Genomic DNA, 141519 nt, shown 5'->3' with positions numbered 1-141519 from the left:
CCGGTGCCTGTGCCTGTATCTCTCGCCTTAAAGCCACGGCTATGATTTGTCCTGTTCTTACTATTCATTTGCAAATATCATGATGGTTCACGAGAAGGACATTTCCTATTCATTTTCTATAGCCTAGCGGGGTGAGTTTATCACCCCTCCTCTTATCTCTTATCTCTGCCCTCAGCCTTCTGCAGCGCTCTGAATACCTGCTGCCAGTTGTTTGTCCAAAACACGCAACTTATGCTGTACAAACTCTTTGGAAAATCTTTATGGAAATTGAATTCATATTTGTGGAGCTGTAAAGAAAAAACAAAGCTGTAATATATTGGAGGTCATGTCAGCATCCAATGAGAAGCCTGTCCTCTAGTCATGCCCTTTAACAACATGCAGACACAACACACACACTGGGGTGTTCAAGTCACTGCAGTGCTTCATGTCCAAGAGTCGATGAGATGTCATCAACCAACATCTTCCCTCCTCTTAAGGCCGGATTGCCTTGCAGTTAAAAGCTTTCCCAGAGACCCACACACTTCAGGATCAGCTAGTTTGGGGTCTTTTTGGGGTCTTTTAAGAGGCGCTTGCATTTTAACCTAATCCTGAAGCATCATAGATTAGCCTTGTAACAAAATCTAGTTTCAATACAAACAAGTTTGTGTATATATTTGTTATATTTTATTAATATTGGCACGAGTAAGTGAAGTTGGGCCCACGGGTCATTTTTGTTTATCCATCCCTGAGAACCGCAGAACTTAAAAAGCATCAGTCATGTATGGAAAGTTCAAGTTAGCTGTCACTCATAAAGACAGAGTTGAAGTAACTTTTTAGTTTAATAATAAAAGTAAACTTTTTTTACTTGTTATAACATCCCAGCTAAAAAACAATGTCAATTTTATTCATACGTTATCGCAGCCTCCAAATCTGGACACAAGTTGGCAGTTAACATACACAGAGAAAAATGATTCACAAACCCATTTCAATGCAGGAATGCATGATTCAAATATGAAGCAGTAACAACGTTTGCTTCTTCACACGATCTTCGTCACGATTACATCGGGCTGAACTTGATGGAGCACTGAGGACATTTTCTCAATTGGGGTTTCAGCACAACAAAGAATATTCTGGCTCCCAATATTTGATTTACGAGCGAGTGACACTCCATGACTGGAATAACCCGGTGTAACAGTATCCATTATAGATATTGTTGTGTGTGTGTGTGTGTGTGTGTGTGTTCCATCAATGACTAATGTATAACACAAAGTGTATGTTTCTAATTTTACACATCCATCAGACCAAACTGATTTTTGCTCCTAAAATAACTCAAATCAACAGATTTGAAATATGGAGCCATTACCACTGATGAATGTGGCATGTCATAATTCTTTTTTTTTTACATCAAAGAAAATCTTTAAACACCGTATTTATGCTCTATTTTATAATAATTGTGCTGTAAAACAGCTTCAGCCTGCTAGCGATTAGGTTTTGAAACTCTTAATTATCCAGCAGCAGCATGTAGTTAAGACGACAAAGTTTGTTTATTCACATTTACAGATTATTCACATTTACAGATTCACAAGCGTTCATTTACAGTTACTAATGAGCAGGACTATGAGGGAAACACAACTGGACAGAAAGTGTCACTCAAACAAAATCCCAAACACAATGTTGGCTCCGGTGATTCAGACTGGTGAAGTTCCACTTGTTATCCCCAAATTTGGCCACAAGAAAGCTACAATAAACTAACTAACCCAACATTACTCAAATAGCCTTTTTGGTGGAGGAGATAAACTCTTTTTAGTTTGCGCATGTTAATTTGAACAGAGGCCTAAAAAATAAGTTGTTTTTCAAAAGGTTAAATGATGTTATTTTGGTCTTATTCAGTTCAAAGTGGTCTATAGGATGCACTTGAGTAACAGCAGATTAGCTCAAATATCCCCAGACCGTGACGCAGGATGTAACCGTTGCGATTATCATCAAGCAGATATATTAGATGTTTTGGGCGTGTCCTAAACTTGGTCATTTCTGGTGGTATGCCTTTTATATTCTAACTATAGTTTTGGGGATCGAGGTAAAACCTTGCCCCCTACTAGCAATCTTTGGAATCCCATAAACCCTTCCGATATAGTACTAAAGACATGGATATTATTGCCTTTACCACTCTTCTGGCATGTCGTAGAATACTTCTTGCTTGGAAATCTCCAAGTTCACCATTTCAGTCTGCCTGGATTAAGGATGTGATGTTTTTCTTGAGTCTTGAAAAAATTAAATATGCATTTAGTTAGAAGCTGAAATGACAACTTTACCAAGAAATGGCAACCTTTCATTTTATATCTTTTTAATCTGCCAGTGTTGCCTACTGAATGAGACACATATTCTAATTTGTATCTGGCCCTCTATCCTAACTGTAACTAAACCTAAATACTTAACTTTAGTTTTACAATAGTGTACTACGCAAACTGTGAAAGAATATGAAGGCCATGGGTGGGGTGGGTCTGTGGGTGGGTGGGTGGGTGGGTGGGTCCGTGGGTCTGTGGGTGGGTGTTTCATTGCTCATTATTATAACAATTTGTTATTCTGTTTTGCCTTTGTTATTTTTATTTATTTATTTTTCCTCTTTACAATTGTAATCTGAAACATACAAACAAAAAATGTAAATACGTGTTACTTGATCACTGTAAATCACATTGTGCATTATCAATAAAGTTTTTTTTAATTTTTAAATCAGCGTAGTCTGAAGTACACCCATCGGTGTAATCTCGTCAGGAATACACAGATGCCTTTCAATGGGGCTCATCACTGTGTAATGCATTGTGTCATCCTTTTGACTGAAGGGCTGTACCTGGATGTTTGGTTAAACGATGAGATGAGGCCCTCTGCTGAGCGGACAGGGTACTGCAGTCAGGCGTGTACTGCTTTCCTTTGCTCCTCTACACTTGGAACACAACACACCAGGCTTTTGTATCTGAGTGGGTCACTGTGGAGGTTCAGAGCATCATCCAGGCTACAATAAGGGAAACAAGGTCAGAGAAAGATGAGATATGAAATACTCTTAGTGGCAAGACGAAATTTGATGTGATAGTCCAGCGACTGACATTCCAAGTGTTCGCTTTCCCCTCTACACTTTTAATATCATCCAAGGCTCTTTCTTATCCTTCAACTCTTGTTATGTTCTTCTTCAATGGATTTACTATTTCTAGTCGATTGAAGTGAACAGAATCTAGTTTTATATTTAACAAAGATTCCTACCTGGAACAATATATTCCTTCCTTCTGATGAAGTTGCAAATGTGTATTTTACGTGTTGAGCTTAACTGGTTGATTGATCTGCTGCTGGAACTCTTTCTATAATTAAATATAAAAGTCAATGTTATTTGTGTCAAAGGAAGTTTTCTTTTGTATTTGAGTTGTTCCTCTTCGCATGAGAGGATCTTTGTGTCTCCTCCTCATCAGTTGGACTCTGCTCTACAATACAGATCAACTTTAATCAACTTCAATGAGTAAGGCTTTAAGACAAGTAGGAAAAGATAACAGTCCCATAGAAACTACTGAGGGTGTTGTAAAAATAAGACATTTGATCTCTGGTCAATTGGCAGACGCAGGATTGCAGCAAAGGAATACAATTTTAAAATGGGCACACCTTTGGACCTTGTATCGATACCTGGTCTTACTTTAGCACCTTACAACCTTTTAATATACTTATTTATGATAATTTACATGTCTTTATCTATAGATAAGATATAGCCTAAATGTATAACAGAAATATGGCTCCTGGTCATGACGTGTTCAACTTAAAGATACGATTATTCAATTAATGTGGAGACTGTTAACATATAATGCAATGTATGTGCCTCAAAGAGATTGATTTTAGTGACTCTCTGCTCCCTTTTTATCTTTGATAAACAAGTTATCTATTGACAGTAGGATACAGTGCTCCCAGGTTCATGTCAAAATGTCATGTCAAAAAATAAGCATAGCACATCAGGACCTGTGTCAAAAGATGTTAACCCAAGACTTGACAGACTCGGGGGGGCTAACCTATGGGTCATGCAGCTGTGGGGACATGTGAGGAAAACATTAGTGTTTTCAGACTTTCACAAGATGTATTCACCCCATGTTGCCACACCTGTTTTTATTGCCTGACAAACAGCTATATTTCTTCTTTTGTATATGTTTTATTGTTGCCTGGGTGAGCTTCACAACAGCACGGTAAATGCAACACACGGACACAAATAAACATGTTTTTGTTCTTTTTTCTATCTGCTAGAAGCGCTTTTACACAAAAGGTCCACTAGATGGCCCTGGAGTCCATATTTCCCGCTGCTGCCGAGTCACTCCACAGGTTCAGACCTGCTGGTGACTTTGGAAAAATGTGATTATATACCAAACACTGGCATATTACTCATATACACACACATATGGGGTACATCCAGACATAAAAGAAACACGCAGAACGCTGATTCACACGGAAAAACACGCAGGATAACACGCAAAGTACTTTGGACTCGTGCAGTGGGACATTGAACGTCTCAGGCGAATCGGACTAGACGAAGATACTCACGGCATTTACAACCGGGAGTGAGACGCCGTTAAAATGAGCAGTGCAGATATATAAAGAGGGGATATACAAGAGAGGAGAAGAAAGAGACAATGTTAAGATTATCCTGTATTCAAATTAGACTGAATCACAGTTGAGTTGCATGGCCGTTCACTTGTGTCAAGTAGTGAGTCAATTTCTGAAGTGAGTATCCTCAAAAAATATACACACTATACCAAGACATTTCTTGAAACAAGTGCATTAGATATTTTTAATCATCCGGCTAACTGAATCTCATTTCGCTGCTCCAATTCCAGGTTCCTGGCATTGTTCTTGCTGCTTCACGGCCGCACAGCCACGGTTCACAGGGACCATTGAACGCAACAGGGCCATCTTATCGTAATTAGTAACACCTGTGCTCCAACACGTGTGCCTCGAACGAGGCCATCGGAAATGTGTCGTGTCAAAGAAGGATACATTGAAATTGTCGAAACATCAGAAGCAGTAATAAAGATGCGAAATTAAAAAAGAGTTGGTCACTGCTCTAGTTTTGACTCAACTGGAGGGTTGGTTTTGTTTCAGTTTAGTTGTGTAAACCCAGTGATGGTCATTGCTAATGACGGCAGGAACCGTCATTAGCAAGAGGCTTTTTAAAGCCTTTTTTTAAATTTCAGCATAGATATGCAGACAGAACTCTGATTACCCGGCACTTGCTGATTCACGTCGGGGCTCACAGCCAAACTAAACCTGCATTTATGAATTACTCTGATTTCTGTAATTTTTGGAGCAGGATTGCCACTTCCCTTTTGTCCCCACAACCCATCCTGCTTCCCCTCCTCATGATCTTAGAAATCTTCAAAATGACTCATTGACCACTTCCTTGAAGAGAATGCCCGTCTCCCACAAAATAAGTGCGTGTGCGAAGACTGAGGTTATGACTTACCACTTTATTTCCGTGCAGACACATGAGAATGTATCCCTTTGTTACACAACATTTGATAAAGTTTATCCACATTCAAATCCCTTTTTAGTATAAAAATGTGATGTGAGAGCGCAAGGATTATTAATCCCTAGAGGTTTGTTTTTTTAGACTGAACATGGTTGACTTTGAAGTTGATTTCCCCATTCACCAGACAAAACAGTGTGTGTGTGTGTGGGGGGGGGGGGTCTCTGCATGTTGATGTGGACATCATCTGCAACAATCTTTACTGTGACATTTCACATTACAATTGTTTAAATATTTCATTATTCTCGCTTCTTCTTTTGAGGCAAATAAAAGAGAAGACATACAGACTAACTTCCTCAATATGAGTGGAATTATATATCAGGCAATTATGAAATGCTTTTTTCTTAATTGTTAGTCTACATTTCTTGATAATATATTGACTAGTTGTCTTTCATTATTCCTTGTGTATGTTCACATATTCAAATGGTGTTTATTACACAACCTTCCATCCTCTTTTTGTCCAAAAGATCTTTTCACAACTAAATATTCAAGCAAACAACTGGTGAAGGTGGAGTTTTTGGCCAATGGATGGAGTAGGATTGCTACTTCCCTTTTGTCCCCACAACCCATCCTGCTTCCCCTCCTCTCTGACGTGGATGCAGCGAGAGCGGCATGAGGGGGGAAACGAAAGAGAGGCTCATCTGTTTCTTGTTGGGTCAGCTGTCCTGCTTCGCTCTCCCCTCTCTCTCTCTTTCCTCCTGTCTCACCTGCACACCTCCGCTCTCTCCCCTCCTCATTTTGCCACACTTTTTTCTTCCCTGTCTTGCTTCTTTTTTTACCTCTATTTGTTTTAATCTTTTTTCACGATCTCCCTTCGCTACCCTGAGGGTCTCCTCCTCTCTTGATCTGCTGTTGTTTCTCGTTTTTCATAATCTTATCTTCTTTTCATCTTCCTGCTTTTTGCTTTTTTGCATCGCGGTCACTGACAGGAAGGAAGCTCACACACCTTTGCTTTGTGCTCTCATTGCCACCGCTGCCTTTCACCTCATATTCAAATGGTTCCAATCATATCCACTGTATGAGATCACAATACATTTACATTGCAGGAGCTGGTGGAACATATTATTTTGAAAAAAGTAAAGGCAACAATAAAACTGAAATCTTCTCCTTGCATGTTGATTACTACTGGATATCTGAAGACAACGGGGAACTGGGAAGAAGACTTTGGATGATCGAACTGCACACATTATTGTAATGTGATCTCATCCAGCGTGCATCTATAACTTGCATGGGGCAAGAACATGTTTTGCTTAATCAGCAGAATCAGACAGAGGCACCGACCAGAGAAAACAACCACGGCAGCAGAAAGAGAGAGAAAAATATAGGACAGCTGACAACTTTTCCAGATGGTGGTTCGAGAGAGGCAGAAAAGGAGAGAGAGAGAGAGAGAGAGAGAGATAATGCACACACAACAACACACTCTCCAATCACAGACCCTCGAAGTGGACAGGCAGATTACCGATTAATCATGCGAGAGACAGATGCAAAGTACGGGAGAGCAAAAGTGACGGATGACCTGAGAGAGCCTCCACCCTTCCTCAGTTTCTTCCTGCACAATTTGGTTCACCGGCTACATTTGGTGTGCCGTTGTCGTCAGTCAGCCGGTCTCTCCGCCTCTCTCACTAACAGTTGTGTTGGTTTGGTGTTCGGTTAGTTTCAATTTAGTGTTTTGTTGCATCGTGCAACATTTCCACATTCCCTCCTCTCATTGTTGATTCAAGGACACCGATGTAGCAAACATTCATCGCATCATTGTTTCCCCTTGGTCTAATGCAGCTTATCTTGTTTTTTAGCCGTAAACAACACACAGAGAAGCAGCAGATAGCTATCTCTGCTCGGTCGAATGGCAAGATATACGTATAAGTCATCTGAATACTCATGTTCACCTATTTTTTTGTTTTCTGTAAACAAAAAAAGGCCCATACTGACCTGTAATCAAAATGCATGTCAGTAATTCAGCAATGTGACAGAAAGGTGGACTGAAAACCATGATATACTCTGAAATTCCCAAATTAATCTGTAATATGGAAAACATTTTTATTTTTTGGGGTGATATTTCAGGGATTCCACATGAAGTGGGAGACCTGAATAATCAGACTGAGAACGGAAAAGCAGTCAGACAGATAGAGAGAGAATGGACGGGGGTCAGCGTGGCCGCCAGCTGTTTGAGATGAATAGACCACTATATAGAACAGATGGCGAGTCAGCACACTGATACACACACACACACACACACACACCACACAAGTTATAAAAAGACCGGAGATAACACTCATATGACCAAGAAAGCGAAAACAATCTAATGTTGTTGTTTTTTAGATGTATCCACGCACACGCCACTGGACCCTGAACATTTGACCTCTAAAATAACAACGCCCTCGTCGGCAAAGACACGATGGCAAGAATATTGAAGAAAAGAAACACGTTTACCTCTAAACACACAACTGATTAAATCAGACAATCTGAAACTCCAATTCACACGTACACACAACGATGTGAGTGGAAGCAAACGTACTCAACCTTACATGCACTCTGATGCCAACACCAACGGATGCCCTATATACACACACACACACACACAGTGATCGGTGAGTTGTAGGTTCCTGAGGGTCGACCACTGATAGCGCCATATGAGTGCAATATGCAACACAACGACTTTCACCTTCTCCAGACTCTGCATCATATATACAACTTGTACGCTTCCTGTGAGTCTTCTTTATGTGTCTGGTAACGTTTTCTCTGGAGCTAAACGCGGGGTACACACGGTCATATTCTCCATTCATACGATACACACATGATATTTGCATCTTGATTGATTACGCAACCTAAGATGTTTCTTTTGAAAGCTCCGTAAATCCAGGGAAGGGTTTAGCTGAGTATGTTATGATGTCTTGTTGGCACGAGCAGCTTCACATGCAACTGGCCAGAACAAGCAGTCCTTGACTGGTATTTTAGTTATTGAACCCGTTCATCCATCATGAAGATGTTCACCTTTTCCCATCTGGCATCAGGACAGACTAAACCAATCCATCTAAGATTACATTATTAAGGATTCAGCGACTGACTCTTCAGCCCATCTTTCAAAACAATAAATAAAATAATAATATTTGGGAAATATAAAGTAGAAGGGAGCCGTGGTAGAAATGTGACCCAACAAACATATTTAATCCCTCGAAGTATATTGGAATGAATACTCACATTATTTCACCTTGATATATAGAAAGATAGATTTAATGGTATTCAAAATTATATATGAAAGGATATATATGCATTATTTTTTATGGGCCGTAATATTTTTTATTGTCCATTTTATTACGTGTAAAACCATCTTTTCTTCTTCAAAATCCCAATATCTTTGGTCCGTAACACATTGACTTGCAGTGACCCGGTAATCCCACGAGGGATTAGCAACCTTTTACACAGCAGATTATCTTCACATGTCAAATCAGGAAAAGCACAGGTAATTATTGATATTAACAAGGGCCGCACTCCATTTAGTCTTCGCAGTTTCAGGGCTCTGCTAATGGTTAATTTACTGGTCAGGTTCAGTTGGGGCACAAAAGGAAAGGAGCCTTTGTTAATGACATGAATACCTGCATGGCCTTTTTACGGACAAGTCAGAAACGTCTGCTTTTTAAATGGCCCATTCATGTTTAAATATGTTAAATATTTGTTAAATATTTGTACCTGAAAAACTAATGGGCCAATTTGTAGGTTTTGGTCAAATCTGTAGATGAGGTTAGATTGCAACAAGTCTTATTTTAAAGGGATGATTCACAAAATAGAACACACTTATTGTGAATACATTTAATTTCTGCCAATCGTCTTAAATACCACGTACTATTCCTTTACTGGATCATCCTCCGAGTACATACTTTTTTCTTTAAATAAAATTAAAAAAAATCTATAAAGGCACAAGTGATAATTAAATGAAAGTGTCTTTAAGAAAACGATCCATCTCATTCCTAAATGTCGAAGGACTGCGCTCACTCGGGTAATTTAGTATGAACCCACACCAAATGGCTGTCAGGAAACTTTGCACGTTGACACATATCGTTGAAAGAAAGAGGATGTTGGCTGATTTCAACACGACCTGAGTCAATACCTTGGAGACTCTGTACACCAGCACAGAATGCAAACACACACACACACACTCACACGCACACACTCACACACACTGACACACACACTCATGAGTCACCTGCTGCCCCAGAGGGACTCTATGTTTGAGGAAGAGAGTGTTCATATATTGCTCTGTGTCAACATTAATCTCAAGCAAATCTCTTTAAAGTGTTCACAGGTCACACTGAATGGCTGCTCAGCGCTGACGATGTCATCGGTGTACATGGAGTGCTTTGGGAAGCTAGTGGGTCGCAAGAAACGGCACAGCAGTCACTGTACATCTCCTCATTGGCTCTGTGTGGGGAAGACAATCAACTAAATGTACCCAGTGAAATGTCTCCAGCACTATATGTAACATCAGAACGGCTTCAGGAACAGAACTGATGTGTTTACTTCATTTGATCAAACGTCAGGTTCAGGGTGACGATAACAAAATAAGATATGCTGAACGAGTTTGTTTTACATTTTCTGAGGCCTGTGAATCGTGATCTGCTGTCGGTATTATCTGCAAAGTCACCAGTGAAACGAAGAATGCATGAAAGAGGGAAAGTCCTGGTCAGCAGAGGTCAGCCATTAGACTGAGCCGAGGCACAGTGTTTTTAACATTGTTCAGAGGAGGCCAACAACATATAGCTCTTTTTGTTTTTTTTATCCACCAATTATGTTCAAGATAGACAATGAATTCTCCTTGTCAGTTACAGTAGGCCATAGCCCCTGTAATACAGATATATGTCTGGCTATGTATTCTATGTAATATATGAGATATGTCTGTAAAAATAATCATGTTCATTATAATGTGATATTACGGGAGATTCATAAATAAAATACTTTTACTGTTAAACTATCTATCTGCAGCCCATCGTTGAAGATCCATAAACATGCTGTTCAGATTATTATTATTATTATTAATGTATATATATATATATAGCATCCCCCTCGGGAATAAACACACGATCATCCGCTTCTTCGCTGCTCTATTTTTTGCCTAGTAACCGTTTCCAGTAGATCTGGAGACTTCATTGTTCTTCCCGTCGGCCTCAGCCAGTCAGTGACATCATTCCCCTTTCACCCAGTTCTCGGCTGCAGCGCGAGGTAACAGGCGGTCAAACCCACGATGCATTCTCAGTCGCTTCCAAAAGCTCGTAAATTCAAGGTGTCAGCGAGATTCTTTGAAAGGGAATAGGATTGCTTGTGGTCAGAATAATAATGCAACCCGCGGACACATTACAGGACTTAATAGTTGATGGCAATGTATTACACACACACAAAGTGACACAATGGGGGGAACTAACTGACTGATGAATCAGTGAATACGCCGATTTTCATGCGCAACTGCGAACACTAATCACAAATAGCCAGGTAATGTCTTGAGAAAGCCCGTATTTCTTATATTTTAATTCGTTTATGTGAATATGCAGAAAAGGTAAGTTTATGCTAATTATACAAAAATGAATATACCCTGAAACAATTTGATGACGTGTGCCTTTGACCTTCGACGACAAAGAAGGAGATGCAACAAGCAAGTCATTGAATTGAATTAAACTCTATGTTTTTTTAAATAATCGACTGCATATAGGTGAAACCCGGTCAAACCATGGCTCATTCATTTTCAGTTGTGCTGATCAACCGTCGTTCATTTGCATTTACGATATTTCCTCCAGCACTTGAAGGCCACATAAGTGTCAACGTTGCAAGCAGGAGAAATCCAAAAAAATGTTTATGTAACAACAGTTATTCCTGCAGCGGAGCTCTCTTTCTCTGCGCCTCGTGTATCAGTATGTGGCATATTTTCGAGAAAATGTCTCCCACCGTGTGTTCACTTCATTCGATGCTTTTGGTACAACATTTAATAACATATAATAACAACAATTACAAAATGGGTTCTTCGGCTAAGCTCATGTTGCATTGTAAAATATGAATGTTTAGGATGTGGATGTGACACATTTGTCCAGTGCCGAGACAAATATAGGGCAGTCCCTGCACCATCCCCCTCCTTTACGGCTTTCCATCCTCGTGCTGGGGTTACTATCGGACAAACCTGCTCTGCTCCTTCATTTTATGTGCTGGGGTTACTATCGGACAAACCTTCCATCCTCCTCCTCCTCTTCATCCTCTCATCATTCTGGTCTGCGTCTGTATCATCCAGGCATGCCTGTTTATTTTGGTTGTGTTCAGGTGCATATTGATGGGTGCTCTATTGGTGCTCTATTGATGCAGCACACAGTATTTCGACAACGGAACCGTTTGTATTAATACCGTCAAAGAACACCGGCAGATATTCACAGATGCAGGTATATCTCGGGTTACTGTCGTTCAACGTGAAAACGAGGAAGCTCGTCCACGTTTTACGTGCGCGCCTCCTTTTTGATGAAATGGGGGAATACGTCATTTCGCAGTAAATGCTTCACCCATGAGTAAAGGATGGAGTTATGGTTATAAAAAAACGTGAACTGAATAAGATAGGGTGCATTTCAGTGCAAAACAGCTGGGTTTACTCTGAGGCCAAATATTAAAAACCCCAAAATATAAATGATGTTCTCCAGAACCTAAGATCCAATAAACATATAGTCCAGTATCTTAAAAAGTGATGACAGCTTCTTCATCTCATCCTCTCTACTCAAACCCTGACATGTGAGTCCCACTGTGTCCCATTTTCTCCCAATGCTACACAGACAAGTGTCTCAGTTTAAAAAAGCATGAGTCAGTGATTCATGTTCTCACAGAACATGAATATTATGTTTTATTGGGTCTAATATGACGTTTGTCCAAAGGCACTGTCGTTCTGCATTATGTTTCTATAAACAGAAGGCAGCAGACTCCAACGCTGTAATAAAGTCTGCTTTGTGTCTTTGGACCAAGCTGCATGTTTTTCTGCCGTATCATTTTTACATAAAGTTTCCTCATAATCACACTTTTGTATTCTGGCTGCTGTTTAATCTCACATCTGACGGTCAACTAACTCATGTTCTTATCCATGTGTTATTGGGAACGTCTTGCGTGTCCCAATAGTCAATGTTGGGCTCACAGGAGCACAATATTTAAGCTCTCAAAATTGACATCAACACATGACAACATTGATTATATGGTTGTTTTTTGTGACAAAATTTAAACACAACACAACAGTGATTTTTTTTAAATCTCAAGATCGTGACACTGTTTAATGGTTGATAATGTCTTGAGGATGAGCACACATTCATTTAGGGATCTGTGTATCTCAGTAGTTTATTTTTAACCTCTCCATGCAATTACAATTGAGTAATTGAGTCCTTCTAAGTCTCATGAACTTATTCTTAGACTGATAACATGAATGGACCGTTTTGTTGGTCAAGGGCAATAGTGGCTCATATTTTCACGTCCTGCCACAATCATATTTTTCTACATTTTTCTTTCTGGTGTCTCTATGTGTGTACGAATGCTTTTTGGGTCTCGCTATGAGACATTCAGCAGCGGCCCACATGGTTGAACTTATTCTAACTTTGCGTGCTGGAACAAAAGTCAAGATTTCTATACATTAAAAAAAAATGTTGCTCACGCTTTAAACCAAAAGCAACTTACAATAATTAACTAATTATCATATCTTTGCAGCCACCACTCCAAGACCTCCAGAGAGGATTTCAACATCCTAAGTGGTTTCCAGTTCAGTGATCCCATCGGAGTGTGCAAGCTGCCTCCCGCTGAGCCAGCCATAACAACACATTGTTGCCAGTGGGAATAACTGCACTGACAGTTTTATAAACATAATCACAAGGAATAGTAAAGAGAACAACTGAATTCTGAGAAAATAGAGACATTTTCTGTCTATTTAAGCACAACTGGCATTATAGCCACACCTGTTTCTCTCTCCCTCTGATATAATTTGATAAAACTAGACTATTGTTGCCTTCGTTTCTACTAGTCTGGGTAGAGGGAAATACCTTTTATTTGTGCAAGATATTTAGAATCCGTCAATGTCATTCTTGCAATTTACTGTCCTCAAATGTCCTGGACCAGACACTGATTGCTCACAGTGACCTTTGACCCTGAAAGGACCGGAAGAATCAGTGAATCATTTCACTCCATCTGAAATTCATTCATTTATTCATGTTAATACAAAATGATGAAAGAAACACATTAAATGGCACGTCTCATGATGGTTTAATTACTTTTTACACTCATTTGAAACACATCATTGAAAAGAACATTTAATCAATCTCTTTATAAATGAACCTATTAACAAGCTGATTAAATTGAACCACTTAGGAGGTGCATGACCATTCAAAGAAACCCTCAAGCTTCATTAAAAAAAGAAGGCTAATATAAAAACACAAGTTAGAATCACTACCTCAACTCATACTGAATCACATTGTGAGTCTTAGGTATTTATATTAGAACTCTTTGGGAGATTTCTTGGAAGAGCTAGACGTCCTCCTATCGAACTTCTCGGAACACGGCCCCCCGCTCATCCTTCTGGGTGACTTCAACATCCAGACAGAGAAGTCATGTGATCTATTACTCTTACTGTCTTCCTTTGACCTCTCACTCAGTCCCTCCCCTCCTACTCACAAAGCCGGCAACCGCCTTGACTACATTTTCACTAGAAGCTGCTCTACCTCTAACCTCACTGTAACTCCTCTCCATGTCTCTGATCACTTCTTCATCTCTTACTCTCTCTCACTCTCTGGTACTGACGACCCACACATATCTACAGATTCTGCACCTGTACGCCGCAACATTCGCACCCTCTGTCCCTCCTCCCTGGCCTCCTCTGTCCTATCTGCTCTCCCCTCAACTGGCTCCTTCTCACTCATGCAGCCTAACTCTGCCACAGACACTCTCCTCTCTTCCCCGTCTTCATCTCTTGATTCTCTTTGTCCTTTTTAGACACGACCGGTTCGGAAATCCTCTCCGGCTCCGTGGTTGTCGGACTCGGTGCGCGCCGAGAGAGCCACCCTGCGAGCGACGGAAAGGAAATGGCGCAAATCGAATCAAGCGGAAGACCTGCTGTTCTATCAATCTCTCCTCTCCTCTTTCTCTACCTCTATCTCTGCAGCCAAAAGCTCGTTCTATCTGACCAAAATTCAGGCTTCCTTCTCTAACCCCAAAAAAACTCTTCTCTATCTTTTCCAACCTCCTTGATCCCCCCTGTCCCCCTCCTCCTTCCACACTTTTGCCGAGCCACTTTGTCGACTACTTTACAAACAAGATAGACGACATACGCTCCTCCTTTACTAATCCATCTTCTATCACCTCACCAACACTAACTTCTTCATCCCCCTCTCTTTCCTCTTTCACCCCCTTGTCTCCCAATCAAGTTCTTAGCTTGGTGACCTCCGCTCGACCGACCACCTGCGCCCTTGACCCCGTCCCGTCTCCCATTCTCCAGGCTATTGCTCCTGACCTTCTGACCTTTCTCACCCATCTTATTAACAGCTCCCTCTCAACTGGCTGTTTCCCTAACTCTCTGAAGGAGGCGAGTCAACCCTCTCCTGAAGAAACCCACGCTCGACCCGTCTGAAGTCAGCAACTACAGACCGGTCTCTCTTCTTCCTTTTCTCTCCAAAACTCTGGAGCGAGCTATCTTTAACCAAGTGTCCTCCTATCTCCACAGTAACAACCTTCTTGACCCTCACCAGTCTGGATTCAAGGCCGGACACTCGACAGAGACTGCCCTCCTTGCTGTCTCTGAGCAGCTTCACACTGCTAGAGCAGCCTCTCTCTCCTCTGTCCTTATCCTTCTCGACCTTTCTGCAGCATTTGACACCGTGAACCACCAGATCCTTATCTCTTCTCTTCAGGACCTGGGGATCTCAGGCACTGCACTCGCTCTTTTCTCTTCCTACCTTAACGACCGCACTTACCGGGTAACTTGGAGAGGATCTGTGTCTGATCCTTGTCCTCTCACTACTGGGGTTCCTCAAGGCTCCGTCCTGGGTCCCCTCCTCTTCTCTCTGTACACAAATTCTCTCGGGTCTGTCATTCGTTCGCATGGCTTCTCCTACCATAGCTATGCTGATGACACCCAACTGATCTTCTCGTTTCCACCGTCCGAAACACAGGTGGCGGCACGAATCTCTGCCTGTCTGACCGACATCTCTCAGTGGATGTCTGCTCACCACCTGAAAATCAACCCTGACAAGACCGAGCTACTATTCCTTCCAGGGAAAGGCTCCCCACCCATGACCTGACTACCACCTTCAACAGCTCTGTGTTGGCCCCTACCCTGACTGCCAGGAACCTCGGGTGACACTAGACAGTCAACTCTCCTGACGGCCAACATCACTGCGACGACGCGTACCTGTAGGTACATGCTGCACAACATCAGGAGAATACGGCCTCTTCTTACTCAGAAGGCGGCGCAGGTTCTGATCCAGGCTCTGGTCATTTCACGCCTTGACTACTGCAACTCCCTCCTGGCTGGTCTACCTGCTAAGGCCATCCGACCTCTGCAGCTCATCCAGAATGCAGCAGCTCGACTGGTCTTCAGCCTCCCGAAATTCACCCACACCACTCCGCTCCTCCGCTCTCTCCACTGGTTACCGGTGGCTGCTCGCATCCGCTTCAAAACACTGGTTCTGGCGTACTGTGCTCTAAACGGATCGGGCCCCGTCTACATCCGGGATATGGTCACACCGTACACCCGGCACGTTCGCTCCGCTCGGCAACAGCCAATCGACTTGTGACTCCTGCACCTCGAGCTAATCACTCTACATCCAGACTGTTTGCTGTCCTGGCTCCTCAGTGGTGGAACGAGCTCCCCACTGACATCAGGACAGCAGAAAGTCTCTACATCTTCCGCCGGAGACTGAAAACACACCTTTTCCGACTATATCTGGATTAAAACACAGATTTGCACTTCAGTGGCACTTAAATAGCTCTTACTTATGGTACTACTTTTGTAGTTCGACTATGTTGAGGAAATGTTACTTCCTGTATTCTTGTTGTTCTTAGTTTGTACTCTAGGTTGAAATGCACTTATTGTAAGTCGCTTGGAATAAAAGCGTCTGCTAAATGACATGTAATGTAATGTAATGTAACTCATTTATAAGTCACCCTCTGTATAAGTAGCCACGTTATATGTAAGGAATCTATTCAAGCTAATTGTTTTCAGTGGGTAATGAGTACAAGTCAATGCTTTAGAAATGGCAAATGTCTTCAAACTCCCGCCATTACCCTGAATTCTTCAGATAAAAAAGTTATATAGCGTCCTGGTGACGGATTATCATCCGTCTCCATCCTTGCAGACAGTTCTCGAGCTTCTTTGATGGATTAGATTAGTAATCACTCTGATTTAGGATCCTGTTTGAATGAGACCCCTGACTGGGAGACCTCGCTTCACCCTTCCACAAGTGGAGGATAAATGGTCTCTAAATGACCCACGCCTACCCTGTTCTTATCTTGTTTGAGCTGCCGGAGCCAGGCGGAGCTCACTGTACCACACCACAGTCGTACCGAGGTCATCCGGTTCACTTATTTCCTCCAACTAAACCAGCTGAATCTTGTAAGATTAAAGGGGTATTGACATATTATGCAGTGTATTCAATCAACACTTAAAATGGCATGTGCTCTATGGTACTTAACATCAACAAATAATAAACTTGTTGGGTAATTTTAGGAAAGTCCTAAAAAATATAAACATAATCCTGATGAAACACAAAGCAGGAGAATTTCAACAGGTCATTTGATGACACACATTTATTTGAGCATACTACAACAGTATAGTCAAACTGGTGGGATGTTTAAATTAACATTATATTCAAGCACATTCTGTATTTACAACATATTCCTTGTTGTTATTTATGGATTAGAGTGGGAAAGGAACAATAACTAATTGCACCCTCAAGCAGAGGGAAGTAAGTAAAAGACCGTGGAGGCCAGATAATCACTGCCAGATGGTTGCCGTGCTCTTTATACATTAGCTAGCCTCGACTGTACATCAAACTCCTATTAACATAAGCTAACCAGCAAACAAATAGGATTAGTGTTAAAGGACAATGCTGTTTTATTCGGAGGATTTGTCAACAGGGGAGTCCAAACGTGTATGATGGTGGTGCCGTGGGGTCAGTTATTGATTTTGAATGGCGTTTACAATGCAGGGCCCGAGTGAACGGTGAGGTGAGATGACCGGTACAGCCAACTGTTCTGTTTACTCCTGAGTTGTTTTACCCCAAAGCATGCGAGATAATGATCAACCGGCATTGTTAACGTGTAACACGCGATAGGATAGTTGTGCAGTTGTTCCTTCCCCTCTCTCTCTCTTTCTCTCTTATTTAATGTGTTTAATCTGGGCTGGTTGGAAGGCCGCCATGCAGTCTCGCAAACATAAACCGGCCAGACACCGGTGTCCGATGACACGTGAGGTGCTTACAGTTGGCTCTTGGACAGAATGCCGTTGGATCGTGGAGCGGTCCAGTTACCAAGTGGCCGTGTACGACACATTCTGCCATTGTTTGGCCACATTCACTGAGCAGGCAGCGAGACAGTGGAGAACAAAGGGCATTTTAAGACGATTTGGGGAAATACATATCCCCTTCAGGCCTCCTGCGCGGCAATGATGGGGATATTAATTCCTCCTGGAAATGTTGCTGTGAATATTCCTGTTTCACACAAACACAGACAATCAAACACACGAGGCTACACGTTGTGTGCATTTGTATTTGCTTGGACATCCATGCATGTCTTGCATAATTTAAAATAGTAATGAGAATATACACTACCGTTCAAAAGTTTGGGGTCATCCAGACAATTTTGTGTCTTCCATGAAAACTCACTTTTATTTATCAAATGAATTGAAAATTGAATAGAAAATATAGTCAAGGTTATAAATAATGATTAATATTTGAAGTATTAATTTTGTTCTTCAAACTTCAAGCTCAAAGGAAGGCCAGTTGTATAGCTTATATCACCAGCATAACTGTTTTCAGCTGTGCTAACATAATTGCACAAGGGTTTTCTAATCAGACATTAGTCTTCTAAGGCGATTAGCAAACACAATGTACCATTAGAACACTGGAGTCATAGTTGATGGAAATGGGCCTCTATACACCTCTGGAGATATTTCATTAGAAACCAGACATTTCCACCTAGAATAGTCATTTACCACATTAACAATGTATAGTGTGTATTCTTGATTAATGTTATCTTTATTGAAAAAACAGTGCTTTTCTTTGAAAAATATAGACATTTCTAAGTGACCCCAAACTTTTGAACAGTAGTGTACATTCATAGAAAATAGAAAAAGGCCAAAATAAGAACTACATTTATTTGACTTTTTTTTAAAGTTGTATTATTCGTGTTAGAATAATTTTTATTTAGTCTATGTGAGCGAGGGGAAATTATTCGTTGAATCAATCAACAGCATGGGGACATTGAACATGCGTGTTACAGCGACAGGACTGACATAAGACAACCACAAGGTGCAACATGAAGCAATGAGAGTTACAGTTAATACATCTGTTAATAATTCTCGCAGTTTTAACCACATGTTTTTACTCTCACATCTCTTTTTTACCTGCGGTGACAGTTTTAGGGTACACTTGTATGAATCATTGACAAGAAGATTTAGACCAATCTCTTGGGGATTCCTGGGACAATATCGTTTGGGGTCTGTTTACTTATTTTGAAAAATATGAAAACTAAAATAAAACATAAAAATCTAGCTTTTCTAAAAAATCTCTGACGGCATTTTTTGTAAACGGTCACAAATATTCATCTTAGTAAGAAACTTGTGTGATGTGGAGTTGCAAATGTGATCTCCTTGTGCAGGGAGCAGAAACAGCATCTTAGAATCATAAACTGTGTTATGATGCAACAACTGTAGAAAAATAAACAGTCCATTATGCGGAATCAATGTTTGATGGATGAAAGCAGCGAGAGCAAATGAAGCAATGGCAAGTTAACGTCCACATCCATTTCCTAATCCGCTTATAGCCTGTTCAGGGTTATGCGGGGCCGGAGCGTATCCCAGCAGACACTGGGTGAGAGGCAGGCTGCACTGAGGTTACCAGTCTGTCACAGGCCCATCGCACACAAGCAGAACCATATTCACACTGACCTCGGGGGGGAATACTTTTTTTGGAAGAAGAGAGAGACGGATGTCAGTGAGGGAAACATTTTATTCCAGGAAGGTTTGCTTTGGAGACTTGAGATTCAAGACCAAAAGAGTGTAACAGTTTGGAGACTGAAACCCCCGACACCTTTCAGCACATTAACCCACAGATTCCTTATTTTAGTAGTTATTATTGAAACAGAAACAATGTTCTGCAGGTCACATATAGGTTTATTTCACATGTTGCGCTAAGTTACACCAGTTAAATCAGCAAAGGATTTTGAGACTTGCTTTGAGATGCAAAGCTCCTCATACAACCTTACATACCCAAACAAACATCTAAACATACTCTATTTACGTATATGTGTTAAACTTGATACACTGCTCTCTTATACATGCTTACATAATTCTAAGAGCGACTTTACATTAATAATAATAATAATTAAAACTTTTATAGCACTTTTCTAAATATACAAAGACGCTTTACATGGGGACAAGAGACAGTGTCAAACAGAACAAAACAAAAATGGAAAGCAAACTAAACAAACAAACAGGACATACTGGTAACAGACAAGAACAAAAGTAGCGTATATGTAAATTGTGGAAAAGGTAAAGAATCTGAACAAAAAACTGGCCTTTATATTCATTATATTATTATATTCTTACTTATTACTTCTGATGTCTTTTTGAGCAATAGCCATATTGTTGGTATATTATTACACCATGTATATTATTATACATTAAATTATAAAATATATTTACTATTTTCTGTTATGATTTGGTGAATATTGAGATGGATCGATCTCTGCCAAACCAAAGTACCAAACTATTTTTCTCCAAAAATAACACGGGTCCAGCCTTTAAGTGATGTTAAGTAGTAGTTAATTAATATCCCCATTCACAGTAATTGAATTGGTGAGGCGTCGAGGTGTGGCTGGCCCTTTAAGAAATGTTTTGACTGGGCACGTGCTTGCCTTATATGGGGAGCAGCATCAAACGGTGACCGTGAGTTACCTCTGCTGCTGCGTCGAGCGGTTCTATAAAGCCCTGGCGGAGGGGGGGAAAACAGTTTTGTCAGACTTGGAGCAGCGGAGGACCATAACACTGGAGGAGTGGGTTTCAGACAATTCCTCCCGTAGAAGTTGTTCTTAACGGTGAATTTCACTTCATGAAAAGAGAAAGGAGTGGATATTGACGCCGCTCAGGACCGAGGTTGGTGAGTTTGGAGTTTTTTTAGTTTTTTCTTGGCAAAGAGGAGAAAGAGGATGGGGGGTATGAGTTTCTTTGTTGGCTCAACAATAAATGCCATCGTGTTACAGTTAATATATAGTCTGTTTTCATGTCACAATGTCTTCATATATTGTCAGCGCAATGCTCTGTGAATGGCTGTGTGTGACTAAACGTGAAAGAGCGACACGCGAGTGGCTTCAAGTGCGTTAATTGATTGTTTTTATTCGTGGAATTCTTTGTTTTTGTATTTCTTAATTTTAACGTCGTAATGCTCAACGACAACTGCGATGTGCTCAATGGACGTGACATGGTCGAGGCGATGCCGTGGGGTGAGCAGGATGACACGGGTCTTCTCTGCTGGTTTTTGTTCTTTTATCATCAGTCGAAGATTCATGGATAAGGACCTGTGGCAAGCTGGCGACAGTCAGACAAGGTGCTTCCGGTCAGGTTCTAGACAATAAAAGCCCATTCTCTTGATTTGGTACAATATATTTAGAATAAAGAAGATAATTAATAGATGAAACACGGCTTTAATTCTCTTTTAATGCTCTTCAGTTAAAAGCATGATTTGTTGAGGGTACAGAAAGACATTTTTAGCGGCTCTTATCGGCGGGTTTGATCGAGTCACATTGGTTGCAGTTTATTACTGAAAGCACATTCCCCTTGCACGACGTCTCAATGTGGCTGACTTGATGTTTTGGGTCAGTTTAGCGAAGCTGAATGACCGACAGTAACCTCGTCTCAATAGAACAATAAAACACAAGTATCCTAACAAGTATAGACTATAAATCAGTCAGTCAGACACTAGATGTTAATTTCCTGTCATCATGTTGACATTGGGTGGCGGTAATGATGCCCCTTATTAACAATTAACAACAGCCTTTTCTTCGTATATGTTTCAATTTTTTATGTATGTAGAGTTGTTTTAATGCTTTTATTCATATGCATGCGTCTGCAATGTTGACGCAACGTCGACGTACATTTGCTTTGTTTTCATTCAGCAGAAAGACGAATTCTTTCTGGAGACGTTTTTTCTTTTTTTTCCTCATGGAATAAAAAAAACATTAACTGTCCTTCACTTAATTAGTTTGTTTTCAAATCGTTTTTCAATGATCTGTCAAGTATCGTGAAGACTGAGGAGATGAGACACAATTCCTGTATGAGTGCGATATGACACTTGAGCGAGAAGTGATGTTAAACAAGTATACATTTGGAGATGTGCACGTGCGCCACTAGGGGCGCCCTGGCTCTGCACCATTTGGGCCACTCGACACTCAGCTGAGTGTTATCTCTGCATGCGACGTGTTTTCGACACAGTTTTTGTCAAAAATCCGACGATCCGCGGAGGGTAGAGTCATCCAAAAACCTCCCGCTTCTCAGATAGTGTGATACAGAAAAACATCAGCAGAATCAGGCTGATCCGAGTGCGATGAAAAAAATGGTGTATCTTATTGGGTAAAGCACATGTAAACACGATGTTGTGTTCAGGGATCAGTCCCCAAAATGAAGATCCTAGAATGTGGGGACACAATTTCTTTCAGGAGTGAACAATTGAAAAGTTTAAAAAAAAGGGATTTTAATATGGATGAAAGGCGAGAAGAAGAAGAAGAAAAAAAGCATTCACTGCGCATCAAATGTGACGATGGTGCTAATTGAAAACGCTGTTTTCCACACACACACACAAGTACATATACACACACACACACACACAACAATTTGGCATCGTTGTGTTTTTTCTCCATCATTAACTGTATAGGATTTGTGCAGTAGTTTATTTGAATAATCCACATGTAACTCTAACGGTAAAGAAAATGCTCATTTGTGATTTAAACAAGCTTTGTGCTGATGGTGTTTTTGTCTTTAAGATCAAAGCAGTAAAGTCATATTTTATAGTCAGTTTTTGTAATGTGCCCTTAGTAAATCCCCTGCTTGAGTCTCGTACCAGTTTGTATTAAAGTATACCCTCCAGCGGGTATTTGACGTTGTTTGACAATGAGACTGTTGAACGTGTGTAGGGCTGCAACTAACGATTATTTTGATAATCGATTAATCGGTTGATTATTTTATCGATTAATCGGATAAATAAATAAAAAACTGTAATTTTCAACCCTTTACTCAAAACAGGGTTTGTACGGTCATGGAAAACCTTGAAAAGTCATGGAGTTTTTAAATGGCTATTTCTATGCCTAGAAAAGTAATTAATTCGGAATTATTGGAAAATGTGTTATATTCAAATATTAATTTAAACGGAATATATACGGTATGCTTTGGAATTCTCATTGTTAGTTTAAATACAACATCTTCTCACTTGTTCATGTATACACCGAGTTTTCACAAAATGTTTAATCATGGAAATTTGGTTTAAATTCCTGGAAAGGTCCTGGAGATCCACTGGTCAGCAGTTTGAACCCTGTTCACTGGTCAGCATGTGGATGAACCCTGTTCATGTGGATGAACCCTGTTCATTGGTCATGTGTACGAACCCTGTCATAAACAGACTGACAGCGGTTTACTCTCCTGAGTTGCCTATTTATGGGTTAAACGCCTCATACGGTGAGGGGGCGTGGCTTATCTCCGTTGCCTTTCTCCATGGAAAAATATTGTCAAGCCATCCGCCACGGAAAAATAACCACTTTTCTACGTTATACTGCTTGTGGAAATGCCACACGTGGTAACATCTAGCGCCCTGGTATCTGGGTTCATAACATCACCCGTAGGCGCACTCAGCTCCGTGAATGTCACTCCGACGACGTAAATGACTTCCGCTTCCAGCATCATGAGGGCAGCAGCAGCCAATTAGATTCACTAACGGAGGAGCAGCTCAGCGCTGATTGGCTCTCACAACGCAACATTATGGTCTCTCGCCCTCCGCTCCGCTCTTGTTTCTCCAGCGCCGCTCTGCGCTCAAATCAACTTTTTTTATACTCCGCGATTTATTGAGGGCCGTAATAATCGCGCGACACAACGAATCGATAATGAAATTCGTTGCCAACTATTTTAATAATCGATTTTTATCGATTTTATCGATTCGTTGTTGCAGCCCTAAACGTGTGCCATGACTGCTTCCCTTAAATCAAGTGACTCATTGAGAAAACAGTTGTCCTCGTACGGCAGATGTTGACATGGGTCCCCATGCTGTTTGTTCATTCCAAAGGTCTTGTTGTCTGTTCTTACAACATGTACTGAACACGGCCAATTGCATGTAACGTGGACTTGTGCAATACCGGAGATACCGGAGGGTGAAAAACTAAAATGTTGTTGACATTTGTGTCGTATTTAGTTTTGATACCTGCCGCATTGTCTTTGTGTTACTTAAAGCTCAAAGGCATTCATTCTGACACTGATACAGTGATCAATTATCTTCACGCTGCGAGAGAAGTGTGCCGTGGAGGTGGCTGGATGTGACCGCGGGGCCATTTTGATTGAGTCAGAGAAGATGAGGTGTAAAACCATAGAGGTCTGGATGCATGATTTGATTAGGGGCAGGACTTTAACCCACAACCAATCATCAGTGCAGGGCATCCTGTTTGAACATCCGTGTGTCCTTGACATTGTTGTGCTGTCACTCCACTCTGTCAACCAATCAGCTTTATTCTGTATAAAGGGCATTCAAATAAGTATGCAGTGTGGTCCTGATCCTTTTGTTCTCAAGACTTCCAACTGCTCCTCCAAACTAACCGTAACACTTCTACTGGATGGATTTAGACTGTACCCATTGTATTAGCTCTTTGTGAATATTCAACACATTGTGGGAGCTGCAATACATTTCCCCAGCTGATGGTTAAATGTTCAGCATGACGCAATTTCTCTTCTTTAGATGACATGATCATTTGAGACCGAAGCTATATTTTCCTCACGCGCTGTAAAGCTTGCTGACCTTAATTAAGGAGTTCCAGGTCTCGGTCTCGAGTGGCTGACCTGATTTCAGCTCTTGATGGCCATGTGTCTGTTTCAGCTTGATACCTCCGTTTGTGGTGGGTAGTAGTTCTTCCTTCAGCAAAAAAACATAAAAAATTGCAAAAAAAATACATCATGTGTGTTGGTCTTCTTTCTGGAGTCAAAATCCCACTGAGCACAAATCTAAGGACTTCTGAATCTCCCCATAGAATAAACAAATGCGTATGAATCGGTGTATGGGAGGAATCGTGTGATATCTACTGAATCTGACAACTGCCAGTGTCTAGCAACCCCAAAAAGTAGTGTAAATGTGTATCTACTTATTACATTACTTTGAGTAATCGGTGTTTAATCAGCGTGCTGTTTGAACAATGGGGGCAGGGACGTTTTGTCGTGGAATTTACATCAAATGGAGGCGTAAACAAGGTGAAGATTGGGGAGAGAAAAGGATTACTTAGAACTTTCAATCCATGAAAACGGCTCGCCACCCACTCATCCTCCTCCTTTTAAGCGTCGCTTGAGCTTTGGACTGATGACTCCACATCGAGGGGGACCTGGATCGGCAGCGGCGAGCCGCCTTCCTCAGTCATCAGGCGCTTCATTTGCTGAGTGTTGCTGGATTTCTGAGTGCTCTGCTCTTCAGAACGGATTTGTTCAATAGGTGAATCCATTATCGTGGCTGTTTTTGCCGTCGGCGGTGATTCTTTGCTTCTGATGGCAATTGACATTCTTCCAGTCAGAAAAGGTTTTTAGAGAATAAGAAGAAAAAGAAGAAGAAGAAGCCGCTAGGTTGTGTTCCTGTTTTCTCTTTTTTCACGAAAAGTTCTCCCGGTGTCTCATTGTGTGGCCCAATCGAGCGGACGCTACAGACATATTTGCTGCAGTTGCAGGCGTGTGGTCATGTTTTTTTTAATGTAATGACTTTATGTTCTGTTTTCTTATCAACTTTGTGCTTCAACGGAGAAGGAATGTGCTTCTTCTCCTTTTTTTGGCACACCATGTCATTTTTCCAAAGCAACAAAGCTGGACTATATATATATATATATATTTATACTATTATATGGTGTTAGTTCACTGACTGTTTAATCTGTGTCCTTGTTTTTGACTGATTGCCTGTCGTCCATGTTTACGTTTGTCTCTTTGTCTTTCTGGGTTCCCAGGGGCGAGCTGGAGCGTGCTCAGTGAGGTTGGGAAGACGTCAACATGTCCGTCTCCACTCAACTGGGTTTACTGCTTTGGAAGAACTTCACTTATCGACGGAGACAGACCGTAAGTAGGAGCTTCATGTTCCCGACTCGGAAAATCAATAGACTGGACGAGGGCACAGTACAAGTACACAGTCATTTAGTTGGTCAATCGTCTTATATATTGGTTTATATACTGACATACATGTTCCATTCCTTATATTTTTCTCTCTAAAGAACAGTTTTTAATTAATCCATGCTGTGTTTTTTTGTTTATTTGATTCTATATAAGATCCATGAAGAAAAAATTTGTTTTTCATGTTTAAATGTCCTAGCATCACAGGCATTATTCTGCATTCTCCCAGGAAGAAGCATTAGTCCGTAAAATAAGTCTAAAAAAACCCCATGGTCGGGTATCTGATATTTTGTCTAATTTCCCCTGAATGCTTTGTCCGTCACATTTTCCAATGGATCGACTTTAAAACAGTCGATTCCTCTACTAGATGTCTGAATCTTTCCTCATAAATATGCATGGGCACAACAATAGAAGTAATTCTCCTCCGAGTCACTTGACCGAAACACATCACAGTTTACAGACGACAGTGAGGTAGTCAAAGACGTGAGGATGACACATGTCCGATGCATTGTCCAGTCAATGGTCTTGTGCTGCTTGATGCCCACACACTCAAATCGATGTAAATCTGAGTTCAGTTCCCGGTTGTTGCGTAGATGTTCTTTATGTGTGAGGAGGCTCATCTGCACACAATGGAGCCCGTGGAAAATCAAGCAGAAGCTCCTCCTCAGAGTGACGGTTCTGGCTGCTTGACATGAAGCCAATCGTTTCCAACAAAGGGGAACGGTGTGTTTTCTAACACCTTGGCTTGATTCCTTATTCCTTATCCCGGCACTGAATGCCTGCCATGCTGGTTCAGCTGAGGCCATATGGAACAGATGGACACCGTCCTCTAAACCCTGCACACCGCTCGCTCCCCTTATTAACCCATATATTTGAACCAGACTCATGGTGGGATTACTCTTTATAAAGGACAACAGCTAAGAGCCCCCTCCACACTCACACCTTTGTTTTTAGAGTTTACCTTAGATGAACTGAAAATTCACAAAAACTGCAAAGCACAAATAAAAAGTTGTCACAATCTTGGGGTCATTAACTCATTTGATTCAGAGGTTGTTGTTTCCAAGACAGTGAAGCCTTCTTATATTTACTTGATTAACTTTTGTCGTCATCCTTTTTGCCTTCCTCCCTTAGATTCAACTGCTGATTGAGATCGTCTGGCCTCTGTTCATCTTCTTCATCCTGATTTCAGTCCGGATGCATTATCCCCCCTACGAGCAACATGAATGTAAGTCCATCGGAAGGAGAGCAAGGGAGTTACTCACTTAATTTGTTTCTATTAATTCTCATCCAACACAATAATTCAGCTTCATTGGGAGTATTTGTATTTGTTTTAACTGCTACTGCTGATAATTAGTCTGTTATTCAACTGTTCTGACAACTTCAATTTTTAGCCATTATTTATTTGTTGTCTCTTTGTAAGATCAACATGTTCGTCTTCCAAAGTGTCCATGTTATTGTCACACAAGGATTTGTCAACATGTGTTTGCACTGTGTGAATAAGTAATAGACCTTTATCTGCTGAAATTGACGGTTTCAAAACTTTGACCACGTTTCAACTCAATAATATTATCACTGGTCAAAAGCACAGGAAAAAAAATAAAAAATCGAGTCCGCATTTTTCTTTGTCTTAATCTTCTACAAAGAGATATTTATTTAAATGACACCGCTAGGTATACAGGGTTTTTCCTGCATAGAGAACATTTGGGCGCGCGCCTAAGCCGTTTTCCCGAGCGCCTATGACAAATCCCGAGCGCCTAAGGCAAAAAAAAGTATGCGATGAAGAAAAAAAAAAAAAAGTGTTCATCAGGTGCATGTCAGAGAATATGTTCTCAATAGTATGTTTCAAGTCGGCGACAGTCGAACCCTCGTTCTGTTTTGATCAATAGTAATCGAGTTCAGTGTTTCCCCTAGGTTTACAGCTTCAGGGGGGCGGGACTAGTGCCGCTAGCCATGTTGCTAAACTTAATTTAACACTGAGGTGTGCTCACCTGCATCAGAGCTCTTGCGCGCGAGCCGAGAGGAGTTGTTGTTGACGGGGGGGGGGGGGGGTAGACAAAAATTACAGGGTGACGGGTGGTCAGATTTCACCCTGTTATAATGGTAGGGGAGAAACACTGGAGTTGATAAGCGTGTCTTCTTGTCTGATCAATATGGAACTGTGAGGTGCGCGACTTGACAGAGCGCCCAGCTGGTGATCACTCACTCAACAGCCCGACGTGCATGATGTATATGGAGGACTCAAAATGGCTTAAGTATAAATAAATAAATAAATGAATAAATATAGGAATAAATAAATAAATGCTTAAATAAATGCATAAATAAATATAGGAATTAATAAATATAAGTTATAAATCAACAGGACATCATTCAATAAATATATCTCTACATTTCTGTATTTCTTCATTTATTTATTTCTCTATTTATGTGTCCACGCGTATTTCTTCATTTATTCAAGTGTGACATTTACGTGTCCGTATATTCAAATGAGCTGGGGCGGTCCGAACCTCTGTCTCAAGCATGATTGGTCACAGGAGTGTGATGCACCTGATGTGTTGTGCTCTACTACTTCTGCCTGGCACATGAAGCTGAAGTTGGCTCGCTCAGCTAACCGTTAGCAGAAGTTAGCCTAGACAGCTTTTTGACTTCAGCCGTTTATCATTTCCAAGTACACTGAGTACAGACTCGTGTTTTCTTGCAGTCTGGTCTTGGGAGTCCGGACTCTCGAGGACGCAGGACGGTCTTTCTGGTCTTGTGACGTCACCACATCAACTGTTCTTGCTCATGAATTTCCTCCAATTATTCACTGTAAAATACTTTACAGTGGAGTAGAATGTGTTGCGGTGTTCACTGTTGTTTGGCGTAGGCTACGAATAAACGGTAATAACTATACAACGTCTCGTAGCTTTCCTGACCCAGGGTCGCTACAATATGAAGCTATGAATCTTAACCCTCAGTCAAATTGACGTAACGTTATCTTTTAATAAATAATAAACTTTTTGTGCTCTTTAGATCCTCCAAAACCTAATTATATCTCATGTTTAGCCGCTACGGAGACGTCAGAGCCAGCGGAGCATTTAAAAAGTCCTGCCGAGATCAGGCTGCTCTCGGCGGCCACACAGCGCTGAGCGCCCGCCCGAGCTCAGAGGTCCCGCGAGCAGAACCTCAAATCTCCGTCGCATATCCTTATTAGGCTGAATCTCGATAAACCGACCACAGATTTGATGCTTAAACTACTAACTTCTCGGCTGAAAACATCCTTAAATTACATTCCGTGACTCAACAACAGTAGTATTTAGAATGTACAGACAAGAATGCATAATAAACGCTGTTCGTCTACAGATCAAAGTGCTAGGGATCGATTGCTTCTGTCTTGCTCTCCGACTTGACCAATCCTGTTCAACAATGAGGTTCGGACCGCCCAGCTCATTTGAATATACGGACACATAAATGTCACACATAAATAAATGAAGAAATACGTGTGGACACATAAATAGAGATATAAATAAATGAAGAAATGGAGAAATACATTTATTTAATGATGTCCTGTTGAGTTATAACTTATATTTATTAATTTCTGTATTTATACATTTATTCTTGTATTTATTTATTTATACATTTATTTAAGCATTTATTTATTTATTCCTGTATTCATTTATTTATTTATACATTTATTTAAGCATTTATTTATTTATTCTTGTATTTATTCATGCATTTATTTATACTTAAGTATAAGATAGATGTATAGATGTTGCGCGCTATGCGCGGCAAACATTTTTTTGGGAGCACCGAAGACCCATTTTGACACAGGAAAAACCCTGGTATAGTTCATTTATTTAAATGACTTTGACAGTCTTTTATAAGCGTTGGTGCAGGTTCATGCCACACACCTGGCTAAGAACAAATCCAGGAAAGTTTTGTAATAATTATGAGTGCATGTGAATCGTTGTCCCCCGAACCAGTTCCCCTATTTATAACAAAATCCTTGATATCAAATGTACTACAAGTCAGTTGGAACCCAGCTAGCCCAGTAAACCCCAACTCCTGACCCCCGTCTCGTCACCTTCCCTTATCTCTTCAGTGTAGTAGCTAAACTATAGCAGAAGCCGTAAAGGTAGCTGATAAGAGTTCGAATAATTGTAAAGATACTGTGAGTGCAGTAAAGGCCGTGGTAGCGACGGCCTACATGCAATAGTCATAATCAGTAATAATCTGTATCCTCCAGTGAAGCCGGATGGTGTCTGGAAGATGTGTCTGTTTTATTCATATTTAGGTGAAAATTGAAAACTAATCATGAAACTGGTTTGCGCTCCCTTTTTTTTTCAGGCCATTTCCCGAACAAGGCCATGCCCTCGGCTGGTACCCTGCCCTGGGTGCAAGGCATCATCTGCAACGCCAACAACCCCTGCTTCCGCAATCCCACACCTGGCGAGAGTCCCGGGGTGGTGGGGAATTTCAATGATTCTATGTGAGTGACATTACCCGCTTGCTGATTCATAGTTATGTATTTCTTTCGAAGTACTAATTCAAATATTGCAACACAATATTTCTGAATCGGGCACAAAATGTATTATTTTCCAAAACAACTCAGAAAAGATCCTCTCTAGAGGCTTTGACTTCTCAAGAGATGTGAAACAGTGCGTCTGATGTTTGTCTCTCTCACGAATAATCTCCAGAATCTCCCGTCTGTTCAACGATGCCAAGAAGATCCTGCTGTACACTCAGAATGATAAGAGCTACGAGGGCTACAAGGGGCTGCTGAGGGCCCTCAGGAAGCTGCAGAAGAACACTGCTAGTAAGGACGCATCTTTACCTTCGCATTGAAAATGCCGGAAGGTTATGTTTTGATCGCCGTGTATTTATTTATTTATTTATTTATTTATTTGTATGCGTGTTATTCGCAAATCTCAAAAAGTATTGAACCGAATCGCATGAAATTTGGTGGGATGATTGTTTATTATCCGGGGACCAGTTGATTAGATTTTGGGATCGATCGGGTCAAAGGTCATGAACAGGTCAAAATCTTTCGCAGAACTCAAAAGTATTGAACCGAATCGCATGAAATTTGGTGGGATGATTGTTTATTATCCGGGGACCAGTTGATTAGATTTTGGGATCGATCGGGTCAAAGGTCAAAGGTCATGAACAGGTCAAAATCTTTCGCAGAACTCAAAAAGTATTGAACCGAATCGCATGAAATTTGGTGGGATGATTGTTTATTATCCGGGGACCAGTTGATTAGATTTTGGGATCGATCGGGTCAAAGGTCAAAGGTCATGAACAGGTCAAAATCTTTCGCAGAACTCAAAAGTATTGAACCGAATCGCATGAAATTTGGTGGGATGATTGTTTATTATCCGGGGACCAGTTGATTAGATTTTGGGATCGATCGGGTCAAAGGTCAAAGGTCATGAACAGGTCAAAATATTTCGCAGAACTCAAAAAGTATTGAACCGAATCGCATGAAATTTGGTGGGATGATTGGTTATTATCCGGGGACCATTTGATTAGATTTTGGGATCGATCGGGTCAAAGGTCAAGGTCAAAGGTCATGAACAGGTCAAAATGTTCTTGAAGCGCATGAAATTTGGTGGGATGATTGGTTATTATCCGGGGACCATTTGATTAGATTTTGGGATCAATCGGGTCAAGGTCATGGAAAGGTCAAACTCTTTTTTTACCATAGCACGATAAATTTTTGTCCAATTGGCATGCAACTAATGCCAAAATGTTCATAATTCAATGCCCAATCTTGTGATATACGAAGGTATGCGCTCTACCGAGTGCCCATTCTAGTTGGACATGTTTTTGTTATGCTGTCATTTTATTTCATGCTATATATATATATATAGTTTTTGAATGACCAACTGGTGATCTTCAGTCACCCATCCAGTCAGTGACTCGCCTCCAATTTATTCGCACACTGCTGCTGATGCCTCTGAGCTTCAGCTCGGGGAAATACTCAGATTCATGTAAACATATTGTTGTTTTTTTCTTAAAAAACGCAAGAAGTAGCTTTTGTCAAGATGTTTAATCCTGAATAATTGTCTTTAAATCCTTTTATGGAAGACATGATGATTGTAGTTTGTTCAGCTACCTGACATGAAGGCCCTCTACCTTTTCTACACATGTCTTACTTCTTGAAATAGTCCAAGACGAGTTGTTCATCTCCTTCCAACGTTGTAACCTTTTAGTGTTTAGATTGAAAAGAGAGAGAGAGAGAGTGAGGCCTGCCGCTCAATTAGTACAAAGTGATGAAGCTTGAATCACTGCACATTGATACATTGACAAAAGAAGGGATTAGCGACATGTTAAAACGAGATAAAGCGACTAGTCAAGGTCATTTCCACAGCTGATGTCAGCGCCAAGTGTTCAGAGTGCAACGTGTTCCTTCTCCCTTATCGCCGCCTGCCAGCCGGGGTGGGCCCCTCTCCCAGAGGCCAGTGGGTGTTGCACTCCTCCGCGATGCCGTGCCAGTGTTGGTGTCGGGAAGACAGGAAAAGCAGAACATTGTGCAGCACCCAGACAGTCATTATACAATCCGAGCACAGATCTGGGAGGAACCTGGTGGAGTTGCTCTGCCGAGAATGTTGCTGCTTCCTGTCGACGAGCAGCGGTCCCAGACGCTCCTCCGCTGTCGGTTTTAACGACACATTTAATGATAACCGTATGTTTTAGTGCCACGGTTTAGAGAAGAAGATTTTGAAATAGGAAAAAAAAGGATATATATATAACTATGACCGTGGCATTTTCGGAGCAGAGGAAGGTCGTCTTTTAAAAAATGAATAACCTGAACGTAAGAAAGGGGCCTGCGTTAAAACGTCACTTGAATGGAAGTCACTCAAACACGTTAACCTTTCTGCAAAAGAGGTTTTATTGTTTCTATACAGTCAGAACCCATTACTGACATGGGAGGCATGCTGGGAGCAATCTCTGTTTTTTAACTGACAATGTGTACAAAGACCACCACGACAAAAATAAAATGGAAAATACCAAACTGATCATATAAAAACAAATTGTGTAAAATGGAAGCTAATAACACGACAAAGGACCGAGTGCAGGAATAGTCAACAGCTGTGACCTGCAGTGGAATGAGTGAGTCTAACTCACTTTAGTTTGTTCCGTTATTGTTGCTTTGGGGTATTAGCCTGACCCTCGTGTACCTTATCCAGTGTTCCATCAGAAATGATGCAACAAAGCAGAACAATCAAGGATCTTGTTGTTTGGGTTCCAGTCTGCTTCACTTTCCCTGAGCTATACAACGTTATGCAACGGCCCTTCCAAGCAGAGCGTGGCCTGGGAAAAGGAGAGAGATTACACATCGGAGCAAAAGAAAACGAAAAATGTTCTTAATTGTGAAAGGTTCTTCTCACGTTTCTGGTGGTCTCATGGGACGTACTCCTAGATAACATCAGAGCCCAGTAATAGATCCTCGTGTTATCTACTCGGACTCTTGTATCATAAAGTATCCCCATACTTTACTGTTAAAGCCACGTGAGGGAATGCAGCGATGTAGCGCAGGGACAGTCGTGTACGGGACAAGGCTGCAGAGGGACACTAATAGGAATAACGGCGTGGATCATAGAGCCGAGAGCTGACGCCACTTGCGTGTCGGTTAATGATTTAGCAACTGGCGGGGTCAGAGAAAGAGATTTACACCGACGGGGAAGGGGCTCGGTGACGGGCGAGAGAGAGAGGGATGAGCTTATCCCCCAGAGGACAACGAGATAAATCCCACTCCGTGTACTTCTCTCCGACGAGGTCCGATGCGTTCCTGCTCGACGTGGCAGACGTGAACATTTAGAGAACGGGGTCGTGCGGCTTTTTTGACACGAGAACGCGCTCTGAATACCAAACGGATAAACGAGCTCGAGAGATCGGTTGAGTCCGATTGTCAACGCGGAGATTTTCATCGATTTTTTCTTTTCTTCTTCTTATCTTACCCCACCCTCCACCCCCGGCCTTTTCCAAAGGGAAGCTGAAACTAAATTTGCATATTAGAGGAAGCATCTTACCTTTCTTAAGCTTTCCCCAGCTTCATATTTGATCTGGCCTCCATTTGACTCCAAAGGCTCATTGTGTCTTATCTTTTAGAATGGAGACTGTGCTACCATTTTCTTTTTCTTGACTGTGTGAATACATTCCCTTTGATCCATTCCTCATCACCTTAACCGTTAACATCAGCCCATAATGTAGCGCTCAACAATTAGTTTGACCTCATTCCTCTAACCTGACTAGAAACACGCTGATCGCCCACACATAGTCAGACATGCAGGTACAAGCCAACCAGGCATCGCTCCTCTAACGCTCTACTTCAAAGCACTCCTTTAAAGTCCACCCATTTTGTGGGATGAGTTCACTGCTGTAGGAATTCCATCCGTCTCCTTCTTTCATCATCCGAACAAGTCCTTGGGATTCAGGAATGCGACTTTGTGCTTGTTAGCCAAGCAGAGGTGGATTTGGGATAATAAACGGTTCCACCGAGAGCACAGGGCTGTTTCTGGAAGGGGAAGTCACCGGTTGTGTTTAAAAAAAAAAATATGAAACTGGCATTGTGTGGAGCAAGCACAGACAAGCGTCAATGTGGGGCTCGCCCTTGTGTACAGAACTCTGACGTAGAAACAACAAACACAGACAGGGTTTGGTGCTCCTTCTGTGGTCCTCCTTCAGAAAAGCTCTTGTTTCTCGATAACTCTAGGGTATTTAAACCACTTGGGGCCGTGCAAATAAAGACAAACGCACACAGATGAGACAAACGAGGAAATGGAACACAAACACGCACCTCTGCTGACTGCACTCGGTACTTTCCACCCGGTTTGTTCCGTCCTCGAGGGCCTTTTGGATGCAATGCACCATGGGAGCTGTGGCTTCCTACTGGGACACTGATTAGACCCTATTAGTGTTCCCTGGTTGTTCACCCCTCAGAGCTTAGGTCGCACACATGCATGCACAGGTGCACGGTTACACACACACACACGCACACACACACATGGAGAGCAGGGATGGCAAGGATGTGTGTGTATCACACACGCTCACATAGCACACACTCTGGAGGCTGCTCCCTTCTCTTACATATGTGCCCCCCTGAACACACAGAGACACACTGTTCTCTTTCACTTCCTCCCAGGGGAAGGTCAGTTCTGGAGAAGCAGAGTGTTTCCTGTTTGTGTGTGCGTGTGCGAGTGGGTCATATGATGGCTTGCAAAGAAATAAAGCAGAAAAAGAGTGACTGGAGATGAGGGGAAGGGAAACCGAGAGGGGGAGGGAGGGTGACGGACGACATTTGGAAATAAGCCACCGATGTTCGACTCAGCATTTCGTATGTGCGAGGAGAGCAGCGCAGTAATCGTTCATTCTTTGTAATAAGTTTGCCTCATGATAACCAAGTGCAGTGAAATAATGCCTAAATCACTTTAGGGGGAGAAATAATCACCTTTCAAGTTTGATTCATCGTGCCACGCTCACATAAAAGTGTGCAGTTACACAACCGATACGGACCGAGCCAACACGTAGAGCCCCAGCTATTCCCGTTGCCTCGACACGATTCCTCTTAAGTAGTCTCACCCAGTTTAGGGCATGTTCGGACACCCCTATTGAAATGGGTAAGAAGTGGCTCTGGGTAGAGATAAGTCGGTGAAAGGTGAACATGCACAAAGGAAGAGAGTTAGAGAGAGAGAGAGACGGGAAGACTCGGAGACGGCATCTGGACCAAAGTTGAACGCCCTCTGGTAACCCCGGAGTAGAGAGTGTGTAGGAGTGTGAGAGCGAGTCCAAGGCCACACGACTGAATCAGGCCGGTTACAGAAACGGCTTGACTTTCCTGGAATGCAGTAAAAGTACAAAGGAAGTCTGAGCTGAGAGGCCAGCTTGGTTCTGTGCTGCATGTACAATGTACTTCACATTGTGGTTGTCAGTGAACATTATATTATATTATTGCACTGTTTCTGGAATATGTGTGAATGTTAAGAGGTATACAGGGCCAGGGACACTTTGTGAATGTGATGGGTTTTCTGGATGGATTTGAATATTGAGAAACGCGGGGCTCTCGAGTGTCACGTATTGAGAGTGACAGTCACTCATTTCGGTTTTTAGTCACGCACTCCCGCCACACATCGTATTTCTCCCGCTGAAAAAAAACTCGAGGCTATTTAATGTTTTAATGTGCCGCAGCGCTACGCAATAGCCAATCAGAAAAAAAACCCGTATCTGTTGTATCTGGGTAAGATTTAATCCAGCAACCAATGAAAATAAAGCATCCTGGAATTGCGCGCGACTGATATCCGAAAGTTTTATTCTGTGGGGGGGGGGGAATAGTTGTGTCACTCTTGCCTGTCTTCAAAACTTGAGAGCCCTGGAAATGTTATTGAATGTCCCAACTCAATAGTTATTATTGTACATCGAGCTGGGAGCATAGCCGCGAGTCCTGGTTTTATGTCAACCATCCCAATAAAAATATTTTTATCTAGAGAGTTTTGTGTCTCATAGTTGACTCACTGCTTCTATCTGTATGTTTTTTTTCTTCTTCTAGGTTTCAAGCTGAAGGACTTTTTGCAAGACGATGAGACTCTTTCCCACTTCCTGCACCACAACGCCTCTCTCCCCCGTCACGCGCTGAAACAGATCGTGGAGGCTGATGTCAATCTGGAGAAGGTAGAGCATCACTGCTTCAAATGTTTGAACCCCTTTAATCATGAACCCTGCTCTCCCGTGCTACATTCACCCTTCAGTCGATGGTGATATTGGTTTGAGATGTGCTAACACCCAAAAGATCGTGGGTTGTTGTAAGTTCAGTGATTAAACCACATGGGAGGATGTTGAATGCCTAAAGTAGAAAACAACCCTGTTAAGTTGTGGTCAGCCTTTTTGTTTAGTCCTTTTCACATGAGAGACTCCTCCTCCCACCGTGCACATGCAGACATCCTCTGACCTTGGCTTGACAGCATCTATTGGGCCACAGGACTGTGGTACAGCTAAGCCCTTAATACCCAGCAGTCACTGTGGGGGAGGGGGAGTTGGGTGAAGAGGCCGTCGGGTACCAAATGCCTTCCTCTTCCTCCTATTTTTGCCTCCCCCTCCAAAAGAAAAAACACATTCTTTTTCGAATATCTTTTTTCTATTTTCCTTTAATGTCTGTTAGATGAATAATTATTCTCGGCTCTTCCAATTGTTTTTCTTCTTCTGGTTTCCATATTTATCTCTGAGTAACTGTCATATTTCATTCCTATTTTGGGGATTCTGTGCATATATGTTTTTCAAGCTGACATGATCTATTTCATAGCGACCCCATGCACATGTGAACAATGCACACACACACACACACACACACTCCTATTCAAATGAAATTCCAATATCCTGCGCATACACTGACAGTCAGCTCCCGACTGTAGGACCTCCTCAACAACGGCTCCCAACCCGCTGCATCACACCGTCCTTGCTCTGCAATTGGAGGGCTGGTGTCACATGACTGTTCTTCTCCCCGTTTACCTTCCCCCTCGTTTGTCCTCACATGCTGAGGCTCAAAAACAATCTTGCATTACACCATCAGATTCTCCTCTTCCCATCCCTTTCTGACAGACCTCTATTGATCAATCTATCTATCCATCACTTTATGACGGTCATTCGGATCATTGTTTAAGGAAGGGGAGTGAAAGAGAATGAAAGCTTATTATTGCTGTGCCCTGTTGTTGTTTATGCGGAATTGAGATGCATGAGAGCAAACACAGGAATACGAATAAACATCATAATAATCTATTTGTGTGTGTGTATGCACGTGCAGTATGTAGCATGATAAACAGGATGGAATAACACCGACTGGTCAAGGATAGCTAGATGATAACACGGACTGTCCAGTCCTTGAATGCTCTGTAATCCCAGGAAAAGGACGCCTTGTTACTCCGCCTGCATGTGCACAGCTGTGTTTCCTCTACTGAATAATGTGTTCAGTAATTGTGCGTTTTATTTGGATGACATTTATAGTCCCAAAAGAATCCCTGACATTCAGAACATTTCTTTCCCTCGTGGTTGCTCAGTGATATCTTCCAGTGACATCATTGTTTTGTACACATTGTCAGGTTTTAGGAACATGACCTTTTCGCAGTGATACAAAACGATCTTTAAAGAGTGGAGACGAACCACCATGATTACTCTGTGTTTAGACACTCTGTGTTACTCATCAAATATTAATGCAATACCATACTTAGCATTAGGAATACATACCCCTCTAGAGCTATGCATATATTTTATATATATATATTAATCTCCACCTCTGTTCTTTCAAAGTATCTACTGCACATGTGATTTCATGAACTCCGCTCTTCTTCTTTCTTCTCCGTCCAGGTGCTGACTAAAGGTTTCGGCTTCCATCTCCGGGACCTCTGTAACGGCACGCCCCTCGAGGAGTTCGTCCACATCGCCGACCGCAACGTGTCCCGCCTGACTCAAGAAATCATTTGCAATTCCTCCAGGGATTGGCTAGACAAGGCCCAGAGCCACTTCCTCTCCAACTTGGACTTTTTCAAACCCATTCGGGTGAGTTGTTTTCATATTTATCAGCAGAAACGTTTTTGTTTCTTCCATTGAACAAGTTGGGTGTTTCCTAAATTTGTACTGGTACATCCTGAACAAGTGCGCAGTCTCCCACGGTTGGTCTGGACTCATTGTTATCGCCTTTTGAGGCCATTTTATTGTGAGAGCCCCTGACTGTAACACTAATGTCATGCGACAAGGCGATTCACTGTTTGCATAGGGCAAAAGCTAGACCCCGTATTCACCCATTGTATGTAAATTGCTGATCCCTCATCTTTTCTGCTCACTATGAATTTTTTGCTTTATGGATTTTCTTTACTCCTTTTCCCTCCGCCTCCTCCCTGTCCAGCATCACTTCTCCTCTGCCTGTATCTTACAGAGCAGTCTGCCCTCTTCCCATAAAACCCGTGACCTAAATGTGAGTCACGATGGTGAAGTGGCAGGAGGCGGGCTGCCTCTAAGAGGCCTGCTGCTCTTTAGAGGGAGGATAACAATAGACAGAGAATGAGTGACGTTCTCAAGTCAGAAATTCTCAACAACCGGGAGCCTTGCTGTGTTTGCTGTGCTGTTGAAGAGATTAGAAAAGCCAACGCATTTGATATGAAGGATGAAATCATTTCCTGGCTCACTGCAGACCTGATGCACCCCCAAAACACACACTTCCTCTTCATTACAGGAACTCAGTCTCCAAATGTTGATGCAAGAATGAAAAATTCTTGCATCAACATTTGGAGACTGAGTAATGGAACAAACAAAATGTGAAAGCTCTCGTGCGTGTGTGCGTGTGTGCGTGTGTGCGTGTGTGTGTGTGTGTGTGTGCACTAAGTGAGGAAAAAAGAGAACGTATGGAAAAGCTACTTTTCCTAGATGGCTGTTCCGTCTTCAGCGACACCCGGGCTCTATCGGGTGTCAGCCGTTCCAGCAGCTGACAGCTTGGAGTAATAGACGAGAACACACACACACACACACGCGCGTTGACAGATGGGTACAGAGGAGGTGGCCTGTTGTTCTTTCTCCCAATGCCTCTCCGTTCACCTTTGACCCCATTGTTGTTGTTCTTCTTTCGCTCCCATTTCTCCTTCATCTTTGATTGTAAAGTGTTTAAATGAATACAACATAGAAGATGGTACAGCTGTTTAGAGAGTAATGGATGATAACTAGGAAATCCGAACATAAAGATCATTTTAAATAAACATACATTTTGTTCCATTTTTTGTTTCATCGTATGTATTTTTTCCGGATGTATGAATTGTGCAAAGGAACCAACAATACAGTGTGAATCTCAGCTGCTCATTAAAGATGCCCCTTTCTGTCCAACAGAAGGATGTCAAGTCGGACCCCAAAGTTGTTCAGGAAGTCTCAGCTGCAACCGACAATCTTCTGGAGAGCCTGGGAGCATTGGCCGTGGAGGTAGATACAACACACACACACAAAACACAACTTACACACTTTATAACATTCACCAACAGGATGACTGGGATATTTACTTCCAAAGTTCAGCCTTCAGTAGAAATATTTAAAATCAATCCTTACCTAGAATGAGCTCTCGGTGAAGTAATGTATTTACACACAGGTCACATGTTGTATTGCAGCTTGGGGTAGGGCCATATTCCCAATCTAAACACATATGTCTGCACACGCTTATTCCTGATTGTGGAAAGTCCTACAAAGAAAGAAATGCTGCGTGGGTTTAACAGGAGCAAAGAGCAAAGCAGGTAATCTTCACGGCAATTTCAAATAAAAGGAAACGGGGCGAATCCATCATGTGTCGACATGAGTCTTACATTTCAACATTCATGTCAATAGAGGCTTTGTTCTACCACCGGGGGCTAAGCTTTTCTGTGGATCACATTCCCCCTTTTTATGCCTGCGAGACAGCAGGCATTGTGTTTACAGTTTGTTCGTTCTCCCCATTTTCTTAAACATGATACATCAGGATACGCCTCCAGGGAATGTCTTAAAAAATTGGCCCGCACGTCCTCGAGAATGAACCGCTGAGTTTGTTGCGGTCAAAGGTCACTGTGATCGCACAAACCCAGTTTTTTTTGTTGTCACTTATATTTTTTTATTCGTTTAAACATATTAACAAAAAACACATAAAAAAATGTCAGACATAAAAAATATATATATATACATATACATACACATGCACATACAAAACAGGACACAATGATATATATATACATACATACATAAAAACACATACATACCCCGAAAAACAAAACAAAAACAACCAAATTAAAACAGAAAAATAAAAGCAACCCTGGCACCTTAATTATCTTTTACTTGTAAATTTGTATACACCACCCTGCATCTATATTTGCATTTCCCTGAAGACACAAATCCGGCCCCTGAGTATTTGACCCCTCCTCTAATTTGTAATAAAAGCCATCAGACTTTTCCATGCTTGGTCAGTTTGGCTTGAACTGTTCTTACAAAACCCAGTTCTGACAGATTCACATGCATATCTGAGAGGATAAAATGATTAATTGTGTGCATTCTGATCAGACATGGCAGTGTGCAACTTGAGCGCGAGGCGGTGATTCGAGTTTGAGGCCAGAGTTCACCTCCGATTACTTTTCTGCATGAAGACGTAAATCATAAATCTTGTTGCAGCCTAAATAAGAACGAGCCGTGTGAAATCGCCGCGTCGAGAGCCTTGCTCAGCGTACAACCAGGTGCACTATCTTCGTTGTCTCGCATACACACACACACAGTGAAGGATCACATGCTCACACACACTCTCGCATGCCAGAGCTAAGCCAAGGTAGAAAGAGAGGGGAGGGGGGAGGGGGGGGGGCTGCTGCAAACGCACGCACAGAAGAACAACAACACCCTTTATCACAGAATCCTGCTCTGCTGAGTTGGCAAAACATACACCCAGCTGTGTGTGTGTGTGTGTGTGTGTACGCGTGTGTCGCTTCCTGTCTCATTAGCTCTAAGAACATCAGTGAGCTCGTCTTTTCTCCAGTCCTCATCTACGAATTTTGCAGCCTCCACCGTCTTTTTTTTATCCTCCGACCATCATATAAAGTTCATTTTTGAGTTGACAATGCATTGTCGGGTAATATTAACAAATATGAACTCATGAAGAATATAAAAGTGGAAGAATGGAGAAATGCACTTTAACCTCTACCTCCGACCAGTTATCATCTGCAGCCTGTGTTTCAGTCCAGGGCTATGGCCTGTGGGCAAAAAGAACTACAGTGACATATTTTCTCAATGTCTTTTGTATATATTCCAAATACTTTTGTGTAGCTCAGAATAAACCAGCATGATTCTACATTACAAGCATCAAGAACACTTTGGTCCCAGTCAGTCTGAAACCAGTTTAATTGCACTTTTTTCCCCGTCTCATCAATTTAGCTCAACAGCCATCTACGCTCCTAAATCTATTCTTACTAAATCCTAATGAATTGCGTTAGTCTCTTTAAGTAGATTATTCTGTTTAGCTCAGAAGGCTGAAAGTGCAGAGGTTGGTCCACCTCATTCCAAAACGATTATAGTATCTTAAACTGAACTGATGCTAAAATATAAAAGTTAATTTCTTTCTTCACCATACAAGCCCAACAAATGCATGCTAACAGATTTCATCAGCATGCTCCTTGGAAACATTACTGACATTTATCTTCTTTGTATTGTTTTCCCTAAGTAGCTTAAGAGGTTGCTGCGTGGAGCGGTGGAGTGTGTGTGAATAAACTCTGGTAACCTTTCTGTCCCGTAACGAGATCACTCTTATCACGAAGAAATAAACCACTTCCTCTCTCTACGGTAGTTTGATAAACAAATCTCTAAAGTCAGCTTTTCATATGGTCAGAATACAAATATATGTAAAGCTTTGCACAGACATCCGTTTGTTTTTTCCTGCTTTACATTCATCAGTGTGTTGCTGTTTTCCTGTTTTGGTGTGCCACTATTGTTCGATAGAGCAGAAGTGACCAACTAATCCTAGAATATCCTGAGAATGTTCAGGTCACAACCGAGTTAAGATGTGTCACTTCACGTTATTCTTTTATATAATTGGCCTCCTGCGTGGCTCTGGTCTGAATCACAGTGTGCTGGAATGGAAACTAGAACTTTAGTAACCTCACAGAGACGCGACCAGGTTACTCTCGGACAATCTTCATCCGTCTGTCTATTTCTCACCCAGTCACCCAAGTTAACATGGGACTCATCCTCAGGGAAATGACACACATATTCAGTCCCATTAAAATGTGTGTTCAGCACAGGAAAAATTAATATGCAGTCGCACAGAACCAACACGCATCTTTAGCAGGCACGGTCGGCTGCACGTCGTAACTTCAACACGTCGTTGGTGTTTTTTACAGCAACAGTAGCCTCTGGCTATGAAAAGGTGAAGACGTGTACTTACAACATTTGTCACGAGGGCATGTGCACACCCAACAACCGTGTGATGCATTTACAAACAGACAGCCTCACAAGAAAAAACATACACAGACATGTCTCCAGTCCAACACAGTCTCTCTGTCTCTCTCTCTGTGTGTGTGTGTGTGTGTGTGTGTGTGTGTGTGTGTGTGTGTGTGTGTGTGTGTGTGTGTGTGTGTGTGTGTGTGTGTGTGTGTGTGTGTGTGTGTGTGTGTGTGTGTGTGTGTGTGTGTGTGTGTGTGTGTGTGTGTGTATGTGTGTGTGTGTGTGTGTGTGTGTGTGTGTGTGTGTGTGTGTGTGTGTGTGTGTGTGTGTGTGTGTGTGTGTGTGTGTGTGTGTGTGTGTGTGATCCGTTCTCTCTGTCTCACTTTCGCTTCGTCGGAAAGCAGTGTTGAGTTTCGTGTTGACGGGCAGAATAAGAATTACATGCTGCAAACTGGTCGGCTCATTTTAAAAAGCCAGTCGTCACTGAGTTATTTGTCTTGAAATGTGTCCGCATATTAATGTGTTTGTGCGCGCATGTGTGTTTGTAGTGTGAGTGTGTACACGCTCTACTTATGGTGCCTGCGGAGGTTTTTGAGGCAAACGACCGATAGTAACCTCTCTTTGTTCTTGCACCTTCGGCACTCATTTCCTCCTCCTGCTCTGATGGTCTCCCTTTCTTTCTCAGCTTCTCTCTCATCTCCTTCCATATTCACCTCAAAGGTGTGATATTCTCTCCGTCCTTCACACACAGAGCTTGAGCTGATCGTGAGCCCGAGTGACCTCCTGCGGTTCGTGCCTAGCCAACAACAGTCCCCCTCTTCTTTTGCCCTTTCTTTGTTTTACTTGCACGCAAAGAAACTCAAAACCCCTCCTTCCAGTCCTTCCTAAATCACGAGTGGATGACATAATTACATATGCATCTCCTAGTGTTGTTTCACCGATAGAGAACTTGTGTCAACTTGTCTCTTGACCTGTAGTAACCTCTGTGTGAACCGAAAGAAATGTTGACTGTCTATCCAGGACAGGTTCTCCTGAGACGAGAGGAACACATTTTGTGGTTGTTGTCAACATAACCACATAAGTTGATGTTCAAGTTTGACATAAGAAAATAAAACAACTATAGTGGTAGTATACGAGGACAGTTCTAGCTGTACAAGTATTTAGGATCGTGATAACAAGGCCAGAGCACTGCGCTGCCCCCGACCCTTCAGCATTGAGGATTTTGTGATATAGAAACAGCTGCAGAGTGGAAAAACCTCATGACACGAGTGAATAGAGCACCATACTTATACGCTTTAAGACATTTCATGACCGTCCATAATCAGACCCTTTTTTTAATGTAAGAACGGATATAATAAGGTCTCCTCTAGAGAGAAATGCACATGCACAGACACGGGGAGAAAAATAGGACTGGGGACAGTTACATATATCTTCATCAGGCAGAAGGCTAAGTGTCTCCACTTGACCACTATGAATATCACACATACACACACACACATATATATATATACACACACACACACAGGGTTCGTATAAACTGCCTCTGTTGGGCCATATTGTGAACACATGTACACTGTGAGTTACATGAGATGCCCAGAAGGAAGAAGCATGTGCGCAGCAGGTTTGATCCCAGATGTGGCGACACACGGAGCACATATGACGGGCAGTATGTTCAGCGGCCTCGTGAACGGTACAGAGACCGTGATCTGGGGCTGGAGGCTGATTTCATGAAGGACAAAATTCACAGACCTGAGCTCCTTTATTCTAAGTTCTCCTTTATTAATAACTACCGGTACAAATTGTCATAATCCATGTACGTTATTGTACATAAAAGCACAACAGTAAAAAAACACACGACAGCCACATATCCCAGGAAGAGAGTATTAATGAATTGGATATTATATTGTTTGATGTTTAAAGATGAATATGTTTCATCTAAAATGAGCTTCATGGCTCTGAAAAATGTGTGTATTTGTATCAAAGTGGGGACCTAAGAGGATACATTTACTGACTAACGTACTCATGTTCCTGCTTGTGTCTCTCCCTCCAGCTTAACAGTATGAACAGTTGGAAGGACATGCGTAAGGAGATCCTGTATCTCACTGTAAATGCCACAGGCTCTCCGAACCAGATGTACCAGGCTGTGTCGCGCATCGTCTGCGGACACCCCGAGGGAGGGGGCCTCAAAATCAAGTCTCTCAACTGGTATGAGGACAACAACTACAAGGCCCTGTTTGGAAACCATGGCAACAGCAGCGACGCTGATCTCCTCTCGGCTTACGACAACTCTTCCAGTAAGGGTCCAAAATACCAGAAGCAACCAGAAACACATGTCCTACTTTCATCACAATTTTAATTTACCATAGAAGACGGGACGATGTTCAAAACTCAAACTGTGTACGTGTGTTTATTTTCCAGCTCCCTATTGTAACAAAATGATGCGGAACCTGGAGTCCAGCCCCATCTCCAGGATGATCTGGAGAGCTCTGAAGCCTCTGCTCATGGGGAAGATCCTGTACACGCCAGATACCCCCGCCACACAGAGAATCATCCATGAGGTACAACAAGGCCCCTCCCACCTCTGTGAACCCCCATCAGTCATGAATGAAGCCCCCATTGAATAAGGCTGAGCTTGTTTGTGTTCGTTGCAGGTGAATAAGACCTTCCAGGAGTTCGGCGTGCTGAGGGACCTTGGAGGGATGTGGGAGGAGATGAGGCCCAAATTCTGGAACTTCATGGAAACGGGCGAGGAAATGGACATGGTTAGGGTGAGTGGGAGCTGCCATCACACACACACAGACACACACACACACACACTCACACACAGACACACACATACATCAGAGCCGTATTCTCGGCCCTCTTCCTGTTTACATGAGGGGGTTAAGATAGTCGTCTGTGCATCTCTGTAATTTTAATATAATTCTTTACTTAAAACAAAACTTCGAAGCATTTTCATCGTGATATAAAAATGTGATTCCGGCAGCAGTTTGAAAAACGTAAAGCAAACCCGGTTCGTGCTCATTTCAACAATTTGCCCGTACTCTGATCACATCACGCAGGGACGAGCACATCTTGTGTTTCTTGTACACAAAACTACTTGATCTAGAAATAGATCTACGAGTATTAAATGACAGTCTCTCTGGCAGAATGATCCATTTAAATATTCTGTTTCAGATGGCATATAGTTCATAACACGGCTCCTCCTGGCTTGGCATTTGTTTGTTTTTGCAACTACTCTGTGTCCTGTGTAAATGAACACTTCCACCTCGTGGTGAAAGATGATACTGTAAAATACCTTCACATGTATAAGATCTTTTGCTGAGACCGTTAACTGTTGATAAAGAGCCCCGGACCTCTAAATAAGAATAAGATGCACTTAGAAAACATGAAAAGACCATTAGTTTGAATTTGTTTTAAACATTTACTTAAAGCTGAGTTCTATTTTGCTCTGCTGTAAGAATAACAAGGCTAAAACTTTAATAGTATTCCAGTTTTTTACACTTATTTGATTAGATGGAAAATGAAATAGTTTTTTCTGTCAGGTAAACGGGAACATGGTTGTTGATAATATACATAATAAAAGGAGCCTGGAGGACAGAGAACATAACATTTAACGATTTTAAAATAGGCCTCAAGCCACACAAGCGGATACGCAAACACTCAGCAATAACAAAGAGCCAAACGAGCCTAAAGGCACGTGACTCACACAACTTTTACAGCTCCAGACTGACAGGAAGATTTGAGCCACGTATAAATGTGTATCTGCATCCTCTATATTATTATAGGTGTTCTTTATCGTATAAAGTAATTGCACATTAACTGTCTATAATAAACGATATAAACCTTTCTCTTTGCAGACGCTGCTCCAGAATAACGGCAGTGCCGCGTTCTTTAACGCTCAGCTCAGTGGGACGGAGTGGCGTGTGTCGGACGTGTCGGCCTTCCTGATGAAGGTCTCGGAGGACCAGAGACCTGCAGGATCCGCTTATACCTGGAGAGACGTCTTCAATGAAGCCGACCACTCCATCCAGACCATCTCGCGCTTCATGGAGGTGAGTGTGTTAGCGCAGGACACCAACGCACACCACGGGAATGCCCTGCCAAAGCAGTGTGTGTGTGGAAAGATGGCAAGTCCGTTTTTCCAGGAAACTCATTCGGTGCATAAAATACCAAACCAAGCTTTACGTTATGATGTTTATGACAAATTAATTCTGCAAATGCAGACGAAGAAAATGATATCATTGCATAGCTATCCTTGTTGTCCATATGTGTGTAAAGCAGCTGTTACCCAATATCTTCAATTTAGGTGGAATCCTCGTGGGGAAATAGGTTAAATGCTATATGCTCAAATAGGTCATCCCATGACAAAATCTTCCATTATTCCATTGTTTTTTAACTGCATTTAGAAACCAGCGCAACTAATAAAAGCCTTGAAATTAAATGTTCTTTCCCCTTCCTTCACCAAATGAGATCATTGTCATAGTGAGCTTTTGACTGCTCCCTGTCTCTGCGTTTTGAGTCAGTGTGCCAGAGCCACGCCTTAAGCAATCAACAGGCGATCAACAGGCGATCAACAAGCGATCAACAAGCGATCAACAAGCAGCCCTAACTCCTGCCAAATGTTAATCAATGTCTGTTCCAGAGGGAATCGTTGGCATGCCTGTCCATGTACAGGAATTTCTTCATTGAGAGTTATAGAATAGACTTCTGAAGGTTCAGTGGTAATTGTGGACTAATAGCCTTGTGGCACTCCTCTAATATTTAATGATGTGACCTCTAATGATCAGAATTGCTCAATGAGTATTGATGTTTTACCATCCATAAACCGTAGACACAGACGATTAATGATAAACTGATCTTCTAACCATAACGGAAGATATTGAGAAAAATACGAATCAATTAAGAAGAGAGAATTTTAAACCACAACTTGAGGTCAATTAGATGTCGTACTAATTATTTAACTATATTCAGTTGAACAACACTGCGAATAACCCGCTGACCGACTCTCTCGCTTTATGGAGACACATAATGTGTGTAAACTGACTTTCCTCACTAAATCTCAAGGCCTTACAAATCTGTCACACCTGCAGGATAGGGGGGAAGTGCTCATGCTGTATTTTTGTTATCATGCTTTCTGAACTCATTGGCTTCTCACACAATTCGAGTCGGAGCGGTATAAATCAGCTTATGTCAGCTATGCGAGGGGCTAATCGGTACGAAGTCTCGACAAATAAGCTAAACGACTGTGTTGTGGTCACTCTGTGAGTTTGTGCAATAAGGTATTGAGTTCACTTTTATTATCAGATACTGAGCAAAATATTTGAGGACAGCATTTAATTACGTGAGCAGGACTCTCATGAGTTTTTTTCCCCCCGATCTATTACAATTCGGACACCCAAAGAGATTCTCTTATTCAGAGCAATGTAAACAAAACACAATTGGGACATTCAGCTGTTGGAGAGATAAAGCTTGAGGCTCATTTACTTCTTTGTCTTAGAAAAGAAGTCATAACATGTGTGTTTTCTTTTTTCATCTTTCTTTAACTGTGTGACAAAGACCTTGGTGCACCATTTCGACCCCTCAGCACCTCATACAGATGCTACTTCATGCCTGGTCATACTTTCAGAGTAAAACGCACCCTAACTCCTCTCTCTTCTTGCTCAGTGTGTCAACCTAGACAAGCTGGAGCCTGTCGCCAATGAGGAGAGACTGGTCAACAAGTCCATGGGTCTTCTGAACAACCAGAAGTTCTGGGCTGGAATCGTGTTTCCTGACATCTCCCATAGCGACAGCGCCGACTTGCCTCCTAACGTCAAATACAAGATCCGCATGGACATTGATAACGTGGAGAGGACAAACAAGATTAAAGACGGGTAAGAAGCAGCGCCCCAACTATTATTGAATGACAGACCCTTTTGCAGATTTTTTTTCATTTTTTTATAATCTTGCTCATTTTTCATTTTGCTTCGCAGCTATTGGGACCCCGGTCCCAGGGCAGACCCCTTCGAGGACCTTCGATATGTCTGGGGTGGATTTTCTTACCTGCAGGACGTGATCGAGCATGGAATCATCAGAGCCATCACTGGCACCAAGGAGAAGACGGGCGTCTACATTCAGCAGATGCCCTACCCCTGCTACGTTGATGACATGTAAGCGGCCAACGTGCAACGCCAGAGTATAATCGCAACTTTCACTGTCAAGTCGGTTTAAAACAAGCATCACCAATGTTCACCTTTTTTTTTTTTTTTTTAATGTTCCTCAGTTTCCTGCGGGTGATGAGTCGGTCCATGCCTCTCTTCATGACCCTGGCGTGGATGTACTCGGTAGCCATCATCATCAAGGGCGTGGTGTACGAGAAGGAGGCCCGGCTCAAAGAGACCATGAGGATCATGGGGCTGAACAACGGCATCCTGTGGCTCAGCTGGTTCATCAGCAGCTTGATCCCGCTGCTGATCAGCGCCAGCTTGCTGGCGCTGTTATTGAAGGTTGGTGTTTGCCACGGACACGCCCATGGTGTGATCACACACTTTGTCATTATGCAGGGATGTCAGCATATTGTGGAAAACAAGCGATATCATACCGCTGTGACTGTGAAACAATTTAATTAACCCCGCCCCCTCCCCCTCCTGCCGCCCTTTCCAGATGGGAAACCTGCTGCCTTACAGTCACCCAGGCGTTGTGTTCCTATTCCTGGGATCCTTCGGCGTTGTAACCATCATGCAGTGCTTCCTCATCAGCACTCTGTTCTCTCGTGCCAACCTGGCAGCTGCCTGCGGGGGCATCATATACTTCACGCTCTACCTGCCCTACGTGCTGTGTGTCGCCTGGCAAGACTACATTGGCTTCGGAGCCAAAGTCATAGTGGTGTGTGGGAGAAGTTGAACTACGCACATTCAAATACAAATCCCACGTGTTGAGCGTTGTGTATCCAGTTATTATTCTGTGTCCGCTAAACTCCGGCTTCTTCGTCCTTCTCACAGAGTCTGCTGTCTCCTGTGGCGTTTGGTTTTGGCTGTGAGTACTTTGCCCTGTTCGAGGAGCAAGGGGTGGGCATCCAGTGGTCCAACCTGCTGGCCAGCCCCCTGGAGGGGGACAACTACAACCTGACCACCTCCATCTCCCTCATGCTGTTTGACGCGGTGCTCTACGGAATAATGACCTGGTACATCGAATCTGTGTTCCCTGGTGAGTCGTGGATGTGGTACTTTTTTCTGTAACATGCCCAATGGATGATATGCAGTTAAATAGTTATTTATTTTTGATGCACAGTACTGACAACCGTCCCTCTCTTCCAGGTCAGTATGGGATCCCCAGGCCTTGGTACTTCCCTTTCACGAAGACGTACTGGTGTGGAGAGGAAGAGAACACCAGCATGTCCACCCCTCTGTCGAAGAAGGGCAACGCTGAAGGTACAATCACAATCATCATCTTTACTATTTATTGCTCTTTCTGTTTTGGGAGAAATGTTCAGGTATAAAACCATCCGAGATATAAAATGCAGATGGATGATCCTCTTTGTGTGTCCTATCAAATCTCAGCTTATGTCCTAAATTAAATGCCTTCCTTGTCTTTTTCATCCACAGCTGTGTGTATCGAGGAGGAGCCGAGTGACATCGAGCCAGGTGTTTACATCGAGAATCTGGTGAAGGTCTACAGCCATGGAAAAAAGCTGGCGGTGGACGGACTGTCCCTGAAGTTCTATAAAGGACAGATAACCTCCTTCCTCGGCCACAATGGAGCTGGCAAGACCACCACCATGTAAGATTATACACGCATGGTCTGCAGTTCATCAGGGAACAAGTTGGAGGACCTCAAAGATGTAGTTGAGACAGCCATTGATGGTGATTGTTGTGTGCCTCCCTGCTATCTGATAGGTCAATCCTGACGGGCTTGTTCCCACCCACATCTGGCACAGCCTATATCCACGGCAAGGACATCCGCAGTGAACTCAGCACCATCCGGCAGAATCTGGGCGTCTGCCCCCAACACAACGTACTGTTCAGCATGTACGTATGCGGCAGCTACGGAGACGGGTTTCTTTGCACGCTTGTAGCATTCGTGTGCACTTGGTAACGGTTTGATTTGGTTGGTTTGCCGTAATCCAGGCTGACGGTGGAGGAACACATCTGGTTCTACGCCCGTCTGAAGGGGCTGCCGTACGAGAAAGTGAAGGCCGAGATGGAACAAATTGTGAACGACGTCGGACTGTCTGACAAACGGCATTCCCGCACCAACACGCTCTCCGGTCAGTTTGACCGGTTTGAATTATTTGACCTTTTTTAGTTGTTTCACTTCCATCTCGACGGTGTTTTTGAAGACGGCCTCGTCTCCCTGTTGTCTTTGTAGGAGGGATGCAGAGGAAACTGTCAGTGGCTCTGGCGTTTGTCGGGGGCTCAAAAGTTGTGATCCTGGATGAACCTACGGCCGGAGTCGATCCCTACGCACGCAGGGGCATCTGGGACCTGCTGCTTAAATACAGACAAGGTAAACACCACTAACAGCTGTTCAGTCGTTAACAGTCACGCATCCTGTAGTTTGTAAACTGACTGTGTCCCTCTGTTCCTCGCCAGGCCGCACCATCATCCTGTCCACTCACCACATGGACGAGGCCGACATCCTGGGCGACCGCATCGCCATCATCTCCCACGGCAAGCTGTGCTGCGTGGGCTCCTCGCTGTTCCTAAAGACCCAACTGGGCACGGGCTACTACCTGACCCTAGTCAAGAGAGACTACGACTTAACACTTCAATCCTGCAGGAATTCCGCCAGCACCGTGTCCTACAGCAAGAAGCCCGAGAAGGTACGAAAGCTGTTGAGGACAACGCAGGTGTTTAAACGATACAAGACAAGTTATTCTCCTTTTTATGGTGTTTTTAACTTAAAAAAGTTGACCGTTGACCCTCTTTGTGTGTGCGACTCAGGAGGACGCTGTATCAGAGAGCAGCTCAGATGCAGGTCTGGGCAGCGAACCAGAGAGTGAAACCACCACTATTGGTGAGAACTGAAAATGTAAAATGAAGATGTTGATATAAGATGTATATATATGTATATATTATATTCCTCTCTCTCTTTTTTTTTCACTACAGATGTGTCCCTTATCTCCAACCTGATATTCAAGCATGTCCACGAGGCTCGCCTGGTGGAGGACCTTGGCCATGAGATCACTTATGTCTTGCCCTATCAGTCAGCTAAAGACGGAGCCTTTGTCGAGCTCTTCCACGAGCTGGATGACAGACTCACCGACCTGGGAATATCCAGCTATGGAATATCTGATACCACCCTGGAGGAGGTAAGGAGCAGCTGGTCTAAGTGGGCCGTTCATAGTAAACCCTGTCGAAAGTCGAATGAAACTGACAGAAATCGTATTCTTCTGCCAAATTGTGAAAATGTGTTTTCTCCAACTCTGCAGATTTTCCTGAAAGTGGCTGAGGACAGCGGAGTGGACGCTGTTGAGCTCTCAGGTGAGACTTATGATGCCCTTTAAAGATTCACAGCAGCTTCACATCTATACTATATAAACACAAATACACCCTTGTTCTAAACGTATATTAGCATCAGTGCTTGCTTTTAAGTGACTGAATTACTGTGGGGTTTACCTTTTATATAAAATAGAAGACGTGAACCTCAAAAGTAACATGTTGACCCTCGTGTGGCTGCAGATGGAGTCGTGCCGACCAGGACCCGTCGCCATCATGCATTTGGAGACCACCAGAGCTGCCTGAAGCCCTTCACCGAGGACGACTTTGAATTCAACGAGTCAGAAGGTGACCCAGAAAGAACTGCACTGCCCAGCATGCAGTGCAATGATAACGACATTATTGTTGCTCTTATTGCTTTTACCCTTATCATTACTTTTACCCTTAGTTTTACACTGAAGGTGTATTTCAACAAATATATGTAGAGAAAATTATGTAAAATACATCACATCCCATATTTTAATGGGGAACAAGTGCAGTTTCTCTTTGAAGAAAACTAGACTCATGTTGTGAAACATAGAAATCAGTTGAAATGTCACTATTATTAGCAGACGAGATGAGTTTCTCATGTGTATTGTGTCATCTGCATCCAGAATCCCGAGAGACCGACCTGCTCAGTGGAACCGATGGCAAAGGCTCGTTCAAGGTCAAAGGCTGGAGTCTGAAGAGGCAGCAGTTTGTTGCACTACTCTGGAAAAGATTCCTCTACGCCCGGCGCTCCAGGAAAGGCTTCTTTGCTCAGGTATGCTGATGCTATCAAATATTGTCAATGAACAGTCTTCCATAACAATCTCACTTCCTCTGAGAGTGAAGCAGTACGTCTGAGGTGTGTCAGTGAAATTGAAACTGAATCGTCATGATGTGATTTTTTTTTTCTTCTTCAGATTGTTCTCCCGGCGGTGTTTGTGTGTATTGCCCTGGTGTTCAGCCTGATTGTCCCTCCGTTTGGAAAGTACCCAAGTCTGACTCTGGATCACAGCATGTACGGGGAGCAGTTCACCTTCATCAGGTGAGATTGCATTGTCTTCCTTTTCACCCGTGTTTCTCCAGTTCTTGTACTAAATAGGATGTTTCTGCTCATTTGCTACATTTATCCATCAAAGCACTTTAAAATCTTCTAGTTCTTTTCTCCGAAAAGCACATTTCCACATCTACAAAGTGCACAACTCATTAAATATGTAAAGGATTACCTTAATGCACGAAGGGTTGCGCATGTGACCTAACTGAGGGGTTCAAACTCAACTCTGCATTTGAAAAATTCAGAATAAAAGTACACGTGGTGTTAGAAATTGATCCTAAAACTATTCCAAATGTCAATCTAATATTAGTAGACATCCAGATGACTGCACCTGTCTTCAGTCCTAACACAATGACAGGAGCTAGACCACTGATTGTTAAATATCATTTGTTTGTGATGATTTGTTTGTGTATTTCCAAGAAAGTGAATTACTGTGATATTAAAGGCAATGGGTTCTGTGTGTGTTTGTAGTAATGACTTACCCGAGGACCCTCACATCAACAAACTACTGGAAGCTCTCACAGAAAAAGCAGGATTTGGAACGCGCTGCATGGAAGGACAACCCATACCGTGAGTTTTAAGAAAAGAAAAAACATCCATTAAGGAAAATAAAAAATACACTTGGATATACAGTTAATCTGGGTCCATTTTTATAGAAATAAATAAATATGACAGTGCATTGGAGATTTGACTCCTATCTCCGTGCTCCAGGGAGACTTCCTGTGCAGCAGTAGAGGATGAGTGGTCGCTCCCGGAAGTCTCTCAGAGTGTGAGGGACGTGTTCGACAAAGGCAACTGGTCCATGGAGGATCCCTCTCCCATGTGTGAGTGCAGCTGTGGAGGACGCAAGAGGATGCTTCCCGAGTGTCCTGCTAGCGCCGGGGGACTCCCACCACCTCAGGTTGGCGACGCCACACAATTAATAAAAGTCCAAACTGAAGTGTTAATCAATCGACAATTACAACGGGCAAAGACCAAATACCCACATATATAACAAATGTTCATTTTTTTTTTTTTGTGTGTGTGTGTGTGTGTGTGTGCAGATTAAAATCAGCGAAAAAGACACACTTCAGAATTTGACTGGCCGAAACGTCTCCGACTATCTGGTTAAAACCTACGCTCAGATCATCGGCAAGAGGTAACACTCAACGGACATTGGATTGGCACTCTTGAATTTATTCTAATTCTCGATTTTAATTTACCTTAAAAATATCTTCTCTTCCAGCCTGAAGAACAAGATTTTGGTCAACGAGTTCAGGTACGTTATCAGCCACAATCCATCTAACTGCTCGATGGTGGTGAACTGAGTGCCGCTCTGCTGTGTACTTCGCCGAGGTTAAAATGATTGCGCTCTCCACAGATACGGTGGATTCTCACTGGGCGCCAGGAGATCTCCGTTAATGGCCCACACAGAGGACATCGACGAGGCCATCGCTCAACTCACGAAGCGTTTCCACCTGGAGAGAGTAAGACATTATATCACTGTTTTACACACTACACTAAAATTTTATTTTATATTTTGCTTTGTATGCTTCTATATCTTTCATCCCTGTTTTTATATTTTATTTTTTATTCATGTGTGTTTGGTTTATTGGTGCTGCTACTGCTACGACAAATTTCCCCTTGGGGATTAATAAAGTATATATATATCTATCTATCTAACGCACCAGCAAACACGTGACTACTACTACTCCTAACTACTACTATTACTACTACTACCTACTACTACTATTGCAGTGGGGCCTTACTGGTGCCTTACTGGTGCCTTACCATGTGCTAAAGAAGACTTTCTCCCTCTTTCACCCTCCAGGGAACGGCCGCGGATCGGTTCTTTAACAGTCTCTCCAGTTTTATACAAGGGTTGGACACCAAGAACAATGTCAAGGTTAGCGCGCACACACACACACACACACTACACAAGCACTACACACACTGGTTATGCAACAACACGTGGCTCTTTAGGTTACCTTCAAGTTTCTCTCACCAAATTATGATACAATCTGTTTCATTCACTCTATTCATATTGTGTGCTCAATAATGGAGTTCTGCTTTGAGGCTGGTTAATAAGATGCACAGCTTCCCTCATAACTTTTTGGATGTTCCTATTCATGAATTACACATTCTGTGTATTTCTCTTCATTTGTATCGACTCATCTTCGTTGAGAACAATTTTAATGGAAGGAAAATGTTCACATTTGAAGCAGATTGTTAATGATTTATGCATAGCAGCTAACTGAATGAGCTTCAATTCCACCACACAAATAGAAAATGCATTGTGAAAAAGCTAAGTGCTTTTGTAAGTTCAGAAAATTACTAAAAATAGGCCCTGAGGAAAGAGACAGTAAGTAGAGGGGAACACTTACTATTTTGGGAACAGTGTTATATGAGGCCCAAAGACATATTATCCTTTTTAGTCTCGTGCAGACTTGTGACACACAGCTGATCACAGAACTGGACTTCCAGGCTGCGTTTGCATCTTTAGGTAAGAGAAACTTACGTGCCTTTCCGTTTCCAGATCTGGTTCAACAACAAAGGCTGGCACAGCATCGGCTCGTTCCTCAACGTGATGAACAACGGCATCCTGCGGGCGAGTCTGAAGGCCGACCAAGACCCCACGAAGTTCGGCATCACTGCCGCCAATCACCCGCTCAACCTCACCAAGGAGCAGCTGTCACAGGTCGCATTGTGAGTGTTGAGGGACTTTCTTACACTTCTAATGTGATCACACGTCTTTGGCCTTTTTGCCAAGAGACATCGCCTGTCCTTCTCACGTCTTCCTTCCCCTCCGTTCTCAGGATGACGACGTCGGTCGATGTGCTGGTTTCCATCTGCGTGATCTTCGCCATGTCCTTCGTACCTGCCAGTTTTGTGGTCTTCCTCATCCAGGAGAGAGTGAACAAAGCCAAACACCTGCAGTTCATCAGCGGCGTGCAGCCTTTACTCTATTGGCTGGCCAACTTTGTCTGGGACATGGTAAGACTCTTCAGTGGAGCCCCGTTGATGAAAGTCTAACGATAACACTATTGTCTTGATAGAAAGGAAGCGCAACACTATTGTTCACCCGCTTTCTCGCCCCCTCTTGCAGTGTAACTACATCGTCCCGGCCACACTGGTCATCATCATCTTCATGTGTTTCCAACAAGATGCCTACGTGTCCTCCACCAATCTGCCCGTGCTGGCGCTGCTGCTGCTGTTCTACGGGTAAATTAGACACACGCCTAGTTTTTTTCCAGCTCTTCCTTTTCTCGAATCCTCTCACCTCTGCTAATCTAAAATGATCTTTTTCTTTCTCTCTCCAGATGGTCCATCACCCCTCTGATGTACCCAGCCTCGTTCTGCTTCAAGATCCCCAGCACGGCCTACGTGGTTCTCACCAGCGTTAACATACTGATCGGGATCAACGGCAGCGTCGCCACATTTGTACTGGAGCTGTTTGGAGGCAATGTAAATGATGTCTCCAAGTCATTTTGATTCAGTGAAGAGTAGCAATAGTTTGATTATTTTTAATTTTTTGTGGATTCAAGAGTATGTAGAGAGAGAATGAGATGCTTTTGAATGCAAACTTAGAAATGATTATTGAATGCTTTACCCCTTCACGGCCGAATATTAACTGTCAATATTCACTTTGTTCCTTTTTTTTTAAGGAAATTGGTGGCATCAACGACATCCTGAAGAACGTGTTCCTCATCTTCCCTCACTTCTGTCTGGGCAGAGGGCTGATTGACATGGTGAAGAATCAGGCAATGGCAGATGCTCTGGAGAGATTTGGTAATTACAGCAGACCTCTTGTACCAACTACAACCAACAAATGCATCCCTGTTTTGTTTTGACGTAATCTAAATGTTCTCTGGCTGTGGTTGTGTCTCCGTAGGTGAAAACCGGTTCCGCTCCCCTCTGGCCTGGGACATGGTGGGAAAGAACCTGTTTGCTATGGCCATAGAGGGCGTGATCTTCTTCACCATCACCATCCTCATTCAATACCACTTCTTCTTCAAGGCCAGGTGGGGGAAACCTTCCATACACATGACTTAAACGAGACAAAGAAGAATCATATTTATGACACCAGTGTCCATAACTTAAACATTACAACTCGAAACGAGTAGATCTGGCTTTTGAATCCCGTCTGGAGAGAAGTCTGTCCTTTTATGTGACCTCTCCTCCCTTTGCTGCCTTGCAGGTCATCCACTAGTCACCTGAAGCCCATTGGAGAAGAAGACGAGGACGTGGCCAGAGAGCGACAGAGGATCCTCAGTGGAGGAGGACACTCGGACATCCTGGAGCTCAAACAGCTCACCAAGATTTACAAAAGGAAACAGAAGCCGGCAGTGGACCGACTGTGTGTCGGCATCCCCCGTGGAGAGGTACGATGCAGCGGACGTGATTACAAACCGGGAAAACACAAGCTTTTTTTTAAAAAAGTTTCAGTATTGTTTAAAAATGGGTTTTGTAAGAGGTTGATACAGCAAATACAATGAATGTAGTGAAGAAAGTCTGAATTCCTGTGAAAATAAACATACGGTGTCCCTCTTCTGCTGCAGTGCTTCGGTCTGCTGGGGGTGAATGGGGCAGGGAAAACCAGCACCTTTAAAATGCTGACAGGAGACTCGATGGTCACCGGTGGAGAGGCTTACCTGGCTGGCAAGAGGTAAGACACACACCTCCTCCAAATATACAATACAGCCAATCATCTGTATTAGGATCAATATATTATTCTAGTTCATAAAACGGGGGCATCTGGCAGGAAGTAGAAGGCACAATGATATATTCTTCGGATCAATTATGTAATTAAAAGGACTTAGCCTAATATTGCAAAAATGAAGAAAATTCTTCAACAAAGCTGATTGGAAATTGAGTCAGCTTTCAATCTATTTGGAGAAAACATCAACTAAAAGGCTACATTTAGTTAAAAAGATCTCTATATTTGTGCTTTCCATGGAACTTAATGACACTCTTGTGTTTATCTCACTTCAGTGTCAAGACAGAGATCCATGAGGTGCATCAGAACATGGGCTACTGTCCTCAGTTTGATGCCATCAACGATCTGCTGACCGGCAGAGAGCACCTCGAGTTCTACGCCATCCTGAGAGGAGTGCCTGAGAAGGAAGTCTGCGAGGTCAGTAACAAACACATGCACACACATGCATCGGCCTACTCTATTTACAATAACATTTGGTCTTTTATCTACAATATAATTACTCTACTTTTGGAGTCTTGTTTGTCTATTTTTGTACTGAGGCATTAAGTTATGGAAGATGACTCTCGATACAAATAAACAAACAGACTATTGTATACATCAGTCCATATGCACGTGAAAAAGAAAATGGCTGACACTCATGAAACCTTTATTCTGTCCACTAGGTGGCAGAGTGGGGCATCCGGAAGATGGGTTTGCTCAAGTATGTGGACAAGTCAGCCGGCAGCTACAGCGGAGGAAACATGAGGAAACTGTCCACTGCCATCGCTCTCATAGGAGGACCACCTGTCGTGTTTCTGGTCAGTAGAACATGTTCACACCTACACAACATTCCTATGATGAGTTATTGTGTGTCAAGTGTCGCAGCAGTGTGACCCAGTGTGATGGAACGTCGTAGCGGCAGCTTGAGTGTCCGATGCTTCCTGTTTACAGGATGAACCGACGACAGGCATGGATCCTAAAGCCCGCCGTGCTCTGTGGAACGCAATCCTGAGCATCATCAAAGAGGGACGATCTGTAGTCCTGACCTCTCACAGGTAAGACGGGGCCATCTTCTCAAATCATGGATCTCTATATTTGTGTGGTTGATTGACGTGGTTCCCGCTACATGACTGACCTCATGTGTGTGTTTTTTTTTTTCCTCAGCATGGAGGAGTGTGAGGCACTTTGCACCAGAATGGCCATCATGGTCAACGGCAGGTTCCGCTGTCTGGGCAGTGTGCAGCATCTCAAAAACAGGTGGGGACACTCGCCCCAAGATGGCATTTCACAAAAGCTCACACGTGTGAGAAATGACATTTTTGTCACGTCTGAAGTTCCGGTGAATGAAAATGTGCTTCGCTGCATTCCCCGTCAGGTTCGGCGACGGCTACACCATCATCCTGCGGGTGACCGGCCCAGACCCGGACCTTCGGCCGGTGAGGGAGTTCATCGAGCGGGAGCTGCCTGGCAGCACGCTGAAGGAGAAGCACCGCAACATGCTGCAATACCAACTGCCCACCTCCCTCACCTCCCTCGCCCGCATCTTCTCCCTGCTCTCTGAGAACAAGGAGGCCCTCAGCATAGAGGACTACTCCGTCTCGCAGACTACTTTAGACCAAGTGAGTGCGCCCACGGCTCCGGCTATAACAGGACTGCTGTGACTTCAGTATAGGCGGAGTCTAATTTCCATTTTCCCTTCTTCCTCCGCAGGTGTTTGTAAATTTCGCCAAGGACCAAAGTGATGAGGACCATTTGAAAGAGGCCCATCTGAACAAACGGGACGCTGTGGTAGTGGACATTCCCAAGCGAAACACTTTCATCACGGACAACAAGACCAAGGAGAGCTGCGTCTGACTCCACGAAACAGCATCGCGGGAGACATCGCTGCCCTTCACCCCCTCCCCACAACCCAGAAACCATGGACCACTAACCTGCGGGGGAGGATGGGGGGGTGGGGGGGGCGGTGACGAACTATGTTCATTTTTTTTTCTTTTTCTATTTTTTAGTCTTTTTTAATTGTTATCATTTCTCAGTGGACCTGCACTTCAGCGCACAGCACAGCCTCTTGAGAAGGCAGAGACTGCAGGTATTGTGACACTGACGCAATGGAAACTCAATGCAAATCAATGCAAGAAATGTACAAGAATATATTTAAGATGAGAAGATATTCCTGAGGGCTGGAGACTGGTGCTTTTCCTTCACGAGACGGGCGGAAAGAAAGAAAAGACAGGATTATAATACTGCGCTCGACGGGAAAGTTGTGTAGCTCTGCTACGCATTCAGCGGACATGGCATTGGGGATGATGGAAGGAAATATCTCTATTCCCCCCCCCCCCCTGTACCTTAAAGTAGTGGGACTGTGTATGCGGGGCGGCTCTGTATCGTGAAATCGCCAGAGCGTAAAGCGAAACAAAAAAATCCAGATCATTCACTGCCAACTGCTGAAGACGGACCGACTACTTTTTTTTATTCAAGGTCAGCCCTGGCGCTCTCTTCGTTACCAAGCGCAGTTGTTTTTGTATCATGCAAATGATGGTGAAAAAAAAAAAATAGTTACAATCCAATTGATTTCAGTCACAATCATTCAACGTATTAATTTGTACTAATTCTTTTTTTTCTTTTAAGATAATTTTATTTGAATGGACAAACTTAACCTGTATGGAGTTTTGTTGTTCTTCGTGCCTGTACTGTACCGCGGTGGAGAGAAAGCTGAGCACTCCAAAACAACAACAATGTATGTAGGCTGCCCAGGAATGTTTAAGAAAGAAACCATCAAAGCACAAAAAAGGGGCTTTTTGTGAAGATGGTGAATGAAACGTCACTATTTTTTTATTGTGTCCTTCATTGTCAAAAACCAACAACAACAACAACAAAATCTTGCAGTTGCTTGATGTCTGTACAAGATGTGCGATCCTGGATTCACTCCTTCAACGAATCGGAGTGCACGAAGGACGACCGTCTCAAACTGGCAGTTGGGACTTGAAGAGAAAGCTGAAGGTCGCTCAGAGAATTCGGACAGGTCTTTAAAAGTTCATTGGAAATATTTAATTGCATGCTTCTCACTGGCCCACACACACCCGTACTATCAGCCGCTGTGTGTGTGCGCGCCAGAGCATGTCGTAAGATCAGCTTGTGAAAGGACTCGAGCTGTGCGTCACTGTTGTGGGATTACTGGCACATAATGTTAACGTGGAGTCCGAATCCAAAATTCTGTTGTAAAAAAGAATCGATCTGTGTCAACATGTGATTTTCCGGCGGCGAGACGAGTTCCGATGGAAATGGCCCCGCAGGTAAAACTGTCGCTGTCGTGCCCGCAGGCGGCGTCCCAGCTGCTCTGCTTGTACGAGATCTAGACGGGCGCATTCAAAACCTGAGCCGGCGCCGATGTGGATATTATGTACAGAAGCGACTTTTGTGACTTCAGGTCAAAAACACACACGCAAAAACAAACACAAAAATGTTAAGAGTGAAGTGAACAAAACCGTACCTGTGCCAAATGGAGCTGACTATATATCTTCGACCAACCAGCATATTATGGAGGAGGCAACTGTTTTGTAAAGTTGTGCTTTCATGTCAGGCCTTCGTCCGTCGTCAGCAGCTCGAAACAAAGAGCGCACATTATGTCAAACGTGTGCTCTCTCTCTCTCTCTCTCATATTCAGTCTCAGTCAGTGTTTTTATCTTTTAGTCATGTTGCCAAATTCCAATCTTTCCGTCTGTCCACATCGATAAGCTGCCACGCTGAAGTTACACTCAGTTACTCAAGTATTTCAGGCTAAATTATGTTTCCGGAGCAAGTGGACAAGCCAGACTCCACATAAACAGGGACCACGTTCATTCGAGTTGTTCTTGTGATGTTTTTTTAGTCCAGGAAACGGCGTCCTGGGTTCAAACCAGTGACCGACTGTCATTACGGGTTCTCCGTGTCATATCTAATCTGGGAACGCACCAAAAAACCCTCTGCTGAATGTGAGCACTTTATAGACTTCATAGCCTGTCGTGTCAAAGACGTAATCGTACTAAATTAAGCTTCACCACTGCATTAAAACATCTGTTTGAAACTTGAAATGGAGATCGAAGGCGTCCACGTGATTGAGACGAACGCGTGTGAGATGGAGAGAACTACAGTGGTGATGTTACTCTTCTCGTGCTCTATATTGTTATTGTTTGTTTACATTTTTAAGTATTAAACAGCTGTTTGAGTCTGTTCCACATTGTGTATAGTTACTCTTTACATGAATAAATACAAAAAAAATCATACATTTTGAAGAAAAAAAACATCTGAGTTGATTATTTTGCATTTTGTTTGTCTAGTTGTGTGTGTGTGTTCGGTACAACAAAGCTTGTTGTCAACGGGAAGCTTGTATAATGAATGGACAAAAGGTGTGTGTGTGTGTGCTGATGACCATCAATTTCTAGAGGGTGCTTGTGTGTCCATCCAGCTGCTGTGTTCACACACACAATTATGTTGCCAGTAAAAAGCGACAAGCTCTGAGGTTATTCATTCATCCAGCGACATCATGATATCGAGAGTTGTTTTTCTGGGACTCCTTCTCGTCTGCGTGGCTGCAGGTAAGAAGGAAAACACACACACTTTATCGAGGTAATTCTGCCTTCCAGTTTGAGGGTTGGTAATGTAGTTTATGTCTAAATGACTACTCCGATGGATTCCATTTTAGATAAATAAACACCTAATAAAAATATTCACCCTCCATATGTTACATTGCCTTCCGTGTCAAGTGTATTTGCGCCTGATCATATAATACATTTAATACAAATATTGGGGATAACGCATGTAAAAGTATATATATATATATTTATAGTATTGGTATCAATAATAGATGACTCAATTATACGTAACGGACTATATCAATGTAGTTGACGTATGGATGTAGCTTTATATGCAAATTACATATTTTATTTAGTACCATGTGGGTTGCTTATCAGAATCAGAAATTCAGAAACAGGTTTATTGCCAAATAATGTTTTCACAAACAAACGAGGAACTTTTTTTGGCGGAAGGTGCAAGATTTGCTTTACGACATGTGTGCTTTCTTTACAGACCCCGAGGAGAACTCTGGACTCCAGAGGAAGGTGTGTGTGTAAAAATAAAGAAAATGTACAAACTATTTAACTGAATATTTATAATTATCGCCCCGCGACTCTAAAGAAGAATAAGCGGTTTAGATGGATAAAGGATGGATTTCTATAAATATGTATTATGGCGAGTGAGAAGGAAGGTAAGTCACACCAGATCCTGTTTGTGCGTTTGTCCCCTCCCGGTAGCCGTCCTGTCCGGAAACGGCGGAGATCCTGGCGTGCCCTCTGAACCTCGCTCCCGTGTGCGGCAGCGATGGAAACACGTACGCCAACGAGTGCGCGCTGTGCGTGCAGAGACTGTGAGTGCGCGCGCAGCTGCTCCCCTCTCCCGGCATTCACACGGCCCGCGACGTGCGAGTCGACCGGGTGGAGGACAGAGGGCGGGAGGCAGGAGTCGCCCCCTGGTGGTGGAATATGAGACTAAAGCCCTACATTCACAATGCTGAACCCTGATTGGCTGACAGCCGCAGCTGATTCAAATTGCTAATGACAACCCCCCCCCCCCCCCCCCACGCACACAAAATGCTAAGAGATGCCGTTCTGCATTTAGTGCTTTCCTTGAGTGACACATATACAGCAAAACAATTATGCTTTAAAAATCATTTTTGAATACATGGCATGAAGAGAGAAAGTTGAATACTTCTACTTTTGCCGCTGTCATCTCAAAACCTCTCCAGTCACACACATGTTGTCTTTTGGGGGGAAGTGACTCTTTTTAGGAAGTGCTCTCTGTCTCTGTGTCTCTGTCTTTCAAACCTATAACACACAGTTCCCTGTATTTAATTGTTACACTATCTACACAGTTAGGCACCTAGTTTCCACGCTGTCAGGCACAATGAGTTTATATGAATTATGATTTCCTAGATACATAAACTAAATCTCAGGTTAGCAAAACGGAACAAATCACATTGTGTATTGTCATGTTCCTCTCTGCAGAACAACCAGGGTGGACATTTTGATTGCCAGAGAGGAGGGCTGCTGACCTGTGAAGCCAGGGGATGATGTCATCGCCAAAGTGACCAATCAGGATCTGATTATCTACCCAACATGGATCTGTGAAATGTAATTTCCTCAATCTGTGTATCATTGCAATGAGTAATAAATATCTATCAGCATTTACTTCTGTTTTGAAATCAATAAAACCCATACCCTGTACAAGAGAACAAAGAAGACAAATAAGCTATTTATCTATTTTCTTTTTTACAATGGAGGTGATACAAGAATAGAGATGGATTCAGGGAATATATTCTGAAAACATTCCTTTGTAACGTGAAGCCAGGAGGTGAATGCTCGGCTGGTTATCTCTTCGCGAGAGTGGGATGTTTGCACTCCTCATACTGAGTAACACAGTGGTCTGTGTGTATGTGTGTGGGTGTGTGTGCGTGCATGCGTGTGTGTGACAGAGACAAACAGTGAGAGTCAGCGACTATCGGTGAAAGTAGCACAGAGCAAAACACTGGGAGAGAGGAGATTTTAAAAAACATAGTGTCGTATACTGGGGTCAAAGGTCAAACATTTGAGTCACATGGTTTTCACCAGGAAACACTGAAGTGGTATCAATCCCGAGGCTTCCTTTGTCTTGGCCGTGGAGCAGGAACAAGATGTTAAAAAGCCAGGTGGAACATGTGTAAGTACAGACTTCCAATACTCTGATCTTGACTTTGTTGTAGCAGCTGCGAGGCATTTTTTTTTTACGCAGGCTTCAGGATTATTTAAACTAATAGTTTTTAATCAAGACCGAGCAACATTAAACCTGAACGTGAGCATTTTGGTGCATCATTAACTCAAATAAGGAGATTTTAAAGATGTGAAAAACTTTTTGGATTGATTTGCTTTTTCGTTTTAGTTTCTGTTTGTTCCCCTCGGTTCCATCCTGCTTTACGTGTCCGGAACATTTTAAAATCAAATAACTATGTCACAACCTGTTCCTCCAGGGTTGCGAAGGTTCAGGACTGTCAAAGTGGAATCTCTTTGGAGTTCTTCCTTCATTTTTCACTCGCACCAGCAGTAAGTTGTCCATATATGTAACCTGGAAGATGAATATTCCACAATCTCTAAAATAAATGAACGTGTTATGATCAATGAATATCAGCCCTGTTTTCAGATGTGTTTTTTAAAGACAGTTTCAATGGTTTCAGGAAGGGGTTGTTTCCCAACCAGAAACAATTGCTGGAACATTATAAATTTAGACATTTTGGAGACAGGATCTTCACAGAACAGCAAAGTAAACACAAGTGCTGTAGCACACGGCAACGCCATATCCATCTTTTTTTTAAATTGGTCTTTTTAGAGCGTGTCGAGGAATACAGAATACAAATAAGTAAATGCACTATACACCCAAGAAGTGAAACACAACACAGCCTGTGCATACTAAATCTACAATCAATGAGCAGATCGATACAGCAGCTTCATTCAAACTACTTTTCTAAGATGCTGAGGCCGGTGATCATATAAGATATTTCCACTTTCACACAGTTGCAGCAATACAGACAACTATTTTATTTTATTTTATTAAGTTTTGTTTATGCATCGACTTCTTATGTTCCAGCTGTTGATTGTGGGGGTGCTCTCGTTCCTCCAGAAGAGAGCCCAGAGACTGGCTATCGACCACAGATTGCCAGCCTTCCTGGGGGGACGGTTCGGTATCGTGGTGTAAGTCAACCGCAGCATCAACCGCTATAAACGCCAAGAGATAAAATAACTAACAGCAATATCGGTTTCAATGTCTTTTTTAAGTGTCTGAAGATATGTAACAGGCCGCTTTGAGAAGTTCATTGGGCTTTGTTTGTGTTCTTGATATCACGGTGTCCCAGGCCTTTGGATAGTATTGGCAGCCTCAGTAATCGTTGGTCCTACGGGTTTGCATTTGGCGCCGTGTCCTCCAGCGTCCTGATGCTCTTCTCCGATAGCTACATCCCCTTCACCGTGCTGCCCTGGGCCAGAGGTACTGGACGTGTTCACCTTGGGGACACGAGGAACGAGCAGGTGGACTGACGTGCTTCCTTGTTCTTGTCCTCAGCTATCGTGTATCTGGTTGGAGCGCTAGAGGTGGGTCTGGTCTATTTCCCCTTCTTTGCCTGTCTGTCCACACCGTTCAGAGCGACCGGGGCAGTGCTGGGAATACTCTACTCTCTGTCCTGGTAAATGTCTTTTAAACATTGTCAAAGCTTGCAGAAACAAATGTATGATGGTCACTTCAGACAAACTCAAAAAAATTCAAACATGTATAATAGAGGTTTCGGCTGTTTGAACAGGTTGATGTGTGGATGCTCACATTTTAAAAGCATGAGAAAATACATCACGTCTCCATGCTTGTTTTTTTAGGATCATCGTTACAGTCTGGGATACGTTCACCTGTCCTCATGGTAAGGTAGGTGAGTATTTAAACTATCGTGAAAGCTGGTGTAAATGTCCCTGATGCTGTGTGGTTTCCACCAAGGAAGCAGCCTCGTCCTACACCTTAATGAATAAGGCCCTACAAAACATCCAGTCACGAAGAGTTGCCCCTCGGCAAACATTTTTTTCATGAATGCATTACTTTGTTTGTGTGCTTTTAAAGATTCTTGGTAAATACCAGAAGTTGATTATCCAGTGGCCCTGCATCCTCTCCCTCATCTTCCTCTTGGGACGATTTGTCTATATCCTGGTGAAAGCTGCTCGGATACATCTGCAAGAGGAAGAGGAGGTCAGCATGAAATGAACTAATTGAAATGATTCTTGCTGTATATTTTCCCTATGGGTGTAATCCAGAAATATATGTCTATATAGATCTATGTATAGATATCAATATATATGTATTTATCTAGATATATCTATATAGCTATATATATATTTATATCTATATTTATATATATATATATTTATATCTACATATATATATATATATATATATATATAGATAGATAGATAGAATCTGAAGATGAATTCTCTAAACAATAAACTGTGTGTGACTGTTAACGTGCTAAATCTGCTGCCAGGATCCTGAAGAGCTGATAGAGCAACATCAGGTGCAACACGTCAAGAGACTGCTGAGAAAACCGCCTGCAAACAGGTAGAACCAACATGCGCATGTGCACCAATGCTGCTTTCAAGTGTCCCTTGTACATGTGGGAATGTTCACTTTGTTTGCTTGTAAAAGAGATCCACTACGTCTGGAAATCACTTGAGTGTTCGCAGTTTTCAAGAGCATAGCATAACATAGTTATCTTATATTTAATTTGAGTCACCCACTATGTGGCATTTGTTGCTCTAAAATATGAAATATACAGTACATGCAAAGTTGGACATTGGAATTCATATTTGCAAAACTATTGTCTGTTTAAACCAGTATGTGTCAAATGCTTTGTGTTAATTGCAGTTCATTTGTACGGACTTCAAGTCCAGTCTGGTGCGTTCAGGTGCTGCTGGTAGACTTCAGCTTCAGCTCCTCGACTGCACTGATATTTTGAATGATTAATGTCCTGCAACACAATAACGATCCCAGCTGTCACAAAATGAATAGTTATAAGTACCAGAATTCAGCATTTGAAAGCATCAACATATGTGACACATACACACACACACACACACACACACAGACAGTGGTGTTGACCCTCCTTTTTATGCTGCAGTGTACCACGCAGCTGGCTCCAGAGGAACGTGTATGAATGGGACCCTTACTTCAAGTTTCCCAACAGGATCATCGGCACCGTCATCATCTCGCTAATCGGCCTTTACACGGTAAAGCGAGACAGAAATCAAATGTGCATACACTTTGCTTTGGAAACATGACACACAAAACACCCTCATGTTGCATCTGCTAGAATGCGTTGATTTGACTTGTTGTCATTTCTCTAGATGACCCTGGCAGACTACAGCCTCAGTAATGTGGCTTTTGACGAAGGAGAGAAGTGGAAGGATACATTGGCGAAGCTGGTTAGCTCCTGTAACCAGACTAAAGGTCTGGAGGCCGTGATACCACAGCTGGAAGAATTCATCAACGTGGCTAGAAGTGAGTTGGACGGCTCTGCCCTCGTAGTTTGAGTGATTAATGTTTCGTTCATGGGTAGCCTATGACCATGAACAAATAAAACGATGATTTATGATGATTTATACCAAAATGTCCCCTGCTTCCTTGACTATGGAGATTTCTGAGAATAAATAGGCCAGAAATGGACTCCACACTGATACACAGAGCACTGGTAAAAGTCAAGGTGTTGTTATTTGTGTTCTTCCAGAGTCCTGGCTAGCTACCACCATATTTGCTAGTCTCAACTCTGTAGCCTACTGCTTCCATGTCTTGGCATGTTACAGGTAAGAGACCTGACATATACCCCCAAAACAAACACAATTGATGTAACGATGGGAAGTTAGATGACATTTGCCCAACCTGTTATTAAGAAAACAACAACATAGATGAGTGACACGGTGTACTGTCGCCATAGAAAACACTTGAAGAGGCTGTGGAAAGGGCAGAAGGGTTTTCTTCCTGAGAAGTTTCACAACCCTCGCTCTGCTGTCAGCGTAGTAAGTAACACACACGCACACGCACATGCACACACGCAGCAGATGGCAGACGACTGTAGGGCAATTCGTATTTCAGCTTGGCACTAAATGCTTGAAACCAGCATTCATGTTGTGCATGGAGCACAGTGGGTGATCTGCGTATTTTTTAAAATATTTTAACATGTCATATTTTAACATGTCTTTTGGGGTTTCAAATATGCAGAGCACATGTGAATGTTTGCATCTCATTTTATGTTAGCCTCTTAATTTAATGCTTTAAAAACAAGTTTTCTCTTTCAATTTCCGCAGGCTTCCATTGCAAGATACTCTGGTTGGCAAATAGCGTTTACATTGTGGGGTAAGCTGTTCCTCTCCTGAAATACATGCACTGAGAGACACGTTTCAGAATCCTGGGGGAAGAGAATGAGAGTAACGGGGAGATTCAGGAAGTAACTTATTGTAACTTTTCAGTGAGCCAGCTGTTCTGTGTTTTCTCTTCAGGCTACCTGATTGTCCACTTTGTCCACTTCCTGTTTGCTCTGGTGTTGGTCTATGTGCTGGTTCTGCCAATAAAGCATGGAAATGCAATGAGCATGTTCTCCAAACTGGGGATAATAGTGTAAGGCTTCTTTCCCTGTGGCTGTGCATGTACATGATGGCATATGAATGGACGGTTTCGGTTCATGGATTTTGTTCTTCTTCCTGTGTCTCCTCAGTCTGACCATTAGTCTGGTCATCGGCCTGGTGATTCTCCAGATCTCACTGGTTCAGATCTTCTTCCTTCAGGACAAACTGTCCCCTACTGATAAACACAAACCTCTGGCTCTCAACAACAGGTGGGCATATTGTAATTCATTGGCATGCTGTTACTAGCAAATACAGAATATGGTGTCTTACAAAATGTCACTAGAAGAGACACGTACCAACTTGGAAAATACTCAAAATGACCTCAAACAACATAGAAATCCCAAATAACCACCACAATGGGGCAACAGCAAACAGTGGCTAAACAACTATCAAGTCTGTGCGTCTTGGTCCTAGAAGCAGAGGCGGTGGGACCGTGTTCATTGTCCCATGATTTTTGAAGTGTGGGAAATCCCCTGAATACAAGAATTAGATTAATTTATTCAAAGTGATGTGAAAGCACAGTTTCTCTTCCTCCACTTCAGGAAGGCGTTCCACTGCTTCAACTACTTCTTCTTTTTCTACAACGTGGTGATGGGGATCAGCAACTGCATATTGAGGTTGCTGTGCAGCATTGTGGTGGGAACGTGGCTGGTGTCCCGCATAGACCGGAGCATTATGCAGAGAGGATATGAAACCATGGATGCCGGTAAGATGAACTTTAACCAATTTAGTGTATTTATATAAACAAAATATGATATATTTTATTATTATTAATATTTGATGGTGGTGAGGCTCATTAGAGTCATATTTAAGAGGACGACTTTCCTTCATCCTAAGGTCACTTTATTCCAGGAGGTGTCAGCATTTCACAAAGTGTCAGGATTTGTTGGTGTTCCCGCTCAGTTGTGCATTCTGTTGTTAAAAATACTGTAAAGTCATTGCTGTTTTGAGTATGTGTGTGTTCCTCTCACAGTATCTATTGCATGTCTCAGGCTACAGTACTTGGATTGGGATGATCTTTGCTGATCACTATCATAGCAATCCAGTCATGGTGTGTTTCTGCCAGCTGCTGGTCTCCAACTCGCTGGAGAAACACACTCCATCTGCATACTCCACCTTCAGCAACGTGGCCTCTGGTCAGTAGTGTGTGTGTGTCTGTGTGTGTGTGTGTGTGTGTGTGTTTGTAAGTCATACATGAACACCTATCCACTAAATAACTATTGCTACCACATGTCCGCTGACTGAGATTCACTAGTATCTTCTTTTAAATTAGCTCTCAAAATGCACTCTATTTCTTTAATATATTTTTAAATCCTGCACAGTTTTATATGTTGTATTGAAGTGAAATGTATATTATTATTATAATTATTATTATAATTTGTATTATCATTATTATTATTATTAGTCCATTCTTTTCAGTTATTATAATTATTTATTTGGGGTTGATTGACTTTTTGCTTTTGGGCAGAATCCCCTGTGAACAGCCCGGCTAAGAGGCGGTGGATGTTGTTTTATACCTTACTGAGGAACCCTCACCTGATCCTGCTCAGGAAGCACCACCTCTCTGCATCTTCGTCATTACATGCATCATCATCTGCCATGCCAGACACAGTGGTGCAGGCTCGAATCATGGCATTCAAAACACAGGGCCGCCGAGCAGAGTCACAGTCACCACCAGAGATCACAGTCACACCAGAGATCATCGTGACACCAGAGATCATCGTGACACCAGCACAAGACTGTTGAAGAAATATTTCAATGGATTGTAATAATATTAAGTTTTAAAAAATATATATATATATATACACTACCGTTCAAAAGTTTGGGGTCATCCAGACAATTTTGTGTCTTCCATGATAACTCACTTTTATTTTTAAAATGAATTGAAAATTGAATAGAAAATATAGTCAAGACATTGACAAGGTTAGAAATAATGATTAATATTTGAAGTATTAATTTTGTTCTTCAAACTTCAAGCTCAAAGGAAGGCCAGTTGCATAGCTTATATCACCAGCATAACTGTTTTCAGCTGTGCTAACATAATTGCACAAGGGTTTTCTAATCAGACATTAGTCTTCTAAGGCGATTAGCAAACACAATGTACCATTAGAACACTGGAGTGATAGTTGATGGAAATGGGCCTCTATACACCTATGGAGATATTTCATTAGAAACCAGATGTTTCCACCTAGAATAGTCATTTACCACATTTACAATGTATAGTGTGTATTTTTGATTAATGTTATCTTTATTGATAAAACAGTGCTTTTCTTTGAAAAATAAAGACATTTCTAAGTGACTCCAAACTTTTGAACGGTAGTGTGTATATATATATATATATTGGTATATTGGTTGGAATGCAAGATTGTTTCTGTGTGTTCTTGTGCCTTTAGTGGTCCTCCGTGTAAAGGAGTATTGTGGTTTAACTTTAAGAAACATTGACCTTTCAACTCAGATTAGCACTTCAGTGACACTTGACTGGCACTTACTTATAGTATTCTTGTTATTCTGAGTTTGTACTCATGGTTGAATGCACTTATTGTAAATTGCTTTGGATAAAAGTGTCAGCTGAATGACATGTAATAATATTCTACAAGTGGCTGTGATGCACTAAAGCTGGGCATTTTTCTGTCTAACAATTTTGATTTCATTAAAAGCATGTGAGCTGCACCTCATTCGAGGTGTGTGTTGTGAAATGTAACTGGTTCCCAACGGGTGCCTCCTGTGTGAACTGTCATTGGGGATTCGGTGGGACTTCCTGGTGGTCGTGCAACTTGGAGAGCTCTTCTGAAAACAAGTTTGTTTAGTTAAACTTCTGCTTTGTATTTGTAAGTTTTAAACACGTTATTGCTGCACAAACAAATGCTTTCAGTTGGAAAAAAAAACAAATTGTAAAAGCTGAATTTCCGGGCTCGACTCAAACAATAAATGTGATTTGAATTTATCATGCTGCGCCTAACTTAAAAAAAATTCTTACGCGCAGCAACTTTTCCAACGACTGTTTTCTGCTGAATTTACTCGTTGCTCACCTAAAAACTGCACATTAGATCCATATAAGGAAAAGGAAAGCCTCAATTTCGGCCAAAAGGGGCAAACTAACCGCCGATGACCGTTTGAACTGTTGGGCGTAAACGTGCCCAGTCGGGACACTGCGCACTTTGAATGCGGTGAACTGAAGACGGCGCTGCAGTTTGGTGTTAACAGGTGGACATTACAGGTACGTTAAGGTGTGCACGTGGAAACATAATGGGTCTCTTGTTAAAGTTGAGTTGGCGTAATTGCACATTGCAGGCACTTTGGGCTGTTTTGTCAAAGGCCGCTAAAAAAAAATACAACCGAAAACCTAATTTCATGCTAGCTGCAAACGAACGGCTAACGTTAGCCGTTAGCCCACGGCCACGTTGTCCGTCCGACAGCCAATTTAACGGCACATGTCTGTAGTTTCTTTTGAGTTTAGAGTCCGATTATAAATCTCCCAACGTTTCACGCGTCGCAGACAAATACGACAATTCGAGGAAAACGTGAATTTATCAATGTGCCGCTTGAGAGTCTGAAATCCCGGCAGAAAGAGTCAATATGACTAACCTGGCTGGCCAGATCGTGTTTTGTTTTGCCAGTTTGAAGAGCAGCTGCGTTTTTGACAGACGAAACTGTTGTGGAATTTCTGCTTTTTCTAATACAGTAAATAAGCATGTTTATCGTGTCTAGTAAATGTGAATCAACATAACATCTACCAAGCAGGGATGGATCCGTGGTTGAATATATTTGTATACATATCTTCTTTTTAACTCGTCTAACCCTACTGATTGGTCTGTCAGTTTCTATTTCCCTGTGAATTTAACCAGGATGTCGGACAGTGAATTCATCAAGAAGATGCTGCGGTCTGTACTTCAGTCCAGCAAGGCCGGTGTGTCCATGAGTGACCTCCAGTCCGATTACCGGTCACTGTGCGGAGAGCGCATCCCGCTGCAGGCACTGGGTTTCTCGAAACTGGAGGACTATCTCAAGAGCATCCCCTCTGTGGTACGCCTGCAGCAGCTCCACATGGGTGATGTGAGGGACCGATCTTTTTTCATTTACCCATCCATAAGGCCAACGAAGAAACTTCATAAGAAGTTGTTTGACTTTCATCACATTTGTGAACGTCATCATTTTTTTTTTAACCGTACAATTTCTCTGGCTCTGTAGATAAAATGCTTTGCCGGAGTGTGTAAGGAGACGGCTAACATTGCTGAGCTGGTGGCCAACCAGAAGAGCTCCAAGAAGTCTGGTCGCTCTCAAGTCGTCAACTGCAAAATGAGATTCAAACCTTCCAACCCATACATGCTCAATGGTAGGGAAATGCGATTTGCTTGTTTTTTTTTTACCACAGAGCTTGATCTCTGAAGAGATTTATATATTTTGTGCTCATTAACCTCTAACCTTTCTGGCCTACCTATTTTCTACCTTTCCGTGCATTTAGTGAGGCCAAGGTCCTCTCTCCGCCAACCTTCAGCAACTGGTGACTTTAACTGGAAAGCAAACCATTTTAAGTCTAATGACGGCTCAAGAGGCTTCAGCGCCTCCGGAGACTACAGGTAAATAAAAAAAGAATTATCAAGAAATAATGAGCAGTACTTTCAACCTTGATGGACACATTGTCTATAGAAATAATAGCCAATCCACCACAGTGCAGCTGTATTATTCACATATCAGTTAGCTGGAAACCCAAGTGGTGTTTGCCTTTCTTTCATTGCAATTCTGTCACTTAATAAACCAGAGTTTTTGATTGTGTTCTCCCCCAACAACAGGCAGTCGGACCAGAAGTTTAGCGTTGTCACTCCTGTCCAGCACAGACAACCAGCTCCTGAACCAGCTCCTCAATCAGCTCCTCAACCAGCTGTACAACAGTATTTCATGCCTGACAGGTGAACATAGAACTGCAGCAGGATATTTGTATTGAATTGCAGCTTGTTGCTGTGAAAAGCACAATATGCTCAAGAGACTGCTTTGTTGCCTACAGGATAAAGAAGAACTCTGCAAACTGTCCGAGGCCCAGAGGTATGTGGGACCTTCTTGGTGTGTATCCGTTTCAATGTCACATCATTTAATTGCTGCAATTTAAATATAATCATCTTTATTACATACTTTATAGAAGCTAATTTGGGGTACACTATGTCCATGTTGGTCACCCTTTTGAGATTTGCTGCATTTGGTGAACTTTTTAAAGATATGCACCCCAAGCCAACTATGTTAATACTCAGGCAACAAAGTCTGGAGCCATTTGTTTTGCTGAGGTAGATATTTCTCCTCTACATCTTTACATAGCTATAGTTGTTTGCTGCTTTATTAATGTCCCACATGTGTCTCTCTTTGACAATATAGCCAGCATGTTAGTGCAGTAGGAGTTTTGACAACTGATGGATCAGTCAAAATGAACAAATTAGCAGAATTTAAGTGTGCTTTTATACCGTTAATAGTAACCCCATTAATAGTCCAGAGTCGTCCACTTGTCATATACAACTATCAGTTATTGCATCAGCATTGGGCAACACTTCCAAAACCAAGTCAAGATTATTGTCAGGAGACTTTCCATCAATCAGCTCCGCCTTGCTTCCTGATAACAGCACTTTCCCCTCTTCCTTTGTAGAAACTGTCACAGAGAAGCCTCCTGAACAAGTCGCCGGACTCGACCAATTCCAAGTACAAAAACGTTAAATTTTTGCCCGAATTTACCAAACCGCTCACATTTGAGTTGCAGTGTATTTTGTTTTGTCCCAATTGCATCCATATTACAATGCATGTGCAAATGTTTGAGGCTAAATCAAAGGGTTTTTAATCCTTGCTCTTTTCTATTTACTGAATTCATACATTCGACTGCTTCCTGCATATTTAATTTGCATAATGTTTATGTATGCAGCATTCGAGCCACACCCTGATCAGTGATGTCACAGCAGTCGTTTTTCCATCAGCTCTTAATGAGCACAGATCAAATTAATCTGTGCTTTATTGGGTTTATTTTATTTGAAAACTCAATCACAAAAGCACAGGGATATACCCAAACTGATCAATTGTGTGTCATCTCTCCAAGCAGTCTTGTCTGTATGACGTGGAGCTGGTGCAGAGCAGAATAAATCTGGTCCTGAAGAAACACTGCAGTGGATTCTGGATGTCGAAACTACCCGGTGTCTACAGTGAAATGTTCAATGAGACGCTCCACCCTCAGGTGCTCATTGATCTGAAAAAGTGGACACACATCATTCTGGTGAGTTGGATAATTATACCCCCAAACAATTTGATATTATGAAGCTGTGGGAGTTTTACTTGAAACTATACAAAATTACACATCAGGGATTTGGGGAGGCATTATTCAAATACTCAAGTCGATAAAGGTATGTTTTACCAAATAAAGTTGGAGGTTCAATCAGAAGTGTTTACAAATATATATTTTTTATGCATCTACGCAACCGTAATAATATATGATAGTTCAAATCTCTTTCCTTCCTGTTTCATCTCTTGCTCGTCTGTCTTTTACAGGTGGAGAAACCTCCTTCCACCAACCGAGCTGACCGCCTAATCTACCCTCCTCTGCCTCCTAAACAGAGTATTGTTCCTCGAAGAAGCACCACCAACATGCCTCCAACATCACCCACTGATTCAACCACCACACCCATTTCTTCACACCCCTCAACTCATGTCCAACCTTCCTCCCCCTCCCTTCCTTTTTCGTTCCCCAAACCTAGAGTTCCCCACCAAGCCCCCTTTGCTAAACCAACCTTCCTTTTTCCTCCGCAACCTGATGCTGCCTCTTCCAGCAAACCGATAAATTCAGTTACACTCCGCAGCCCTGCCCGCAACCCAGCTCTTGCTCCACAGCTGCCCTCCTGTGTTAATCTGGCCCTCAATTCCAGTGGTCAATTTAAACTAAATCCAAACATGCCGACCACTGCCCCGAATCACAATCAAAACTCTTTAGCTCACTTGACTTGCCCTGCATCAACCAGCGCTCCTTCATTGGCTTCCCCCCTACAACCTGCCTCTGGAATCTTACCATTTCTTACGGTCACCTTCTCCCCTACATTTGATTCTATCCCTTGTCCTCCCTCAACATCCTCCGCTGTTGTGTCAGCTGAGGTGCGTCAGAGAATAAAGGAGCTTCTGACCACGTGCAGTCAGGGTCTCTGGGCCCATGCTTTGCCGAAACTCTTTATGGATACATACAAGACGCCATTCCCCAATCATATTCTGGACAACTTGTCCCTTTTTCCGGATATATTCTCTGTGGAGTACCCCATTCCACATGATAAGAAGAAGGTAAGTGAATGAGTGAGTTTAACACAATGTACAAGTTAAGTGAGTCTTTCAGAGTAGAATGAAGTTGCCAGATACGTCCGGTGCTGAGAAACGACGGCAAAAACGTCAGTTCTTTAAATGGCCACTTGATACAGGCTCCAAAAGCAAGTCAATCCTCATAAACCCCCCCCCCCCATGTTGAAACGTTAAACTTTTGCCCAAAGTTTTCCCCATCTCTTAACCCATTTTTAGAGTTTGAGTAAGTGACCGTGTTTACATCCATTCGAATAACTGGCTTAGTCGGACTGAAATCGAATTATCCGTTTCATGTAAACACCTTTGTTTACTATGTGCGGTCCGACTACGATCCGATTAACACCCCTGGATAACTCGATCCCATCCGGTTGATAATTCGACTATCGCGGCATGTAACGGTGAATTGGATTAGGAACTGGACTTTGCGTCTTTGCGCATGCTCGAGATCCCGCCGCCCTCCTCCCCCCTCCCTCCCATGTCGTGACCCGGAAGTCGAAAGAGACGATAATGTCACTATTAACATCATGCAAGAATAGTAGAGGGATGTAGCTTCGCCTTGCTCTCTGTTCGCCATCTTTCTCGAAATGTTGATGTTGTTGTTGGTGGTGGTGAAGAGGTCAAGCGGAAATGGCTGTATCACCACGAGTTGTAATGAAAACAGCGCCACCTATCGTATCGGATATGACATGCTTTCAAAGGCCAATGATTCGAATTCCTCACTGCCATGTATATTGGGATGATAGCAGATCCCCCAAAAGATAGCATAGTCCGACTAAAGCAAGATTCAAATTATACCATCATGTAAACGCACTGAATGATTGGCTGTGATGTCGCTGCCAAGATGGCGACGGCCGTAGCCACCGACTTTGAGCTTCACAGCGGCTCTTTTAGAAAGCTAGAGTCGTAGTTTATTTCCACATTCTATACAGTCCATGGTTAAAGCTTAGTCAATTGCCAGTGACAAGTGAATTGTGATAATTAAGAATACGTTACTGCCTGATTTGCTCTGTGGATTAAATGGGAATTCCTTCAACAATAATAATGGATTATTTTCTGCTGTGTCGGCTTAAAATCTTTAGGGAGTTTTGGGACATCCTTCCTGTTAACCTGTTTTTGTTGTTGCTGTATTTGCTGTGGTCAGGCCATCCTGTTTAACTTCATAAGCGCTGACATGAAAGCCAAACAAAGTCATGTCGGCCAGCCGTGCAGAAGCCCTCGCCTTCCCTCTGGTCTGGAGGTCCTGGGTCCCGTGGTGCCTCCCTGTCTGGTTCTTCCCTCTGAACAGTATCCCTCTGTTCTGGTTGCGAATGCCAAGAGAAGCAATGCAGTTATTTTAAGGTGAGACTCATGACTAGTTTAATGAATTGTTCCTGGGGGAAAGAACGGCATTTAGAAAAAAAAGAAATCACACACAACATAACCAACGACTCATGGTTGCTCTGTTCATGCAATACCCAGGTTTTTGTTTTTGAAGACTACCATGCACAGATCATCTCTCTGTTCAGGTATGTCGGTGAGAAATACTCGAACGCCCAGGAAGCCATGGAGAGGGCCATGCACACTTTCTACAGCCAAAGCGCCACCCACCGTCCTCTTTCTAAGCCTGTGGTTGGTCAGCTGGTAACAGTCAGAGGGCAAGATGGAGAGGAGCTATCAAGAGCTCAAGTACTAGGTGTTATGGCCCATAACACGGTCAAGGTAACTAATGTACTCAGTTGGCGGTCAGGTTATTTTGTACTTGTCATGGGGTTAAATGCTTATTCAGCAGTTTAGTGATGTTCTCTCTTCAGAAATGTTGACTTTGTGCCTTCACACAGCTTGTGGCAATTTTCAGTTTGTCGGCAGAAGACAGTCGGTAGCTACGGGTTTGGTGAGTGTTTCTGAAGTAAAGGAGCTTTTGTCTGTTTGCCAGGTATACTATGTGGACGATGGTTTCTCTGTGGAAACCAGTGGGAATAATCTTCTGGAGCTGCACCAGGACTTCCTCTCTCTGCCTTTCCAGGCTATTAGTGTTGGACTTGCAGGTACATTGAGTATATATACATGATTTTAAGACTTTCTTTTGTGTAAGTGATGGAGATCAAGGCATACACGATGGACAAAACGTTAATATTGTACAATGGCCCTCCTTCCTCTGCTTCCCGTCCTACTTTATTTTTTTTCTCCCAGGTCTAGAGGCGTTCAGCTCTGATCCGCTGGTGCTGTCTGCTCTGGAAAAGTTGGCAGTCGGAAAGATCCTGCTGATGGAGACAATAGCGTCGTGTCAGCAGAATGAGACGCCTGTTGCAGTTCTGTACGACACTTCGCAGGATTGTGACATCAACATCAACTCCACTTGCCTGAAGGCTCTCCAGGACGTGACCATGAGCAACCCTCTGACTGTAAGAATGGTGGTGCTAACTGCAATTATAATGTGATGCATGCAACCCATGAGAGCCCTCTGCAACAAAAGCAGATTGTGTCTTAATTTTGTGCATGAGTAATACAATTATATGGCAGCAAGGGGCAGTTTCTTATATTTTTGATTTCCCTTATCTTTGCCTCAGCTCGACCAGTGGGTGTTGCTGTTGACACGTTGAACCCTGCTAGAAGAATTTATAGGGCTCTCAGTTGACTCATTCTGTTTAAATTGAAACCAGCAGCTGGATAGTCATGATAGGAAGGTCCTCGCTGTTATCAATCCTTCCTGCATTTATCTAAAAATATTTTTGCCATTGCCTGTAGATCAATGCTACCCATCTGGATGTGTGTGTCACAAATGTGTGTGCCGATGGTCTCATCTACTGCCAGCTGCCCTGCAGAGGAACGGCAAGACTCGCCAAGCTACTGGAGGAAACGGAAGGTTTCTTCATCTCCCAGGTTAACAAGACTTCCAGTTGCCCTTGCACTTCATCTTGTTGTCAAGCACTTCATGTGGCGCTTTGATTGCGTATAGAATATCGGCAAAGCAATGTTCAGGTGTCTGTTCAGTGGGCTGCTTGAGGCAGAGAAATGCTGCTTCATGTCAAGGTTGACTTGGCACAGTTTGAATTACCACAGCAAGTTCACTGAACGGCAGGTTTCTAAGTGCTTTATAAAAGCAGGACAGGTTCTACAACTAGTTTTTTAGTAAAGAGCCTTTCTAGTGCTGACGGAGGCGAGGAAACAAGGTTCTACAGTCATTAAGATGTGATCTGATAAGGGGGAGGGATGACTTTATCCAAATATTTGTAACAAGAGTAAATCCACACTGAATCACAAACACAGTAGGGGAGAGCGGGGTAATGTGATACACTTTTTATATTTGCTCCCCTCTAGGCGAGCTTAAATGATATATTAGTAAAACGTACACATTTCCCATTAATTCAGGATGTTACCTCGCAATGTACGTTATCAGAATGTCTTTTGGACAAAGGGCAGTGAAAATATGATTGTTTCAAAAAAAGTGGTCTTGTGTCTCACTTTACCCCAGCTTAGGGGTAAAGTGAGACAGACCTGAGAAATCAAGGGGGTAAAGTGATCCACTTACTTTTTCCATTTTAAAACTACCATAACAACACATGTTGTAATAGTTACAATCCTGACGGCTAGATTGACAACTACACATTCCAAAACTAATATCGGACTAGTAATAGAATCATGGAGATTAAGATCAATTCAGCACATTAATTTAAACACTTGAAAGTAACTCAGAACAAAATCCTATACAACAAAATATAATGCAAAATGTTTTAATTAACAATCAAATGACAGAGATCTTTCATTAGAAACCAGACGTTTCCACCTAGAATAGTCATTTACCACATTAACAATGTATAGAGGGTATTTATGATTAATGTTATCTTTATTGAAAAAACAGTGCTTTACTTTGAAGAATAAAGACATTTCTAAGTGACCCCAAACTTTTGAACGGTAGTGCATGTCCTTGCATGACCTCAGCGGCTGCACTCTCCATCTCTGCAAGGGGTGTTTGGCCCTATGTTGTCTTCCTGGTGTAGTTTCTTGGCATGATGGCTTTTCTACAATGTTTATGATATTACAAACACAACATAATTAATGTAATATTACACTCAAATATGTTTAAGACTAAACTTAACTTGGGGTAAACTGTCTCACTTTACCCCATAACATTTGTCTCACTTTACCCCACAGCCACTATTTTAGAAAAAACAACATATCTTAGCCATTCAGGCTAATCTTCAGCTAGCATCAATCACATGGTTGTATATGTTAGAGGTTCATCGACATGTATGATATATGGTTTTCTACCTAAATCAATTTGTTTTGACACAAAAGTTGATTTAGTTCACAGCAGGAAAATTTACTTTTACATGCAAAAAACAAATTTTTGTGAAAAAAACATACTTAACACAGCACCAGCACCACTTCTTTTTCATGGCAAGGGGGGAATGGGAGGGGCTTGAAAACATAATTCTCACATTACCACAAATGGGTTCCTTTGCCTAGATACAGGGGGTGTCTCACATTACCCCGCTCTCCCCTACTGTTGAGACGCATCTCTGAAACCGTTTGAGCGTGTTACAATTGTTGCCTTTTTGATGGCTGAAGATCAGCCACATGAAGTTAGACATGCTTCATAACAAGCAACGCCTTTTTCGCCTTTTCATCCTTCATTGACTGGTGATATTAATCAGCTTGAAACCACCTACTGGTTAGGTTCCCAATTTAATTTAGGTTTACCTCAAAACGCACAACCACAAAAGTCGTCTCAGGAAAGGTAACATTTTTTCTTTTGTAATTATACATACCAGATGACTTCTGAGTTCCTGGTGTCCAGACCCTTCATTGGCAAGTTCTGTCTAGCCCGCTACAAAGGAATGTGGTCCAGAGTCGAGGTAAGAACAGAATGCTTCCAATTAATATTCTTAAACTTTATTTCGGACTTTGAAAGTATTGAAATTGCATTATTGACATGAGAGTTTGATGTCCTGTTGTTTTAGTTTCACACTCAAGTTGTTGCTTTGGTTTTTCAGATCGCCAACATCTACGGAAACCGAGTGATTGAGATCCTCTACATTGACCTGGGCGTCCCAGCAACAGTAGAGGTCACTGATCTGCGAGAGATCCCCCCTATTTTCCTCAAAGTCTTCACCATCATCCCACCACTGGTCAGCGTTCTCTCTTCTCTGCTGATTCATTTTAAGTCTGTCACTTGAGCTGTTAAAGGACGGGAAATTATTTGTGGACAAAGAAGTCAGGAAATTGTGTTTGCAACGTTTATTTAACCCCCGACCGTTTAAAAAACAAAGCAAAAACTAAATTGTCAACATTATACCGATGGGCTGTATAAAACTGAGACTGCTGTCATGGGTTTTCATATCAACAAACAATGTTTCCAAAGATTCTAATATAGTAGTTTGTTAAAGTTGTTTGGGTTTTTGTGTGTATCTCTTCAGGCAATTAAATGTCGCCTGGCTGACGTCAGAGTACCGGAGGGAGACTGGAGCCCAGAGGCTGTCCTGTGGCTGAAGAAGGCTGTCATGGGCTCTGAAGACTGTACAATGAAGGTAACATAAAGTTGAACACGTATCCCAGTTGAACAGTCGCCAGTCTCGATTGCGTTGAGCATCTTTGGGATGTGGTGGAACGGGAGCGCCGCAGCATGCATGTGCAGCTGACTAATCTGCAACAACTGGGTGAAGCTTTCGTGCCAATATGGACACGAATTCTACAGGATCCATGCCACAAAGAATTCAAGCTGTTGAAAAAGGAGTAAGTAATAAAGTAGCCCAGTTTATTTTATGTTTATAATAAAGTCTTGACTGCTTTAAGCACAACAACAATGTGCAGTGAAGCAGGAGTGGTGTTGATATTTCAAATGTAAACACTGCAAATCAAACTTACAAGTAAGGTCTTGTTGGAGAACATTGCAAAACAATAACAGTCCCTTAAAGGTCTCTAACTTTGTATTGGTGTTTTTTCTTCTTCTTTTCCCCCCTACCCTTTGTTCCCTAATTTTAGATCATGAAATTGGACCAGCACAAAGGGGGCCGGCTGGTCTACATGTACCTCTTCATCGGTGCTCGCAGTCCGGAGATGGACAAGAGCATCAACCATCAGCTGGCCCAGTCAGAGTTGTGGCAGAAATTAGTTTCTCACAACAGCAGAGGGGATATAGGTAATACTGCACAACATAAAACACAAGTCCTTTCTGGGTCAGTCATGGTATGTACATATATGCATGTATACGTCGGGTCAAACTTTGTAACTTTTTCAAAGAGTTTTTGTTTGCGCTCAACTGTTCAATGTAAAGTCACGGTATTAGCACATTGAGAGTTTGTTTGTTTTGGGGGATTTTGTATTAAACTACAGTGGCTGAGGTTAAAGTGCTGACTAAGCTTTTATGTACCTGTGTTTTCCAAATGACAAGGTCTCAGTGCTCTCGTAGAGAAGTTGACTCTGAGCAGCCCGGTCCTGAATACCATCCCCACATCCTCACCCCAACCTCTTCAAGGTGCAGAAGTCTCATCTACTCCAGATGTGACGACCAAGCCACTTGCGCTGCCTCCCCCACTGGAGTTGCCCCAGGTGTGTGGAGACGGACAAACTCTTTGTTGGGGCTCACTTGTCACGGGAGCAAAGTATATGTGATGTAGCTTTTCTTCAGGCTACTGACTCGTTCGTTCATTTGTAGATTTCTTTGATAAATGTCTTTATGGCCTGTGGATCAAATCCATCACTCTACTGTCCCCCGACTCTAAACTGCCAATTCATTTTTCGTTCCTATATGCTGTTGGGTGTTAAGTTTCTGTTATTTAATGTTGGAGATGTATAAAGACCTATTTACAGACCTATTATCGTCAAATACACGTTAGTTCCGATAAAGAGTTGGACCACAAATATAGCAATATACTATTAGTCGCTTTTTCAAGTATTTTGACTGTAGAATAACATCAGAAAAAGAAATTACCGTTTGTTTAAAAATATATATACACTACCGTTCAAAAGTTTGGGGTCATCCAGACAATTTCGTGTCTACCATGAAAACTCACTTTTATTTATCAAATGAATTGAAAATTGAATAGAAAATAGTCAAGACATTGACAAGGTTATAAATAATGATTAATATTTGAAGTATTAATTTTGTTCTTCAAACTTCAAGCTCAAAGGAAGGCCAGTTGTATAGCTTATATCACCAGCATAACTGTTTTCAGCTGTGCTAACATAATTGCACAAGGGTTTTCTAATCAGATATTAGTCTTCTAAGGCGATTAGCAAACACAATGTACCATTAGAACACTGGAGTGATAGTTGATGGAAATGGGCCTCTATACACCTATGGAGATATTTCATTAGAAACCAGACGTTTCCACCTAGAATAGTCATTTACCACATTAACAATGTATAGTGTGTATTTTTGGTTAATGTTATCATTATTGAAAAAACTGCTTTTCTTTGAATAATAAAGACATTTCTAAGTGACTCTAAACTTTTGAACGGTAGTGTATATATATAATAACACACTTCCTTCTCCTCCTCTATTTTAGCCTGGCCAGAATATGGACGTGTTTGTGCCAGTGGCGTGCCACCCTGGTTACTTTGTGGTGCAGCCATGGCAGGACCTGCATAAACTGGTGGTGTTGATGGGGGAGATGATGCTCTATTATAACCAGACCAACTCTGCACCAAACATCCAGAAAGGACAGGTCTACGCCGCCAAAATAGACAAGAAGTAAGTGCTTAATGTGTTTTCAGCTGATTCAAACGTGATATATCATGAACAATGCGTCTTCAAATGATCTGTGTTCATATTTTCATTAGATTTGTTTAATTGATTTGGACGTCACAATCGTATTAGAATTGCAACTCAAACGTCTGCACAAGGACCGGATGCTCTGTGTCTGTTTGTAGCAAAACTTTAATTAACGCCCTGTCCACAGAAGGCTCTAAGGAATCGGATCACTTCGGGTTATGTTGTTCATTCGATAGCAGTCTTGGGTTATATGGGGATGAATACAAATTGACAAACCAATTTGTAAACAAATGCATTCTCTAGATTACTGCCCTTGTGCTACTTGTGTGTGTCTCAGATTATGTGAGATCAGCAGTCTGTGTCGTGCCATAGTGAGGAAGTGAAGAAGAACATGTCAAAACAAGGTTGCTCTGGTCTGATTGATAACTGCTTTATGTTTGTACCCAGTTGGCACCGAGTGCAGGTGAAGGGGATTCTGGCCAACGGGTTGGCTTCTGTGTTTGAGTTGGACTACGGCAAACATGAGCTGGTCCGAAACACATTCTTCAGGCCATTGATAGAGGAATTCAGACAGCTGCCCTTCCAGGCCATCACTACACAACTTGCAGGTGAGTTGGTTCATAATTCTCTCAGTAGCGTTGCTGATAGATATGCATTAAAGCTGTGTTATTTAATATGTAACGGTTAGTGGAATGTAACTTTGATTTCGGAATTGCTTAATAGCTTTTTAGAACCTGAGATAAAAATGTTGGTTCAACCACACTCAAAACGTATTGCATAAATTTCATTTTATTTAATTCTTAATAGTAAATAAGATGTCCTCGTTTGATGCAAACAATCACTGGATCCATCTTCCCATACTCACACCAAGCTAGTTGTAATGGTGCATTGCTATGAAGGACAGTAAAAGGGTTTTATAGGGACTGAAACTAGAGATGTACCGATCAGGTATTTGGTGCCGATCACTGAAATCAGTATCTGCCGATCACTGAAATCAGTATCTGCCGATCCGATAATACCGATCACGGTGTCGATTGAAGCATTGTATTTATTGTGTAGCATTATTGCCTAGGACTATGAGGAAATACATATATAAAGCAACTCAAACATTAAAGAAATTACCGATTTCTTTAAACATTTAGGACTTTTACTTTGAAAAATGTCGGCGCCGATCAGATCGGTGCATCCCTAACTGCAACTAATTTAAATGTTTGAGAATGTCAACATAAAAATCAAACCTTATTATTAGTGAACTTGTTTGGAGGAAAGATAATGCACAAAAAACAACGAAATTCCATACGCTTTGGTGAAATTTAACGGCCAATTAATTGAGTTGTATCAATGCACTGCATTCAGCAGCGTACTCTTTCATCACATGTACAAATAAATCATCATCGTCCCTTTACATGTGAATTCTGTAACATTACAACCCACTGCATGCACTCGGGTAAATTTTGATTATATGGAGTAAATATATTCTTTATTTTTTATACTTCAGTTTACCAGCAGATAGGCTGAGGTACGTGACACTGTTTGTAACTTATCAGCGTCTGATAGTTTTCTGCTCGCTGTTACCTTGTGGGATGTAGCTTAATTGAGCATGCTGAGTTGTTTTGATTCATCTTCGTCAGTCTGCCCCAGGGCAGCTGTGGCTACTGATGTAGCTTACCACCACCGGGATGACTGTGTGTGTGTATGACTACTGGACTCTGTAAGCGACTTCGGGTATTTAGAGAAGCGCTATATAAAATTGAAGGTTATTATTATTATTATCTTTTTCAATTCGTTTTTAATGGTAAAACATTTCTGTCCAATTATTCACTTAAAGTTAGCACACAGCTCACATTGTTAGCTTTAATGTTCAATGCTAGCTCACAAAACCACAGAATCATCTGTATATGACGTCTAGATACAGCTTGATGCAAATATAATGTCCATCGTCTGCCCATTAAAAGCTTGTATTCCCATGGAAATGTTCCGCCTTGAATTTGTCTGGAATTGTACAAGCCCAAACTCAGATATTCTCTTATCAGCCAGTCAGCTCTGGTTAATTGATTTCCAGCTTGATAACCCAAGGCGGAGCAGCTTGGGATGTTATTTGGATTACTAGCACCCTGTCTGTTCTTTAGGTATGACCCAGGCCCAGTGGTCAGAGGAGGCCTCCATGTTATTCAGGAACCACGTGGAGAATCGAGCGCTGGTGGCCCAGGTGGACAGCGTGTCCGAGGTTGCCGCTCAGCTGTGGCGATGCCGGTTCTCTGTTTACCTGGTGGACACTACGTACGAGGAAAAGGACCTTTGGATTCACAGCATGATGGCAGACATCAGCAGTGAGCTGTCTTCGGCAGTCTAGGATGTCTTCTCGTGCAAGTCGGTAAATGAATCGGCAACATCGTTTTCATTTTGTAAAAATGGTGAACGTTGGACGCCAAACGTCACTTTCTCTGCCCTTGGATTATTCTCTCTCCCAAGGAAGGCCATAAAGACGCCCTTTTTTTCCATTTCATTTTCTGGGGGTCATAGAAATAAAAGTTTTTTTGTCAAGTTAATTTGCTTTCTTTATTAATGAGGAATAAAGAATACCCTACGCTTCAAATGTTGCTCTTTCCAGTCTTCGTTGTTAAACGAACGGAATTCTTTATTCATCAAAACGTTTAAGTTAAGCCACCTGTGTGTTTCATGCTTTGTTGTTATTTTTTACTACTCTCTTCTCCCATCTAATGTGCTTTTCGTTTGCTGTGCATTATGCATGCTATGGTGTGGCTCATAATGCACTTCATTTTATGTATGTATGTTTTTACATGAATACAATTTGTATTACTTACTGCATTGCGGTAGTATGTGAAAACATTGTTTAAACTTCACTGAACATCTTTTTTGATAACTCAATGTTTTTTGGCTAAATGAATATGTTGTAATATTTGGAGTGTTTCAACATGAAAAGCTGTTCACAAGGTTTTGTTCAATTAAAGTTATTAAACCATGAAGTCAAAAGAAGGGTGTCCTTTGACTGGAGGCGTTGAACAGAAACAGACTCATAAACAGGTTCATGGAACAGACTCATAAACAGGCTCCTGGAACAGACTCATAAACAGGTTCATGGAACAGGCTCAAAGCTCAGCAGAGCACACAAGTAACAAAGGAAGTTGGTTCATGAATGACTAACCATATTATATATAATGATAATGTAAAGTTGTTATTACTATTATTAGGACCCGATCACTGAATTATTCAGAGGACCTTTTTTTCTTAAAATGTTTGTTATTTAGATTTGCAGTCAGAACAAACAAAAAACCGTAGTTGTAAAAGCTTTGAGGTGTCATCAAACAACGTGGATGTGGTGTATGGAGACAACAACAAAAAGCCACCTGCACCCCCCCCCCCCTCGTCACCTTTTTCACCCCTCATGAGTTTGCAGGTATGTTTTAAGTAAAGTTGAAGTCTGTCTGGAGAAAGCAAATATTTTTGGGAAGGAAATATGAAATGTATTTAAATTGCCGTAGCTTTCTGTAGAGTAGGACATTTTGAATCTGAGTGGCCTACCAGTAAAACATGTTTTAAATGTCAGAAGATACAACCAACACTAGTGTGCTTGAAATCATGTTTGATCATTTTAAGTTTGCTACTTTATGAACGTCCTCCTTAAGCACATTTTAACCTAATTTTAAGAGATATTTCCCCCCTGGCAGGTTAACAAACGCGACCTAAAGCACTGACAATGTTGGGCCTATTGAAACTGTCATGTCTATTATTCTTCAATTCAACTGCCTTTTTGGGGCATTATCATATCCCGAAACTTGTTAAAGTTCACATGTATTTCAGGACTGGTAGAAAAATGTGATATTGTATGCGTCTCTCATTTGGGTATAAAGAACTGGCTCTATACGCCCCTTAGAGTTGTTTTGTTTCAATCAGCGTACTTGTGCGTACTTTCCTCTACTTGTGTCCTCGTGACTCGTGAAACGCCATCAGTCTCAGCCCAAGTACATGTTCCAATTCAAAGTCCGCTTCTCGCAAAGCACGGTCAAAATGCCCGGATGTGACTTGATCCTCCCACTTTCCGGAGGATGCATCAGAGGAGACTTGTGCGTACTTTGGCCAGCAGATATCCCAGAATGCATTTCACCAGCAACCGGAAACAATAGCGGAGGAGAAAATAAACAACTGACAGATTACTTTTTATAAATACTACAGTTGTTGAGTCACGGAATGTCATTTTAGGATGTTTTGTTTATTTGACTGTAAAAAATAATTTACAGTGAATAATTAGAGTAAACTCAGGAGCAAGAACAGCTGATGTGGTGACGTCATCAAGTCAGCTGCTGTTCCAATCGCAGAAAGACCGTCGTCCCGTCCTCCGGAGTTTGGACTCCCTAGTCCAGACTCCAAAAGAACACAAGTCTGTCCTCGTGTACTTTGAATTGAGAAACGCCGTCTGTCTTTAGGAGACATGGACCAATTAACTTCTTAGAGCCGTGGCTTCAAAACTATTTGGCCTAATGACTCCAAATGTGCAGCAGGTGTGCGCATTACACGCCCATGTTGTGCAGTTCTCCAAGAAAGAGGAAGTTGTTCTAACTCCAAAGTTGTTGGTTCAGGCCGTACACAACTCCATGTTTACATAGTTATAGCGCCACCTACTGGCAACAGGAAGTCAGTTATGTGACAAACAGGATTTACATGTCTACATATGTAAAGCATGTTGTCATGCGCCAATCAGTGGATACCGGAAGTGGTGGGCTGTTAGATTAGCATCATTTCCAGAGACGCTAGCTACATGGAGGAGAAAAACGTCCAACTCTTCAAGCTTGTCCAACAGCCCGACTGAAACTCACACATGTACACATTATAGTTCATTTAAGTTTAACAACGGAAGTCTGTCATTTGCCATTTAATATTGTGTATATAACACTTGTTCTCTGGGTTCAGATACTTCCTGGAGTCTCGACTATCTACCTGTAGGCTTCGTGCTAAACTAAGCTAAGCTAACTGGCTGCAATGTAATATCTAATTGACCAATAGGAGGGAGTATCGATCTGGTTTAATGCGTAGACATCGCTTTCTAAGGACTTTAAACACGTAATGGAGTTTAAAAAAAACATTATTTAAGAAAATAAACTGCATTTGTTTGCACGAAAAAGTGCTCACAAAATCAAAATGAGCGCGTCACGGTCAGAAGGCATGTGCACATCTAACTTTATAATTACATTCATTGAATGATGGTGAATCAATGAGTCTCACAATGGGCTCAGTTGCACTTGATGACATCACTGGAGTGACAGGGCAGCCGTGTTGGGGGTTAGGAGGAGGAGGAGGAGGAGGAGGAGGATCTCTTTCCACAAGTTTACTTTGCCCTTTGCGGGAGATGAGCTTCAGCCTCCGCAAACCCGCCGAGACACGACCAGGAACGGGGGGAGGACACTTTGAGAGCTGCGCTGCGAAATCTGCCGAATTCAGGATTATCTGCGGGTCATGGACGGGGTCGTCTAGTTGGGAGTTGTTCCTCGGATCCCCGCGTTGTGCGCCGGCAGCAGAGCGGACCTCGCGCTGCGACTCCAGGCGGCTCTGAAGGAAACCATATCTGGTCAAAGTATTCGTTGCTGTCACCCGGCGGGACTGTCCGGCTATTAATAGCGCCGGAGGAGGTACGGAAATAAATGCAAAACTTCTACTGTAAAACAGTCAACTTGCTGCACAGCACACGCCAAGATTCAAATTATGTGCAGGACTACGGGTTTAAAGTAGTGGGATTAAAATAAGTTTCCATGAGGTTATTGGGAATTAAGGGGGCTACACCAGTGCTTCTGAGGAATAGAGTTCTTATTTCACTGAGGGGGGTTTTCCTAACTGTTGTCTTACTGGCTGGTTGTGGGCATCCCTCTGAAGGTAACTGCACTATGCAAGTCCTCACAGCTCAGTCCTGCACATCTGGATATTACTTTATTATAAACGGTAGGGAACCTGCAAGAAAATAATGCACTTTCCTATTTTGACAAATTTGATGCCTGTCATCCAATTGCCAAATGAGTCGTACATATTCAACATCTGCTTCATGTGGATCACCTTGGGTCGTTTTGTTTTTTAAAAACTTTTTTTAGCCTAAAAATTTAAATTAGATTTATCACTTTAAAAAAAGAAAGGCTTCAGCTAAATGTTGTCAACTTTGTGATCTATGATGGGATGATAAATAGTATCCATGTCCAATTTTCAAAACGTTAATTTAAGTAATAATACATTTATTTAGTAGAAAACGTAAAACTGTCCTTGCATAGTGATATGCCCCAGTCGTCTGCTGTGACCTACATGCACACGTCACTGCAGAGCCTCACACTTTGTGACTTCAGGTGTTTCTTCTCTCGGTTGTGTTGAGCAGACTGCGGCCTTCACTTTGGGGGACGTGAGCCTCAACTGCACCTCTGCTCGCCTCTCCACTCATAATGTGTTCTTCTCTTGGATTAGTAGTGTATCAAGTTAGCAGAGTTTGAGGCGACAATGGCTAGTGAAGTGACACACGTGACCTTTTGACCTTTTTGCAGAATGCACAAATCGCCAGACCTCGAGTCCGAGGCAGCAGGTGAGCAGCTCGGCCCCCGTGACACACGACTCCACGCTGGTCCCCAAAGTGGACACTGGCGATGGCTTTTTCCATTTCCTCCGCACTAAAAGTCGGTAGATTGAGAGAGTGTCTAAAAAAAGATAAAGAAGACCGGTCAAAGTTTTTACTCTTTACTCAACTTCACATGTTGAACAAATGGTCACTTGTGTTGAACAATAAAACTTCTGTTGTGTATTAACCTAGTTTGGTAAGCGTCTATATGCATTGTATCAGTGCTCACCACTGTATGTAAGTGGACACCCTTGTTACAGACACACACACGCACACACGCAGACTGTCCGGTAGCTTATCTCAGCGACAGGCAGAGAGGGAAACTAACCAGTTGTTTCTCAGCTATTTTGTGCCGGACCATTCCAGAGACCTGCAATCTTGCAAAATTGTTTAAACACAGACAATAAATGTTACAATAGAACTCCTGTACCACGGAGGATAAATGGCACAAAGGATGATGGAGTGTGTGAATAAACGCCTCTTTAATAGGAATATTGTGGTCACGTTTTGTCACCTATAGTCCACCTGCAGTTTGAATCTGGTTTTGGAGTTCAATTCGTCAACTGCACCCTCTTATGCCGTTTAACCTCGAGGGATCTGTCGGTGTGTAGTGTTGTGCTTTCATTTGTATCTGACCCTATAGAATACTATGTGTGGAGGCTGGGGCCCCCTAGTTGAATCCGGAGAGGACAGGGATTTATTTTGAACTTCCCAATATGAAGAACTTTGAAGTGAAATATTCACACGACACTTACTGTACATGTGATGCTTTTCCTCGTCTTTTCGTGACAGTGTTAGCTGTTCGACGACATTGAGCAGAAAGTCGCCTGCCGGAGCTGCTGTGCTCTCAACTTTGTGTTTTACGGGCTGATTTATTGTCTGGAGCCGTTGTTGGCCTCTCTGAGAGCAAGTGTGAGTTTCTACAGAGATGTATGTGTATTTCACAGCAGAACAACTCTGAGCCGCTGTTTATGTTCATAAATCAGCCAAAGATTTACAAAGAAATAGCGGTTAAAGCAGGCTGATTTACACCTGGTGTGAAAACTGCTATTTCAGGTGTGAACTCGTACGTTATTTCTGACCGTGATAGAGGATGTGCTCATGCCTGTCAAGTGTCATTGAACATAATTTCACAGTTTTTCCACACGTTCGTTGTGATAAACGATCCTGCTATTCCCCAGGCTTTAGGACGGGACAGGCCTTGTTCAGAGGGTCATGTGTTTATGACTTTACACGGTACATTCTGGCTCAGGTCCTTTTTATTGTCTCTCCTCTCGACCCGGTGACTGTCCTCCAATGGAGCAGAAGCTGGTAGAAACCCAGTAAATACAGGCACGGGTCTGTTTGTTATCATCGGGGAAGGCCGGTCTCCTCCAGCAGACCTGCAGCGTTACTGGGAGTTCAGCCCAGTTCTTCATCTTCGGTTTTGGAACTGTGTCTTATCGTGGAGCAGAACAACCCCCCCCCAAAAAAGCAGTGATATTTCTTTTTAAGATTAAAAAGACATCTTTCTGTTTACATTTACGCTATTTGAACACAATATTTTCTGGCCTTTTGTTGTTTTTTTTAAGTTGCATGTCAACTTTTTTTTACCTAATTTGAGAACATTCTCATCCTTTAATGCTGGCTGACTCCTCATTAGTGTTGTCATGTGCAGATCCATCAGCAGCTGCAGCAGCAGCAAACCCTAACCCACAGTTTGAAGGACCCTTGGCTTAGAGACATGCACGTATGCCAAGCGCCTGGTGCCGTGACCCTCAAATGTTCTGCTGCAATTCATCCATCACCAGAAGGGAGTGAGGGAGGGAGTGAGAGAGAGAAGAGACCGAGAGATAGATATCTGAGGTTAACTTTGAAATTTTTCTGCTGAGCGCTTTTAGAAAAACAAATGGCACTTGTGGCAGCGAGTCATGGCAGTGGGAGCAGCAACACGGCATCAAATTGGGAATAAACAGAGCTTAGACTGTCAACATCATGAGTGAGCAGGTGGAAACCTCCAGAGCGAACGAAAGGCTTGTTTGCGGTTCGAATCACATAGAAAGCTGCTGCAGCAGGTCACACATCAGACCTCTGTGGAGTTGAACTCGGCTGAATGAAGGTTGTTCTTCTATGATCCTCCATCCGTCGGTTGTTGATAACGGATCATTAGTCAGACAGTGGCATCTTATCTTTGGGGACTCAGTGACCTCAACATTCTTGTCAAACGCATTTTCCTGTCACCTTCGACATTAGCCATGTAGTTTGGCCATCTCCCAACCAATAACTCGGTCTGGGTTATCCCTTTTTGAAATGAGGCATGGATATTCCTATTTTTTTAAAATCCTGCTCACCATGGATACATGGCCACAAGTCAATGTCATGCGTTTCCATAGATGACACCATTTAGTGAATTATGGACCCATCCCCAATTGTTACATCTCTGGCAAAGAAGAAATATAGATAGATAGATAGATATATATACTTTATTAATCCCCAAGGGGAAATTTGTCGTCACAGTAGCAGCACCAATAAACTAAACACACGAGAATAAAATATAAAATATAAAAAACAGGGATGAAAGATATAGATGTATACAAGTAAAATATAAAATACAAAATGAAGTATATATAGCTTAATTTATGTCACGCTTATATATGATTTCAACTAACAGACAGTTAGCTTAGCATAGCGCAACGACTGGGAATTGGAGGAAACGGCTCTAAAGCAGATTAAATAACATGTTATACATCATATTGTGTTCGGTGTTTTATCACTTTTCTCTCAATTCCGTTGATCAGAATCGCACAAGCTGCCTTACCAGGAAACATGGAGGTAGAAATGAATCTTGTCTTAGCTCTCCAAACGCTTCTACGCAACAACTTAAATAGTAATGTGGAATGTGAAATTAAAAAACCATTAACCTTGAGTGCATCCGCAGTGAAAACGCATTCAGATGGCCTGTAAAGGTTCAACGAGGAGCTAAAAAATAAATGAAAGAGGGTCTCTCTCTCTCTCAGCTTCCTGCAGCCTCAGTTACTTCAGGAAGAGATGAAGACCAGAAAAGCAAAAGCAAGCGGTGGAATACGATGCTTAATATCTTTCTCCATAGAGGACTTGGAGTATCTATTACTTTCTAATTTTGAGAGCTATTAATCCGTCCTCACTCTGATCCTGCCTCCTCCAGGTCTCTCTCTCTCTCGCTCTCTCTCTGCCTCCCAGAAGCGCTGCAGGCACTTGGCTGACTTCTTTTTGCTTTTACTTCACCCTTGACCTGGGGGCCATTGAGGTGAGCGCATTTTTTGTTGTTGTAAACATGTAGCAGCACTTCACAAAATCTCCAAAACATCGAGGATTTTTTCTTTTTTTACTTAATTAACATTATTGGTGCTTTCTCAGCTGTTTTACTCCACAGATAAAGATGTATTTGTTTTTCTCAACCTTGTAAGCTCTTCCTAATCTCTTACATTTAGTTTTCCTCGTTTGAATATCTCCCACAGCCCTTTGTTTATTCGTACTGTGTATATTTACCCTGGAATCTAAACCAATCATAATACACCACGAGAGATGACAACAACCGAAGTAACAGTTTGGTTTAACTGCTATTTATATAAGCTATTTGGAAGCACAACGGATGACATTTTAAGATGTGACACTGTAAGATACTGTGAACGCACACTCTCATCGGCCAGTATTCAGCTGAAAGTTGCCCAAAATATGTTGTTTCTATCAAAATGTCACAAGCCAAAATTAATTTCAGTCAATAATGCAGATATTTAATGTAATGTGATCCTCCATAAAAATCAAACCAACATAATATGTGTCCAATCAAAATGGATGCGTGTCATGCTGAAGAGACACTTTCCACCTTGCAGGTGTGCTGTCCATCATGTCGGTGTTGAAGAAGGAGATGGAGAAGTACAGGGACATAGACGAGGACGAGCTGCTGAAGAAACTGTCAGAGGAGGAGCTGCAGCGATTAGAGGATGAACTAGAGGAGCTGGATCCTGATGTGAGTTTATAATACAAAGGCCGTAAGGAGGTGTTACTGTCACTCTGTTGTTGTCAGTGGAGAGTTATGGGCTGCTACAGAATAGTCCAGAGGCCCCTGGTGTAATACACTGCTTGATACGACATCTCCCTGTGGTTTCACCGGCGTCGCTGTGAGCTGATTTCAGTTTTTCAGCCAGTCAAACTGTGAAGTGCAGAACATTTGAATGTGACTTGAGCGCACAGTGCTCACGAGTCCATGGCTGTAATGTAAATAATGCTTTGTATTAGTACAGCCGTGGCTGAGGGATTGTTCGTTGAAGGCAGTGTGTACAAAACCAGCCAATCAGTGGGCAGTTGGTGTTACTGCATAATGTGAAATGTAGATGATGTCCCACATCATGAAATAATATAAACACGGAGGGATGTTAACAGTAGATACAGGTATATAGGCTAAAATAATACAGAACAGACTATCAACAACCTTTTCACATTTTGTTGAATTCATTCATAATTGTAAAATACACACTTTGGGTCTTCCATCTTCTCAGATATGAGGCGATATTAACTTTCTCCGTTTTAAATCTTTAGAAATCAGAATCGTTTTGATCTTTTTGGTCGGACGAAACAGTTTGAATGTGATCGAATTGTTATCTTTTTAATCTCTAAAAATGTTTTCTATGAATCGAGATTATTCCACTCTTTTGCCTATATCTCAAATCTATTGTTTTTAGAGACATATTCTAGTGCAAGCTGCTGCTTAGCTTGATTTTGGCTGGATTGTTTAAAACTTTTTTTGAATTTAAATGATCAGCTTTAAGGCTGAAACAGAGATAGATATCAGAAAACACTCTACTTTTGATACCACTGTTTTTGTAATGATGCTTTTTTTGCGACCGCTTCGTCGCCTTCAGGCCTCTAAATTACAGTTCTCAGTGAAGTATTGGGGGTCGAGTTGGTGACAGCAGCTGTAATAGCTTTCTGATGAATGGCTGACTGCTTATGAAGTGACTGGATAGCCCTTTAATGCCAAGGGGATGACTGGAAGGGTGTATATAATGTGCAGGACTGTGTGTGTGTGTGTGTGTGTGTGTGTGTGTGTGTGTGTTAGTTAGCTAGCTAGCAAGACCGATGCTGGCAGTGTTTGAGTGGAGGGACTCATGACGTAAACAGTGGGAGGCAGTGCGTGCGTGCTTGTGCCTGTTTATGAGGGAAACCAAAGTGCCCATTTGCTCTGACACACTACAACCTTCCCAGCAAGGCTTCTCCCATCAGTTCCAGTAAGCCATTGAACAAATAAAATCCTGTTGGAAAAAACAAAACACCAACGTGTCTGCCAGCTTTACTGTTATTGTAGAAATATAAATGTAACATCAATCATCTTGTGAACCTTTTGTGTTTTTTCGCACATAGGACATACAGTACCTACTGCCTCACAGTCGCAGAAGGACACACTACAACTAAGACCGGCTCATATTGTTAACTTGTCTAAAACATCACTTCCCTTGAGATTGGAGACATTTTTGGATTAGAGCTCTTAACAGGCGTTGAAAGAAATCTGGAATAGGCTCATACAAATCACCATGGACCTCGATTGCTGTTGACATTTCTCAAATCATAAAAAGTTCAACCTAAGGAGAAAATGTTTTAATATTTTCACTGATCTACATAACTTAAAGCTACTCTAACTTCTATTTTTAGTGAAAAATGCAATGTCTTTCAGGTCATTGTTTTTACTTTACTGCACCTGTACTGTTTTGGTTTCCTCAAGGCATCTTTTTCCATGCAAGAAACCCTTCAGTAAACCCACTGTACTCGACCTGCCTGAGTCGGTGGAGACCAAAACCAAAGCATAAAGCAGAGAGCATATTGGGCATCAGGTGGTGAAAACACAAATCCAAATAAATGTTAATTTTGCTTTGTGACTGCTGTATTCGTGAGTACATAAAAGTTTGCCATGTCGTCTTTTTACGGCGGTAATATGAGAAAATGTCACATTTTACTCGCATGCCAAAAACAAATTAGCCCCTGAATGTCATGGAGACCTTGTGATTTGATGGAGGCTTGTGACTGTCCATGTTGCATTCATGTGCTCATAGATGACTGCTGTGGCTGCCGAGAGGAGGAGAGGCAGAGGCCAAACGAGGCAGGGGTTGGGATGGCAGGGATTAGTAAAGTTAGAATGGACAGGAGGGAGAGGGAGAGTCTCATGCTGGTAAAAATAACATGCCTGTTATCTACAGCTGATATAAAGTGTGACATAAAAAAAGCTTGGCAGTTACGGTGTGATATACTCCTGGATTTACTATACATATACATAACAATAAATTTACCACCACTGGAACGATGCTCTTTTACTTCCAACGAGTATATTTCAGAACCAACTAATAATGTAAACGTGGGGCGTCCAGGGGAAATCATGTGCTATGTTTTTGATAATGGTTTGCTGGCAGAGGCACTGAGAGTCATGAGGAGAGAGAAACCTGTGAGTGCTGAGAGGACTGATAAGATATGAAGCTATAAGTAGCACTTGTAAGAGCTCGGCTTTGAATATTGCTTTAGGATAAAAAGAACGTGGTGGGCAGCAAAGCTCTGGGACATGTCTCGGTTCTGTGAGGTAGAGATAGGACCACCGAAGATCTTTCACACGATGCTTTACTACGGTCATATTTTATCATAGTTTTGTTGTTTCCCCCTAAAAAGTCCACAGAATTGTTAAAATAATGTATTTCAAAAAATACATTTTAGTTTGTGTTTGTGAATATTGGCAAAATGTATGAGCAGTGACTTTGTATTCTGCCTTTGGGGTTTGTTTTTTACATCGGTTTATTTAAAATGTTCTAATCACTAATGTGCCCTTTCCATTTTAATTGTCTGGTGATGATCTTATTTATTCTTATTTCCATGGTGAATGTATGTATGTAAAGCTACAGTGACGGTGGCCTAGCTTTCAGGCATCTTTAAAATTACAATTGCAAAGATGTATTTCTGTTTAGTTTTTTTCACTTTCCTAAAGAACTCCGCTTGTAATTTAAACGGGAATGTCGCCAAAGACACCGACTTTGTAACTATATAAAAGGTATTTTTTGAGGCTCAATGACCATATATAGTAACTATCATATATTATTACTTTAATTGTTAACCTTTAAGTATAAAAGCCTTATTTCTGATATTTAAATCACAACAAACCATATAAAAGATTTATAATCGGTTTTCCGAGCGATTTATTTGATTCTATTTACTAGTATACTTTTTTATTTTCATGAATATTATTAGATAGGAGATATGATATTTGAGTTTTCTTAAGCTACAATCAGCAATAATATATTAAATAAAAATAAAGGCTTATTTCATTTGATTTGTAATGAATCCAGAAAAAATGCATTTTTTTTTTTTTTAATTGCATTACAGAAAATAAAGAACTTTATCACAATATTCTAATTTTCTGAGACAGTCCTGTATTTAGGATTCCTTCCTCACCTCTGACTGGAGGGCTCAGAGGTCCCACTGGTGTCTGGAAAATGTGTAATGGAGATTCCTGTTTTATGCAGGAGTATTACTGGAGCAAATCAAACAATCCTGGAGTCATTATTTCTGCTCTGATGTTGCAAGATAGGACTTAGCTACTGTTGAAAAAGGAAGTGAGATGAATTCTGAAAAAAAAACCTACTCATACCGAGTACCAGTCTGATGTAAACTCTCATCCTGCGGTCTAGAATGCATTGTTGCCAGCTGGGATGCGGCAGAAGGACCAGACCAAGAAATCCCCGACGGGAATGTTTCAGAGAGACAACCTGCTGGCCCACCTGGAGAAGCAGGCCAAAGAGGATCCTGAGACCGAGGACCTGGTGCCCTTCACAGGGGAGAAGAGAGGTACGAACTTGTTTGCTCATCGTTAACCTACTGAGATCAAAAGGTGGCTTTCTCTCGCCTCCTTGCACCATTGTTATCGAGGAAAAATATGACAAGAACAGCCGATGTCAGCACTGTTTGGCTGCCGCTAAATATTAGTAATAAACTTAGCCGCAAACCTGAAAAGGTGTGATGTTCCACAAGCCCTCACCAGGCCTTGTGAGGCCTGTCAGCGCGGCAGCACCAGTCCAGCGTGGACGCTGAGTTGTGTGACGCATGGCGAGAGATACCAAACATCTCTCTGTGAAACTCTAGTAGGTCTCCATGCTGTCACTGTCGTCATGAACGTCTTCGCTGGGGTTGTTGTGCTCTCCTGCACTTGTGGTACTTAAAAGACCAGCTGTAAAACTGCAGGTGGAGAACGTGGGCGAGGAACTATCTCCCCTCCATCAACAAATACAGCCAAGGTACCGCTGAGCAAGGCTTTTAACATCTAGTTGAAAGACTCGGCTTCGAGACGGAGCGTGTGAGCTGCACATTGTTCGAAGCTGTCTGTCATCCTTCCTGGTGTTTTTTGTTTTTTTAACACTCCACTTCTGCTCACGCTCGAGGAGCTGACCACGTGAGCGCACACGTAGCGGATCTGTAGATAGACACACAAACGTCTGGGTCTCAGCAGTCAGACCAGGTGGCGGGATGAGGTGAGCTGTTATGGAAGAGAGCTTGTCAGAGATCTCTGTGTGAGTCTTCTCCTTGGTTTGAAATTTACATTTGAAGCTACTCTGTCAGTATGTTCTCTTTTTCAGCATGAGTGACATACTGACTTTCTGAGGAACCGTTGTTCTTTCCGCCTAAAAATAGATTACATTTTTAGTATCACAAATAACGAATTTTACTTTACATACATTAGTTGGCTTTACAATCAGTACACATACGACATCCCTGTCCCAGGAACTCACATTGGATCAGGGAAAAAAACCTTTCACAGGGAAAAAAGGGAAGAAACCTTCAGGAGAGGAACAGAGGAGGAACCCTCTCCCGAGACGGACAGAAGCAATAGATGTCATGCGTACAAAATTAAGCATTACAGAGTGGGGCGGGGCGCAGCCAGGTAGGTCTCGGGGAGAAAGCAGAGTTAGTAATGTACGATGGAGAGATGTAAATTCATCCATAAGGAGAGAGAGAGAAGTAGAGTTATGTGCTTTATGCCATCTCAGAGTTATACGTTTCTGTAACTCTTTCCCATTAAAATCCTGGTTGTAATTAGGATTGGGAAACTCTGGTTTTAAGCCTCCTATTCCTTCATGCTGGCTCGCTGTTGTGTCTCAGTGGGATACTTAAATGGGCCGTCGTTAATCATTATAAGTGACACCTGTGCTATGCCTAATATGATGAATCAATCAACAAGCTATGTCAAGACCATGTTGCCATGTTTTGCTGCATAGAGAACATGTAGAAGAACATGCCCTCCTGTTGTCCACCCACACAGGTGCTTCCACTTATGTGCCTAATTAGACGGTGTATAGAGTTGATTGACGTTCAGTATTAGTATTAGTAGTAGTAGTATTAGTAGCAGAAGCAGAGGTAGTAGCAATAGTAGCAGCAGAGGTAGTAGCAGTAGTAGTAGTAGGGGGGCAGAAGGGCAGCACCATGTTTTTGTATTGAGTCCATCCACTCGTCTTTTAGGGAAAGCCTTCGTGCCAAAAAAGATGGTGGACCCCATCATGGAGAACGTGACTCTGGAGCCGGAGCTAGAAGAAGCCCTGGCGAGTGCAACTGATGCTGAACTCTGTGACATCGCAGGTAACTCAATCCCGCAGACTCACATCTCCAATGTAGCCACATAGGCTACACACATAATCATTTAATTTTTATTTTTTATTTGTTGTGTGTCTATCAACATTTTTATTGTATTTGCACTTACTAAGACACTACTTTTACCACAGTTTTACAGTTTTAAGAGTCCTCGATCTGAATTTATTCTGATTTTCATCCAGAATTGATTTTATGTCAGTTTTTCAAGTGTTTATATAAAATAGAAATTAAACTGTCACAGTCCCCCACAGACATGCATAAAAGCATCTAAATGGAGGATTTTCATGGACTGGATCTCATGCGCTAAAGTGCATTTTCTTCACCTTCTCTCACTAATCAGTGGCCTCGCCTTCCCCTCATTCATTTACTTTTCCTTAATCCAAATCTTCTCCGTTTCCTCTAGCTATCCTTCCATCTTCCCTCCACCCTTCCCCTCCATCCCTCCATCTTCTCCATCCCTGCTGGATATCTCTGTTCCCTATCTGAAAATCATCCGGGGTATCTTTAGACTGCACACACATTTGTCTTTGCATGGAGCGGTCCTGGCCCTCTTTGTCATGTCCATGTTGTCAGCTTGTGTTAAGCAGACATTTAGCAAAACCCATGCATCTTGACTCCGTGACCCAGACTGTTGGATGTCTGCGCTGCACATGCATTACACATCCTGGATTCCGTGTAATGTCTGGCGACTGCCGTTACTGTGGCAAAATACTTTGCTGCATGTACACGCTTTTAACATATTTGCTGTAAAGACGACTGACATTTTAAAGCGTGATCAAGATGGATTAAGCATTTTATCTCACTTGTGTTAAGTTGAGAGATCATACGACGAAGAAGGTGCAGTCATATTTTCAGAGCACAACGAGTCCCCGGTGCTTCTGAATGCAACCTGCCCCAATTCTTCCAAGAGCAGCTTGGTAGCTCGTGTTCCCTCACTGTTTAGGTCTTTCTGTTCTCGCCTGTCTCTGACAAACAATCCAGTTGATCGTTATCTCTAAATCTGCTCGTTTTTTTCTTCTTCATATTCACGGTGGCCAAAACAAAAGCATTACATGTTACTTCAACTTTTCAGAATACAGCTGCTTGATCGTTGAACGTGAACGTGAGTTGCTTGTGATGCTGCAAGAGCCGATAGATATGCAGTCTGTCTTGGCATGGTGGTCAACTGTACGGGTGTAACTCGATAATTACTAAATCTATAGACGCTCTTCTTCAGCATTACTCTCGCTCTCTCTCTTTCTCTCTCTTTCTCCTCTATGTGTTTCTTCCTCTCACTCTCTGTTCTAACCCTTTGTCCTTTGCATCCTCATTCAGTCTTCTCACTGTCTTCCAGCCATCCTGGGTATGCACACCCTGATGAGCAACCAGCAGTACTACGAAGCCCTGGCCAGCAGCACCATAGTCAACAAGCAAGGCCTCAACAGTACGTAACACACACACACACACACACACACACACATGCATACACATGTACACATTAGTACACATGTACTAAAACTCATGTCTCTTGTATTTGTTGAGCTCCACCAGTCGTCTGAGCTGTCGGTTCGATCACAGAGGCATTTGCTGCAGGGCTTTTCAAGTAAAAAGTAAAAGTACCTTAAAACAACGCAGGTCACTCAACTAGTTTGTAGAAAAGGAATCACCTCATCCAAGTAAAATGTTGAAGCGAGTTGACTTGGACTGGAATCAAGTGGAATGATCTCACGTTGGCAGAATGTTGGGTTTATTTGACCAAAGATTATCAGCACAGTCTTTTTGTTGCACTCCATGCACAAATATAGTCCCACTAAGTACTGAGTGATTCAGTAGATACAGTTAAGTGTTTACAGACGTTGTCCTATAGCTCCTTCAGGGGATAACTGATGATTCATCTCTCCACCCTCCATTGCACTAAGAGTGTAAACTGTGTTCCATTACTTCACAGAGAGGCACACATGTTAATGAACCATTGTTTATCTTGCGTCGAGGCTCATCCTATAGATTCTCCTCCAGCTCCAAACAGGGGTCTAGCATTTCGCTTCCAAATATGACCGGCTCTCATGAAAGAGAGATGGCTATAAACTTGTGATTCGCCTGCTGAAATCGTCATCTGCTCTGTTTTCAGTGCACACAGGGCTCAGACAAAATAGTTGGTCTTTTTTTGTTACCGTTTGATCGATTGTTTCAGGTTAAGATAATTGAGATCTGTGTTTTAAAAGCAAACGGTGAAAAATGAAGTGGACGATAGTAGACGTATAATCCCTCCAGCGTGTTCTGGGTCTGTCCTGAGGCCTCTTACCAACTGGACAAACCCCCGGAAAACCTCTCAAGGGAGGCATCCAGGATCATCAGATGTTGAACCGCCTCACTTCGATGCGAAAGAGTTCCAGATATCTGAGCGCCGCACTAAATCTCTACGGCTGAGCCCAGCCACCCTACGAAGGAAACTCATTTTGGCTGCTTTTATCCGCAATCTCATTCTCTAATCACGACCAGAGGGGAGTGTTGGAACGTAGATGAACGTGTACATTAGGATCGTTGCCTTCCGGCTCAGCACCTTCTTCACCACAACGGTCCGGTATAACGTCTGTCTTCATCAGACTGCATTTTAGCCTCACTCGTGACCGTGGACATGAGATAACCCAGAGATACTTGAACTCCCTCGCAAATCCGTGTTGGTGATCACTGGCTCCTTTGTTACAATGAGTCATCCGTACGACAGGTGTGGCGTACCAAGTTGCGAGTTAAACAGCACCACAATAAAAGGCCAATAAAGGGCCTCAGGATATCGTAACTGCATCTCTATGCATTCACATTGCCACCACAGGGCACACATTACCCATCGAAGGTGAGCAGTTGCCAACTCAATACTGTTACCACCACTAACTGGTGTCAGTTCAAGACCTCGCTGAGGTGGCTGGTCTCAGAAGTCAGATGTGGAGGTCCTGGGGGGGCTTGGTTATATACAGGTTGAATGACACATGCTCAGAAATGACACTGGAGGCAGCTTATGGTTCATACATTCTGCACAATTTAGTGTGACCTTTTATTGGGACCAGCCCAAGATATACCTGTGTCATAATATTGATGTTGAATCAGCACCTTGATATGCCTCCTCTGTCAAGCGGATGGATTATTTTGGGAAACTTTAAAGTGCTCACGATGATAAATAAGCTGTTTATGTCCGTAGAGAAGAGTTGGATCTTTTAGTTCTGTAATTGTGTTGTAGGTGTGATCCAGTGCACCCAGTACAAACCAGTCCCTGATGAGGAGCCCAACTCCACTGATGTAGAAGATACCCTGTTGAGAATAAAGAGGAACGACCCCGACCTGGTGGAGGTCAACCTCAACAACATCAAGGTAAGAGTGTGTGTCTGTGAGGATAGGAGTTCAATGCTGCTGTATTTTTAAACAAAAAAACAGGGTCTGATTTTTATTTATTTTGGATTCAGACAACCTGCTTGTTGTAAATCTAAGAAACAGCCGAAACAAACCAAACTTGGTGCATACAATTTAGATGTCACATTTTAGATTAGATTAGAATTAGATTAGAAGACTTAATTTATTTGCCACCAACAAGTCATACAGACAACAATAGACACAACAGACAAGGAACTAACAAAACCAGACGTTTTACAGATTGGTTTAGTTTTGCAGATTACATTTAAAAGGTTATTTAAATTAAATATATTTGTTTCAATAGGAAATTCCTTTTAAGAGCAGACAATGGAATACATTTTAGAGCTTAAACTGAATTTCTAGCCTGAAAAAAATGGTAATTTATTCATTAATTTGATGACACAATATATAATCCTGTAAATAATGAATGAAAAGTAGATTATTTACTGAGCTGTCATGTTAATGTTTTTCTGCACCTAGAACATCCCCGTTAAGACTCTGAAGGCGTACGCCGAGGCTCTGATGAAGAACACCGTGGTGGAGAGGTTCAGTATTGTAGGAACCAGGAGCAATGACCCTGTAGCCTTTGTAAGTCACAACTCTAAAAAAGACTCCATTGTTAGCTGCTTAATTGCTGCATTTATCTGACATCACGTTATGGTATCATCCTTTTAACTCGTTTCTGTCTTCAAACTTTTTTCAGGATTTATTTGAGTAACTTGCTTTTTTGCAAAAACAATTGTCTCGTTTTCCCTTTTAAATTTTTTTTCAAACAACTGTAAGTGAGTAAGATTCAGCTGTGTGTGTTTTTCCAGGCCCTGGCAGAGATGTTGAGGGTGAACACGACGCTGAAGAGCCTGAACGTTGAGTCCAACTTCATTACAGGGACAGGAATCCTGTACCTCATAGCGTCACTGCAGTATAACACCACACTACAGGAGCTGAAGATAGACAATCAGGTACCTACACATGCACAAAAACACACACACACACACACACACACAAACCCAGCTGCAGCTACATACAGTAAATGTGTCCAAAATCACAATAGACCAGCAATAGCTGCTAAAAGATTGATCTCACCCTTTATTCTCATCCTCAACATATGACAGATTGTCATCCGCCATCCGAAGCAAATCCTTCGGGAGAATGCCATTTTTCTCTAAATGCAAAGGAACGATTTCAATGAGCACGTGTGACATTATTGGTTGCATGCAAGGAAGATGTGCGTTCACATTGACGTCAGATATCATTCCTTTCAACATTAACAGAGTAGGGAGAAAGAAGGGGGCGTTGAATCCTGTAATGTGAACAAAGCTATGTGAGTCAGTGTGTGTGTGTCTGTATGTCAGGTGGTGTACACAGACCATCTTTGCCACTTCAGTCTAATGCTCCATGATTGCATTGCCATGTGTCACACTGCATAGTTGTACATCTGTGACTCAACGTTCGCTCACTAGTTGAACTCGTTGAATGATCCTGGTAAAGCATGTTACCCCTGCCTCTTTGTTCTCTGTTGTCATGGAGATCTCCACCTCAAGTTTGTCTTTTCGTCCATCTCGACCACAAATCCCCTCCTTTGACCCGCTTTTAAATCATCACTACACAACTCGCTGTGTGTCTCCTCCTCCATTTCTCTCTTTCTCTCTTCTCTCTCTCTCTCTCTTTCCAAACTCCAGAGCCAGCCGCTAGGCAACAAGGTAGAGATGGAGATAGCCAGCATGCTGGAGAAAAACACCACGCTGCTGAAGTTTGGGTATCATTTCACCCAGCAGGGCCCGCGCCTCCGAGGCTCCAACGCCATGATGAACAACAACGACATGGGTGGGTCACGGACACGGGCTCATTGTATGTTTGCTCCGAGAAAAGCTCATGAACTGGACTTGGTCCAGTGGTGGTGGTTGTGTAACGTGAACACGGTGTTTCAGTAGTATTGCATTTGGCAGTGTCGGTTGTTACGTGCGTCAGTGCCGACAATTTATCTTCACTATATTTCCTCGGGTTCTACTTTAATCAGACTCTAATAGAAGAATCAGAGTGATATCATCAGCCGTTAGCTCAGTAGTATGGCCAGAGAGCCCCAGCCAATCATAACAGGGACTTCCTAAGTTATGACATCAGCTCTAAGAAAAGAGTCTGCATGAGAGCAACATGAAACGGGTGGAACAGATGGTTCTAGCCCGCATGCACAACGTTGGACTTATTTGACGTGCTGTGTTTGTACTAAAGAGAGGATTTAACTCCCCTCTGACAGTCTCAACAAATACTTTTAAGCGCCACAAAATAAGCACTTGTTAAGTTTGTGTGTGAATGCTCTTGAATGTAACCTAGCAACCTTTTATAGGTTTTAGAGAGAGAATACGATGAAGCGGTAGTCTTCACCTCCGCTGACGGTTAAAACAGAATGGAGGTGAAAATCAGAACGATGATGGTTTTATTCTCTGCTCTTGTGTTACAGACCACTTGAAGTTAAGTCTCTGTTATAATCTTGTCATAACCCTTTTCTTCCACTTGCCGTCTTGAAGCTCGGGTGGTCAGGTTGGAGTCGGACGGCTCCTTCACCCTCACTCTGTCTGTTCCTGAGCTGGAAAGGGCCTTCGGGAAAAAGTTCAAGCCCAAGACTAAGTAAAAGAAAAAGAAAAGAAAACGCGCAGCCTTGCCTTTCTTCTGCCAACATCACCTGGCTCTTTTCCAGAACCGCCATCTGTCATCTCCTCCGACAGTTTCTGTTGCTTCTCCTCAGCACCTATTCCAGTACTTTCTGTCTCTTCATCTTCTAATCTTATCTGATCTGCGGAGACGACTGACGGTTGCTCCCACATTTAGCTGCTGTTGGCTCTGCGCTCCCCATCACCGTCAGAATATATTTCATCTCGGAACAATGTCTTCATCTCCCAACAGAAGTACAGGAACGTGAGCTCGACAAGGCAGCGGCAATACTGACATACGGAAGAGCCCGAAGCAGGGAAACAACACTAGGATGTCTAAACATGTAAATATATTCTGCTCAACAGAAAAAACAATATTAAGTTATTGCAAGGTTAGAATAACTTTTGAAATACAGAAGAATAAACGTCTAATCATTTAAGATGAGAATACAACATGCAGACGAGCGGGGCTTGAACTCTGTTTATGTCAATGATCCCCGAGCCGACTGGACAGCGGTTCCCACCTCTTCTCCCTTTGCTTCCTGTCGTAGTTTTGGGGAGTTTCTTCTTCTTTTGGCTGCACCAACTTTCACGGTCTTCATCTGCTGTTTTGGCATCACTTTCACACTTTCAAATCAGCGCTGTGATCTATTCTTCGGCCACTTGATTTATGTTTCCCTTTGGCCTTTTTTACTTCTCTGTTCGTTCTCTTATCCCGATGTGCTGTTCCTGCTGTCCTCTCTTCTACTCTTCAAAGCGCTGCTCGTATCCAGAGCTCGACGGTTAAACCTGGCAACGTGGGAAACTGATCTGGTTTCCGAAGTCGTCAGGTTCCCCGTGTGGCGGTTTAATGGTGATCATTTATTACATTGCAGATGTGTTCCTTCATATTTCATGCACCACTAAAGCAAAGTATAAACGGAAAGGAAAGTGGCCGAAGCGGGCACGTGAGACGATTTTACACACCAAACGGTTGTACGAAGCTGTTAGTGCCCCCGAAGAGAGCTGAGAGGAACTCCAACAATCGCCTCAAGGGATTTCATTCAGGAGAGACTTATTCCAAATTCATCAATAATCTTTATGACAACGGTAACTGAATGGAATCGTGCATCGTCTTTTTGGCGATCGGACTCTGTCCTGAACCAGGATGAACTAGAATGGGCACTCGGTAGTCAGCTGGTTCAGTCAGCGGAAAACCACGTGAGCTTCTGGAGTCGGAGAGAAGTGAGCTCACCACACCTCTTTGTTTCCAGACCATTAGTCTCCGCCAGCACAACACTCTCTGACCCAACTGTCGACGACTGAGTGGCATTGTGGGTAATGTAGCCACAAGGTTTCGATGAGGGAGGAAAATTGCTCGGAATAAAAAAAGCTGCTGCATTGATTTAGTTCTCAGAGTGCAATTATAAATCCGATTCTTCTCTCAGGCCGCACCCACAGCCACACATGGTTTGAGTGAGTCGGGTCACACGGTGCATCTGACACGATGTAATCGTCATCACAGACGTTAATGATGATCAAACGTCCGCGCTCTATAAAGGGTCAATACAGCCCGTATCTTATCACTGTCTGTCTTTCGTCTGCTGGTTTTCTCCCTCCTCCAAGAGCGCCCGCTGAAGCCGCTCGAAGACGACGAGCTGTGATTCTCATCTTTCTGTCCCGCTTCCTGAACCCTGTCCCCGTCTTCCAGTTGCATCTCTTTGCTTGACATGAGCAGAGGGATGCACGTCAGCCTGGCTCTGCTTTAGCTGAAGTTATTGATTGTGATGATGATGATGATGATGATGATGATGAACCACTATCTGCTTTCTAATATTTCTCTTTCTCTGGGTTTCCCTGCCTTCCTCCTTTCCCCTCATCCTCATACCACTATTTTTCTTCATCTTTCAATCTGTCTCTTCTGGGTCGCTCCATCTCCTCCATCTCCTCCATCTCCAACTCCAGTAAGAAAGAGAAGGCTGGAGGGAGGTCCCATCTTCCCTAAGTGTCGGACGAATATTTAGAGACCAGGGCTGCCCTCGTTCCCCTTCGACCGCTCCCATCTTTCCAAACCCCGTCCTCTCCAGCCTCCTGCCCAGAAGACCACGGCCATCACTTCTACTTTCCGGACTCTTTTTGTTGTTGTTGTTGTAGATATTAAAGGGTCTAATGGTATTCATCAGAGGTGCCCTCCTGAGCCTTCAGTGCAAAAGACAAGATTGTGAGCTTATTTCTGTGGTCTGACGTGTAAATGTTTGACTTGTGTTCGAGGTGTGGGCGTCGTCGGCGCCGCCTTGTAGGAGCTAACCAGGCAAGCCTTTGTCATTGGGAATCCATTAATATCTCCTCGAGGGTCTAGAGTCCTTAATGAAGGGGGCTGGAGGTCTGGTTTGAATGAGGGGCCACTGAAAGGTGACAGGACACTTTTAGAAATCCGTGTTTCTATCGATGTGTTGAATGAGTTCTAATTATTATTATTATTATGATGCTGTAAATGAGTTGTGCTGTCATTACTGCTGTTCCCAAAAGGTCGACATAAAAGGTTTTCACTACCCATTATTCACTAAAGCAAATGTCCCATTTTAATTTAATTCGGTCTAAACTGTATTTTTGTGACTCACGGTCCTCAAATACTACACAGATTGTTCAATAATTGACTATTAGATTTATAAACCTGGCTACTGTGAGAATTGTCGCTATATACAGATTATATTTATTTGTGACAGACCTGGGAAAGAGGCAGAAGCCACTCAAACACTTAATGTCATGGATTGATTGTGCTGGACAGCGTGGTAACTTGTGTAAAAATATTTCTGTAAATGAAAATGTACACTCTAATTACACTTTACATTGTTATACTATCCCGCATTTACGTAAGCGGTCCCTGCAGAGCATTCCTGCTAGCTGGGAATGGCAACTGCCAACTTTTATTTACTGACATGAGCTATTCTATTTACCCACTGTATCATATCCTACCAACACCGTGTTGTTTTATAGAATTCCATCTGTAATAATCCAAACTAACGGCAGGTATTTGAATGCACTTCTGTCACACTTTCACCAGGTCTGGTTTGTTGTTGATTGTTTGTGGTTATTTTATATTTACTGTAGCTAAAATGTGTGGTTTGATACAACATGGTTGGTACTGTTGACTTTCTGTTTCTTACAGGTTTCACATTAACGCCTCAGTCCAGGTTTGGATCATTTCAGTGGACACAGATTTACAAAAACAAGAAACCTCTAATGTCTTTACAGCTGTCAAATTACACAAATCCATCCATTGTATAAAAAAACCGCTTGTTAGCTGTAACAGGTCTTAAATCAACTCCGGACATCTGAAATATAAATATATATATTTGTATATGTATATTATATATTTTATATATATATTTATATATATGATATATATAGTTATATGTATATTGTATATATATCACATATATATTATATATTTATATATAGTTACGCTCTGATACTGGATGGATTCTTTAAGAGTTCACGATGGAAATGCCCTTCTTATTCAGGGCAAAACATGTCTGTGAATACATGTTTATGTTACATGCTGGTGAAGATCTGCTCGGCTGCGTATTTTGCAGCACTTAATTCAAATGAACAGCCACATTAAGGAGCTGCTCGTGTTGCCAGAAACTAGAGCTAAGTTGCTGTCTGAAAATAAAACCGCAGCAGTAACAATTGAAATGGTCTGCAGGCGTGTTACGTTTTAATGGCTCACAATGAAATGGGAATGTATTTTCCTGCTTCAATAAACTACAAGTTGCAGACTGGAAGGTGGGTCTGACCTGACTGTAGCATCCATGTTTCCTTGATGTCAACAACTGTACCTGATACTGACAGCATGCTGGAGGGTTGAAGAGACCTTTTTAATGTTATTTAATATCACTGCTTTGTTGCTCTCTCGTCAGTGCTGTGGGTGTTGTTCAACAAATGGTAATTATGGATGTAAAACAATAAGTAATTGAATGCCTAGAGGCAAAAGAGGCCACTCAACGTCTTTGTGTCGAGTTTGCTTCTGTCTTGTGTTTTCTGGTATTTTATTGCTTGATTTTTTTGTTAGCTAGTTCACCTTTTTGGGTTGAATCTTTGCAAATAAATGAATAAATAAAGATTGAAATGTCTGTGTACTCCCATATTTAGACAACAGTGTCACCCTGTGGCAATATGTAGGAACTGCACGAAGTCAACATTATTTTTTACAATTAAAGGGGACATATTATGAAAATTCCACTTTTTTAGTGCTTCTATACGTTAATTTGGGTATCTGGCATGTCTCCCAACACAAAAACGCGGGAGAAAAAAAAACCTCACGCGGCTTGTTGTGGTTCCTCTATGTCAGAAACGATATGCTTGAGTGCGTCAAATGGGATCACCACCAACGTCTACGTAGATTTTGAAGCACGCCCATGTAGGGAGTCTGGCTCCATGGCCTTGGACCGCCCCCCACCACAACTTTGCAGAAAAGTTTATTTGAAAGTTGTGTTCATATTAGACATGAGTCATCAAATAAGTCATGTCATCAAATACAACGATTTAATAAGTAAACAAGGTTTAAACGCTAATTAATGGAGGTAAAAACGTTACCCCCGCCCCTGCTTGGTCACTTACTGTTGTCAGATAACACTTTAGTTTACAGATGGAACTTTACTCATGTAGCATTTATATCTTTATGGCGTTCCCGTTACTTGCATTTATACAAACACTTTCACAAACAGTAACTTACATAAGCACACTGTATTTGCTATATACTCATACATGCACAAACTATTCACAAAGGCAATGGCTAGCTGGGCAGGCAGCAGCTAGGCGAGCGCATCTCGTGGAGGAGGGGGGAGCTGGTCCATTAGCATTTAAAGGAACAGGCACTCAAAACAGGTTAATCTGTGGGGAGGTGTTTTTGACAGGGTAAAAAGGGTGCTGTTTGAAATGATTCTTGTGGTATTTTGACCAAAATATGTTACAAACATTTCATTAAGACCCCAAGGAACCATATCAACTTGTGGAAAAATGGGCATAATATGGGTCCTTTAACACTTGAAGTGTAACAAATTACATTATTATTATATTTAATTTAGCTGATGCTTTTATCCAAAGTGACTTACAATCATGTTACATTCATACACACAGCTACCGGGAGCAATTCAGGGTTAAGTGTCTTGCTCAAGGACACATCGACTAAGGCGGGGATTGAACCGCCAATCCCCTGATTGAAAGACGGACCTGCTGACCCACAGTCAACCTACATTACATTACATAACAACTAAACCATACGTTGGTGTTTCAAATTTACTTAGGAATTCATTTAAACATTTATTTGTCTACAAAATTAACCAGATTACTTGACAATAGAAGACAATAACAATACCTATAAAGCAATATGTGTGGTTTCAAATATACAAAATTAAGATTCACCTTGTGAGTGAGTCATCCTGGCACCATGTGGTACTGGAGACACCTTCTATACAGAAGCAGCTTCCCGCCTGCCAGTTGTTTCTATTTCTGTCTGTGTGTCGCCAGATAACATCTCAACCTTGCCGAATATATATGACACTTTATAGGTGTGTAGTTGAGATGAAAATGAAGGCTGGTGTGATCCCATCTCGACTTCACCTCTGTTCTGAAGCCAACCGCACATCCCAGAGGACAGAAGACGACGCATGTTTAATGTCTGTGAACAAGGTTTTAAGTTTTTATTGAATCTCAGGCAGAAACATACATGGTAATCCTTTATTGCTCAATGGTATTCCACGCGGCTCATTCGCACATCGAAACCAACAAGAAGAACTGAATCAAGCATCCCTTCGTTTCTGGGTTTTCTGTGTAACTGAACCAGGAGCCAAACTCACTGCATGTGTGTGTGTGTGTGTGTGTGTGTGTGTGTGTGTGTGTGTGTGTGTGTGTGAGTGTGTTAGAAGGAGGGTGGTGTCATTCTTCACATGATGCAAAACCCAGACTTGTAGTCCACCTTCAAGTTTATACTGCTTATTATAAAACTCATGTTGCCTCTTTATTCATACAGATTCATTCAGAAATCTCTCCCTAATATAGATCCTGATAGTAATAGTATATATCTATATCATATATATATTGTAGGTTCTGGTTTTATGGCTGAAAGCTTAAGGTTTTGGCTGTTGTATGAACGGCTACACGGTCATTCTTTATCGAAAAACAATGAGACAACAAAAAAGAAAACCCTGCAAACCTGTAAATGAAATTTCCTGAATGCTTACACATATTTTTTTCCATTACTGATATTATTAACGATTATATCTGCATGGAAGTGAAAACACACTCAAACTTAGGAGTTATTGCCTTAATATTTTTTGCATGATAAAGAAGAGAAGAAAGAAGGGGCGGGGGGGGGGGGGTGAGCTTGTAGATATTCACACAACAAACGTGTCGAGACAAATGGCATGCACGACGTAAGAAGGAGACGCACTGAACAAGGGGAGTACAAACATTTTTAAACACTACACTACATGAATGTTATTACACTTATGTGTATGGGAGATAGACAATCGATCTGACGGAGGAAGTGTCACACTGTGTGCAAAAAAATGTTTACATAAGTTTCAGACATGGTCCAACAACACAGAACAGAAGCTTTAGGAGCACACGACAGAAGTCTCTACATTTCCTTTTTAAAATATGGCTTATCAAGTTATCACATCTTTTTTTTCCTTTTTTTTTCTCCAAGAGACAGACACACAGTTAATATAATCATTTGTATATAATATATTATGATTGTTTGCCCACCTTCAGGCTTGTAATGTATTCATTTATTTATGTACAAATTGAGTGAACGCCATGGTGGACTAGGGGACTATTTTTCAGTGCTGCAAGAGAGCTCAGCAGAGGAGCGAAAGGGGAGTTTAAAACGTCTCAGACTAGAAGGCTAAACCATCTAACATTGTGTTTTTTAGCCTCTCTGCTTGCGGTCAGCTTCTCGAGGTTAACGCAGCTAACGTTCGCCTTGACCCTCGGGTCAGCCTAGCTTAGTCTAATGGCTGCCATTCACACTGCTGCTCCACACCTGACTCCTTTCCCCACCATCAAATTTCCTGTTGTTTTTTAACATAGCCCACGAAGCAATGTTCACATCCGTCATGATGTGGGTAGGTGGGTGGGGTCGGAGGGTGGGACCCTGGATCTGAGCCAACTTTGTGAATGTAGCCTATAAACTGAGCTAGATAACGTTAGCATGAGCTAGCGAGCCAGCCTACTTCTTCAGCAAGTCTTGCAGTGGGCCCGGCAGGTACTTCATCACTGTGTCCATGATGCTCTCCTCCTCCTCCTCGTCGCCGCAGCCGGCCGGCACGAGCTTCTTGGGTCGGGTCAAGCTGCCCTCTGCAGACTCCTCTGCGGCGGCGGCTGCCTCGGCCTCGGCCTCCTCGCGCTTTTTCAAGCCGTACTGTTGGCCCAACACAGAAATAATATGTCAAAGTTAAAAAGAATGAAGGGTGCAAAGGAAATGCACATCTACAATGCAGTAACACAAATGTCAGTCATGTTTTCTTTAAAGCTGATTCATCTTCCTTTGTAAATTTTACATTTCGTGATTTGGTGATTGGTTCTTCTAGATATGTTATTTCTGAATGTCTTCAATATTTTTCTTATTTTTCTCCCTTCTATTTTGTGAGTCACGTGACCTTTTGTTTCTACTATGGTCACTGCGCCAACAACTGCCGTGCGTCCCAGTGCGGTTCCTTTGATGCTTTAGCTGCTGCTGCGGGGTTCAAGAGGCCAAAAACATCTTTGATTGCAGCTGTAGGAATTGAGTCGCCCTCTGCCCTCGAAAAACTTGACACCCATTCCTGCTGAGTCCAACATGTCTGCTTGAAGCCTCGTGAGCATGGGATCTAATACGGATTGAATTGTGTACGTGTGTGTGTGTGTGTGTGTGTGTTAATGCATGGTTAAAAAATACTGCATATTAACCATGTAAAGCTAAATTTAATAAATGTATTTAATTAAATTAGCTTTTTGTTGTGCTTGTAATAGCCACTCATTTGGGACTCATTTGTGGATGTGAGGTGGTAAATCGTAATTATGATAACTCCATTAAAATATGAATACGACATTATGCTCATGCACTGCTACTCATCCGTTCATATCCGACTGAACGTTAAGATACACTCATCTCGTGGAGCCTTTTCCTGTTTTCCTGTAATTTGAGCAGCTGCTAACCCTTCATCGTTGTCTTCCTCTTGTTCCCGTCTGTCTTTCAGCAAAGCTATGGAATATGTCGAAATCGGGTGGATGGGTTGCTGCTTTTCAGTGCACGTTTAAATGAAACTTGCAATATATTTGTTCGAAAAAGGCACAAAAATCCCACCAGCTTTGGAAACTGACGCCACCCGAAACGGTTAATAACGTCATTCTATTCCCCAACATCTAGATGAAACAGCCACAATAAGGACGTTTCTCGCACTATGTGGCACAACGGGACAAGGCTGCGGAGGAAGCTGAGAGGAACCACTGAGTAACGAGCACTCTGGGAGCCGTTCCTTGCTCTATATTCCCCTCGGGGATATAGTTGAATGGAATTGAGGAGGTGAGGAGCCAGGGGAAGAGTGCTGCTTTTTATCCCGCTGAATCACAGCATTCCCCTCAGACCGGCCCCAGCCACAGACTGCCTGTCTACCTACACTTACTGTAGACATTAAAATCATACGAGCGCTGGTTCAGGATGGAAAAGTCATTACGGGACGTAATTGTTTTTGACAGGAAATGCAAAAGAAGAAAAAAACAAATACAAAACCTACACAGTGAAAGATCATATTGGACATTTGACATGATGTTGTTACGGTCGTGCTGAACAATTGGATCCGTTTCCTGAACAATAATTCAGATTTGAGCTGTTTTGGTAATGCAGTCCTCGCTGAGCCAACCTTTTAAATTCTAATTTCTTCTTCATGGTTCCTCATTTCTTCTTCCTGGTCTCCTACTGATCTATTTTAACATTACATGAAAGCAAACAAAAATAGTCTGGTGGTATTCTATTTCAAACACAGGACTTTGCTGTCAGGCAGCCAAGATGAGAAACCCTTAAAAGCTGGAACATAAAAGGACAGGATAGCATCCAAAGTCAATTCCCACATGGATTTTACGCCATTTTACAGTTTAGTGGTTGTTTTCCGGACTAAGAGACACTTAAGACAACCTCATTAGTATTTAAATCAGTCATGAGGTTATTATACAGCATACGGCCATTATACCTTATCTCTGATGCCTTGCCTCATGCTTTCCCTCTCAGCCTCCATCTTGGCATATTTGCCCTTCCTCTCGTCCTCCTGCTGCCTCAGAGCCTCCTGTCGCTCCTCCTCCTTCTGGGCTGCGTCGGGGTCCTCCTCCTTCTTCTCCTCCCCACCCAGCATCTTGCCCACATCAGGAGGACCTCCTGAGAAAGAGAGAGAAAAAGATAAAAGTATGAGACATAAGGACAAGCGGCCTCGGGGACCACGATGCAGAAGAGAAGTCGGATGACATCATGGACTTCTGTGACTTATTGCATCAGTTTACAAATCTCAAGCCTGAGGAAAACTGCTGCACTGGGCCAACAATTAAATATAGTTTGATGTCAAGTTTCATAACTTTGTCCATTTTCATTCCAAAGAAATTATCAAATTCCTTGTTCCCCAAGGACGTGTGGAAATTGCTATTTTCACATCTTGTTGCTGAAATCACTTGGTTGTCTTCTTCCTGTGACACGTACATCGTTATTTTAGTTTGCCCAATCTGTTTTCTTTATATTCCCCACAGCGCTATGATATTAAGATGGGCTGCCTTGCAGTGTTGTTGCAATTGGGGACAGGCTACATTTTAATTTCATCACATTTATTTTTTAATTTCATGGCATTTATTAACATTATCATTATCTATTTATTATTCCCCTGCTTGTTCAGTGTGTTTCTAGTGATACGACTTGCGTGCTCATTTAGTTGCGTTGTGTTTAAGTTGTGTTTTATTTTGTTAAAGGTGAGTGAGTTATTAATAGATTTCCCTCTTAAGCTAGTATGTAGAATACAATATCTGCTTTTTATTATTGAAGATATATGTTTCACAGTGGATGTTGGCAGCCTTTAAAACCATATAACGGTTTACTTGTTTTGACTAACAACCCAAAACATTTTATGAAGATGTATTTCACAAATTGATGTATTTCTTGGAGCTCATAATGTGTTCTGTTAAATTGATGTCTAAACAAGATCTACATGCCGTTTGTTTCTCCTAAGTATGCTGGAAATATATCTGCAATTTAAATTGAATTCATCACCGTTTGTAATGCTTACGTCTTTATGGAATCTAAACTCATTCATTAATCATTAACACCCCCCCCCCCCCCCCATTTCCACAAACAGCCCTGAAGACCTGACCTTGGTGTCCACAGTGGAAGCTGTTCAGCTCGGATAGTTTGCTAACTGGAGGTCAAGCGACGGACGCTATGAATATGACTTTCACACAACAGGGCACACGCCCTGGAATATGTCGTACGCAGGCCTTCTTACTGTCGCTGCAGGAGCTGCACATCCCGTGAAATAATGCCTTGTGATACCAGAAAAAATGCCGAGCTTGGCAAAACCCGAATGAGCTGTCCACAAGCATCAAGAGAAAAGAGAAACGCCAAAGGTCTGAAGGATTTTGGCAAACACGGGAGCAGATAAGTAGTGGAGGGGAAAAAAAGAGGAGAGAAAATGAGGAAACGGGAGATACGAGAGTCAGTGTACCGCAACATTTGGTGACAAAACAAGACATACTTAGAAAAAACAAGAGCATGAGGCGAGGGAGAGAATCTGTCAGAAGCTATTGAGTCCGACTGTATTAGCTGAGCTGTTCCAGTTAGTGGGATTACCAAGCGGCTCCTGTGGTAGCAGAGAGGGAGAGAGTGTGACGGATGAATACATGGAAGGAGGGAAGGAAAGGAAAAGAGTGATAAAGAATGAATGGGAGAGTTGACGGCAGACAAGGGGTATCTGAGGAGAGAAAGAAAGAAAGACGGCGTCCTCCTTCAGTCTGCAGCTGCCCCCGGTTTCGTTCCTATTTTACACTCATCAACATAAAGAAAACAAAGTGCCGCAAAATGGGGAGAGTTAAAAGACAGGAGAGAATGAAGTGGGACGGGATGAGTGCAAGAGCAACGAAGGAGGAAAAGAAAGGGTAGTAAAAGAAATAAAAAGCAATCAGGATAACTGCAGGCTCTAAAAGACGGGACCGAGGTGCAATCACGAGTTCCCATTTTAGGAGCTCTTGTTCATAAGTATTTATATATATTCATATATATATATATATATATACTGATGACTATGACATATCTTTTAAAATCATAATATATAAAAAAAATTCTAATTAGCAAGTAGTAATTTAAAGTTGCCATCCCTTATTTCTTTTACTTTTTCCAACAAAAGATCTGAAGGAAGAGCAAATCTCATCTGTTAAATACATAATACTAATTCTCAAACCATTGACACTTTATTAATTACGTCATCTCATTGCAGCCTCTTCTTCTGCTTTATGGTTTATCGATCTATACACATTTGGTGGTGCTAATTCTCTAAACTTGAATGGTACTCGACTTGGGAATTACCACCAAGTGTTTCGGTCTATTAGCCAACTCCGAATATTGGAAACGCTACAGCAGTAGATGGTAACGCGCTGACCTTCAGAACAATTTATTAAAATGTATGCCGCAATATTGCAAATATGGTTAAAAAGCCGAGATTTGATTGGTCATTTACATGGACGAGAAACTAAACGTATTAATGCTTCATGCAAAGATTTGAGGCGCCATCGAGAGATATTTCATTTGAACTTTAGGGGCACACACAGTCCATATGGACACCAACAGGAGGATGTGTTGGGCACTTTGTCATATGCACTGGGTAAGCAGCTTTAATATGAATGAGTTACTCATACTTCATTCTTTGTTCGATGTTGCACATCCATAGCTTGTAATAAATACGCAGCCAAACAACCGGGCTGAGGAGACAAAGAAGATGGCCGCCACGAGAGACTTCTGATGTATTGTATCGACCACGCCCCAGCAATCAGGGCTCAGCACCAAATATGGCATAGAAAATAAATATGACAATAGATCAGGCACATTAATGAGCCACTCTGATTCGAGTGAAAGAGACGGATGAGACTGAAAAGCTGAAATAAATCCAAAGTAAACAGTGATATTGCTGTATCAGCATTGGACGAGCACAGAGAGGCTGACAAAGCAAAATCCACCCGACCATGATGCACTCCTTTGTTTGTTTGTTTGTTTGTATGCGTGAGAGGAAGATGGTTCGAAAGAGAGCTAAAGAGCACATACAGTGGGTCTCCCTTTATCCGCGCGTGTGGATATAAATAATTGCTTTGTTCCATTTTCGGGTCTCACGCATGAGTGGTTGAGCAATTACTTCTCATGTGTGTTTGAATCTGCGGATTATAGTGTGTGTGTGTGTGTGTGTGTGTGTGTGTGTATGGTCATGGTCATGTACAGTAGTGGCTCGTATCCTAGCTCAAGTGTTACACTGAACTTGAATCGCCACTCGCCATACATACATACGGACAGTATGCGGTGTGTGTTTTTATCTTAACTGCGTTGCTCGGAAACAGTTCGCATCCACGTTTCTTTCCTGTCAGCTGCTGATGTAAGAAGACACCGCCACAGGGATTAAAAAAGGGCCAATTAGGAATCTGAGTTGGCAGCTGACAAATGGCGTTCATCGATAGGCTCCTTTTCTTCGGATTTAGTCAGCAAAACAATGAGCCTGCTCAAACGGTGAACATCAGGATGAGGTGTGATGTTCATATGCATCAATTTCTCGCACCCTACTGCAGACAGGATTCAGGATTGAGAGGCACGACACCACCACCAATATCAGATGTCAGGCCGATACTGACTGATATACCTGGCTCGGGTATCAGGGACAATGGGGCTGCTCAGTGCAATTCTTCATTTATAAACATCACTTAATGGAATTTGAATCTCTGTTTAAGTTTTGACCAATTTGTGGCTGCATTAAAAAGGTATACACTTGATTTGTAATTTTGGAGATTTTGTTTACCAGGTCTAGAATTTATTTATTTACATTTTTTATTTGTTTTACATTTCAATACATTTATAAATATTTTTACATTTATAAAAAAATATATATATTTGTAACATTTAGTTTTACAAGGTTAGGAAAGCGATGTTTCAGTCAAGCCGGATGTTGTCTCACACAGAATGATTACTTCCAGCTGCACACAGCGTATTAATGAAACACTCATTATCGGCCGACACCCAAAACCCAGCTTTCTGCATCAGGAGTGAATACGTGTGATGGGTGCATCCCTATTTTGGGATCAGTTTATGATCTTATACTGGAATATCTTCAACACATTCAGTGTCAACACTGCTATTGAATGCAATGACTCACTATCCGCTCAGCCTCTTTGTCAAAAGACTCCCATCCACGTCCCAGAATAAAAGCCCTCCAGAACCTCCTCTAACTGCCAAACCAAAACAAACTTGGTCTAGTTTCACAAAAATCATATTAGCGCATCCAGATTGTCTTCGTTTAAATGTTGAAAAGAAATGAAGAAAAAAAGAGGATGCTAAAAGAGACAAAGCGTCGAGTTATATTGAGCAATGATCTCATCGCATGCTTTGTGAGCCGCTCTAGAGAAACCGCGATGTCCTCTCGAACCACAATGACTCTATTAAGCTCCTCGGCGTCACATAAACTCTGTCGAGCTGGGTGTTTGAATGAAGTGTGTCGACACTTTGTCCCTGCATACTCCGTGAGGCTGTTGTAGTCGGAACGACATTCAATATGTAAGCTAATAAAAGCCGGTAATGGAAGGCTGACAGGTTGGCCTTTAGCCTTCTTCTTCTCCACATGATATGAGATGAGTCAAAATCAGCAAAGACAAAGAGGCACTTTAGGGGGAAATTCTCCATCATGCCAATCAAGTCAGCTGACTTAAAATAAAATAGGATGTTAAGGGGCTGACTGTGAGCTGCAACACTGCTCATCTCACACAGCATGCTGTCAGACAAGCAGATCATCTCAGAGATTAAACCGATCCCTGGGTTAAGGTATTTTCACCTCATGCCAAATTAAATTTTCTTTTATCTCCGGTTACTTTAACAGCAGAAGTAAAGTTATACCAAGATTCTGTTTTTGGATACTTGGACATTTCTTTGCTGTTAAAAGGTGGTATCTCTCTAATCCTTTCCCTTCTGATGGCGCTTTGCTAAATCTTTGTTAAATTTCAAAGTCTCGGTGGGAAAGGAGGAAATAGGACTAACCTTAGCTGGCGCTCCCTGTGCTTGAACTTTAGGATCAGATACACTGCGCTTATCTCCTCCTTTACCACTCCAGGTTCTGGAGGCAAATCCCCCCCTCTCTAAATCCAAAATGTGGTGGGAAAGCGGATTAGTGTGAATATCTAGGTAGACATTGTCTCAATACAGCTTATTTAACGGCAGGAAAAAAACGTGGCGGGGTGAGAAATTGGTTTACTGTATATTCATGCATGTCAAAAAGAAAGGTAATAGACAGCTGAATGTTTCTAATACAAATGACCTTCCCTCTCTTATTCAGTTCCTCTCACACTATTCAAGACTTTGATGGTTGAATGCATTATTTATGAGATCTGCACATACTGTCAAACACACATGCGTAGACACACACACACACACACATGCGCACACGCACGTGCACTCTATGTGGAGCTCAAGGTCAAGTTGATGAACTGAATCTGATTTGCTTGAGTGGCGCATAAGAAGAAGATGGGGGAGCGTGTCTGTGTCAGCAGCGAAGGCCTGATTCTCTCAGCCAATCATATTAGAGCGCTGCTAAATGGGATTATCTGTTATTTGAGGAGACGAGGTGAAAGAAGAACATCTGAAGGTGTCTTCTGTTTTCCTATCACCTCAAATCACACAGCTTTGTCGCACCCATCCACTGAAAATGTCACCCACCGATGTACTTGCTGACATTCGTGTCGACGGATATTCAAATGCACGTGAAGTTAGGTTGGAGTATAAATAAATATTGTGAAAATAAAAAACGAGACGACAGTCAGCTGCCTTTCAATATCATGTCAAAGTAGCATTAGCTTGTTTGTCAGTGCTGTATGTGATCCCGGGTGAGCAGCTACTGAAAGACAAAGCTCCACATCGAGCTGGTGGGGTCACGAGCAGCGACAAGCTTTTCAAAAAGACTTTTTTTGGAGGCAAAACCATCGTTTTGCAAAATGAAAAGAAAAAAGAAAAACACTGTCAACTGCCGAAAAGCTTCAGTCAGGATGAAGACACCGTGAGCTATTTTAAGTATCCACAGTACTAACTAGCCAAGTGTCTGATCCAGAGAGCACATACATTTTACCACTGAGTGAGTCAATGATCCTATTTTATTCTGTATCTTGTTACTGCCTTGTGTATATATTTTGTTTCCTCTGTATATTTAGTATTTAGTATTGTTATTGTGTTTTGTGTTTTATTTTTATCTTTTATTTTTATTCAGTGGTCCCCAAACTAGTTTTTCTTTTTTCAGTCTGGTCACGCAAATCCTAGACTTTTTTCTGTGAAGAACACGAGAGGGGTATTTGGTTATTATTTATTTCATAAATAGTGTTATTTATTTCCTGACTTTTTTTTCTGTGAAGATCCCGGAAAGGGTTATTCATATTTGGTTATGTGTGGCTTTCTGGAAAACAATAAATGTTTACATTTAGGCACCCCTGCGATCGTCAAATTTGTTCTGTTCCAAACTGACCCCGGCCCCCATCAGAGAAGGGAAAAGTTATGTGGCACCTCACAGGAAAAAGTTTGGGGAACCCTGTTTTTATTAATGCTCTAATGTCCACCTGCTGCTGTGATCCTAAAAGCTCCCCACTGTGGGACTAATAAAGGATTATCTAATCTTATCTTCATTTAGATGTGTACAATGAGAACTGGCTCCCATCTTTTTTTAAGTCAAGTCACTCAATCAAAGGTGCAACTTGAATGGCTTCTAAACATCATCAAATTGTCGTATAATTCAATGTATCATGAGTAAATCCACCATGAACAAAAAGACTGGTCGCCATGATCCAATTCCGATTAAACTGTTTATGCTAAAAAAATTAATAAACAGAATTCCTTTGAACTCCATTGTACCCCACATACACCCCACAGTAGCGTCCTGAATGGCGATGTAAAGTGTAATTCAATCCAGCAGATATCCAAATTAGATGCATTTCTACATTAATAAATAAAAAGGCAGTATTCTTGGCATATTTTCATGATATTGAATTTACCAGTATGTCTTGAAATTAAATTAAATGTATATTTCAGTACAGTTAGTGTTTGGCAGACTCTCTTTATTCCTGTAGCAGATTCTCAAACCACACAATGAGACTTAATGCAACAGTTAAATGTGTATTATTTCTGTAATAACCCTCACCATTCACGTATTAGCTGTGTAGCACTGACTTTCTGCTGATGTAGTCAAACTGTCACTTGTGCCTGAGGTCTTCATGGTTTGATAGAGCTTCATCCCTCAGGACTAATGTCTGCCTGACTGAACAGTTCCGTATTCTGTCCAACTAACTTCCGCTTTTAGTTGAGAAGTACCGAGTCAGCACTGTAGCTCTCAGGAGCAGAATTAATCAATGCACAAGGAAACTAAACTAAGAATCTAAAGTTGGGTGGAAGAGCTGTGTGAGGCCCTCGCTGCTTCATGGCTCCCAAATAACGACCCTGCTGGGATTGGTTGATGATCATCCTAAGTGTACAGTGAAGCAGAATACAGGATATTTTCATTTCAAAACTCCCTCATCGAAGTCAATACTATTCAGTTGTTGCTTGCATCAGCAGTAATAAGTTTGTCTCCCTCTGTTCCTGGGGGCGGGATTCATTAAAAAGGTCCCAACAGTGTGTTGCTTGTGTGTCTGAGTCTGTTAATGATAGCAAGGTGCACTGGTATTTATTATAAGCTACCGCCTTAGCAAGGACTTTTAAAATCTCAATTCTCAATGTGACTATACTGGAAAAATACAAATTAAATTCATCAAAATTGCTTACTAATATAAGCAAAAAAAGCAAAAAATTAGGGGTGGAATCATATCTAATGTATAACTGTTGGTCAAAATGTTGGGTGTACAAAAGAGCAGGGCCAAATCCTGTAAAACATTCAGAATTCATGAAAATAAATCACAATAACAAGAATTCCCAGTTGATGTCAAATGCATTTCTGAAAAGTGGTGTGACAGGTTCTTGAAGTCACCTTCAAAGAAAACATTTCAAATTCACTAGATTTTAATGCATCCAAGTAAGAAGTATGTAACTCCCATTTGGAGCTGAATATCTACATCATTATAATTCACATATGTCTGAATGTGAGAGGTTCAACGCGTTGCTGTTAAGAAGTGGATACAATTTAACTGAAAACTTCTCAGATTAAAAGCTTTCTCTGGCTTGTAAGGCGATGTATTCAGGAGTAAGGAGCAAAGATGGCCGCTGCGGAGAAGAACATCCAACAGACATCTGAAGTCTGCAGATGTATCTGGATTTGAGTCGTGCTGATTCACCGCAGTTAAGCGTCGCTCTGTTTTTTTCCAAGTATCTATAACCGAAGAAGCCTTGGAGGATTGGTTTATGCACTGGTGGCATCCTCTCTTTCACAGGGACTCGTCCACGCACTTATAGGGATGGGAATCGAGAACCGGTTCTGTTTTAGAACCGATTCCCAGTGAACCGATTGTTTGGAATCGTCAGCCAAATTCTTTAACGGTTCTGCTAACGGTCCTCTGTGGCGTTGCGCATGCGCGAACTTTTTTAGTTTCTTCTTCAGACTGCAGCAAATGTAACATAGTCAATCTGGTCTGCATTAAATCCAGCTAAAATGGAATTTACGCCACCTGCTGTGGTTCAGGTGCACTTGCACTTCATAACAAGATGCAAGGGATTGTGGGGGATCCCCAGAGTGACTCGGGATTCCCCAAGAGGTAACGTCTGTCTGAATGTGTCTGTGGGCTATATCGGGGTAATAGATAGGAATAGTGAATGTAAAGTGAGCTGGCTTTATTTGTTTGTTTAGTAATTGTCTTAGATTGTATTCGTCATGTTTTCATTAGGTTATGTATTTGCTTTATATGTTTCGTCGCCAGTCATTAATGTTTAATAGTAGCTAACCTAGCTAACACGAACGTGGCTCCGTCTCTCTAGAGCGGAGCACGCGCCGTTGCCCACAGAAGCTGACAACGTCCTCTGTCCCTTTGTGTGAATGCAGGTATGTTACAGTGTGTTGTTAATGAGTGTGTTATTAATGAGTGAGTTGTTATTATTACTTTGTTATTGAATTGTTGTAAATATGAATAATTAATTAGTTAAGAAAGACAGTGTCAATCCACTATACGATCACTGTTTCTTTAGTTCACTGTTTTGTATATTATTTAATGTGACTGTATTTAAATGGGTAACAAGAGTGACTCGGGATTCCTCCAGAGAGCGGAGCACGCGCCGTTGCCCACAGAAGCTGACAACGTCCTCTGTCCCTTTGTGTGAATGCAGAGAATAAACAGTTGCTACCAGCCTGCCCAGCTCCAGGGAGATTCATTGACCAGGAGACATCTCACAGGGGTTACACAAACATGGCAACTAGGCAGAGGCGTTCTAAAGTTTGGCTCTATTTCACACGACAAAAAGTGCTCGCGTGAGGTGAGAATGCGCTCACCCGTGTGCGCGCATTACGGCTGAGCGCTGCGCCCGCCACTCGCTGTGAGCGCTGCGCGTCCCATCAAAGATGTTTTGTTGCGAAGAGCATCACTCCACATTTTCTCCGCGTCTCACTGCAATCTCAACGGCAGCGGGCCAGGTGAAAAAAATAATAAATCGGAACGCGTCTCTGGTATTGTTCAGGGGGCCGGTCCAAATGTGGAGGCGCCGGGCCGTAGTTTGGGGACCACTGGTCCGAGGTAAACTCCTCCAAAGTGATCACAACCACTCACTGTGTGAAGCAATTTGCCTTTATTGTGTGGAGTCGATCAAGTTATCTTCTGTCCCTTCGTTTGAAGCAGACATTTGAGCTCCGGCATTGGTCTCCCATTATTGATCACTTCACGTTTGGATTGAAAGTCCAGTTTTGAGAAATGTTTGATCGTAACGGTATTAATTATTGGAGGGCGTGTGTTATCAGCAAACGTTCGCGTTATCGTGTTAACCCATTATTAAACTGAGCATATCGATTTTTAATCCATTATTAAACTTAGCATATAGCTACGCTAGTTTAGCTATAGAATCTTCCATTGTCACCCTACATTGAGGCGAGGTAGTGTTTGCCTCCCCTCTTAATGTGGCTTTATGTCAGCTCAGCAAATTCAGCGATTTTGTTAGTGCCATTTGTTTCATTGTGTAAACCAGCTTTCACGATATAAATAATCTCCATTGCCATCCAATTTAGCTGATGAGGTTCAGAGTCAGACCGGTTCAGAGGCTGGTCGTCTGTCTGGGTCACAGGCTACAGCACGTCTTGTACACCTCCTCATATCTTTGTGTTCAGGCATCCTCCACCCCATCTGAGAGAGTGTTCTCCACGGCTGGAGACACAATAAGTCCTGAGAGATCGCGTATCCTCCCGGAGAAAGCAGACATGCTTATTATTCTGCACAAAAATTGTTGATGATCCATACAATTGATGGTTGCACACTTGGTATTTGCCACTGCTAGTTTCATTTTCAGCAGCTCAGTTCATATACCCTTTAAAAAAAAGGAAGGAGCACTGTAATTTCTCGGAACATGTTTAAATTAAACAGAATACATTTTATTTAAGTTATGTAAGTTTTATTTTAAGTTCAAGAAGAATATGTATAAATGTTTTTGGTTATTTAAAAAAATGTAAATGTGTATGTATACATACTGTATAATTATAGAAAATTATATAAAAGAAAATTAATGTAAATAAACCCGTTTGTGCTCTTTTTTTCACCCCTTGCCCAATAAGAATCGATAAAAGAATCGATAAGGAATCGAATCGATAAGCAGGAATCGATAAGGTATCGGAATCGTTAAAATCTTATCAATTCTCATCCCTACACACTTATCACCTATCGTACTCATTAAAACACTCAGTGGCGGACAAAAGCAAATCCACATCCAAACAAGAAGCAAAACCATCTCAGGACGGAAAGGAGCAAGATACCAGCTATAAGATCTGGTCCCCAGTAGTTTCAGAGTGAAACAAAAACATGGCTTGATGCATTCAGTTGTCATCTCTTAAGGAGGTTGTATCAATTATTTCATTCAAGTTGTTTGAAGAGGTTTTCAAAACCAGTTTTTAACAAGACATCAGATGCAGATTCAGAGTCTAGAGCCACACTGGCGATTCTGTGAGGCTATTGGCTGTAAAGTGTAACGTATTAATAACCATCTAACATTTGCAAATTAGCACTGAACCCAAATCTGTTGAGGCAAGGTTGTTTGGTGGAAATGTTGCCCTGATAATGGTGCTACAGACAAAATATCAGGGGATTACCAAAGTCATTATAATTCATCCTGAGGGGGACATGAAAGTGTGTACTAGTGTGCAATTTATTTAACAGAAACACATCCAAAGGTTGTTGAGATATTTTACTCAAAGACCGAAATATCAACCTCACAGTGGCTCTACAGGGGACCTCCAAAGTAATGAGGACCCGTCCTCTGGGACACACGAACGTCCACGCAACATGTTCAGCCCCGTCTCCTTCAAACGACGTGGCCGCACAACGAAACTGCATTGTGAATTACGTTTTGAAGGAAACTGTCATGGGTTACGTTTGCTTTGGTAAGAAACAAACAAACAAGACACTGCTGTAGGTGTCACGTTTGTACGGAATATTTCTTCCATCAAATTTATATTATATTTAATTTAGCTGTTTAGCTATTTGCGTTGCCTAATCAAGCACTTTCGTAGTTTTTTTGTGTTTGTTTGTTTTTTGGACCGACCAACCAACATTGCCATCTACACTGCTCAGCAACATTATCGCTGGGTAGAGGCAGAATAAACACATGTTCATCTTTTTATTTTTCTCCTTTATTAGGCATATAGATGACAGTGAAGCAAGAACAGAAATGTGTGAAGAGAAAGTCAATAAACCGTTCTGAAGCAACAACCGTCCCCAGCCAGAATCAGGCGTGTGATGGTTTTGTGGTTAGCAGCTTAGACCTCTCAGACTTAGTGGACTGAGACTCGGGTCCGCTCAATACTGCAGCCTATATTGAGCAAAACACATTTCCCTAATATCGATGTATTGACTGACTGGCACTGGACATCAGATTGATGGCTGAGGAGATCGATTACCTGCTTGCTAGTTTTTTTTCATTATCTGATTTGTTGCCCCTAGAGGAGTGTCCAGTGCATTGTCAGCATTTTTGCAAACATATGATTGAAAATAATTCACTGATTCCCCATCAGTAAACACGGCCCACAACCAAAGACACCGGCAGCAGAATGGCCTAATCACCCATATATATATATACAGTATATATATTGATTATTAGACGCACAGACGCACATCATTCACAATTCTCTTTCTTGCACCCTTTCTTATCTCACATCTTTCTCTCTCACACACGAAAAAAATCTATACCTCTAAGTATGCAGTACACACCCTCTCTTCCTATCCAATATAGAACATCTCACAGCACCTGCAGTGCTCAGATGCGCATACAGCCAAACTCCCACTCTGTCAAATCTATTCCCAAAGTCCGCAAGCTGAGTGAGAAAAAAAAAAAACATCTAATGCAATGCAGTTGATTTTAAGAATTCATAGGACAGACACGATGCAGAACGAGGCAGGGCCGTCGTCTTCTGCATCCCGATGAGGGGCGGCTACAAGTCCACATCCCAACTGTAACTGTCCAACACCTCTGTAACCTCGACGGCAACAGCTCAGCATTCTGCATGACTGACCAGTGTGTGTGTGTGTGTGTGTGTGTGCGACTGCTGCATTACAACTACCGGAGCCACTGTCCTGCCTTTCCCCTTGAAGCTATAGCCGACAAGGCAGATGAATTACAGGGCCACAATGAGGACTAATTAAGGGGCAAATAATAGCTCGGATAATATTCTAACAGATAATATCTGAAGGCTTTAAAGGACAAAAGTCTTTAAAAAAAAAAAAATGTTCGTCATAGTTCTTGGCAAAATACCCCTTCTCTATTTCTCTTGCCTTAAAAAGACGGCAACAGTTGTCTTGGAAAGCAACAAATGTCTGGTTATTAAATGAATGTGAAACTCTAATAACTCAAATTTCGGGATGATTTTCATGTTTTCACCACATTTTTAAGATGAGAGGAAAATGCTGCCTGTGCAAATTCTATCGTGCAAACTAAAAATGTGTGAAGATCAAGCTAAGAAATAAAGCTGCTGCATTCCTGAAAAGGTACAAAAAAATGTTTTATCACATTTCTGGTACAGTATTAGAGCATGAAAAGACATAGTGCTGCAGATGAAATAGGACCGCTGCAGCAGCAGCAGGTCTTTTCATATATCCTAACCTCCTTTACAGACGTGTCACGCTTTTAGGGAATCACTGGTCATAAAGACATGTTTTCTACAAAGGCAGAAATGCAGAGCAACAAAGGATCAACAGTTTCCCATAATCTTGAACATATCGCGTTATAACGGGCTGAGACTTGGCCAACAGGATGTCATGCCCTGCCCTGAGAGGTTTTTAAAAGATGGAGAGAGGGAGAGAGAGAGAGAGAGAGAATGCGCAACTCTTGTTTGAAGTCAGGACTTTGGTGCAGGATGGATTATATCAACTCAGTAACTACTAGTGCACTCCTGCCTTTGCTGCGGAACAACCCTTTAAATCCTCGACACTGCAGTGCTGTTAAATCAACCTCCAGCCCGGCAGACTACTCACCTCCCATCGCGGCTTTCATGACAAAATTCATGATGAAGCAGTTCTGTGTTCTCTTCCTTCAGTGGTCAGGTTATCGGGGACAGACCTATAGCCAGGGGACAGAATACACAAGCTATGACTGCATGAATACCATGTTGGGACATGTAGTTTCCTTCCACTGGTTTTTTTTTTCTTCATACAAGTGTTTGATGGGATGGGGGAGGATGATGGTGATGATGATGCTCATGAGGCTCAATGCGGAACAAGAAACGACCTCCAGACGGAGATTTTTGTTTTGCAAAGGACAAAGACGCTCTTTTTTACTTTTAAGATACTCACAATATCTTAATTAGATTAGAACTCCTTAGAAAGATGAGTTTTCATCTAAAGAACTGAAAGAGTGACTAAATTGGGTTAAGATGGCTTTATGCTCCGGTGCAACACTGTGTCCCGAGTTTCGTCGAGGTACCCGCGCCCTCGATTTTACAACCTCCACTATATCTTTATGTCGTGATTTATGCTGACGCTGCCTTTCATGGTTCCCTCTTGGAAATAACTCCCAGACAAAAAAGCAGACGCAGAGGTCAAAGATGAGGCATGGTTTGTGTCACTGCATGGGCCCAGGAGAGCTTCACGGCAAGGGCAGGACATGGCCGAGAAAAAAACACCTTGTTTTTGTAAAGATGCTATTCTTTTCTTCAAGGTCTTACACTTCTCGTTTGTGAGTTTGTTTTGAGCATTATAGCATTTTATTCCTTTTGATATCACTATAATAAATGACATTCGTCTTTAAAGAGAATCAATCAGCATTTTATAATAACCTTACATGACAAATTGCATGAACGTTATCTTTAATGTACTCAATTGGGAGTTTACGGACCTAAGAGTGCTTTTTTTGTGTTTTAAATATATAATATAGGTAATTAATTAATTAATATTCTCAGACATGGGAGTTGCAGAGCGGAAGACCGACTGCTGCTAAATCGACATTTTTCTTTGCATTTAAAAAATATATATATAATTTTTGTTTTACGACATAACAACCTCGCGGCTAGTTTTGCTGCATTTTACAGCATCCCTCTGCCATTGCGGCACAGCCGACTACAAGGGGAAAAAACATCCTCCTGGAAAACTTGCTGCACTCGTTATTATAACGCTGTTTCGTCCTTGAGTCGTTTCCATTCGCCCCCAAAGTCAAATCTGCACCAGCGCAACGTCCTCAAATGAATTTCCTGGTTCCTTCCTCATCATCATCATCATCATCCTCATCCTCCTCATCCTCATCTGCAGCAGCAGCATTAGTTTCCCCTCACATGAACCCTTACAGTATTCACTCAAAGCTCCTGGTGCGGTGCAGCGTTTCGGCACAATTACAGTACCGTACAGTACGACCCCCCCCCCCCCCCTTCAAATGACTGCACCCACCGGCTCAGAGACGCACGCACTGAAGCCAACGCGTTGCCTTTACGGTGTCGAAGAATATGGACGCATCAGCATCTTTTTTTTTACCAAGCGCGCGAGCCTGGTCCCGTACAGTAAAAGACACACACACACACACACACACACACACGCGCGAACGTCGCTCGTCTTCCTTTACCTTGTGTCGATCCTCCTCCAAGTCGTTATCCCTCCGAATGAAATGAGCCTCGTCGCAGTGTTATAACCACCCTGCGCGTCTTCTGCTTGCAGCGGGGAGAAGGAAAACACAAGTTGTGCGTCTTAAAAAGGAGGGATGGTGTCTTCCTGCGCGGATCTCAGTTTGCAGACATGCCGGTTGTGTCAGAGTCGGGCTGCGGCGGCGGAGGAAGAGAGTATATTCCTGCAGGACGAGATGAGAGCATGCAGAGGGAGAGAGGGGGAGGGAGGGAGCTCACGAATGCAATATCACCCAAGTGACAGTTCCATTTTATTCATTTTTTATCATCATTTCTACTTAAAGGAAACATTAAAAGTACTTTGATAGGTCATATAATCGTGCTAATTGCTTGGGTTCATAATAGAAGGCAATATGAACGAATAACAACCAATCAGCATTTCACAAGATTTCCCTTCATATCCTCACAGTTCCTAACTCATTAGTGCACCGTTCACTGAGCCCAAGGCATATGAGTATTATTATATAAAGAACATATATATAGAGAATATATATGTATATGTATATAAATATGTATATATATATATATATATATATATTCTCTCTCCCTCTCTCTCTCTATATATATATATAAATATATATTTATAATATACATATATATCTACATATAAACAGATATACTGTATATATATATACATATATATATATATATATATATATATAAAAGGCACTTAATAAAAGGCACTAAATAAATGGAGAAAAAAAACACTTGCATACACTACCTTAAACATATTAAATATATTATTTGTAGTGTTCAATGTAAATAATAAAGAGGTTTAAAGCAGCCCTATTAATACAGAGTATCATTAGCATTAACTAGAGTCCAATAAGTCTCCGTTTAGCTCTGTTTTTGGTCTCCACCAACTCCGAAGGGAAACATCTGTCTCTTTAGCTGCTAAAAGGCTCCACTATGTGTCCGACTGCTGTTTGGTGCCTATAGCACATAACGTACAGAGGCGTTTATCGCAGATTTTCTTCTGTTCTGCCTTCTGCTGCTGGAAATATAAGGTTAAGGTGATTAGTAACCTAAACAACAAAGTGGCAGGCTGTTAGACCAAGACAGAGAGCTGAAAGATGCAAACAACGCTTCTCTATTCTGTTCCATTGTTTTACTCAGTTCATGCTTTTCTATTGTGTTATGCTTTGAACAAGGATACCTAGTCAGTGAAAGGGAGTGGCATCAAGTAAAATGTGTTCACTGATATCATCATTTCTGTTGTCAAATCTTCAGCAATCAAACGTGATGACAACAAGGCTCTTCAATAGTTATAATTTTTTTTAAAGGCCTGGAAAGACAGTGTTCACATTTTGGGGAAATACGATCCAGTCCTTGAAATATTTGGGACCTTTGTATTTTATTTCATGCTGGCAGAGAAGGAATCTACTGGTGTAATGTCAACTCAACAGTCCCTTGAAAATATGTCCTTGGCAAGCTGGAGAAGAGTCTGCAGCAGCACATAATGCCACAGCCGCTGGATTATGGGGCAATGGGCCCCACCACTGCTGCAACAGAGGAGCAAGACACACAGACTTTATTGTTGTTTATCCTCTTTTTGTTGAGGTTTTCTTTGTAGATGCTTTGTGTGTCTTTGTAGTTATTTTGAGTCTCTTCGTAGACGCTTTGCGTCTCTTTGTAGTCAATGTTGTGTCCCTTTGGATTTATTTTACATCTCTTTGTAGTCTTTTTCTATCCCTTCATTGTTGTTCTGGGTTTCTTTGTAGTCATGTTGTGTCCTTGTAGTCCTTTGGTGTCTCTTTGTAGTTTTTTTATGTTTATTTGTGGTTATTTTGAGTCTCTCCCTTCAGTATACATCTCTCTGAATGCCATTATGCAGTTGAAGGCCAGACGGGCCGTAGACCTGATATGCTGGAGGTAGCAAGAGGTGTTAAGGCTAATGACATAGTGCAATGTAAAGAACAACTATAAGGGAACAAAGAATGTAGTATCATATCATCACTTCCAGCTAACCTTGTTTCTGAATGAGACAAAGCCATTAGCTCTGAAATAATCCTTCCCTGCCCCTGAAAGTGTTTCCAATGTCCCTCTTTTTCATCCTCATCGCCACATATACCACACATGGTGAGGCAGGCGTGCAAGGAGCACACAGATGACCGAGGGAAGCTTAATGCTGTATCTCCCATCAATTAATCAAGATGCAGGAGGCTGTGTCCACTCAACACACCCCGGCACCAGCATCCATCACCTTGTTTACAGCCTAGAAACGCTTGAAAGTAACTGCAGAGTGCATTCTCATGCACACAAACACAAACACACACACACACACACACACACACACACTCTGCTGTTTTATTGCTCTAACTGTCGACCATCTCTACAGTGGAGTGTGTTTTATTTTTATGAGCCTATGATTTATAGTCTCCTGATTGTATGTTCAGAGGTTGGCCACTTTTTGCTCTTGAACCATATCCATGATATTGTTTCAAGGCTGAGCGTGAGCAAAAATAATATTCTCCTCTATCTGTGTATTTCCACACCTGTCTCTACAGTTATGCCATACTGGCAGCATGAAACAAGTAATACACATGATACAACAACATCATGCACAGTGAAATCCAATTTCTTAACACCCTAATAAGCGCTTTAATAAAATATTTTCCATATCTGCGCTATTGTTAATTATGATTTTCTCTCTACATTTCACTTACTTCTGTGGACAATTCTCATTTTGAATATCACAATATCCAAACAGGCCCAGGTATCGGGCGCCCTGTGCTGCGCTGTCTCTCTATGTAACATGATATCTGTGTGTTCATTTGTTTGTTGAGCCTTTTTGAGTCTCACAACAGGAGTTCAAATCCTTGTATTTTGTTTTAATTGTCCACATGTCAGCATGTGGCCTGCGTCCAGATGATGAGTCACCATAAATATGTGCCAAAATAGAAGAAAGTTACCATTATGTGCCCGAGCTACTGGAATGGACATACAGTGATTAGACTGAATCGGCCTACGCCGATGCTGTATAGCAACCTGTGAAACACACAGACACTTACATTGAATGCCATTTGAAAACCGCATGAGCATTTTATACCAAAATATGTATGGCAGAACTCCACGGGGACTGCATGACACTTAAAAGAGGGGAACATTAACATAGCATTGCTGTCACATGAAAACACAGCTGTGGCGCTGTATTTATAGCTCTCTTCAAAACTAGCACAAAATCCTTGTGAATGTTTTGCAATGCAGAAATATTCTCTATGAAGGAGGGTGGAATATGACCAACAGTTAGAGATCAGTGAAAGACAGCTACTACTACTACTACTACTAACAACTATGCCCTTTACTTTGGTCTTAAATTAGGGCAACTCCACTCATGTGCATAACAACTTCCTTCTCCATGTGCATGTGGCGGTTGTGGAAATACTTAATCTGCTTCTGATCTGCAGAAGCTGTTGCCCCCGGGACAACAAGGCACCGGCGTTGAAATACAATTGAGCATTGGATACTGAACATCTGCCTCACGGCACCGCTGCAGTCCAATGAAAGGTGGATTATGTCTCAGGACGGCAACTCTGTGCCATTTCTCGAGGCAGGACGTAGCAAAAAGGCAGCGATTTAGGTGTGTGCATCAGTAGATCGTCAGAGAAAGGCCTTTTGAAATCCTTTCAAGATCCTTTTGAATGTATTCACTCACAGCTGCCCGTCATTGGCCGCATAACATCAGACCTATTTGCCGGATTGGTGCCTACAGTATGTTGTCAGTGATGTTTCAACTAATATCATTTTTTGTTTAAATCTTTCCCACAGAGGATTAAAAAAAACTGAAATGTGTTTTTCATGCATGAGCTTCATTACTACAGTCTCTCATGTAGCAGTCACCTCTGGACATAAAAGATAGTTGGGCTGACAAAGAACAAGCTTTTTTTCCTCTTCTTTTTTTAATATACATTTTCTGATTTATTTGATTCTAATAATTTAGGATAGGAATATATACGCATTTTTTTGATTCTACCTATACCTTTTCAGGCTTTCTATTTTTATATTATATCGAATAATATTGTATTGTATTGCAATGATTGACTGAATAAAATACACAACAACAACATCAATCACAAAGAGCAAGCTGGCGCTAGAGCCAATGTTTAGTTTGTCCGTTCTTGGTCATAATACAAACATGGCGGCTGGACTTGCTCTGTTAGTATAAATCTGAATTATTAAAGAGACTGTTTTGTTCAAGTTCTTGCAAATTCAGAATAACATCACATAGCAGATGGAATATGTGTCTGATAAGAAATATTATGTCTGCTCCTCAAAGTTTAGGTATGCGCCTCACACAAACCCAACATTCAGACTTGTTATGGTATTGTTACAATCAGTGCGTTTACATGATGGTATAATTCGAATCTTGCTTTAGTCGGACTCTGCTATCTTTTGGGTCATCTGCTATTATCTCAATATACATGGCAGTGAGTAATTCGAATCATTGGCCTTTGAAAGCATGTCATATCCGATACGATAGGTGGCGCTGTTTTCATTACAACTCGTGGTGATACAGCCATTTCCGCTTGACCTCTTCACCACCAACAACAACCAACAACAACAACATCAACATTTCGAGAAAGATAGCGAACAGAGAGCAAGGCGAAGCTACATCCCTCTACTATTCTTGCATAATGTTAATAGTGACAACTTATCGTCTCTTTCGACTTCCGGGTCACGACATGGGAGGGAGGGAGGAGGAGGCCGGCGGGATCTCAAGCATGCGCAAAGACGCAAGATCCAGTTCCTAATCCAATTCACCGTTACATGCCGCGATAGTCGAATTATCAACCGGATCGGATCGAGTTATCCAGGGGTATTAATCGGATCGTAGTCGGACCGCACATAGTCGAACAAAGGTGTTTACATGAAACGGATAATTCGATTTCAGTCCGACTAAGCCAGTTATTCGAATGCATGTAAACGCACTGAGTGAGAGAGGGGGACGGAGGGGACCGAGGGCCCCGTCCTGGGAGAAGGGGTGGGGAGATGGAGCAGACGAGCGCCAATCCGAGGTCAGGAGGACGTGACGTAATGTGGGTGCTTGGAGGGCCGTTTTTGGCTTGGGAGGGAGAGTTGTTTTGGCTCCAGCCTGTGTTGTTGAGAGAGGACTCCCGCTGTGATTGCAATCGCATGCAAGATTGTATTTTACGTGTGATCAGTCAATACATTTTCCTGTTGGAAAGGAGATTGAGAGAAAGTCGTTGGCTGAATTATTCCGTTAGGTCTATACCAGGCATCCAATTTTGACGCACGCTTTCATTATGCAGATATGAATATTCGAAGGGAACACCAACACAACAACTATTACTTTCAGGTAATATAAACTAAACCAAACAGACGTATTCATGTTATATTCTATTTCTGCCAATGGATCGTCCTAAATGATGCACACTCGCCTCTTTTAAAAGTGTAGTTAACATTTCATAAGAGATAATGTACCGTAAACTTGACTCCATACACACAACGTTTATGGAAAGCTTCTACGTGCTGTCTATTGAAAGCAGTAAATCAATAATATAACTTACAAAGTAGCTTCACCATTTCCAAAGGTTTGAGTCTGGCGCTCGATTTAGCTCCGCACCTAAGAGAACCCGACAGAATCTTGCTTCAATCTATGTTGTTGATAGAAAACAGCTGATTTAACTGCAATATACAATTCAATTCAATTCAGTATATTTCCTATATAGCCCAATATCACAAATTCAAAATTTGCCTTCGAGGGCTTTACAATCTGAACACATATGACATCCCTGTCCAAGGAACTCACATCGGATCAAGGAAAACTCCCAAAAAATTAAAAAAAAACTTTGAATATGACAGAATGTATACAGTGGACACAAATGCTATCTCAGGTGAAACTCAAACCCCAAATCCTCAGCTCTGGAGGCTGCTGCCTCATCTATTGGGCCACTGAGTCACCTTGAAGTGTTTCTCATCTATCATTTACCAATTATTTTTCATGGTTGCAATTTAATCATATCCTGCAGCTTAATGCTTCTCACGTGTCATCTGTGTAATTCTATCCACATGCATTTGTTGTATTTTGTTTGCAGTTTTCCTATTAACATTTTAAGAGTATATGATTGACAGGTTCTCTCCTTGAAACGAGCCCTCCCCACCGCCGACTGATTGAACACACTAAGAGCCGGCCTGCCATTGACCTTAGCTTCTTCACTTGTGAAGATAATTTCACAGATGTCCTTGAAAACCAAGTTGGCAGGGTTAAACTAACCATGCACAGAATATGTCATGTTACAGTGTTGTAGCAGCAGGGTAGATGTTGTGTGTCCGAGGGGCTCAACTGAAGGAAGCCAGACATGCTTGCTGACATTGTGTGGGTCTAAATCCACAATAAAAGTTGTCGGTGCCTCCTCGTTCAACGTTACTGCGTCCCTGCTCTCAGGGTCTATTCAATTCAATTCAATTCGGTTTATTTGTATAGCCCAATTTCACAAATTACAAATTTGTCTCAGAGTGCTTTACAATCTGTACACATAGACATCCCTGCCCCAAAACCTCACATCGGATCAGGAAAAACTCCCAAATAACCCTTCAGGGGGAAAAAAGGGAAGAAACCTTCAAGAGAGCAACAGAGGAGGATCCCTCTCCAGGATGGACAGGTGCTACACAGTTACTGTCTCACGATTGCACGAAAGGATTCAACTCCAGTGTGTTGTTACAGTTTTTTCCGATTGCTAAACGACAGTGGGCACAACTGGAGTCACATGTGCAAAACTCTAACTACAGTCTGCACTACCAACAGTCACCTGAGCTAAACAGTTCACATCACCTGCAAAACTCATTCCAAGCAACACAACTCTTCACACATGGCTCAAAACACGCTCAGTGCAGCCAAACAACATGCACAACCCTCACTGAGGTAACACACACTGTCACTCAGAGCACACTGAGAGTGAAAACACGAGCATCAAACACCAATACAGAAAATACTAACTTTTCATCTTTACAGTTTGAACAATTTCAGTGACTTCAAACAAAGTAATATTTTCTTCAAAGAAAAGAGTGACATTCTTTCACATGATTTATTAATTTTTTTAGAACATAACAATTCTTTAAGGTAAATGAAAATTAGCAGTTTGCTTCAATAGTCTGTAGTAATTTACAGAATTACAGTAATGAGAAAAGAAAGGTAGAAACTAAAAGTAGAAACTGTAATTCGAACAAATAATTGAGGGGCTAATCCTGCCTCTCTCTAGCATCAGGCCACATGTTGTCATCAACATCACATCTCATGTTCTCTCTTGCCACCTGGGGAAGAACCTTCTGGAGGGCCTTATCCATCCCTGGCAGTCCTCTGGACTTGTGTCCTCACATCCGGCACGCATGGCTTCCAAAAGAGTCCTTTGGTCTGGTGGTGACCAAACACTTGGTTCACGACATTACATTCCATGGTCTATAAGTGGAGCCCTTATTTCATCTGGAATAACAGCTCTTTGTCTTCCTCCACTCCTCCCTGCCTCCCTTCTCCCTCCACGAACCCGTCTTCCTTGTTCCATTTCCAAAATTAGTCTTTCTGAGCTCTACCTCTATATACTGTAATATATATATATATGTGTGTGTGTTCACTAACAAGTCTAAAAGAAGACACCTGCTTAGCCTTTCAGCTGAAATTGCAATCAGCAGTGTTTGAAAGGCACAAGGCTGAAATGTATTCCGGTTTGAATGTGTGGTTCACAGTGTTGACAGCAGTGTGTTAGCATTTGAACAAAGTGCTGTAGATCCTCAGTGTTGTGCAGGTTGTGGTTCAAGTCATGGGAAAAGTGTTAGAGTTTTGAAAACTGTGTTCAAGCAATGAAAAACAAACTAGAGTTTGGTCCACATGAACTGCTGGTGTGCAGACTGTAGTTAGAGTTTTGCACATGTGACTCCAGTTGTGCCCACTGTCGTTTAGCAAACGAAAAAAACTGTAAAGGTACCTTTGATGATCTCCACGATGATAAAAACCAAAAGGAACTCTTGAGGGTGAACATGTGAAATTTAAAATCATCCAGATATATTTTTTAATGTATGTGGTGTTACATTATAGGGTGGCCTCATTATTTCCTGTTTGATTCTCTCTGTATTTCATGAATCTGAACCAGTGCATTGTGAGGACTGGGATGGCCTAGTGATGCCTTTGGTGACTGCATGACTATTCAAGTTAAAATCTCTCGGAGGCACGTATTCATATTTTAAAGTAAAGAATACAATATTCATGATTTTGCAGTCCTTCTTTTTGTCCATGCTTTTCAGGCTGCATCGTCTTCAACATTTTCCTCCATACTGTAGTGGGTCATATTCCTCTATCTGAAGGGCACGGTGGCCTCTGTCAGGCTACTCCGTGAAGTCAGAGGGGAGGAGTCGTTAGCTTTGGATATTAGTCCGCTTTCCATCATCCCTGCTGCACTCTGAGGTCCCGAGAGACACTGAGCGAGGGGAAGGAGGAGGCGGGGGGAGGGGATGAAGGAGGGAAAGGAGGCGGAGGCATTGCATGTAATTGGGTGTGCGAGTGTGTGTTTGTATGTGCGTGTGTGTGTGCGACTGTGCGTGTATGTGTGGGTTAATGTGTGTGTATGCGTGTGTGTGTGGGTTCATCAACCCGTAGAGGACCTCTGAAGTCCCAGACAGAGGGAGGTGTGTACTGCTGCAATGCGTAAAGGCATCACAGCTCCATGTCTTTGTGCAGAGTGCAGACTGATTGAAAGGCTGACTGACTGAATGACTGACTGGTTGACTGACTGCCTCAGGAATACAGCATGCCGTATAATGGCCTTATAACCAAACGGCTCGCAGAATAACTGATTAGACGACTTTGTACGCCACACGTCTCCAAATACCCCACACCGTCGTGCAGGTCGAAAACTAAAGAGAACCAATTCAGGTTTATTTTTGCCAGGATTCGTAAATGAAATTAAATGCATACTGCATGCAACATTATGTGATTTGCAAGGGCAGCTGCTACTAAAAATAAAAAGAACAGGAATGCTATTTGTAACGCAGCTCATTTTTTGAGTTCTAATGAGCTGTGGGAGGAGCCACAGACTCCCCTAATGTGCCAGCTCGATACAGGTGAGCTCAATCTGCCCCGGATCACTGCTTTTACAACCCCAAAGACGTCACTGCTCTGTTTGCTCTGCCACCGACCAGACTTGTGTAACCTGATGCTTGTCAACAGCGTCCAACGTGAGCTGTTCTTCAAGGTTTATCAGTTTGACACATAGCCGTGTGTTTGTTTCAACAATTTGTGATTGTGTGTGGTGACTTGGTGTTCAATTCCACACTCAGTTTTCAGATCCTCCTTAGCTTGTTTCAAATGTCCATATTGTATTTGATCAAATAATTCTTGGTGGAAACGGTCGGGCTTTAAAATAAGGTGTTCCTGCCACTGTTGAATCGACATGTGCAACTGTCCATGAGGATGAACAGTGATTCTCTGTTACTGTACTCCAAACTGATTGTGATATTAGGGTTAGTGTTGGTACTGTTGAAAGTCTATGAGTGGTAGTTCAGAACTTTGAAAAAATGGGAAAAAGCTAGTCAAAGAAATGTGAAATATTCACATGTGAATATTTTGCATTAAAACTATTTGTATCTGCAGCATTGTGAATTTTCGACATTTCCAGTGTTTTTTGAGGGAACTAACTGCCGGGATCCTATTGACCAATCGGTTAAGCCACCACATGGTAATGGTGACCTTAAGTTGCCTATACCCCTGCAATGGACAATCAGTATCATCAGACACAGTCACCTCATTTAAGAGTAGACTTGAGGCTGTCCGCTTTAATAGAGCTTATAGTGAGGCCTCAATCAGGTTTGCCCTGGTCCAGCCCCTAGAGATGCTGCTATGGGCTTATAGGCTGCTGGGGGACGTTTTAAGGATACACTAAGCACCTCTCTCCTCTTCTCTCTTTACTTATGGATGAATTTACTTCTCTCTGTTGCTCATTACTAACTCTGCTTCCTCTCTGGAGTCTTTGTGACTTCACGTCTCATAGGGTCCATTGGTCCCTGATGCCTCCTGCCTGGTGGGCCGGCCTCTTGCCATGCCCCTGCTGACGGCCCAACCCCCTCCTCTCTCTACCTCGTTCTGTCTCATGGATGTTGGAGGTCTGGGTCGTGGTCCATGCCAACTATTCAAACACTCATATCCATTGAATGTGTTTATGTAACTCTGTAATGATTCTTTCTGTACACATGACGTGTATTGCTTCTGTCCATCCGGGGAGAGGGATCCTCCTCTGTTGTTCTCCTGAAGGGGGGGGGAATGTCGTAGGAGAAGGATGTCGTATGTGTACAGATTATAAAGCCCTTTGAGGCAAATTTGTAATTTGTGATATTAGGCTATACAAAATAA

At 42.1% G+C, this 141519-nt stretch overlaps 6 protein-coding genes across 15 annotated transcripts; 5 read left to right on the top strand and 1 right to left on the bottom strand.

Moving 5' to 3' along the window:
* The first annotated feature begins 20772 nt into the window (after nucleotides 1-20772).
* Nucleotides 20773-62444, top strand: LOC130189587 (phospholipid-transporting ATPase ABCA1-like). Of its 4 annotated transcripts, none has more exons than XM_056408454.1 (49): nucleotides 20773-20885; nucleotides 25961-26069; nucleotides 27252-27345; nucleotides 30444-30585; nucleotides 30794-30912; nucleotides 36646-36767; nucleotides 38454-38645; nucleotides 39963-40052; nucleotides 45064-45307; nucleotides 45432-45571; nucleotides 45665-45781; nucleotides 46874-47068; nucleotides 48681-48889; nucleotides 48989-49165; nucleotides 49279-49501; nucleotides 49659-49880; nucleotides 49997-50201; nucleotides 50312-50425; nucleotides 50600-50774; nucleotides 50891-51022; nucleotides 51122-51261; nucleotides 51363-51500; nucleotides 51587-51843; nucleotides 51938-52010; nucleotides 52103-52305; nucleotides 52426-52477; nucleotides 52676-52780; nucleotides 53086-53234; nucleotides 53377-53501; nucleotides 53982-54080; nucleotides 54222-54411; nucleotides 54554-54648; nucleotides 54736-54768; nucleotides 54871-54976; nucleotides 55321-55395; nucleotides 56026-56195; nucleotides 56306-56483; nucleotides 56596-56711; nucleotides 56810-56954; nucleotides 57155-57278; nucleotides 57382-57511; nucleotides 57688-57871; nucleotides 58049-58155; nucleotides 58482-58623; nucleotides 58869-59003; nucleotides 59137-59240; nucleotides 59350-59442; nucleotides 59561-59804; nucleotides 59896-62444. In XM_056408454.1, the coding sequence occupies exons 2-49, from the start codon at nucleotides 26004-26006 to the stop codon at nucleotides 60037-60039; spliced, it is 6834 nt and encodes a 2277-aa protein (XP_056264429.1). In that variant the 5' UTR covers nucleotides 20773-20885; nucleotides 25961-26003; the 3' UTR covers nucleotides 60040-62444. The 4 variants fall into 4 exon arrangements, with proteins under 4 accessions (XP_056264429.1, XP_056264427.1, XP_056264431.1 ...); XM_056408452.1 differs by having other exon boundaries at nucleotides 20773-20889; XM_056408456.1 differs by having other exon boundaries at nucleotides 20774-20889; nucleotides 51587-51816.
* A 167-nt stretch (nucleotides 62445-62611) lies between these two features.
* spink4 (serine peptidase inhibitor, Kazal type 4) lies at nucleotides 62612-64403 on the top strand. Its single transcript, XM_056408457.1, has 4 exons — nucleotides 62612-62756; nucleotides 63247-63278; nucleotides 63471-63583; nucleotides 64221-64403. The coding sequence occupies exons 1-4, from the start codon at nucleotides 62705-62707 to the stop codon at nucleotides 64264-64266; spliced, it is 243 nt and encodes an 80-aa protein (XP_056264432.1). The 5' UTR covers nucleotides 62612-62704; the 3' UTR covers nucleotides 64267-64403.
* A 355-nt stretch (nucleotides 64404-64758) lies between these two features.
* On the top strand, nucleotides 64759-72070 carry stra6l (STRA6-like). 2 transcript variants are annotated; one of them, XM_056409655.1, is made up of 18 exons: nucleotides 64759-64911; nucleotides 65219-65291; nucleotides 65833-65936; nucleotides 66098-66228; nucleotides 66304-66424; nucleotides 66609-66654; nucleotides 66844-66969; nucleotides 67262-67335; nucleotides 67895-68003; nucleotides 68121-68274; nucleotides 68501-68576; nucleotides 68708-68789; nucleotides 69078-69126; nucleotides 69270-69387; nucleotides 69485-69604; nucleotides 69938-70101; nucleotides 70388-70531; nucleotides 70864-72070. In XM_056409655.1, the coding sequence occupies exons 1-18, from the start codon at nucleotides 64886-64888 to the stop codon at nucleotides 71139-71141; spliced, it is 1995 nt and encodes a 664-aa protein (XP_056265630.1). In that variant the 5' UTR covers nucleotides 64759-64885; the 3' UTR covers nucleotides 71142-72070. The 2 variants fall into 2 exon arrangements, with proteins under 2 accessions (XP_056265630.1, XP_056265631.1); XM_056409656.1 differs by having other exon boundaries at nucleotides 70880-71011.
* Nucleotides 72071-72156: 86 nt separating this feature from the next.
* On the top strand, nucleotides 72157-87387 carry tdrd7a (tudor domain containing 7 a). 4 transcript variants are annotated; one of them, XM_056409652.1, is made up of 22 exons: nucleotides 72157-72612; nucleotides 73214-73448; nucleotides 73584-73728; nucleotides 73858-73972; nucleotides 74186-74302; nucleotides 74398-74435; nucleotides 75025-75077; nucleotides 75466-75639; nucleotides 75912-76688; nucleotides 77845-78041; nucleotides 78209-78401; nucleotides 78616-78727; nucleotides 78873-79084; nucleotides 79428-79562; nucleotides 81455-81538; nucleotides 81677-81811; nucleotides 82100-82210; nucleotides 82665-82821; nucleotides 83074-83231; nucleotides 84191-84375; nucleotides 84844-85004; nucleotides 86526-87387. In XM_056409652.1, exons 2-22 carry the CDS (start codon nucleotides 73242-73244, stop codon nucleotides 86747-86749), a joined length of 3690 nt encoding a protein of 1229 aa, XP_056265627.1. In that variant the 5' UTR covers nucleotides 72157-72612; nucleotides 73214-73241; the 3' UTR covers nucleotides 86750-87387. The 4 variants fall into 4 exon arrangements, with proteins under 4 accessions (XP_056265627.1, XP_056265629.1, XP_056265628.1 ...); XM_056409654.1 differs by having other exon boundaries at nucleotides 72157-73418; XM_056409653.1 differs by having other exon boundaries at nucleotides 72157-73448; nucleotides 75469-75639.
* Nucleotides 87388-89706: 2319 nt separating this feature from the next.
* tmod1 (tropomodulin 1) lies at nucleotides 89707-110780 on the top strand. Of its 3 annotated transcripts, XM_056409740.1 has the most exons (12): nucleotides 89708-90041; nucleotides 94167-94268; nucleotides 94855-94991; nucleotides 98686-98842; nucleotides 100508-100624; nucleotides 101970-102059; nucleotides 103848-103978; nucleotides 104498-104605; nucleotides 104833-104976; nucleotides 105697-105841; nucleotides 106543-106642; nucleotides 108610-110780. In XM_056409740.1, the coding sequence occupies exons 3-12, from the start codon at nucleotides 94869-94871 to the stop codon at nucleotides 108647-108649; spliced, it is 1155 nt and encodes a 384-aa protein (XP_056265715.1). In that variant the 5' UTR covers nucleotides 89708-90041; nucleotides 94167-94268; nucleotides 94855-94868; the 3' UTR covers nucleotides 108650-110780. The 3 variants fall into 3 exon arrangements, with proteins under 3 accessions (XP_056265716.1, XP_056265715.1, XP_056265717.1); XM_056409741.1 differs by lacking the exon at nucleotides 94167-94268 and having other exon boundaries at nucleotides 89707-90041; XM_056409742.1 differs by lacking the exon at nucleotides 106543-106642 and having other exon boundaries at nucleotides 89711-90041.
* A 1539-nt stretch (nucleotides 110781-112319) lies between these two features.
* On the bottom strand, nucleotides 112320-131322 carry cplx2a (complexin 2a). Its single transcript, XM_056409426.1, has 4 exons — nucleotides 131105-131322; nucleotides 129529-129613; nucleotides 115878-116059; nucleotides 112320-114070 (listed from the first exon to the last, which is right to left on the bottom strand). The coding sequence occupies exons 2-4, from the start codon at nucleotides 129557-129559 to the stop codon at nucleotides 113879-113881; spliced, it is 405 nt and encodes a 134-aa protein (XP_056265401.1). The 5' UTR covers nucleotides 129560-129613; nucleotides 131105-131322; the 3' UTR covers nucleotides 112320-113878.
* Nucleotides 131323-141519: the final 10197 nt, after the last annotated feature.

Source organism: Pseudoliparis swirei, chromosome 24 (assembly GCF_029220125.1).
Source record: "Pseudoliparis swirei isolate HS2019 ecotype Mariana Trench chromosome 24, NWPU_hadal_v1, whole genome shotgun sequence".
Classification (NCBI taxonomy): domain Eukaryota; kingdom Metazoa; phylum Chordata; class Actinopteri; order Perciformes; family Liparidae; genus Pseudoliparis; species Pseudoliparis swirei.
The sequence above is the reverse complement of the archived record's forward strand: the minus strand, read 5'-3'. Positions and strand labels throughout refer to the sequence as shown.

Excerpts from the sequence above, each read along its gene's own strand:
- LOC130189587 (XM_056408454.1), top strand. The coding sequence starts at position 26,004 with ATGTCCGTCTCCACTCAACTGGGTTTACTGCTTTGGAAGAACTTCACT. Across the intron at positions 50,775-50,890 it reads GCTGGCAAGACCACCACCAT|GTCAATCCTGACGGGCTTGT; the intron begins GTAAGATTATAC and ends GCTATCTGATAG. Across the intron at positions 58,624-58,868 it reads CTGAGAAGGAAGTCTGCGAG|GTGGCAGAGTGGGGCATCCG; the intron begins GTCAGTAACAAA and ends TCTGTCCACTAG.
- spink4 (XM_056408457.1), top strand. The coding sequence starts at position 62,705 with ATGATATCGAGAGTTGTTTTTCTGGGACTCCTTCTCGTCTGCGTGGCT. Across the intron at positions 62,757-63,246 it reads TCTCGTCTGCGTGGCTGCAG|ACCCCGAGGAGAACTCTGGA; the intron begins GTAAGAAGGAAA and ends CTTTCTTTACAG. Across the intron at positions 63,584-64,220 it reads GCGCTGTGCGTGCAGAGACT|AACAACCAGGGTGGACATTT; the intron begins GTGAGTGCGCGC and ends TCCTCTCTGCAG.
- stra6l (XM_056409655.1), top strand. The coding sequence starts at position 64,886 with ATGTTAAAAAGCCAGGTGGAACATGT. Across the intron at positions 65,292-65,832 it reads ATTTTTCACTCGCACCAGCA|CTGTTGATTGTGGGGGTGCT; the intron begins GTAAGTTGTCCA and ends CTTATGTTCCAG. Across the intron at positions 68,790-69,077 it reads CTCGCTCTGCTGTCAGCGTA|GCTTCCATTGCAAGATACTC; the intron begins GTAAGTAACACA and ends CAATTTCCGCAG.
- tdrd7a (XM_056409652.1), top strand. The coding sequence starts at position 73,242 with ATGTCGGACAGTGAATTCATCAAGAAGATGCTGCGGTCTGTACTTCAG. Across the intron at positions 79,085-79,427 it reads CCATGAGCAACCCTCTGACT|ATCAATGCTACCCATCTGGA; the intron begins GTAAGAATGGTG and ends CATTGCCTGTAG. Across the intron at positions 82,211-82,664 it reads CTGAAGACTGTACAATGAAG|ATCATGAAATTGGACCAGCA; the intron begins GTAACATAAAGT and ends CCCTAATTTTAG.
- tmod1 (XM_056409741.1), top strand. The coding sequence starts at position 94,869 with ATGTCGGTGTTGAAGAAGGAGATGGAGAAGTACAGGGACATAGACGAG. Across the intron at positions 94,992-98,685 it reads TAGAGGAGCTGGATCCTGAT|AATGCATTGTTGCCAGCTGG; the intron begins GTGAGTTTATAA and ends CCTGCGGTCTAG. Across the intron at positions 106,643-108,609 it reads AAGTTCAAGCCCAAGACTAA|TAAGAAAGAGAAGGCTGGAG; the intron begins GTAAAAGAAAAA and ends CTCCAACTCCAG.
- cplx2a (XM_056409426.1), bottom strand. The coding sequence starts at position 129,559 with ATGAATTTTGTCATGAAAGCCGCGATGGGAG. Across the intron at positions 116,060-129,528 it reads CATGAAAGCCGCGATGGGAG|GAGGTCCTCCTGATGTGGGC; the intron begins GTGAGTAGTCTG and ends TCTCTTTCTCAG. Across the intron at positions 114,071-115,877 it reads GGCAAGGCATCAGAGATAAG|TACGGCTTGAAAAAGCGCGA; the intron begins GTATAATGGCCG and ends TTGGGCCAACAG.